This window comes from Myxocyprinus asiaticus, chromosome 1, assembly GCF_019703515.2.
Source record: "Myxocyprinus asiaticus isolate MX2 ecotype Aquarium Trade chromosome 1, UBuf_Myxa_2, whole genome shotgun sequence".
Lineage (NCBI taxonomy): Eukaryota > Metazoa > Chordata > Actinopteri > Cypriniformes > Catostomidae > Myxocyprinus > Myxocyprinus asiaticus.
This window is the reverse complement of record NC_059344.1, coordinates 18,166,370-18,288,265: the sequence shown is the minus strand read 5'-3', so window position 1 is coordinate 18,288,265 and position 121,896 is coordinate 18,166,370. Positions and strand designations below refer to the sequence as shown.

The following is a 121,896-nucleotide window of genomic DNA, read 5'->3' as shown; positions in this document are numbered from 1 at the left end:
TTAGGGTGAGAAACAAGGCACAAATGTGGTCCTAATTTACTAAAAACCTTAGAAGACATAGATTACTGCCTTTTTTTTTTTTTTCGTAGCTTGAAATTTTGGACCCCATTGACTTCCATTGACTGGACAAATGCACTTCATACATCCTTCAAAAAATCTTCACTTGTGTTCCACAGAAGAAAGAAAGTCATCAGGTTTAGATGACAAGAGGGTGAGTGAATGATGAGATAATTATCATTTTGTATCACAATTTCTTTCATAAAATGCTTATGTCAATACACAAGCATTGAAAAATTATGCACTTTCTTGCCTTGGTTGACTTCAGACCTTGCTGGTAAATATCGAAACATTTTTAAGAGTGTCAACACCGTTAGAGATGGTAGTGCCAGGAAATCCTATTAGGACATTAGAATTAAGACATTTGCCCTTTCCGTATTTATTTATCACTATTTTTTGAAAATATTCGATAATTGACGCAAGCCATTGTCAACATTTGTTTATAACAACAAGTTTATCAGTTTAATAGTTATTCTGGCACTGAAATTGTACTCAAAATTATTTTCTTGACACCTTTCCAATTTTCATCAATATTTCTTTAACCAGATTTACAGGTGAAGTTATCTGTATTTTTTTGTGTGTTTTTAAAGTGTATTCTAAAAACAAAATATGGCTACGAATACACTGAAACACCTTGTGTGCATGTTTGCGCACACAAATCGAAACCATCTCTGTCTTCTCAAATTCACACGTTTACTTTCACAGAATCTGGCCATACTTCATCTCGACCCAGTCAGGTTTATCTTGGATGTCGTTTTAAAAACAGAAACTTGACCACTAGCCAAATGTGGATTTTGTGCGATGAGTGAACCCAAACAGAGGAAAAAAACACAGAGTAGACAAGGGGGAAGTAATGGGGCTAAAGAGCTGGGGGAGGGGGCGGGAGATAAGCACATGTTTTTCCTCAAAGGTTTTCAACTATTTGCTGCAAATTCAGATACAGGAAGTGAGAGTCCAAATGCAAGGGTTGTGCAGAAGATGAGGGGTCTGCATGAGGGTTGAGGAAATACAAAGAGGAAGCTGGTGTGTGATTAGGAAATCCAGTTAGGGTAAAGTGCATTGAGAATGGCGGTTGTAATTTCCACTTCAAATTTAACTGACAGTAATGACAATATTTATGAAAGTGTGGCAATTCAAGAGACATTGACAGATTGGAGTCAATATGGAACACCAGTGGTTTCATACATTTCTAATTAGTGAGATTAAATGTAATTACGGTGGAATAAAAATCTGTAACTTCACCTTTAGAAAAATATAACATGAAATTGCACATTGTATAAAAACAGAAGACATATTACGGCTTTTTATAAAGGTTCTTGTGCCGAACTGTACACATAAACCAGCAAGCTTTAATCAACACGCTATCAACAAGTCAATGTTCATGCCATATATATGCATTGTCGACTCTCAGTAAAACAGTGCAGTACACAAGATACATAATTTACTTTAGGAAGCCATTGCCTTTATCTTTTGCTTGATAAATATTAATAGATGTTTCATATTGGTCACAGTGACTAAATGTATTTAAAAAAAAAAAAGACTGGAGGTGTGAATCTTGTTGTTTTCAATTGATGCAACAGTAATAGTACATTTCTCTTGGAGTCAACATAGAAGATGCATATTTAGTCACTTAAAGTTTTTATAATTAACAACCAAGACCTTTGTTTTCTGCAAGAGCCCATCCAGCGGTAAGGCAGTTCAGGAACTGGGGCAATTCTCTTTTGGTCCGGCCAAGACACCAGTGGTAAAACCTCTCATGCTTGTAGTGCCCTGCGACTCTGCCGAAAATTCATTGTACTTCTGTTCAAACTGGTTATGCCAGCATATAAGCCAACCACGCTGCTAGAGCATGTCTCTGGTATGCTGTAATTAAATGCTATATTTGTGTAGTTGAAATTGTGCTGGTTTTGTTTTTAATAAGGCATTTGCAGCCAAACCCAGAAAGTACCAAATGATTCCCCGTAAATTGATCCAACAAAGCAAGTTACGCCGTCATTAACATCCTGATGACATCTTCATGAAAGGGCACTTGTGTGCATAAAGGGGTCATCCATGACCATGGACAGCTGGTTACAGAAACATTCCTTGTTGAGTCACAATTTCCTCTGTTAAGGCAACACCAGGAGCCAGGTTCCAAGACACGGATTTAGATTAGGTACTTTTGGGCCCGATTTCTACCAGTGATCTGTGAAAAATATAGTTGAAGTGTCTGGAAAACCGTCCTTGCCTCTAGTTAACTTTGAAGAGGCCAAAGTAGTGTTTGCCTGACACCTGCAGACTGAAGGAACCTCCGGTGACGGCCTTAAGCTCAGCACCCTTGTTCAGGCGTAGAAGGCCGGAGACCTGGCAAGGCTTTAGGAAGTGAAACTTGTGTGAGCCAGATGCTGGTGTGGTTCCGTACCCCTCCATGCACTGGAGCAAGGGGCCTTTAGGAACGGACACCTCAAGCTTCACATACTGACTCTGGTTCTCGTTGAAGTGTACCTGAAGGTGGAAGCACGGATAGTGCCAAACAACAGGAAAAGAGGACAAGTGAAACAGGAATGTTATGAGAGACCAATTCAGAGCAGGAGACATCACAGAAAAGAGGCTGCACTCCTTGAATTTCCTTGTATCCACCCTGAAACTTATAATGCCCCCTGGACCAACCCAAGCGAAATTATCAAGGAGGAGCATCCCCGGTCTAACAAAGAGATAAACAGTCATTTTTCAAAAGTTCACATTCTAGTACCGCACCTGCCCAAAAGTGTCATAAAAGTAGTTCATGCAATTTGTGCATCATATTCATAGGCTTCTGAAGGCATAACATCCAAACTTAAAAGTTATTGTAAAAAATTATGACTTCCACCTTAGCTCTCCTTTGCATGCTGACGATTGCAATGACAAGCTTGTTCACAATGGCTCGAAGTCTGTTCCCCCTATGTTTCCCCTTAGGTTAGTGTCAAAGTCTGTTCCCTCTGTGTTTCCCCTTAGGTTAGTATCGAAGTCTGTTCCCTCTGTGTTTCCCCTTAGGTTAGTATCGAAGTCTGTTCCCCCTATGTTTCCCCTTAGGTTAGTGTCGAAGTCTGTTCCCCCTATGTTTCCCCTTAGGTTAGTGTTGAAGTCTGTTCCCCCTATGTTTCCTTTAGGTTAGTGTCGAAGTCTGTTCCCCCTATGTTTCCCCTTAGGTTAGTGTCAAAGTCTGTTCCCTCTGTGTTTCCCCTTAGGTTAGTATCGAAGTCTGTTCCCCCTATGTTTCTCCTTAGGTTAGTGTCGAAGTCTGTTCCCTCTATGTTTCTCCTTAGGTTAGTGTCGAAGTCTGTTCCCTCTATGTTTCCCCTTAGGTTAGTGTCGAAGTCTGTTCCCCCTATGTTTCCCCTTAGGTTAGTGTCGAAGTCTGTTCCCCCTGTGTTTCCCCTTAGGTTAGTGTCGAAGTCTGTTCCCTCTATGTTTCCCCTTAGGTTAGTATCGAAGTCTGTTCCCCCTATGTTTCCCCTTAGGTTAGTGTCGAAGTCTGTTCCCTCTATGTTTCCCCTTAGGTTAGTATCGAAGTCTGTTCCCCCATGTTTCCCCTTAGGTTAGTGTCGAAGTCTGTTCCCCCTATGTTTCCCCTTAGGTTAGTGTCGAAGTCTGTTCCCCCTGTGTTTCCCCTTAGGTTAGTGTCGAAGTCTGTTCCCCCTATGTTTAATTTTTAACGGCGCTATGGGGAACACTAACCTAAGGGGAAACATAGGGGGAACAGATTTCGACACAACACCGGTCCTCCCTATAAGCAAACTACGCAAGTTGCATAGGGCCCCCCGATCCGCCAGGGGGCCCCCATACTGTCAAAGATGTTTACAGTAGCCCAGGTAATAATACATAACATAGAAGTAGACATGGTTATGGTTTGAAGCTAAGCTACCGTCCATCAGGAGCAGAAAAACAAGAGAAAACCCCTCCACGAATGTGAAATGAGACAGCATGAAGGTACAGTATGTACTATTTTTAAGGCAATTTTAATACATTTTTAGGCATGATTTTCGATTTTGTTTTTAATGAAACTGCTCAAAGTGTACTTTAAGATATTACACACATTATAGAATCACTTTCTGTAAAGCTGCTTTGAAACGGTGTGTATTTTTAAAGCGCTTTACAAATAAAATGGCTTGACTACCATTTATCATATTTAAAATCCTTATTTAATTTTTTACATTATCATTGCAAGCTCATATTCCAGGTGTCCAGTTTCGATACTACAATACAACATCGAAAGTCATTTCTTAATTTGTATCATGAGTTCGCATTAAATCATGCAAAATCAAAACATAACATATTTGTTTTAGAATGTAATATAGCGCACATACCTGTTCAGTCATGCAAGCTCAGCTGAATGTCATGTCAATGCATCAATAAACAATATTCATTTGAATTTTTAGTCCAAAGTCTCCACATTTAGAAATGTGAATGGATTGTAATATGTTTACTTAAAAAACATTTTTTTTGGGGGGGGGGATTTTCTCCCCTTTTCTCCCCAATTTGGCATGCCCAATTCCCAATGCTCTCTAGGTCTGCATGGTGGCGTAGTGACTTGCCTCAATCTGGGTGGTGGAGGATGACTCTCAGTTGCCTCCATGTCTGAGACAGTCAATCCGCGCAGCTCATCACGTGGCTTGTTGAGCATGTTACCGCAGAGACCTAGTGCGTGTGGAGGCTCACGCTATTCTCCGTGGCATCCATGCACAACTTGCCACGCTCCCCACTGAGAGCAAGAACCACATTATAGCGACCACAAAGGGGTTAACCCAACGTGACTCTACCCACCCTAGCAACCGGGCCAATTGGTTGCTTAGGAAGCCTGACTGGAGTCACTCAGCACGCCCTGGATTCGAACTTGTGACTTCAGGTGTGGTAGTCAGCGTCTTTACTTGCTGAGCTACCCAGGCCCCTTACTTCATATTTCTTGAAAAAAATAATCTTCCATGTTTTCCATCTGTTTTATGTTTTAGTTCTTATAGTTTATAGATTATAAAAGTTTATAAAAAGTCCAAATAAAATGCCAAACTTTATCATCAGTGTAAACTTAGCTGATATGTTTACTTTGCATATCATTACTTTGGTGTTGTATTTGGGGTTACGAATGCACTGACGGGGGCCCCCACACAAAGTTTTGCTTAGGGCCCCCTAAAGGCAAGGACCGGCACTGCGCTTAAACCTAGCGAAAGCAAAAACAGCTACTTGTGTGAATGACGCAAGTTCTCGCGTGAAAACAAACATGTGAACGAGCTTCTCTCATGCACTCAAGAATGTGCGAATGAGAGCCATGGCATAAGTCAAGATTTTTATTGCAAAATAATGTCAATTTTAGGTTGTTTCCCACCAAAACTGTCGTTTTGCCTTCAGAAGACTTAGAATATGTCGCAGGAGTCACATGGACTATTTTGTGATACTTCTGCTTCCTTTTTTTAAGCTTTAAAGTAAGTCACTATCAGCTGCCGTTGTTTTGAAAAGACAGATCAGGATATAAATTTTTCCTTTTGTGTTCCCCATAAGAAAGAAAGTGCGTTTGGGACGACATGAGGGTGAGTAAATTATGAAAGAATTTTCATTTTTGGGTGAACTACTCTTTTAAGAATGCAGTGCTACCTACTGACAGGTCCTCACCCCTTGTGTTGAGAAAGATGGAAGTTAATGATGACAATGTGTCTAAATATATGATACTAGTGAAGGCAGTGTGTCAGGAAAGTTTACAGGAAACTGTTTCGGTTAAACTCACTTGACAGTAAAGGAAGTAGACGCCGCTGCGCTCCACTTTGAAGGTGCCGGTGTCTGGATTGTAATGCACTGCTCTGCTCATATTCAGCTGCTCCTCAGTCCATCCTTTAATGACTCCCTCATTCCCCACTAAGACACACAACCGCGCACACACATACTATTAGAAAGTATTCCATTTGACACAGAGCGTTACTGAATATTTCACATGACGCATATTATAAGTGGTCCTCCCCATAACTCACCATTTTTGGCAGAATCTTTGGTTACTGTTGAAAAATGAGATATATATTAGGGCGAACAGTTAGATGGAGAGACAGAATAGCCATTGGGTGTTCCATTGATACATTAAGTGTTTTCAGTTAATGTCCACTTACTCTCAAAATGAGAGGCCACTTTGCGTCCACTTCCTTTTCTCCCTCCCACTTGTAAGATAAAAGACAAAAGAGGCATGTTTTGGACAAAATACGAAACTCTTTGTGATGAAGATTAAAGGTAAAGCATCTGTGTGAAGCTCCTGCAATTTACAGCATTAAACAGCTGTGCAGATGCAAACATCATGGATTAATCTAGAATAATTTATCTACCAGCTGAGGCCCTGATTGTCAAAGCAGATGGTCAAATATTTCCTTTCAGCTCAGCTCTACACTTCTCCTAGCCTTTGTTTTCAGCCACAGCCAACTTGCACAGTATTTTCTTCATTTCACCCCACCAGCTGGTTTATGTCGACCAAGAAAAGAGACAAAACTTGAAAACAAAAGAAGAAACGGCAAGACAAATGGATTGTGGGCTCTTTCCTAACCTTTCGCATGCAAAAACAATTATAATAATAATCTGTCTATGAAATGGGTTAGAGTAACAGCTACTGCTACCGTTTAACTAAATGCAACATTTCAAACAAACCACCTTGAGAACTGAGTGTTTTGTCCCTTTCCAGAGTCTCTAGAGTCTCGCCTAATGAGAGCTGCCTGAACTCCTGCTAGTCTGTCAAATTGTGCATTGACTGATCACCTACATCTCAGACTTCAAAAGGAACCTCATAGCAATGGTTAACCCGACTGTTATTTCTGGCTGACCGGTTCAACTTGAAGCCTGACTGTCCCTAAGGGGCACTATTTTGGGCTAGAAAAACAGTATAGTTTGAGGAATGATTGTGGATAAGCATTTTGGCTCTGAAATCAGACAGCCGACAGGTGTCAGCTGAAGACTTGCGGCTTGCTCATTAGACTTCTGATGGTCCATCTGTTCTGGAGTAATGTTTATTTTGCTGATCTTTTTGGCCATAGCTCCTCACGTTCCGTTGTTTTTGCCTCGTTGGCACAATGTTTTTCACATTGCACTCGGGAGGCAAACCTCAGATGCCTTATCGCATAATTGCAACAGAATTCAAGGCAGAACTGAAGCAATTCGATTGCCAATTAAAGCTATTTCAGGCTTCAATGCAGGGGTCACTTGTTTTAGAATGGTTCTAAAACCACAGTGCCCTTGTGGTCCTTGTGCCAATTGGTTTTGCTGGGTGCGTGTCCATCCAGCTCAAACCTGTAATTTCTCCTGTCATTCAGCCTGCTGCCTACTGCTTCCTGTTGCAGCTTTTGGAAACATGTGATCCAAGATTTTTCTGGTCTTAACAACATGTTAGGGCAACACTGCTTTAATAATGCTTTTATACATTTCCTGCTGTTTTAATTTGGTGTCCTTTAAAAAGCAATCTGTTATTGCTTTAATTGGCAGTCTGTGCATGATATGGTAACAGATGCCATAATCTAATAATCACAATAACATTTTTGTTAACATTTTTGTTATGGTTTATAAAAACACTCATTTTCAATTGTTCCTTTAGGTCTTTACCAGTGTTGGGCAAGTAACTCAAAAATAAATCTCTAAAATTGTAATAAGACTACTTTACTAATTACTCCATAAAAAATTACATTACTAATTATTTTACTTTTAAAGGGATAGTTCACCCAATAATGGAGAATCTCTCATCATTTACTCACCCTCGTGCCATCCCAGAGGTGTATGACTTTCTTTCTTCTGTTAAACACAAATGAAGATTTTTAGAAAAATATCTCAGCTCTGTAGATCCATACAATGCAAGTGAATGGTGACCAGAACTTTGTAGCTCCAAAAATCACATAGTTAAATCCATGTCTTCTGAAGTGATATAACAGGTGTGGGTGAGAAACAGATCAAAATTTTATTCTAAATCTCCACTTTCACTTGAAAGCAACATGTGGTGCCTGTTTAGTTTCATTTTCACATCTGAAAGTGAAAGTTAAAGTGGAGATTTTGAGTAAAAAAGGACTTAAATATTGATCTGTTTCTCACCCACACCTATCATATTGCTTCTGAAGACATGAATTTAACCACTGGAGTCTGTATGGATTACTTTTATGCTGCCTTTATGTGCTTTTTAAGCTACGAAGTTCTGGTCACCATTCACTTGCATTGAATGGACCTACAGAGCTGAAATATTCTTTTAAACATTTTCATTTGTGTTCAGCAGAAGAAAGAAAGTCATAAACATCTGGAATGTCATGAGGGTGAAAGAATTGTCATTTTTGGGTGAACTATCCCTTTAAGCTACTTTATAAAACAGAAAAGTTTTTGTTTTTTTGCTCAACAAATTATTTCCTCATCGGTCATGGTCACACGCAAGTCATACACTCAGAACCACATGTTTCTCCCTTACACTCCAAAAAATATTTTAACCTATTATTAAGATGTACGCCTTTCAATTTCATAACAATATTCACTCAAATTTAATTTTGTAATGTTTAGCCAAATTAAATTAAAACTTTAATATTTATATGTTAAACTTAAATATTATGTTTTTTATTATATTTTATTCAAGATTATAATTTCTTTTTTTTTATTGAAATGCATACATTTTTAAATAATTTTTTTGAGTTTGCAATGACTCACAAGGGGGCACACTCCCATCAGCTGTCACAGAAATACAAACAGACATACATATGAACATAAAACCCCGGTCGCACTATTATTTCAGACATCGCAACAGACCGGGATAAAAGGTCACATCTGAGGGCTTCTGGTTTTAATAAATTATAAATCACAAGTAATATTATATTTAAAATGTTAGAATACATCGTCTACTCACATTTCCAGCACCAATAAAAATACGCAGCTTTGAAATATGTAGCTATCCTTTGAATAGAGCGCATCAGTTTGTTTACGGAAGTAAAAATTCCATTCATTTTTTCCATAGACAAATTTATTTTTACCAATAACTTATAAACCTTTAAAGACAGACCTGCCATGAGCTCCGAGGTTGTTTATCGATGGTATATGCTTCTGATGAAGCCATTAGCCTGTGCTATTTCAACTTCATTGTTTAAAAATCATGTTTAATAGCCGAGTTCCTGGTGAATAACTACACTACCTGTGGTCCAGCAGAGAAAGATCAACCAATCAGAGACCTGCAGCCAAGAATGCCTGCCAAACAAGCCCGGATGTGACCGCACACTCCCGTGAATGACGAAATCGAGTCGGTCTCCCTTCATTCTTAAACTACTAATATATCTGTATATATTAGAATATTTCGCAATAAACGTAAACTATATACAGTAATTTCTATACTTATAAGTATATAGAAGAAATTTATGGGAAAAATACTTCTGGAACCCATGCGGCTGAAAAAGTGAGTGGGCATTGTTGCACTCTGGTCAGTGTGTGACGTTTCAATCTTCTATTGGTTGGGGGCCTGGGTAGCTCAGCGAGTACTGACACTGACTACCACCCCTGGAGTCGCGAGTTCGAATCCAGGGCGTGCTGAGTGACTCCAGCCAGGTCTCCTAAGCAACCAAATTGGCCCGGTGCTAGGGAGGGTAGAGTCACATGGGGTAACCTCCTCGTGGTCACAATTAGGGGTTCTTGCTCTCAATTGGGAGCGTGATAAGTTGTGTGTGGACTGACTGTCTCAGAAGCGGAGGAAACTGACACTTGTTCTCCGCCACCCAGATTGAGGTGAGTAACCGCACCACCATGAGGACCTACTAAGTAGTGGGAACTGGGCATTCCAAATTGGGAGATAAGAAGATAAATTACAAAAATAAAATGACCTATTGGTCACGTCTTCTTGTCATCCAGATTTGCTCCCGCGTTCGAAAGCATTTGTGGAAGTGTAGCGTGACCGACCCTTTACTCAGGTTTTAAATGTATTCTACATAAATAATATTATAATATGTGTAACCCAAGTAATGTCTTTAAAATGCACTTAATTGAAAGTCAGTAACTGTAATGTGATTACAAGAATTCAAAATGTAATGCCTTAAATTGCTTTTTGAGTAATTAGAAAATAATTTGATTACAGTAATCAATTATTTTGTAATCCAATTACACCCAACACTGGTCTTTAGTAGTCGACTTTACTGATCGGCTTTGATTACATGCCATTAACTGATTTGTGCCTGACATTACGACACATGATGTCCTTCAGTACCATCTCTGCGGAACCTCTGACTCTCCAGCAGTTCACGTTTTTCCAGGATGAGCTGGAAGATGGCCTTACGCTGCATATTCACCTGCAAGGGAGAGAAATAACGAGAGTGAGAAGAAGAAAGAATAACATTTCTCATCATGCTCAACTGCTTTTGCAGACAGAGATGGGAGACAGTCACAACCAGGGTGACTGGGCCAGGAATGGGACCTAAATATGTGTGTCAGGTTCAAGCAGGCCACTGGGGAGAAGCATTGCTGGCTTCTATTAACTGACATTTTGCGGGTAACCCATGCAGTAGTCATAGCTTTTGAAATAATCAAAACCAAGCTGGAGGCGTTCCGGAACGAGACACAAACAAACAGTCACCAGAAGCCTGGCAAACACTGAAACCCGGTTTTTAATAGGTCAACCACTTCCTCTAAATGAAAACCGGTAAGGACACCTTGCAATCTTTTTTTCCGTAATGCTACACATTCCTGGAATGCTTCTTTGTTAAAAGCAAACTTGAAATAAAGTAGGAAAGAAAGAGCTAACAAACAATGTGACCAGCATGTGGAAGCTTTGTCAGCAGTTTAGCAAATGCCTGGTGACAGAAGCTGTGGTTGTGCATAAGAGTGAAGAGAGTATGCCCAATTTGCATTGGATTGCAGTGCATTGGATCTACACTCACCACACAAAATTATAGCTAGTGTACTGTACAGCAAAGCTAAAGTCATAGTCATGCGTTCCCATAGGGCCACTGAGGGGGGCATATGCATAACTGGCCAACTCTTAATGAATACCTTTAATATTTTGTAACGTCATTGCGTCCCTGTGTGCGCCAGCTGAATCAGCACTTGGGCGCTGCCTGCACATCTTTTAGCGTGCCAATTCCTGCGTGACAACTTTTATATGCGCGCAGCGCCACAACAAAACGCATGATAAAGTAAGAGAGTGCACAAAGGCTCTAAGTGGTAGCTTACAAGTCGCAAATCGTTTAACCATAATTACATAAATGCTTTTACGAGACACGATGCTTAAAAAGCAATGTCCATTGGCTTCAAACGCGCCAGTGCCAAGCAGTATAAGGTTTCCAGTAAACTGCCCTAAACATGGAGCAAAATTGGCAACAGAGCCCATCACACTGGGGCAGCGGCTTTAGAAACTAAATAGCCCATAACTCACAGCACCCTGCGCGCAAAGTCTGGAAGGCTCATAAAAACGCGTCCCGCAGACCCCCAGCGGTGCCGCAGCTGTATGTTTGTGTAATCAAGTGCTTCTCAATCATACCTACCCAACACCAGTGGAGGTTTTATGTCGGGACCATAAGAGAGTGCTGCATACAGTCGTGATTAAAATAATAATAATAATTGTAAAAGAAATTGCTAAATTACTGTATAATTAGTGTTGACAACAAAGAGAACTGTACTGACAAATATGCTTGAGAGTGCATGCAGTGTGCAAGACTTGGCATGCAAAGAAGAGGGGGATGTAAAAGAGCAATCTCGTTTACCTGCTCTAAGCGCTCTTGCAGAGTTTTGAAAGACCTGGACAGGTCCCGCGTTTGTCGCAATGTCCACACTGTAAATACGGCACTGCACACGGCGAGGGACAGCGCGAGCACGGCCATGAGCGCCCAGACCAAGCGCAATGTGCGGGTGCGTCTCCTCGGAAGAATTCGCTGCATTTTTGCGCACGCGGATCGTTTACCGTTCTAGAGCTTCCACATCAGTCATTCTGTCCATATTCCACGCCGACATCTCTTGAGCCGCTCTGGTAGGTCCCATGCGCGAGAGCTTCTCCAACTCAGAGCGCAAATGCAGATGCGCTACCCCAGCGCGCTAAGTGCAAACCTACACACGTTGCAAGACTGACCTAAGTAAACAAGCAAGTTTGAAGAGCGTCGCAGCTTGAAATGCTTTGGTATATTGAGAACTTTCTGCGTTTATTGCATTAACTTGCAGCTGGCCTCAAAAATATTGCAATATTCCTTTCATTCTTGTGCAGAGAGGTGACAGTAGTAGATCTATAGCCTGGGATTTGGACTTGATTCGCATTCTTCAAGGACCTGTTTCTTGGACATAGCTTCCCCGTGTTGTCTTTGATAAATATAGCATGGTCTAGTCGACAGGAGGTCTCATTTACTGCACTTCTGTGTCCAGGCGCTCAAGTATGCACTGCAGGGAAGTGAGTCCTGCACAGCAGTGGAAAAAAAATTTCCTTCCCCCTAGTGCGGTGCCAAGTATTTCTATTCTGTAGTGAAATACTATTTAGCTCTGCCTCAAATCAACAAGTGCATTTTGCTATGTTTGGGATTTACCTCCAGAGACCACTATAGCAGAGTTGCATCATTTTTGTGAAACTACACATAACAGTAGCGTAAACTCTGAACTGAAAGGAATCAATTTTGGGTTCACCCCAAAATGAAAATGAAAAATCATTTACTCACCCTTGTGCCATCCCAGATGTGTATGACTTTCTTCTGCAAAACACAAATTTAGATTTAAGAAGAATATCTCAGCTCTTTAGGTCCATTCAATGCAAATGAATGGTGGCCAGAACAATGTACGTGTGCTATCAGGGTCCTTTTTTACTATAAATCTCCACCTTTGACCAGCCCCAACCAGTAGCTGGCGATATGCACGAAGAATGTAAAGAAATAAAAAAAAGAAGAATGTGGAAGTGAAAGTGAAAGTGGAGATTTATGGTAAATAAGGACTTAAATATTGATCTGTTTCTCACCCATATCTATCATATTGCTTCAGAAGACATGGATTTAATCACTGGAGTCTTATGGATTACTTTTGTGCTGCCTTTATGTGCTTTTTGGAGCTTCAAAGTTCTGGTCACCATTCACTTGCATTGTATGGACCTACAGAGCTGAGATATTTCTCTAAAAATCTTAATTTGTGCTCAGCAGAAGAAAGAAAGTCATAAACATCTGCAGTAGCCTATAGGGTGAGTAAATGGAGAATTTTCGTTTTTGGGTGAACTATTCCTTGACTCACAACGGTTGTTTTGGTGGGGCAAAATGCACATTGAACGACACAGCTTGCTAAAGTCAAACAAAATTCACCCCAAAACAAAATATGCTTAAAAATCAAGATTTTTGTCTTAAGTGGCTTCCAAAAAAAAAACACTTTAAGAAGGAAATAAGAAAATGCATCGAAATCAATGCTTGGTTCTCCGTTTAAATATAAATTATTATTTTTTTATTTTATTTTTGTAAACAGTTGGTCGAGTCGAGTTCCTCGGTGAAGTGCACTGAACAAGTACAAAGTGCAAAACGAGTGAATTCTCCGCACGATTAATCTAATAGTGTGGCATTTCGCTCATTCACTTCTCTAAGTAACCACATGATGGCGGTGTTGTCTAAGGTGTGGGAACTGCAACACAGCTCAAACATATAGTGATCTGCAGCCCAAATGTGAATCCAACTTTCAACTGAAATTATTTTTTAACAGTTTGAAATCACATACTCTCAAATGCTTAGTATAAAGTAAAAACACATGCAGTCAAAAGCTGAACATATGTACTTTTATTCATGGCCTTTAGAACAGAGAAAACAACAGTCCTCCACAGCACACTGGACACTGCAGCTTGTAATAAGGTAACTTTTGCTGATCAGCATCACGAAGAGAGTACACAGCATTTTCAAAAGTGCTACAAAATAACAGTTCTTCTTAACAGGTCAAATACGATACATTAAAATTATTGGATGAGGTTTATTGGTTGCATATTCATGTTGTATACAGTGCATCCTCAAACCTTCAGTAACAGCAAGTTTTGGCAGTAAACAAAAAATATATGGGAGTTTATTAATCCTCGAAAACCTTTTTATACAAGGCAAAATAAACAGTTAAATTGAAGAATGGTTTCATTACCACAAATCAACACACTGAAGATTTACCTTATTGTGCATATTTTTGTAAATTTGTCGAGCTTATTCTTTGTTTGGACAAATGCCTGGTGCCAGTTACTAAATAATGTCAGATGAGAAAAGTATAAGGCTCATACTTCTACATGTAAAGCATAAAGTGACACATCTGTAACATCTAGGTAACCATGAACTCTCTTGCATACCAATCAATCACATTTTACTATATACACCAATCAGCCACAACATTAAAGGCACCTGCCTAATACCGTGTAGGTCCCCCTCCAGCCGCCAAAACAGCTCTGACCCGTCGAGGCATGTACTCCACAAGTCCTCTGAAGGTGTCCTGTGATATCTGGCACCAAGACGTTCGCAGCAGATCCTTTAAGTCCTGTAAGTTGCGAGGTGGGGCCTCCATGGATCGGATTTGTTGGCCCAGCACATCCCACAGATGCTCAATCAGACTGAGATTTGGGGAATTTGGAAGCCAAGTCAACACCTTGAACTCTTTGTCATGTTCCTCAAACCATTCCTGAACAATTTTTGCAGTGTGGCAGGGAGCATTATCCTTCTGAAAGAGGTCACTGCCATCAGGGAATATCGTTGCCATGAAGGGGTTTACGTGGTCTGCAACAATCTTTAGGTAGGTGGTACGTGTCAAAGTAACATCCACATGAATGCCAGGACCCAAGGTTTCCCAGCAGAACATTGCCTAGAGTATCACACTGCCTCCGCCGACCTGACTTCTTCCCATAGTGCATCCTGCTGCCGTCTCTTCCCCAGGTAAACAACGCACACACACCCGGCCGTCCACATGATCTAAAAGAAAACGTGATTCATCAGACCAGGCCATCTTCTTCCATTGCTCCATGGTCCAGTTCTGACGCTCATGTGCCCATTTGTAGGCGCTTTCTGTGGTGGACAGGGGTCAGCTTGGGCACTCTGACCGGTCTGTGGCTACGCAGCCCCATACACAGCAAGCTGTGATGCACTGTGTGTTCTGACACCTTTCTATCGTGGCCAGCATTAAGTTTTTCAGCAATTTGTGCTACAGTAACTCTTCTGTGGGATCGGACCAGACGGGCTAGCCTTCGCTCCCCATGCGCATCAATGAGCCTTGGGTGCCCATGACCCTGTCACCGATTGTCCTTCCTTGGACAACTTTTGGTAGGGACTAACCACAGCATACTGTAAACACCCCACAAGACCTGCTGTATTGGAGATGCTCAGTTTGGCCCTTGTCAAAGTCGTTCAGATCCTTACGCTTGCCCATTTTTCCTGCTTCCAACACATGAAATTCAAGAACTGACTGTTCACTTGCTGCCTAATATATCCCACCCCTCGACAGGTGCCATTGAAACGAGATAATCGATGTTATTTACTTCACCTGTCAGTGGTTTTAATGTTGTGGTTGATCAGTGTAGTGTAAGAGCTTTTAAGAGAAAATTACTTGTGTGTGCAATTTCAAGTAAAGTTTACTGGTAAGTCTCACTAGAAGTTTGAATACATTTAAATGTACAAATAAAATGGCATGAAATACTAAAATAGCTCTCTACATAATGTCTATGAACAAATTCTAAATATCATTAGCAAAACAAACAATGGTAAACAATTGTAACAACACTAAATGTAACCCACTTTCATTTCCACACTTCCCACTTGTGAAAATCTGGTAGAAAAACTGTAATATGTTCACAATATGCCCAATATGTTTGTGCTCCTAATTAAAACAAATTCATAATCTTTGGCTAATGTTTCTAGGCCACTCCACAATTAGAATGGGTCAACTGAATCAATTTCACTCAAGACTGTAAAGCTTGTCCAATTTTTGAGGCAATAGGAACAAACAGCAGAGATGGACAACAACAAATGTAGTAAAATTAATGGTTATCACATTGCAACATTCTATTGGCTGTTATTCCCTGCAATACCACTAGTCTATATCACCTCAAAAAGAAAAATGTATATGGGAGACAAGTGTTGTTCTTCATGTTTTTGCCAATTGTGACTGGCTGCATTCCCTGTGCTTATTAAACAACCTGTGTCTCTGAGCTCTCATCAAGAGTAGACAGGGGATTCAATGTGCATGAAAATTTAAAGATCTCCCTGGGCCAAATGTTCAAGGGCATCACCCTCACAACGCATGCAGTGATAGCCGAGGTCAGAGGTCACATCCCAGCAGCCCTGCTTCAGGTAGAAGTCAAGTGATGACTTGTTCCAGTCCAACACAGTGAAATTCAACTGAGTGCAACCAGCAGCCAGACCAAGCTGAGGGTAAGCACAATCAGACATGATCAACAAAATCAACAACCAACAGTAATCTGGTGCATAATTTAAAGGCAGATGCTATTTGTACCCTGGTGCAAATAATGGTATATGCTATTTACACCCCAGTGCAAATAGTGGCAGATATTATTTTTACCCCAACCCTGGTGCAAATAATGGTAGATACTAATTGCACACTGGTGCAAATAGTGTCAGATACTATTTGCACCCACATTTAAATACTAACATACACAGTATATAGGCATCACTGCAGTGTTTATTGTGTTTATTTAGAGTCCCACAGACACCTTAGAAAAAATAACCTTGGTTTTACTACAGTAACCATAGTTTCACCATGGTATTTGTTTTGTAAATTTACAGTAACCACAAAATTAACCATGGTTACTATATTACCACCATTATGGTTAATTGAATTAAAACTATGGTTTTTGCCATATCATATTAATAATACAGTGATGCAATTTACACACAAGCGATGACGAGCTGCGCAAACGAGTGTGACAGACCCCGCCTCCATATAAAAACCCTTCTCTGCACTCCTCGACATTCACCGTAACCAAATCACTATGATGAAATCAACATTCATGTTCATTTTTATCTATTATTATAAGTAGTATTAAAGGAAATATTAAGATTGGAAACAGGAAATCAGATGGGAACAAGAGTGGGACAAAATGTGGATTCGAACCATGTTGCTAGGACAACAGTGCACATTCACACACCGTCTTTACATGCCACTGCATAAAATAAATAATGAGCATAACGTTATATATAAACCACCCTCACCTGGGCAACTTTGGCCATTAGAGCCTTCCCAATGCCTTTCCCTGAAAATACATAGAAAATCATTAATAAGACAAGGACAATTCAATTTATTGTAAATCCAAATTAACATTAATTACCTCTGAACTCTGGCATCACATACAGATCCTCCATGTACACCGCCCGGCCTTTCCATGAGCTGTACGTGTAGAAATACAGAGAGTAACCGATCTTGGTATGACCTGTAAGGAGACACAAATACATATGCACACTGCATAAATCCATAAAGTACTTATTAATAGTGACTATGTTCTGATCAAACTATACATTTATGCTCAGCAGATCAATCATCCCTGTCAGCTAGATGGCTAAAATCCTAAATGTTTACACCAATCCAAACACAAAACTGTACAGCAGATATAAGAAGTAAACACAATGTCAGCAAACAACATCAAGTTACAAAACATACATATATCACAATATTAGTACTGCGTTCTTACACTTAATTCTCTTAGTGCTTCATGCCTTACTGACACTTTTCAGACTAACTACATAAGTAAATGTCAACATAATATATGCACATGCAATAGTCAGCTAAGTTAACTAAAATTTAATTATATTAATGTAACTGTACAAAAAATATCATAGAAACCAGGGATGTGAGTATGTAAGGCAAGAGAATAAAATGGCCAAACCATCTTATGTAACAACCATCCACAGAGGCTAGACATGACCCATATGTCCTGATTAGATAACAAACAATCTCTCAGTGCAGCAGGAAAGTGATATCTATAATGGGTGACTCGTAACTGATGCTTTGCAAAGATGTTGAATCAACCTGGGTCCTTTGAATTTAGATTATTTTTTCCCTCACCATTTTTGGATTTAAGGTGCTCTGGTACTTCAGCAATAATCCCATGGAAAAAAGGGTTTTTGGAGAAGCCATCCTGCTCCAGATCTATAGTAAAGAAGTAAGATTGTTATCAGCTCTGAATTATTGCCCAAGCAGTCCACAACATGAATTATGTCAAGTATATATCATAAAATTTTGATTTTGAGAAATGTGACACATAGGCCTACCTCTTTGTGTAATCTTGATCTGGTCTGAAACTTTCTCATGCTCAGCCAGTTCCTAGTGTGAAGGATTTGACAATAGAAATAGTTTAACCCTCTTTTGCATGATTTCCTGAGAGTAACACACGATGCATTTATAATGGAAATGATAGCCGCGGGAAGTAGGGGTGCAGGGGGTGCTGCAGCACCCCCTGTTAAGTGCTGTCAAACCGTCTTATTCTGTGTTAATCTCGTTTACGAAAATAATGATGAAAATGTTAAGGGGTATTTTTGTTATTTCCGCAGCAGCGGCCAACCCTAAACCCCCCAGCACCAACCCAATGGGCCAGTGGTGCCAGACGGGCTGGTTTGAGTATTTCTGTAACTGCTGATCTCCTGGGATTTTCACACACAACAGTCTCTAGAATTTACTTCGAATGTTGCCAAAAACAAAAAAAACATCCAGTGAGGGGCAGTACTGTGGACGGAAACGCCTTGTTGATGAGAGAGGTCAACAGAGAATGGCCAGACTGGTTCGAACTGTCAAAGTCTACGGTAACTCAGATAACTGCTCTGTACAACTGTGGTGAGAAGAATGTAATCTCAAAATAGCATTGTACAGCGGGTTGGCGCTGTTTTGGCGGCACGAAGGGGACCTACACAATATTAGGCAGGTGGTTTTAATGTTGTGGTTGATTGGTGTATATGTTATAGTGGTCTTGTTCTTTACGACATTAAACGTTTTATCACCTTTTGTTTAGTATGGCCTATTTGTTCATAGGGAATCAGAGAGCGATTCTCAGAAAAAATCAAGAAACTGGTCTGTAAATGAGGTTGCAGGCTTGCAAGACAGATAGCTAACGTTAAGTGAAATTACTAGCTAGCCAGGGTAATGCAATGATCAGTAAAAACAATAAAAGTTATTCCTTCAAATTTCATTTTGTATTTAGCATAAACCTTATGAACATAAGTGCAAGGGCGTGATGAGGCTAAGGGGTGTTGGCAAAGGTTGTTTGAAATCATACTGTATGTAATGGGTTCAGGATGGACAAGGAGGAGGCGGGAACTGGCAGGTCAGTCAACATAACTTTAATGACATAACTGAACTTAAAACAACATAAAACAAACATAAACACACACACAGCGTGGCTGCGTGTGTCTCTCTCTCTCTCGAACTGGCGTCTCCAGCTCCCCTTTAACTCTCTCTCCCGTTGATTAATTGACTCAGCGCCGGCCGTGCACCCTCATGGCCCGGCCACTCCCTCCTTCTCGTCACATTCCTACCCCACCCGATTCAGGCCGTGGTGCCATCCGGACTGGCCTACTCCTCCCCCACCCTTCCAGCCTCCTGGGAACCTGGGGTAGAGACAAGGGGAGGGAGAGGGGAGAGAGAAAGGGCGAACGGGAGAGACACAGAGAGAGAGAGAGAGGAGAGAGAGAAAAACTTGCCGCTGATCCCCGGACACGCTGTTGCCTGGTCCTCAGCCACTCCTCCGCCCTCTGGCAGACGACAGCCGCTCCACCCCGGCCATACGGCAGCGAGTCCTCCGACCCCTGGTGGACGGAACGGCTCCTCCCCTTCCTGGCAGATGGCAGCGGTTCCTCCGATTCCCGGCGGCTGGCAGCGACTCCTCCGTCCCCCAGCGGATGGCCGCGGCTCCTCCCCTGGCAGATGGCAGTGGCGAGGACTCCAGGACAGGGCATCCCTCCTCCTTCCTGGGTTTCGGCACCAATGTAACAGGTTCAGGATGGGCAAGGAGGAGGTGGGAACCGGCAGGACAGTCAACATAACTTTAATGACGTAACTGAACTTAAAACAACATAAAACAAACATAAACACACACACACACACACACGCGCGGCCGCGTGTGTCTCTCTCTCTCTCTCTCTCTCGAACTGGCGTCTCCGGCTCCCCTTTATCTCTCTCCCGCTGATTAATTGACTCAGCACGTGCACCCTCACGGCCTGGCCACGCCCTCCTCCTTGTCACACTGTATTTTTGTAATTCCGTTTGTTTCCACAATAGCGCATAAATGACATACTTCACCTTTAAATATTGACCTGTTTCTCACCCACACCTATCATATCACTTATGAATATATCGACTTAACCACTGGAGTCTTATGGATTATTTTTATGCTACTTTATGTGCTTTTTGGAGCTTCAAAGTTCTGGTCACCATTCACTTGCATTGTTTGGACTTACAGATCTATGATATTCTTCTAAAAATCTTCGTTTGTGTTCTGCTGAAGAAAGTCACACACATCTTGGACTGCATGAAACCATGGAACTATCCCTTTAAGGACATGACACGTGAGTGACATGACTGCAGTTATTTTTGCTCTACGATCTGATTTTCATTCTTTATGCTCATTTCCATGACGTCATTGCACATTCACAATTCAAAGACAAAAGTCGCAGCTGACAGCTGAAGGCTACAGCACGTTGTCGGGTATTTCAAATACCATCCGCTAGGTTCAATAACAGGGAAGTATCAGATTACAGTACGTTTCAGAATGGAATATGGTTTACTGTAATTCATTCATCAACACTGATGTCATTACGCATGTTGCACTAAGCCAATGTTTGGATGATAATGAAAGATTGCGCATGGTGTGAGTGACGCAACAGATCAGCGTTTTATTATTTCATAAGGTTCTAAAACAGTCAGAAATTGACGCACGTGTGAGGTTATGCACGCACCGACCCACTCACCAGAATCATCCGCGAGATGTCCTTACAGTCCTCAAGCGTGGCGGCCCGTATTGTAAAATCCATCTTGCTCGATAATAATAACACACAAATTGTTTGTCAACGTGAAAAAACTATGAAATTGAAAATCGGCAACGATGCGTTTACTCTATGTCGAACTGACTCACACGCTGCACTTAGAACAGAAGAAACTGCTGAAACAGCGCCATCTGCACGTTGTGATCTGATACAACAGCTCATACACCATGTGCTCATCTGTGGCGATTTCATTGTATGGAACCTTTTAAATCAGCCTTTGAGTTGTTGACTTATTTAAGGTGACATAGGACAGTTCTTATATATTTCTTAATGTAGTCACATCATTGAGTGAATAGGCCAAAGTGTTCCACTGAAACATTTGTCTTTAAATTCAACAACAACTAACTCACTTCTGTGGCTTCTTGCTAATCAGTCAGACATGATGCAAGGGCAAAGCAAACACTAATTCTAAAGCCAGAACAACTTGCTAATATAACCATAAACACAACTCATTCTGAGGGTAATGAGTTCATATCATTCATACCTGATATGTGATCAGGACCCTGTCGAGAAGCAAAGACCGGCTGACTGTATCCAAACTTATCAGAATCAGAATCAGAATCAGCTTTATTGCCAAGTATGCTTACACATACAAGGAATTTGTCTTGGTGACAGGAGCTTCCAGTGTACAACAATACAAAAACAATACAAAAACAGCAGCAAGACATGGATAATAATAAAAAATAAAAAAGACACATACATACATACACACATACACATACGTAGTGCAATCTAATACAAATCTGTTATTTGTTAAGTACTGTGCAAATACAAATCTGTTATGTACAGTGCAAATACAAATCTGTTATGTACTGTGCAAATACAAATCTGTTATGTACAGTGCAAATGTTTTTTGTTTTTTTTTTCAGAGGAATGAAATGGCAGAAGAGGTTGGATGTGTTGGATAAACATAAAAAAAGACTAAGCTGTGTATTGCACATAGTTATTTCTCAGTGGGGCTGTTCATGAGATGGATAGCCTGAGGGAAAAAACTGTTCCTGTGCCTGATGGTTCTGGTGCTCAGAGCTCTGAAGCGTCGGCCAGAAGGCAACAGTTCAAAAAGGTAGTGGGCTGGGTGAGTGGAGTCCAGAGTGATTTTTCCAGCCTTTTTCCTCACTCTGGAAGTGTATAGTTCTTGAAGTGTATGTCTGATTTTGTAGCTGAACCAAACCAGACAGTATTTGAAGTGCAGAGGACAGACTCAATGACTGCTGAGTAAAACTGTATCAGCAGCACCTGTGGCAGATTGAACTTCTTGGGGGCAGTGGTGGCTCAGCAGTTAAGGCTCTGGGTTACTGATCAGAAGGTCAGGGGTTCAAGCCCTAGTACTGCCAAGATGCCACTGTTGGGCCCTTGAGCAAGGCCCTTGACCCTATCTGCTCCAGGGGTGCTGTATCATGGCTGACCCTGCACTCTGACCCCAGCTTGGCTGGGATATGTGAAAAAAAGAATTTATCTCTAGATTTCACTCTATATGTGTGATAAATAAATACAATTATTATAAGTACAACCTCTGCTGGGCCTTTTTCACAAAGGAGTCAATGTGTGTCTCAGGTCTTGTGAGATGGTAGTACCCAGGAACCTGAATGACTCCACTGCTGCCACAGTGCTGTTTAGAATGGTGAGGGGGGTCAGTGTTGGGGTGTTTCTCCTAAAATCCACAATCATCTCCACCGTTTTGAGCGTGTTCAGCTCAGGGTTGTTTTGACTGCACCAGACAGCCAGCTGTTCAAACTCCCTTCTGTATGCAGACTCATCATCATCTCAGATGAGGCCGATGACAGTGGTGTTGTCTGCAAACTTCAGGAGCTTGACAGAGGGGTCCTTGGCGATGCAGTCATTGGTGTAGAGGTAGAAGAATAGTGGGGAGAGCACACATCCCTGGGGGGCACCAGTGCTGATTGTTCAGGTGCTGGAAGTGAGTTTCCCCTGTCTCACAAGCTGCTGTCTGGCCATCAGAAAGCTGGTAATCCACTGACAGATAGACATGGGAACAGAGAGTTGGTGTAATTTATTCTGGAGTATAGCTGGGATGATGGTGTTGAAAACTGAACTGAAGTCCACAAAAAGGATCCTTGCATATGTCCCTGGTCTGTCCAGATGTTGGAGGATATGATGTAATCCCATGTTGACTGTTTCATCCACAGACCTGTTTGCTCGATAAGCAAATTGAAGGGGATCTAGAAAGGGTCCAGTGATGTTCTTCAGGTGGACCAACACCAGTCTCTCAAATTATTTCATGACCACAGATGTCAGGGCGACAGGTCTATAGTCATTAAGTCCTGTGATTTTTGGTTTCTTTGGGACAGGAATAATGATTGAGCATTTGAAGCAGCATGGGACTTCACACTGCTCCAGTGATCTAGTGAAGATCTGTGTGAAGATGGGGGCCAGCTGGTTAGCACAGGATCGAAGACACGCTGGTGAGATGCCATCTGGGCCTGAAGCTTTCCTCGTCTTTTGTTTCCGAAAGACACGGCTCACATCATCTTCACAGATCTTAAGTGCAGGTTGAGTAGCAGGAGGGGGGAGGAGGGGGGTTGCAGGAGGTGTTGGTGTTTGTGTGAAGTGAAGGTCAGAGTGGGTGTGGGGTGTGAGATTGGGCCTTTCAAATCTACAGTAGAACACATTCAGGTCATCAGCCAGTTGTTGGTCCACCACAGGGTTGGGGGTAGGATTCCTGTAATTTGTAGAGTTGTTTCATGCCACTCCACACTGATGCAGGGTCGTTAGCTGAAAACTTGTTTTTCAGCTTCTCAGAGTAAATTCTTTTAGCCACTCTGGTTTCCTTGTTCAATGTGTTCCTGGCCTGATTGTACAAGACTTTATCCCCACCCCTGTAAGCATCCTCTTTGGCCTGATGAAGCTGCCTGAGCTCTGCTGTAAACCACGGTTTGTCGCTGTTGAACTTTAAATAAGTCCTAGTAGGAATGCACATATCCTCACAGAAACTGATATATGATGTAACAGTATCTGTGAGCTCATCCAGGTCTGTGGCTGCGGCCTCAAAAACGCTCCAATCTGTGCAATTGAAGCAGGCTTGTAGTTCCCGCTCTGCTTCATTGGTCCATCTCTTTACAGTCCTTACTACTGGCTTGGTTGATTTTCATTTCTGCCTGTAGGATGGAAGAAGATGAACCAGACAGTGATCAGAGAGTCCCAAAGCTGCTCTAGGGACAGAGCGATATGCATCCTTTATTGTTGTGTAGCAATGATCCAGTATGTTCCTGTCTCTGGTGGGGCATGTAATGTGCTGTTTGTATTTGGGCAGTTCACATGTGAGATTTGCTTTGTTAAAATCCCCAAGAATAATAGTAACTGAGTCCGGGTATTGTTGTTCTGTGTCTGTGATTTGATCAGCCAGCTGTTGCAGCACCGCATTCAAACACGTGTTTGGCGCGATATACACACTCACCAGAATAAACGAAGAAAACTCGCGACGAGTAGAAAGGCTTACAGTTAATAAAGAGCGCTTCCAAATTAGGACAGTACATCCTCTTTAACGTTGTTACATCTGTACACCAACTTTCATTGATGTAAAAGCATGTTCCACCACCTCTCATTTTCCCCGTTAACTCTGCGATGCGATCCGCTTTGATGAGAAGTTCGTCCGTTTTGTTAGGAAGAGAGCGGAGATTCGCAAGATGAATGCTCGGCAGCGTTGTTCAAAAGCCCCCCCGACGGAGAGTGACCAGCACACCTGCTCATCTTCCTCACCTGCGTCTCCTGAACAACAAAGCCGAGCCTCCAACTAAAATGTCTAGCAAAAAATTTGAATATTCAAAAACTGGGAAAAGACTGTCTGATATAAGCTGTCGAATGTTCAGCAGTTCGTCTCTGGTAAAACTGACTGGAAAAAGATTACTAAACACAGGCCAAACAAACAAAAACAACAAAACAATAGGAGCGCTCCACACCGAGGCGGCCATTCGCGACGCCATCATGATAGTGTACCTGCCAAATGAGGAAATAAACGGGCATGAAATACTGATTTGAGTTTAAATAATGTTGTTTTGTGAAAAGAAAGAAATCGCTGACTCTCTAGAATCAACTGAATGCCACCTCCAGTTTGCGACAGAGTTCTGTAGGTGTTTATTTATATAACAATCGAAAATAACAGTCTGACTGCTCATTATCCTGTTTATTACGTGACTACTCACCAAATAAATAAATAAAGGCAAATTAAACATTGATTTGAGTTTAAATTATTTAATTTGCTTAGCTACTTGTAAAGGGTGGTGTCTAGAATGTAACTGCCCAATTACCTAAAATCACCCGAGAGCCGCATTCGGTGTTCACACACTGCGACTGAATCCCTACACCTACCCCTAAATCTAAACCTAACATTAACCCTACCACTAAATCTAACCCTAACCCCACACCTAACCTTAGTAACAGCGAATGAGACTTCTTGCGAGACTTATGGCGGTCTCACACCGGACAAGAAGCGTCGCATCGCGGATCAGACAGGACACGTCAATATGGTGCAGATGGCAGTCCAAAGTTATTGCTGTCCTTTTCTACATACTGCTGCCCCCTTCGGCATATCACGGCGCCGTTTTGTGGCCCGTTCTGCATAACGCGGTGGCCCATTCAGCCCCTTTTCGCGGCCGGCCCTGAGTCGTGATAATCCTCTGAGCTTTCCTCACCAGTGGTGTTATCTCTGAGGGGACAAGGGTGGCAGTGCCTCCTCCAAAAATTTGGATGAGAAAAATAATTGACTGTTCATTCATTAAATAAATAAAATGTTACACTTTTTGAGCTCAAATAATGTGTATAGCCGTCATATTTAGAAATGAAACTGTCCAACAGTTACACAAGCAGATAAGTTTCAGATTGAAGCATCACCTCTTATTCACAGCGGCGCCATCTTTAATTCTTTGACAAGAATGACAACAAGGCTGTATGGGAAAGACTTAATCTGTGTCCAAATATGCAGTATGCCAAAAACAGTATACCAATGGAGTGGTATGTCCGAATCATCAGTATTCATAAAACAGTAAGCGAGAAATAGATGACCTACTATTTCCGGTGAGATTCTGAAGTGCAAATCGACAGCATAATTTACGATCCAATAATCCCCCGAAAGCTGAAGTGATGGCAGGTTCAATACGCTGGATTTAAAAGAATGGCGGAGAACCACAAGTCAGGTGGGTGTTTGCAACACTAAGTGCTATATACAGTATACCAAGAAAGTTGTTCTTCGTGCTTAAATGGTGCTTGTTTACCAAACCCAGAAAATATTATTTTCCGCAGTTTTTGTTTTTACGTCATATAATCAGGTCATGGTTCAATACCCACGTCCATGTCCATAATCTATTCATACTTGTTGCATGCATATCTGAAGAACGTTTTACCGACCTAGAAGTGCATCCTTCATCAAATTCTGCATCCTTCATACTCTGACAGTACACGATTTTGGATGCAGAGTCTTTTCAATGGGTTGTACTTTTGTTTAAAGTGTTTTGGATCATTCCGCTGATGTTATATTGAAAAATAAATATATAAATCTATCCAAAAGAAAGTTCAGTTGACAGAATTCTCCAGAAAACATGAGTTGTGGAAAATGAGATCTATGAGCTTTATACAGCTTTATACAGTGCATGTCATTGAAGAGACTGTAAAGGCGGTCGCAAATAGGACGAGAAGCGCCGTGTCGTGGCTAGGACAAGGCACAGGTATCAAAAAGAAGATCTTTGATTTTATTAGACATACAATATTTATATATGGTAACATATTGTAGAATGCCGCAGAAAGAGCCATTCGGAAATTAAATGGGATGTTGCTGAATGACCAACTAGTGTAAGTGTGACCACAGAATTTAGACAATGTGTCATTCAGACAATTCATTGGATCCATCTTGTACTAAAGTAATTCTTAGATATAATTTGGATTAAAGCCTTTCACTGACATACTAACAGCTTTTGTTTGTGTATAAATGTCCATTTGTCACTTCAAGTCATTCCAGGAGCGTCAGGCTGAGAAGAACACCCTGCCGGACAGCATCAAGAAAGACAACAGGAGCCGCTTCCCGGTATCCATCACAGAACCATTTATTAGTTATCTTTGGTGAATATTGAAATGCAATTAGACTAATGCGACTTGTGTTTTTTATTTTTTTTTTTGTCTTGACAGGGGGTGAATCTCTATATCAATAATCTGCCCTATAGCTGGACAGACAAGCAGCTGTTTAGAGTGTTCTCTCGGTTTGGCACCATCCCCAGTATCAAGGTATGATGGTTATTTTGGACAATTACAGACATTGGGCATTTAACAGTTTCTATCATTTATGATAATTATACTGAGTGCTGTAACTATTGACGACACATGAAATTGCTTGACGAATGTAGTTTTCTTTCCTGCGTTTTCAATGACGTATTCTTCTCAATCAGGAAGTTTAGACGGGATATAGTATATTGAAGGGCTCGTCCCTTTTTTAAATAGGCAATAGGCCATTAGACTTAGTAACGTCATAGCCAAGAGTTATGATTTGCTACTTGCTAGTCGGTTTGCAGGGTGGTATTATATATTGGGGGGAGGAACATTCTTATTCTAGAGAGCACTTGATTGGACAAAAGTCTGTGCAGTGCAAGATGAGTAATAGGTAACTTTGTTCTGTTTTCCTATAAGAGAAAAACTGTAAATTTAAATTTACATTTAAATTTAAGTACACTAGTGTATTGGTGGTTTCGAAGATAATAGAAATAGACTAAATGCTACAAACTCCAATTTTGATTTCATGGGCTCTTAAAATTAAGTGAAAGTAGATACATGAGTAGCAACAGGTAGCTAGCTGCAGTTCACTTAACGGCCACAGGTGTCATTAATAACAAGGGTTTCTGAATCTTACATACTGCACCTTTAAGGGAATTGTGTCGAAATCCTGCAGTGGTTGTTTTGTTTACAAGAGAAAGTTATCAGATCTGGGTTTTGTTGTCAGACATTTAGCACATTAAATTGGTTTAGTGAGTAATCAGTGATTGTTTATGTGTGCATTTTCAGGCTATTTTACCTATGAATGACAGAACCAATGGGAGGCAGCAAATTTCAGTTGTGCATGAAAAAATATTTTTTTCCAACAAACAATGTCAGGAGGATTTGCATCTTGAAGATCAGCAAGAAGCATCTGAAAGATTGTCACTTTTTTTTTGTGAATCAAAAAAAGGAAGATCATTAAAAAAAAAAAAAAATCTTTTTTCTTTTTTTCTTTTTTTTTTTTTTAAAGAAGAAGAAAAACTGTTTTTTAGGTCTCAGTTCCTAAAGGACAAATGAAGGAAAAAACTAAACTATCTTATTATATGTCAAATTGCTACAGATCGAGACCAAGAGTCTGAATTTTTTTTCATTGCATGTAGACGAGTCGATAGACATCTCAAACGCCTCCCAACATCTTGTCCGCTGCTGCCATGAGAGAAAATTGGTTGAGGGTCTTTTATTTTGCTCAGCTCTGGAGAAAACATGCACAAGGAGAGATATTTTTGACAAACTCAGTAGCAAAGTGGATGAACTGGGTCTGTGTTGGGACAATTGTGTCGCCGTGTGAACAGATGGTGTGGGAGCCATGCTTGGGAAACTGGTTTGTGATGTTTCTCCACATGTTCATTTCACCAACTGTAAATCACAGGGAGGCCCTTGCATAAAAATCTTTACCTGCAGATTTGAACGCTGTGCTTCAGACAACAATACAAATTGTGACTCGTCCCACAAAATCTAGACTGATTGCCCTGTGTTGCAAAGAAATGGGCTGAATATGAATCCTTACTCTTGCATATGGAGGTAAGGTGGCTCTCCAGAGGGAACTACAGAAACTGCATGATGAACTACAGATTTTTCTGTTTGATTGTGCATCTTCCTTTGCAAAATACTGTATCTGACTGACCCGAGGTGGCTCGCAAATCTAGCATACTTGTCTGATACTTTCGACAGACTTAATGCACTTAATTCATTGCTGCAGGGCCCGAATTCAAACCTGCTAACAATATCTGACAAAGGGGACTAAAAACAGCACATGGGCACAGAGAGAGAGAGAGAGAGAGAGAGAGAGAGAGAGAGAGTGTGTGTGTGTGTGTGTGTGTGTGTATGTGAGTGAGCATAAATTCTGCACCTGTAAGCTAATCATCACTGATATTAGAAATTGCTTTGTTGTATTAATGGCATTTTTCTCTGTTGAACAACCTAATCCTTAAATTCTATATTAATTTTACAATAAAAAGATCATCACCCACTGTTGGCTTTTGCTGTTTCATGAACACACAACTATCAAAATCAAATCACTTTATTGTTACTACACAAATGTAACAGGGAGTGGAAAGTCTAGGATCCAGTTCCATCGATATGACAATCATGATGATCCCCTGAGCTTTCCTCACACAGTGCCTGGTGTAGATGTCCTAGAGGAAAGGAAGCTCACCTCTGATGGTGTGCTGGCTCAGCTTGTTTACACCACCCTCTGCAGAGCATTGCAGTTGAGGGTGTCAGGGTGATGCTGTTCTCATACCAGGCACTAAAGCAGCCATCCAGGATGTTCTCCACTGTGCAGGTGTTAAAAGAACTAGAGATGCAGGAGTTCCCTAACACACCTCATGGTTCCCTAACACACCTCATGTCTCATTTCTATTTTTATAAATGTTTATATGGTTTTAATAATTAAAGGGGACATATCATGCATTTTTTTTTTTTTTTTTTTAATATTTTTATTTTCCTTGAGGTTTATTCATAATGTTACTAAAGGTTTTTGCACAAAAAACTGTCATAAAATCCTTTCTCTGGCCCTCTGTCTGCCAGGAGTTGAGAGAGTCCTCGCGAAGGACTGTAGTGTGATGACATAGTGGATCTAATCCTCTACAAAGTGGATTTTGGTTTTTATGCATTACACTAAGTAGTATACTGTATTAGTTAGAATTAAAGTATTACACTGAGACATACTGTATATGTAAATAATATATAACAGCTGTATAATGTGCTCCTCATTTTAGCATCTCCACTGTATTATTTGTAATACCATGTAATACCATGTGTACACCGATCAGCCACAATATTAAAACCACCTGCCTAATATTGTGTAGGTCCCCCTCGTGCCACCAAAACAGTGTCAACCCGCATCTCATTTAATGCCATTAATACAACACTGCAATTTCTAATATCTGATCGGTGCATAGAGAGAGAGAGAGAGAGAGAGAGAGAGAGAGAGAGAGAGAGAGAGAGAGAGAGAGAGAGAGAGAGCATGCATACACACCCACGGAGATCGTAAAAAAAAATGGCTTGATCTGTCATGTGTAGTTGGCACCATGCATCAGAGGGTTAATAAGTGCTCAAGTCGGGATGTTAACTGTATTTTCATGCTATTTACTTTGTGACTATTTACTTTGTATGCTGCTAATATTAGATTCATAGGCTCAGTCACTGAGCAGGGCAGTTAGGTGGGGAGAAATCAGGGTGGGGGAGCTGCGGTAACATTTGAGCCGCTACAGTCAAAGTTCCTCTCAGAAACTGGCCCCGCGCCACTAATAACAGGTCCAGTGTTGAAGTAACGGGCGGGCGCTGCTGACTGAACCGTTGTCTGAGGCTGACTAACGCAAGCGAGGAGGAAAACTTGCCGTTTTCCACCAGCTACGCATAATCTTCGGATGACGTACGTGCGCGATCTAACCGCATACGGCGAGGCAGTGCGCGCGCTTCAGTCTGGGATGAACGTGGCTTGGGTTTCTGACGGAAATGGCTGCAGTAATTGTGTTATTAAAGGCAGAATGAACAGGTGAGGGCTGGAAAAACTTGAAATGCCTGACAAAGCATCGCCGCAACTAGTAACCTTGGTGACAAAAAAAAATAAAAAATAAATAAATAATAATAATCATCATCATCATCATCTCTAAAAGCTTGTTAAATCCAACTTGGCTAATGAACAATCGTAAATCCTCCACTGGAGTCTGACATTTTCAAGGACATCACTGACGCACAACAGGACCATTTTGAGTGATCAACAGTAGCACAGAAATGCTCCGAAGGCGCTTTAGTCGCGCGACAACGTCAAAAAGGGAAAAAAATAAGCAACTTTTTTTTTCTTCATGCCAGGGTGCCCCATTATGGCCTCATTAGAACTAGTAAAACGCCAAGAACCATTATATAACTGACATTAACACTCATAACTACAGCGCACACAAGAAAACCCATGCATTCGTGGAAAATGACGGTCCTGACGTCACGACTAGTAACTTTGAACAGAGACACAGTCACAGTGTGTTTACAAGAACCTTTATGTAGAGTTTGATTGATCTAAACATTAAGCTTAAAACAAATTAGGGGAAACACTTTAAGTTAGACTACAACTACTACTACTACTACTACTACTATTATTATTATTATTATTATTATTATTATTTCTGAAGTATAGAGAAAGAACCATAGCTGTCATTTAACAGTCATTGCAAAACAGTGCAAAAATTCAGACTGCCCAGAACCAAAATATAGCAGTACTGATGGTCCACTTGTAGCCTACAGTTGCATCCAATGCATTCTCCTCTTGATCCTGTGCTGGGCAGGAAGCCTTCTTCTTTTCCTGTTTGGTCTATAATGTGTTGGTATTTTTTTTTTTCTTTTTCTGCTATAGTCTCTTTTTGGGGTGCTTTCGTCACTGTTAATGGGGCAATGATGCAGTGTATCACAAAAATTCACAAACAACTATATTAAAGGAATAGTTCACCCAAAAATGGAAATTCTCTCATTATTTACTCACCCTCATGCCTTCCCAGATGTGTATGAATTTCTTTCTTCTGCTGAACAAAAAGACTTTTAGAAGAATATTTCAGCTCTGTAGGTCTATACATACAGTGCAAGTGAATGGTGGCCAAAATTTTGAAGCTCCAATTTTTCATATTGCCACCTACTGGGCTGAGAGGAGAATTTATAGTAAAAAAAAAATAAAATAAAATAAAAAATGGACTTAAATATTGATCTGTTTCTCACCCACACCTATCATATCACTTCTGAAGATAAAGATTTAACCACTGGAGTCATATGGATTACTTTTTTGCCGCCTTTATGTACTTTTAGGAGCTTCAAAATTTTGGTACCCATTCACTTGCATTGAATGGACCTATAGAGCTGAAATATTCTTCTAAAAATCTTCGTTTGTGTTCTGCAGAAAAAAGAAAGTTATACACATCTGGAAAGGCATGAGAGTGAGTAAATGATGAGAGAAGTTTCATTTGGGGGAGCTATTCCTTTAAATCAGTTCTAATGTGGATTCATCACTGCAATACATTTCTATGAAGACACACTAAAAAAGCCTAAAAATAAAACAAAAGGACATCAGTGTGGTTTTAGTGCAAATTACCAAGCTAAATTTGATTTCAAGGCCAACAGCAGGCTATAACTAGCACAGTCTGCTTTGATTTGCCTGGAGGACTTTAATGTAATATCACTACAAGCTCCAGATGCTCTTTCCAGAGTTGAAACATATTACCGTCCATTCCTTTTTAGTCAAATAAGCACAATTAACCAACTTGTTTGACCACTTGTTGTCTATTGTTTGTTTTATTTATGAATAGATCAGATAAAAAGAGGGGAAATTAGATCATCTTGCTTATGCAACCAAGCCGCAAGAGAATTCTAGAGTGAGGAAAAGAAAAAAAATCTCTCACTGAGATTGAGTGTACAGTACTAACGTCTCTCGTTCCCATATTAGGAGAAGAAAACTGTTTGTCATCACTGCTGTATCTGAATGAGGATATAGACTGAGCAGACTTTTGCCGTCATCGACCAGATGCAGTTGCCGTAAGTCATGTGACATTTCTGCAGGTTGAGCAGTGCTTTCCCAATGGCTTTCCAGCACAAGACTTAATTTTTTGTTAGACATTAACTATTTTAGTCATTGAGTGAGCCATTCATATATTTTAGATGCTTTTTTACATGCTTTCACCACCTTGACTACAATCTGCTCTTTCTTGCAGTTTCTTTACTGTAATATTTAGACTGTTTCCCTTGTGAATGCAGATCATTTCTTGAATGTGATGCCTTCAATATTAAAATAGAACATTCAGGTATAATTCCAGGCAATATTCTTGTTTGCAAGATACATAACTGCTTTTAAGACTGTGCTTTCAGACAAAACACACAAGTACAGTATATTGTCTAGTGCAGTACATGTGTTATTTACGCATGAAGGCAAACATGAGCAAGCACATAAATTGTCCACACCCCTACTGAAATGGTATGGCATTTATCTTGTTTGATTAAGAGGAAGACTGCTTCTATTTTGTAATATTATATAATATACATTATAATTCAACATGGTTAATTGAAGCTCATCTAATAATGCAGTGTATTAGACAATTAGATAGATATTTTTACCTCCCCATTACTGCAGGTAAATGTTAGGTCGGGAACTCAAAATGTGTTCTGTGTGCTATGCTGCATCAATTTTCACAACTAATCTAATAACACTGTTTATGGCTCGCTCACCTGTTACTAAATTTAGTACCGGTGCTTTATCAGAGGCCAGATGCAATTTTTCCAGCACCCATATATCTCTTAATCTGCTACAGTGAAACAGTAGACAAAGTCCAGTACTAATAAACGAATGACACTCATTGCCTTTGTGTTCCAAATTAAAACAGATTTAAATGAAAATATCCATAACTTCTCTTCTGTATTTTAACATTGACTATCAGTTTAGGAATGTATAACCTGAATAAACAGAAAATAGTTATGATGTATAAGTGCTTAAAAGTAATGTACATTAAGAAACTGTTAGAAGCACATAGGAGTCTCTCCAAATCAAAAGTGCAAGGTAAATCTTGGGAATTTCACATACTAACTGAACATCTCTTGGTTCAATCTGAATTATGTAATAATTTCAGCCTGGTCTCATGAAATTTACATGAGCATTGCAACATTTTTGCAAAACTGAAATTACGTGTGTCATTACACGTTTGGCTGCAGTTTTCACGTGAAATGTCCAGTGGGGGGCGCCAAAACCAAGTGAAATAAGGTCGTAATCAGGCATGTTTTTAAGGTGAGTTTTAGATGGAGGTTTTAATAAGTAAAACGTACCTCCCTAACCTAAACCTTTACACTAAACCTAACAAATAGTGTCAGAAAAGATAAATGAGAGTTTAACAAACAGACATCCTTACCCTTAAACAACACCTAACCCTAACCAATCGTGTTTTAAAATGCAAATTCAAAATAAAAAAAAAGAAAACACATTAACTGAAGCAACCACGTCATTTTGTGTCGCTTCTATGCCACATTCACTGTTGTATGTCTTTGGCGGGATTCAGCCCACGGCCGTCGAGCTCAAAGTCCAACGCTCTATCAGGTGAGCTACCAAGCAAGCTAATGAGATAGGAATAAGTGTGTATGTAGGTGGGTCTGAAATACAAGTGTAAAAATGTTTCGTTTTTCAAATCATGCGTTAAAGTATAAGCGTTTTGATATCACAACATAGCGGTTGGTGAATAATAGAGTGAAAAATACGTTTTTATAAAGTTAAAATCAGCAATTGTACTTGTGATTTTTATGACAATGATTAAACCATGCAGTTGTTGTTGCACCTCTAGTGTTCATTTCACCAGGAAACTGTAGCATAGAATGTGGCACGTACGAGTCAGTTTGCAAAAAATTATATAAAGTAACGTTCATTGTACAAGACCAGATCAGCCTAATTTGTAGTTGACTTCACCATCATTTTGACTGACCATCATGACTTTGCTCCAAAGGAATGTATTTGTGTGTTTTGTAATGTATTGTTGTGAACATCACATACATGTTAATACATACACACACACACACTCACACACACAGTTTCATCAGATTTTATTTAAAGCAGGTTAAACCACTTCTGCCAACACAAGCAGTCAACAGAAGTATCATGACACTCAGATTAGGCAACATCCCCTTTGTAAAGCTCTTAAACTTGTTATTTAGAACACTTGTAAGTTCTGCAATAGTTTGAAATGGAGTGAAAACATCGTACGGAAAGTGAAAGTAAAATAGTTTGACCCCATGGTGTCTTGGCCTTTGTGGTTGTGTGAGCAAAGGCACCAAACCCCAGTTTGCTCCAGGGTAATTGTCAACAGGTTTTTAAGTCACTTTGGATACAAGCATCTTCTAAAAACACTCAAGGGTCATCATATTTTTGGAAACTATAAATGTCCGCCCTCTATAATGTTCAGAGTTTGCTTCGCTTTGCCTTTTTGAGATATTCTGTTTTTTTTTTTTTTTTTTTGTGGAAAGTTTGAGTTTAGGCCTGTGAGACAAGTAAACTGATTATACTATGCTGTGTTGAAGAAAATGTGCTTTATATTGTGCTTCCCTGAAGACTCCGCAAATAGACACAAAAATCAATCACAAACAGCAACCCCACCCCTAAAAAAAATAAAAAAATAAAAAAATAAAATAATAAAAAAAATAAAACTAAATGAACATTAGATTACGGTCTGAGATTCCATCTAAAAACTCATAGATAACATGAGGTTTAATCCAGAAATAGCAGTATTTCTATTTTTGAAGCAGAGTTTGTATTACATTCACAATATTTTTATTTTATTTTGTTTTGTAATGTTTGTTATGTTACATGATGTCTTGCTTGTTCATTCCACTTTGCCATCCTACTGGCAAAAACATGAAGTTGCATAAAAATTAAAAAATAAAATAGTAAAAAAAAAAAAGTGGTTGCATCAAATGTTCTACCTCCAAGCAATTGTTCAGTTATTCCCTGCTTTGGCACTGTGGACCAAACATGGCACACACTGTTATTTTCATGTTAGGCTTGTGTGAAAGACCAAGTGTTTTGGACTCATGTTTTTGAGTGTGTGCATGTGTGTTTTGTTTGGGTCACTGGCAGCTGAATAATAGCACTGCTGTGCTACCATGGGTGCTTTGGTGGGTGTGTCAACCAAACCTCCTATTTGCTGATTACACAGGGGCTCAGTGTTCCTTTCTCAGTCTACACATGGTATGAATTCACTCATTTCACTTCCCTCAACTCTGAAAAACCAAGAAACCTTATTAAAAACACACCAAAACATTAAACACATTCAAATATTGAGCCATCTTTACACTGCAAAGATGGCACAGAAGCTGCATCTGAAGTGGCATTAAGATGTATTTACACAGACTGTCTAATGCTGCTGGGAGGTGGCATAAATGCATTTACACAGCGATTCGAATTGTATAAACAATGTTATGAGACCTGAAATTTTAAATATAGAAATGTGAAATTAATGAAAATATGAAATTAATGCTTTATTATGGTAAAAAATAAATAAAAATAAACCAAAGGCTGCTCTGAAGCTTCATTACCAAAGCAGCATCAGAACTGCTCTTGATATTAGGGGCTGAGGTCGGTCAGAGCAGGCTTAATTTAGTCTGGCTTTTATGCTGCATTGTGTCTTTACACAGAATTTTAAGCAGGCACAGAGCAGCCTTAACTCGGCTGTGTAAAGACACCTTTAGAAAAGAAAGGCACATAGGCCAGACATCACATCCTTCTCATGTCTACTGTGGTTTCTACAAATATAGATTCAGGATTAAGAAGGCAAGATTATTTTCACAAAACCAAGTTTGTTAGAAATTGTATATAAACACACTATTTATGTTGTGTGTAAAAAGCTAAATGGAAAGAGAGGCCCGTTTCAAAATACACATTATAGGCAACGTGTAAAACGGTAAATAGCACATCTGAGTGGGACATAATTTGTTATATTGCGGAAGACGCAGTTCAAGTTACACAACTAAAATAGTAATCAGTAATGTAATATTTTAGATTACACATTTTGGGTAATCTAATCTGACTTTTGGATTACCTATTGTATGATTTTTAAGTAGTGGTGCACTGATTAGGAAATTTTAGGCCGATACTGATCTCAGATTTTTAACACTAAGATCGGCCGATAACGATTTTTTTTTTTTTTTTTTAAAGTGCCCTTTGCCACACTTTTGCAAGTTATATACTGCAGTTATATGTTTATCCTCCCAGATAGTAAAATTACGGTAACACTTTACATTTGTTAACATTATTTAACAACATTAATGTAGTTAACATGAACTAATGAACTTAATGTTAGTTACAACATATAATATTACATTTTTAAAATCAAAAGTTGTATTAGTTAACATTAATGCACTATGAACTAACATGAACATTAACTTTTCATTTAAATAACATTATGATTAATAAATGCTGTAAAAAAAGATATTGTTCATTGTTTGTTCATGATACCTAATGCATTAATTAATGTTAACTTTTTTTTTTTCCAAAATTACATTAATTGCTAACATTTATTTGTTTTGAAACAGTTATGAATAGTTCTGTTGTCAATATCAAAAGGTCATTGTGACATACTGGTAACCAAAAACCATGAGAGCATCACACACAGCAGAGATACGCTCAAAAATAAGAGAAATATATCCATTACAAGCTCTAAAACTGCTTCAGTGAGAAATTGTTGATATCTATGATTTGTAAAATCACTAATTATTAAGCAAATACATTATACTTGCTTGTTTTGATTATTGGATTCCCCCCGGAATCTACACCCCTGGTATTAAGTGCCTCTATTTTACATCTTCATTTTTGTACTCTCTCTCTCTCTCTCTCTCTCTCTCTCTCTCTCTCTTGCAGAGACCTATCAACTTGCTACACCGTGCTAAGTGATGCACGTTGTCCCCTGTGATCTGTTTGCACCCACCCTCTTCAGGCACTTCCAGCACTCGTTTACGCCGTCCCCTCATGGTTCTCGCATCACCCCGCGGAGGCGTGCCTACTCGCCGCTCAAATAGAGCGCTGCAGAGTACAGACGCGTCCCTGATTCATGCATTGTGTCATTGAGGTAAGCAGACCAGCGCTGCCCACGCCACGGAGGAATATGTGTTTATCTCTTAACATCTCAACTGCCCACATAGTGAAAGAACGCATTTGTCGCAGTGTATCGGGAAGCTTTCGTTTATAAATGATAATACCACCACTACAATTTCTATCCAAGATTTTGGTGTGGCATTTTGTTTCAGTAAACGTGGTTTGGAAATCTACTTTTCGTTCGTCCGTTTGTGGAGGACGCATGATTTACCTGTGTCGGACCAAAAGCGAAGAGTGCATGAAAGGTGAGCGTTTCTCTCTCCTTGGGGACAAATCTGGAGTTTTGCTACTTTAAATTGCCTCATGTGCTTGGCATTGCCCTTATTGAGCGTTTATGTAAAAAGTGCCCACTGGCCAGCATGATAACATCAGCATCTTATTAGCTCACTCATGTATTACTGAACATTAGCTCACTGAAGTTAAAATAAGTTTTTATTTTTAAGCACCTGACATACTATTGGAAATCCGCCCAGCAATCTTGGTAAAATTATTTCTAAAAAAAAAATACTTATCCTTAAATTCATGGAAAACTCATTAAAATTCATTGGTCAAAAAGATTTAAGACTTATGTGCAAGTGTAGTTGTCTTCTTGATGGACTGTCAAGTAATTGCATTTGTTAGTAATATTTCATTCAAAGAGTTGTGGGCGATCAGATTGAATGGATCTCGGATTACAGTAAAATCTAGACTTTTTTAAAAGCAGTTATGTTTTTGTTTTGTTTGGCAACGTTTTTCTTTCACGTTGACCGCATGTTATGTATGTGTCGACTTTTAGTCTGCGACTAGGAGATAAGCATCAGTTAGTAGAATGACTTTACATATACGTCTACTGTATTTGACTGAATATCCATATCGTGATAAGCATCTCGGTGCCTCTTACATAAGATGATGTAACATCAAACACATTGGGCAAATATATTGGTTTCCATTATTTCAAAATATAATAAATTGTGAAAAATTATTGTTCCTCATGTCTGCCATTTCAGACAGTTCACACATAGCTTGCATAGCATTTTCTTGGTCCGATGGTTTTACAGAGATTGTCTAACAGATAAGTTATTACCTATTGGTTGCCTCTAGATCAAATCATTGTCTTGGTCATGTTTGTATTTCTGGTAAGACACACTCTCGCACACCATTGTATTTGGGACAAGAAATATTTTGAAGGTGGCGGGATGTCGTCTAAAGCCGTTTCCTGTAGAAAGTTTCTCCACAACAATAGGCTTTGGATCTTAAATCAATTGGAGGTCTGAGCGCTGGCCAACATCAGAAGCTGCTGGGAATGCTTAAATAATGGGCCACAAAAAAAAGATTGAGGAAAAAATAAAATGCAGCACAATAGTCTGGGCCACATGGCCAAAACAATGTGCGAATAAAAGTGATCTCAAAAACATCTCGCAAGACAAAAGAAATACCAGTTGCAGGCGTTACATAACTTCTGCAAGTTTGAATAGCCTACTTTGATTAAAAACCCCTCTGTGCATTTGGACCTGACCTAATGATCCCCTCAAGGGCCTGTTAACAGCAGTACATGTGTGAAACGGGTGGCTTGCATGTTTAAACATACTTGAACTGGGCTGAATGAGACCACGTAGAAAGGAAAATTTGACTTTACTGCTCAAGTTGAAGTCAGTTTAGTCATTTTTAATGGTTTGTTTTGTGAAGTTGCTGGTTTTTACTGTCCCTCAATGCAGATGTTTGCAGGATCATCACTTGGTTTGGTCAGTTACTTAGAATCTTATTAGAACATATCAGCTCATTCAAAATTCAGCAAAGAAAAACATAGAGGTACAATGGAAAATTACTCTTTTTCAGTTCCCACACACACAGCTTTGTTATCGTCCTTTTTCCTTTACGGGCAAAGTGTCTTGGGTGACTCACAGATGACAGCAGTTACTCCACTCTTGCCAGACACAAATGTGGCCTGTTTAATATTTGAAACTGTTGTGCATAAGTGTTGTGTGTTAATGCTTCACGACTGAAACAGATGCTATCCTGAGATCTTGGGTGTGGGTTTATACTTGGCCATTTTCCATGAAGAGCTTTGGGTCACAGACAGTGGCTGTCTGATTGCCACAAGAGCAAAATGTCCAAAAGAGGAAGTAGATGAGGTGAAGAACACAGTTATGAAAAGTAACATTTAGACCACCAGTGACCAGTTGTCTTGTTAGTTTTTACATTGGTATACTAATGTCTTTCTCTTTATTTTTGTTATCAGTTCTCAAAGCTAAACTCAGCTGCTCCACACTGGGAGGCTTGCTGGACAAACAGGAGAAGGACCCCTGTCATTCCAAAAACATCTCTCCTGTTCTGTCTTCTCCCACAATGGCTTTGGCCTCCTTCCATCTGATGCAAACTCTAAAGAACTCTCCAGCGGCTTTTCGTCGAAGATTCCGCCGTGACCGCACAGAGAGCCTGTCTCATGGTGACCCCCTCTTCAAGGTCCACTACCTTGGCACCACGAAAATATTCTCCCTGGACCTGGAGCAGGCAGAGGACGCCATTGATCGGCTATTGGACGGGGCCCCTGGAAAGCTATCAAAAGATCACGCCCTGGTAGTGAGGCCCCGATATGTTGAAGTTAAAGAACTGAGCACCGGAAGGCAGCTCACCAAGACCTACTTGCAGGACATTGCGTACTGTGCCTCACACACAGCCAGACCCAACGTGTTTCTGTACATCTGCAGGCAGCCTGGTCAGCAGCTGCAATGCAGAGTGTTCTGGTGCAGTCGGGCCGAAAGGGCAAAGGACATGACTGCCTGTCTAGCAAGGTCATTTCAGAGAGCGCTCAACGATTGGCAGGGTGGATGCGCCACGTTGCCACAGGGTGATGGGATCTCTAAAGAACCTGAGATGCCTGGTACACCCATTGTGCCCCGACTGTCAACATTGCCTGCTAGTTTGGGAAAAGGTGAGTAGGGAGGGCATAGTTGAATAAGATCTGGGAAATTGTGTATGGCAGGCCAAAGCCTTTTTCTTCAGACATATGGTCTTAGCCTGATTATGCTATAACATGGTGAAGTAGACAGATGAGTGCAATCAAGAGTGCAACCACTGGAGCAGAATGATAATTACACATAAATTAGTGGCTGAAATTGTGATGTAACAGTAATCGGCATAATTTAATGTTAATCATATTTTCTGTACCCGGCTAGCCTATTGTGCTGTCTAAGATAAATAGCTCTTTGATTGTTCGAAGATAGGCGTTGAGTCTCATAGTCCTTTTTCTTTCTTTTTTTTTTTTTTTAAGTCCCCTTTTCTCCCAATTTGGAATGCCCAATTCCCACTACCTAGTAGGTCCTCATGGTGGCGCGGTTACTCACCTCAATCCGGGTGGCGGATGACAAGTCTCATTTGCCTCCGCTTCTGAGACCGTCAATCCACACATCTTATCACGTGGCTCATTGTGCATGACACCGTGGAGACTCCGCATGCGGAGGCTCATGCTACTCTCTGCAATCCACGCACAATTTACCATGCGCCCCTTTGAGAGCGAGAACCACTGATTAGGTTACCCCATGTGACTCTACCCTCTCTAGCAACTGGGCCAATTTGGTTGCTTAGGAGACCTGGCTGGAGTCACTCAGCACACCCTGGATTTGATCTAGTGACTCCAGGGGTGGTAGTCAGCGTCAATACTCGCTGAGCTACCCAGGCCCCCAAATAGTCCTTTTTAACTCAACTAAGGAATTTTCTGTGATGTAAAACTTCCAATATTCTCTAAAATAATAAGCATTCTAGCACTGTTTTGTTTTATGAGCATCATCATCATCATCATGGTGTTCTTTTCTTAATTTAAATGTTTAAACTGTTTTCTTTTGTGTTGTAGTCCGGTGGAAAAAGAGAGGGTCAGTATCCCGCAGTCCTCTCCGTGCCATCACCAGACGAGGTTCTGCCAGTGACAGCTGGCATTAAGAGTCCCTGTCACCCCCTGGACCACTACTCCATGAATTTGTGATTCCTTTGTCAGCATGGAATGTGCGGAGAAAGACAACCACATCAGCAACAAGTGGGACATTTGAGCTTTGAAAGAGTTTTAAACTCTTGAGTTGGTGTCTAAACAGCCACATTTGAGGTTACTGATTCACCAGGGAACAACTATTTTTCTTTGATTAACAAAGCGATTAAGCTAAAGATTTCTCAAGATAATGGCTTTTAGTTTAGGAAGTTAAAGTGATGAAGTCATGCTGATTTCACTTTTTCTCTCAGCTCTTTAATAATAGATGTGAATCTTTATACCGATAATAGACTAAACCAAAGCTGACACCCTCTAGGCTGGAGCAGATTTATAAAGACAGAAAATTTAAAAGTCATGTATCATAGGGTCAAACATTTCTAGTCAGTCCCCTCCTGTGAGTAAACATGTCTGAACAGTATGCGAATGTGACTGTTGAACAGTGAAACAGTTATTTGTGTTAGAGGTGTCAGGAAAGGATCTGTTTGGGAAGTGGGTGGATGTATGACGGTAAGCAGTAGGTCTTGACAGGATGAGCTGGTAATGTCACAATAGCACAAGTTGAAGATTATCTTTAAGAACATCCAGTGTAAACAAGAAATTTCAAAGTCGAACCATTTTATACTGAACTATATTTTCAAATCTTCTCTCTCATATTGCCAAAGTTCCACAGATTGTTATTGATGATGTTAGTGTTGTAATGTTAGACAATATTGAATTAGTATTACACCCTCAATGTAGTTCAGTGACCATAATTTATGGTGTTTTATTTACTGCATATTTATGTGGCATCAGGACCAGCTTGGCAATCAGGACTGGTTGTAATTTAAATGTTGGAAAGGGAGTGGTACTGCCAGGCTTAAAAAAGCCCAGTGATCTATCATAGCCATATCCTGCTTAGTCTGGTTCTACCTCATTTTACTATTGTTAACTCATTGTTTTTGAAAAGTTAGTCAGACATTGAGCTTGAACCATAGATTATATTTCCAAGAGATAGGGTTAGTGTTAATAATGTTTTCTCTTAATATGGAAATACAATAAGACCTAAGTAGTTTGATCCAAGCACCTGTATACCAGCATGATGACTTAATGGCTCTTGCACTTACTGCATAATGTTCCTTCTCTGTGACTGCGAGTTGTTAATTCACATCAGTCCAGTTATTCCAAAAACCTGCAGACTCATGTGAAGTTACCATCTCCAGGCAACAACTTATGACAATAAAAATCTTCAAAGGTAACTGCAGTTCAAATATGCAACATTTTCAAGGACATTTTTAAGTTATGAAGCACTTAGTAGCATTTTTATCTTGCCTGGTTGCATAAACCAAGTATTTTAAACTAGGGCACCGTGCTTTGTATGGTTAAAACAGTTGATATTTACAACGGCAAGGATTTTCCATCACCATAAGTGGCCATTTCTTTCACACACTGGCTTTCATAGCTGTTACATATGCTCACTGAGAATTCCATCATATATTACAGTAGTACACAGTGTCTCTTGGTGTTAAACATTCTGCCCAATGTGTTCGGTCATTTACGTCAAAGGATGTTCTTTTGTTTTATCCTTATGGATTTTATTTGAAGTCGTATTTATCTCGCACTACAAAGACTCCATATCTGTTCTTGGATGGATCTGTTCTGTCTGCTTTATAAGGTGTTCAATGAATGTTCTTGAACCTTATTTTAAGCATTTATGCATGTACATATTTAAATATTCAAAATATTTTATGGAGTATTAAACTTTTTTATACATTTAATATTTGTCTTGCATTCTTTTACTTTAAAAATACTTTTAAAAAAAGGCAATTATTTCCTCAAATTTCAAGACTGACTAGATTCCACTGAGTACTTAAAGAGGGAGTAGACCCAGTTAAAGTCATGGGACACAAATCTTTTAATGCAAGGGATTAAAATATTCCTAGTATGATTTCATAACTTTCATGTTATGGACTTTGGTTCACAAAAACGTACCATAACTGACATATGGGACCAAAAGTTTATGTGTGCAAATTTTTTTATGTTCAAATACTTTGTCCTATCCCAGATTATTATGCTGAAATAATTATGAATAATCCATTTGTAGGTTGATTTTCCCAAAAAGTGTAAACACTGCGGCTCTGTTGCACATTAAAAATTCCTGGTTCAACCAATAGCGTGAGTTTGAAGCAGGACTATCTGTTGGCGCATGACGTGATGGGAGAAAGGTGCCATACGTTGTTCCTGGCAGGCTCCTCAGCCTCATAGGAAACATATGGTTAGGATTAGGGTGGGTGTGAGGTTAGGGAATCTGCCGCCTGCCAGGAACAAACTGAGGCCCCTTTGTACAATGGGCTTTTCGACCAAGGCAAATGAAGGGTGGATTCAAAGCTGTTTTAAAAAAAACAAAGTTTATTTTTGCAATTCTGTTTGGTGGTGCTAGTGGCACAGAAATTACACACTACAGTTTTAAGTTGGATATCATGGGACTTAAAACACTGTGAAATTCTTTAACTAAAACATTAATTATTAGCCAATCTTAAATGACACAAAGAACAAAAAAGCAAAATGTGAAGAAATGTTTTTTTTTTTTTTTATTTTTTTTTTATCTTTATTGGAAGGATCAGTTATTGTCTAGAACTTCTGGTGAGGAGCTTGTAGTCCTATCACTGCCTCAATATTTGGACCTAAGAGAGGCTTTATAAATGAAGTCATCTCAATGGCTTCAACTCCTCTAAAACTGAGAAAGAGGGTAGAGGAAAAAACGTCCCCAAGACTTCCTGACAATTTTGGTTTTGTTTTATTTTTCATTGGCTCACATCCCTTCTCTTCCAAGCACAATGATAAAGAAAGCAAACTTTCCAAGTGTTAGTATCATGGATTTCCCAAACTCAAATCGTTCAGAGAAATTCTAACTCTGTACCCACCCAGATCATAGAATGACTCCTCTTGGCTTCCCTGAACCACAATCATCTCCAGGAAATTCAGGAGCGCCCCAGTGACCAGGAAGCGCTCTGGGAGGGAGAGGGTGTGGAGGTAGCGCATGTCTAGAGAGAAGGGGTTATCAGGAGGTGGCATGGTGCATAGTCCCACTAACTCACTCACAACGTCCCATACATAAGTTCCTACAGAAGGAAAATGAAATGGATTATAAGGACATTGGACACTGTCCTAAATAGACAAAAAGAGATATATACCCACATGAAACAAAAAACAAGGCCAGAGAACTACCACTAGACCAGAAAAATCGAATTGCCAGAATACTGAATGTCTGTTAATATGCATTATGGTAACACGAATATATGTACCTTAAACACCATCCTGCCCTCTGACTTGTAAATAGTTTAAAACAAAAACAATTTTGACACAGATTGTAAACAAATTTCCAAACATTGAGCTAAGAACATGAAGATATGATATGTAGTTAATTCATGAAAATATATCCAATAAAAGATATACAATGAAATGGAAGATGTTTAAAGATCTTAAAATCTTGTGATGTTGAAACCCAGTCCATGATGGACTTGAGCTTCATTGGTGTATCACTGACCAGACTATCAGCTCCTCCGATGTTTACCAGGCACTCGTGATTGGGTCGAATCCAAGCATACGGTTGCCCATACTTGGCATAACCAGCTAACAAGAACAGGGTGCAGTTCAGTTCCTGCGATAAAAAGAAAAGTAATCTCTTTCAGGAACCATGCTCACTGCAAGTCAATCAGAAATGTAGTCCTGATTTCTTATAGAAAGGTGACGATGTCTATATTTTACTTTGTCATAAAATAATAGTGTACTATAAAACCCAGTACATGTTCTGTCTAACTGTGTCTTTATTTTAGATGTTTGTGGTAGATTCTCTAGAGCCTAGTTCTTTCATTAGGATTGCCAATGCATTTTAATATACAGTAGGTCTATACTGTATGTACATGACACATCAGTGCACATTATGTCTTCGCGAGTGTTTATCAAAATGTAATAACTTGCTCTGCCTCCTAAAACAACCATCAGTTTCAGGTGATGTCAGTTTTTTTTAACCTTTCCCTTCCAACCACCTGTCAAATAGAAACCACCATTGATTACAGTAGATCACAACTCAATCAGTTTCCATTCGATAAAATCAAGTCATGTCCTATGTTTATTCCCAATTAAATATACTGTAATGCTCAGGAATACAAGTGTGGTAGTGTAGTAGAGTGGTGGTAGCGTAGTGGGCTAAAGCATAGAACTAATAAGCAGAAGGTTGCTGGTTCAATCCCCACATCCACCACCATTGTGCCCTTGAGCAAGGCACTTAACTCCAGGTTTCTCTGGGGGGATTGTCCCTGTTATAAGTGCACTGTAAGTCGCCTTGGATAAAAGCATCAGCCAAATGCATAAATTAATACATTAGATTATAAAAGTAAAACATGTTGCAAAACAGGTCAAGCCCCAAATTATTTTAGTCTAACCCTGTTCTTTTTTGAGCAAAACTGAAGTGGGGGTTATTAAATATAATAACCGTTTTTCAAAGAGACAGATTGTTTACTCTCTAAAATCTTTTAAAAATAATTTCTGTTGCCTATAGAATCAGAATTAGTGATGCCCGATTTGCAAATGAATCCCTCTTTTGAGTCGGTTCTTTTTGAACTGCTCAAATGAGTTGGCAAACAGTCTGAATCAGTTCGCGATGCACTCAGAATCATTCGGAGGTCTCCCGCACGGACTGAGCGGTTTCCAAGTAGGTATATCTGCAGGCTGGAGATCTCCAAATGGGGGCAGAATCTCCAAAATAGGGCATAGTTTCTCCAAAATGAGGGGTGGTTACCCCAAAAGGGGGTTGCACCAACTCCAAAAGGGGGTGACTCCTCCACAGATGGTTAGGGTTTGGGAAAGGGTTAGGTAAGGGGCTCCCTATATTTTTGCTGGGGATTTGAAACTCCTGCCCCTTTTTGGAGCTCTGTCTGCAGCTATACCTCCATATTTCTCACACTGTAAAACAGAAACTGGATAATTTAGAACATTAAATACCCATACCATTAGCCCTTGGTGTTTTCAAATCCTACAAACAGTTGTGAACACCTTTTCTACACCCGTATTGCATTGCGGGGCAAAGCAAACAACACTTTTATGCTAAATTGCACTTAGTAAAAGCAAACTTACCATGTCTCTGAAGGACAACAATGCAGAGTTGAACAGATGACCGAGGTGAACGAACTGATCTGAATGTGCCTTTCGTGACATTTGAATTCGCCATGACACATGACGCAGGATTGTGATTGGATGGTAGCGATCCTTCTCATGAGTAATATGGAGAAACTCTCAGAATCTTATGACGCAGATGCATACTCAACTACCAATAACAACTCAGAGTTTATGCATGTACCTCACATTTTGTAACATTGCTTCGGAAGAATGAAACGACAAATAACCACTTGCATTTCCCCCTTAATAATATTTAATGATGTGCAACCTCTAAATATTTGTTAACATCTCAAAAAAAGAGAAAAACTTACACTGGAGCTCATGTATTTTTGCACCTTGACAGGAAATTAAATCGCTGTGCTGTGAATGAGGAGCATTAACATTGAGCAAATTACTGCAAGCACACTGACTGTCATGCATAAAATCCACATCCCAGTGCAATATGCACTTCTTTGTCTTTCCCCTAATTACCCTACATTGAATCACTTTTGAAAATAAAAGATAAGAGTAACAGACTCCTAATATTTTTACTCCATGAGCTCAGGTGAATGGGAATTCAGATGAAATAGGATTTCTCGTGCTGATCATTTAGCAGATACTTTGATCAAGCATAAGGCATCATCTGCATGTTGTAGCCTATTCTTAAAGACAAATGCAAAATATTATTATGCTTGTGTGTCATTTTTTTTCTATGAGATCATTGCGGGTTATGTCTAAAGTTACATTTTAAGGTAATTTGATCTAATATTTATTACTTGTTTAAATGTTGCAAATATATGTAGCAAATGAGAATCCCTGAAATTATAACATTTATATTGAGACAAAATACGTATTTTTATTTGCCCATCTGTTGTAAGGCTAAAAGCCCCCATAAAACACTGATTTTTTTTTATTTTTATATAAAACATTTATAAAACATTATTATAAAAAAAATTCAAAGTGGTCTCACATTGACTGATCCAATCACAATGGAGATTAATTTGTTAATAGAATACCTGAGATGTTATGAAATGCCAAATGAGTTGGAATTTAACAGTAAATGGTGCATCCTTTTCTGAAATGGTTATTTTGAATAGACATAAATTTGTTATGCAAAAAAAAAAAAAAAAATTTTTTTTGCTGTCTAAAAAGTATTTACCTATGTTGACAGATTTTGCCCTATCACTATTGTCCCTATGTTTACACGTATCACTAAAACCCTGCTGGGTGTGTGGGGTAAAAGGTTCTCTCGCCACTTTTTTTTATTGATTTAAATTAAAAAACCTTCCGTTATTATTACTTTTCACACAACTTATGTTGCTCCATCAATATTCAATAAAAATACATTTATTTATTAAATCTTTGTGACCAGAAAAAAAAAATCTGTTTTTTCAGTATGCCTTTAGTACCTTTGTACCCTAATAGTTTAAAAATCATTACAGGAATGTGATGAATTAAATCAAACAAGATCCATTGCATTGGAGGATTCTTGATTACCTGAACCTTTCAGACGAGTCCTCATTAGCATTCATAATCATTTATGACCGAAAGGCAACAATGATCTTTGTAAATACAAGTCTGGCAGCTCCACATAATTTATTAGCCAACAAGACACTGGATTTCAGTGTTTGTGTACAGTAGAGCAGTGTTTCCCAAACCTTTTTCTGCCACGGCACAAACATTTTTTTTTCCCCGGAAAAAATAAGCTAAAAGCGGGGGGCTTGGGTAGCTCAGCAAGTAAAGACGCTGACTACCACATCTGGAGTCGCAAGTTCAAATCCAGGGTGTGCTGAGTGACTCCAGTCAGGCTTCCTAAGCAACCAACTGGTCCAGTGGCTAGGGTGGGTAGAGTCATGTTGGGTTAACCCCCGCGTGGTCGCTATAATATGGTTCTCGCTCTCAGTGGGGCGCATGGTGAGTTGTGCCTGGATGCTGCAGAGAATAGCGTGAGCCTCCACACACGCTAGGTCTCCATGGTAACGCACTCAACAAGCCACATAATAAGATGCCTGGATTGACTGTCTCAGACAGGGAGGCAACTGAGAGTCACTACACCACCACAAGGACCTATAGCACATTGGGAATTGGGCATGCCAAAATTGGTGAAAAAAAAAGAATAAGCTAAAAGCACCAATTCCAGCAATTTTAGGGATTCAAGTATAGCAAATTAACTGCACAATTGTGCAGAATTAGCTGCAAAAATAAAGGGTATTTTGGTTTATTAACTAATTAGTTCAGTGACCACTTCTGGAGATGTCACTAGGTGGTGACAAATGAGTGTCTTATGTGCAATGAGTGAGACATTGAATCATTCGGAGTCATTCACGACCGAAATCTACCAAGAGACTTTATAGTGTTTAAGCATTAAAAGAACAAAGCAGACCTATAATTTTCCTTCAGTTTTTGCATGAGTTTTCATCCAAAAAGACAACAATTGTCCTAATAGTATAATAACAGTGAGTTTCAATAATGTCCTTACCTTCTCCTTTATTAAAATTTGCATGACAAATCTACTGACTTCAATAGAATGTTTAAGAATTATAAACACAAACATTCTCTTGATTCTGAGATAAACTTGGAGGAGCTTGGCGAGATAATTAAGGCCTTGCCTACAGGCAAGTCTCCGGGGCCAGATGGCTTTACCGCTGAGTTTGTTTAGATCTTATGCTACAGAACTGGCTCCACTTTTGCTAGAAGTTTATACAGAATCATTAAAGAAAGGTAAGCTTCCACCAACCATGACGCAAGTCCGGATCAGTCTGATTCTTAAAAGGACAAAGATACAAGCAAGTTTAAGTGTTACTGTCCAATTTCCCTGATCCAGCTAGATGTTAAAATATTGTCAAGTTATGACATCTCTTATATATATAGATCAGGTGGGGTTTATTCGGGGCCGTAGCTCTTCTGATAACGTTAGGCGTTTCATCAATATCATGTGGTCAGTGGCGAATGATCAGATTCCGGTCGCTGCCATCTCACTTGACAGCGAAAAGTTTGATATGGTAGAATGAGATTATCTTTTTAAGATTTTGGAAATATACGGGTTCGGGAATACTTTTATCGGATGGATTAAGTTACTTTATAGACACCCTGTAGCGGCGGTACAAACAAATGGATTAATTTCAGATTATTTTACTCTGGATAGGGGCACCCGACAGGGTTGCCCTCTTTCCCCATTATTGTTCTGTCTTGACCTGGAACCAATGGCAGCCACGATGAGAAAGAAGGATGATTTTCCAGGGGTGGTGGTAGGAGGTGTGGCACATAAACTTTTGCTTTACGCAGATTATATTATATCTCCGACCCTACTAGATGCCTCCACAGAATTATTAATTCCTTTTCTAAGTTCTCAGGATACAGATTTAATTGGTCTAAATCCGAAACTTTGGCTCTGACAGCATACTGCCCGGTAATGGCTTTTCAGCCGGGCACCTTCCAGTGGCTCAAACAGGGCATTAATTATTTGGATATTTTATTCCCAGCAAATTTGTGTGATTTAGTTAAGAGTTAATTTTTACCCTTTAATAAAAAGGTTTTCGAGCGATGTGGGCAGATGAATGTGGGCTTCATTACATTAATCTATGATTGGGAAGGTTAATGTTATTAAAATGAATTGTGTTCCAAAATTCAACTACCTGCTACAGTCTCTCCCTATATATGTTCCCCTCTCTTATTTCATGCAATTTGATAGCATAGCAAAGTCCTTCATTTGGAATGGTAAATGTCCCAGATTACATTTCAGAATGTTGCATAGGCTGATTTACAAAGATGGGCTAGGCCTACCCAAGATTTTGTTTTATTATTATGCATTCTGTCTCAGACATTTTGCTCATTGGCCGCTTCCACCTGAGAGAGCCTGTCACAGATCCACCGGGCTCTCTCTCTCCCTCTCCCTCACTGCCGGCACTGCACTCACTCTGCCCTGAGTTTTAATTAGCTTAGAGAACACCAACTGTACCTGAAATTGGAAAAGTGTGAATTTCATCGACCATCAATTCAGTTCCTCGGATACCTCATTAGTCCCAGTGGAGTGGAAATGGACCAGGGTAAGGTTAGTGCAGTTCACTCCTGGCCCAAGCCCACCACAATAAAGGAGCTACAGAGATTCCTAGGTTTTGCAAATTTTTACTGACGCTTCATACGTAATTACAGATTCATGTCTGCACCCTTAACATCTCTTCTCAAATCCAAGCCCAAGTCCCTGTCCTGAAACCAACCTGCCACTGAGGCTTTTCAACACCTTAAGGAAGCTTTCATGACAGCTCCCATCTTAGTTCATCCTGACCCGGAGAGACCATTCGTTGTGGAAGTTGATGCCTCCACCTCAGTCGTTGGAGCAGTACAATCCCAGCGGCAGAGGGATCCTCCCAAACTTCACCCATGTGTCTTCTTCTCGTGAAAGCTAACCCCGGCTGAGCAGAACTACGACATTGGCAACCGGGAGCTGCTCGCCTTCATCTGGCCCTGGAGGAGTGGCGCCACTGGCTGGAGGGATCTCGTCATCCTTTTCTAGTCATCATGGATCATCGCAACCTCGAGTACCTGAGAGAAGCGAAACGATTGAACCCCCGCCAGGCCCGGTGGGCCCTGTTCTTCACACGGTTTAACTTCTCTGTCTTTTATCATTCCGGGTCTAAAAACACCAAGGCGGATGCGTTATCCCGACTATACATTATGGAACCTCCCACGGGAACACCTGAGTCCATTCTACCTCCCGGATTAATCATCACTCCTATCCAGTGGGTCCTGGATGACCAAATTTAAGAGTCAACCCATGAAGAACCATCTCCGCCGGGATGCCTCGAGGGATGCAGATACATCCCCTCACGCCTTCAGACCTCCCTCATAACTTCCGTCCACTCCTCCCTGGGCTCTGGTCATCCTGGCTAACATCAAACCCTCTCGCTTCTCCAAAATCGATACTGGTGGCCCCATATGTCCCAGGAAGTACAGCGATACATCCAAGGCTGCCCAGAATGTGCCATCTCGAAATCTCCACGCCATCTTCCATCCGGTAAGCTCCTTCCTCTGCCTGTTCCACAGCGCCCCTGGTCACACCTGGGGTGGATTTTATAACTGACTTACCAGCATCAGATTCTTTCACCTGTGTCCTAGTCGTTGTTGATAGATTCTCCAAGGAATGTCATCTAGTTCCCATGAAGTGCCTCCCCACGGTGCTGGAAACTGCGGAAGCTTTATTCCATCATGTCTTCCGGAACTATGACCTCCCAGAAGACATCGTGTCTGACCGCGGTCTCCAATTCATCTCACGGGTATGGAAGTCCTTCTTCTCCCTTCTAGGTGTGTCAGTAAGTTTAACCTCTGGATATCATCCGCAGTCTAACGGGCAGACGGAGTGGAAGATCCAAGAGATTGACCGCTTTCTGCAGACCTACTGCCAGCTGGAACCGGTTCCTACCCTGGGCCGAGTACACCTAGAACTCCCTTCATCAACCAGCCACTGGACTTCCAACCTCCCCTGTTTCCATGGTCAGGAGACACTTCCGACGTTCCAGCTGTGATCCACTGGTTCGAGGAGAGTGAGAGTTTGTGGGACGCAGCTCATGTTCATCTCCAATGGGCAGTCAGCACCAGAAGAGCCAGGCTGATGCAAGGAGATCTGAGACACCTACCTACCATCCTGGGCAGAAGGCATGGCTCTCCACCCGGGACATCAGGCTCTGGCTGCCCTGTCGAAAGCTAAGTCCCAGATACATTGGACCTTTCACTATACTCCACCAAGTAAATGCAGCCACATACCGATTACAACTGCCCCCTCACTACAGAATTAACCCCACCTTCCATGTCTCCCTTCTCAAACCTCATTATCCTTCTCTGTCTCCTTCCCCAGAGCCCGGTGCGACTGAGGAACCCCCTCAGTCTCTTCTCCTGGAGGATGGTTCGGTTTACGAAGTTCGAGCCATCCTAGACTCCCGACATCGGAGAGGACTTCTCGAGTACCTGGTGGACTGGGAAGGGTATGGTCCTGAGGAGAGGTCCTGGGTTACCCGAGATGACATCCTGGATCTGACCTTGCTTACCACCTTTCACGTTGAGAATCCCACTTGCCCAGCTCCGTGTGGACGATGTTGGCCACGACGTCGGAGGTTCCGGCCCTCAGGAGCGGTCCCTGAAGAGGGGGGGGGGGGTATTGTCACGGATCCACTGGGCTCTCTCTCTCCCTCTCCCTCACTGCCGGCACTACGCTCACTCTCCCCTGAGTTTTAATTGCCAGCACCTGCACGTCATCAGAACGGCAATCATGGACTGCTTATATACCCTGCTCACACTCTCAGTCACTGTCTGTTCTCGTCAATGTTCTCACAAAGACTACGGACTCCCTAGCCCTTCTATACTTATCTGTTGAAATATTTTCCTTGTCATTTCTTTCCTTTTCCCGAGATTACTGTGTGTTTCATTCTCTGTGTATTCCTCCAGTGATGTTTTCTGTACCTCTGTGTATCAACGTTTCCTACTAAGACCAAAAGACTGTTGTGAGTGTTCTGATCATCTGTTCATTGTCACAATACCCTGTTTGAAGTTTACTCACCTGCTGTTTGTGGCATACCAGTGTTTGGATTACCTCACCAGTTTGTTTCACCTCTCACCCCTTCCCTTCATCAATGAAATCCACAATTGAGTCCAACCCTCTGCCTCTGAGTTTTCTCACCATGACGGAAACCCTCCCTGGTTTTGCATTGAACAGGAAGTTCTTGCCCCTATTTCGCCATTGCAAAGCCTTTCTATCAAACTAACCAGAAAGGTTAAGTTACACCCCATTATCTTGCATTTGCTCGCAGTATGGACAAAAGTGTCCAGAGTGTTTAATTCAGACATTTATTTAAATGTTGCTTCGAGCATATGACTGAACCCAAAATTATGTATTAATAAGTCCCCTTTCTGCTGGACAGAGTGGATCGTGAGGGAGGTTAATACGCTCGGTGACCTATATGAGAGTGAAGTGTTGAGATCCTTTGAAAATATTGTTCAACATTTTGGGATCCCCAGGTCTCAATTCTTTAGGTATTTACAGCTGTGCCACCTGCTTTGTACTATTTTGGGGAGTAACATACGGCCCCCTAAAGTGGCATATACTCTGGGAGTGGTGATTACTGCTTTTGGAAAAGGTCATGAGGCATCAGTGTATTACTCCCTGCTAATTCAGAGTCTGGAGGACAGAGCTTCAACTTCTCTCAAGAGATTATGGGATTATTAAACTTGGTATTGGAGGAGGGAGTGTGGGCTAGGATTCTAAAAAATGTCAAGTCTACATCTAGAGATGCAAGGGTGCGCCTTATGCAATTTTACATCGATTCATAAAAAATTGGGTCCTAGCCAGTGTTATGATCGGCAGGCAGATCATCCTTAGGGGATGGAAGTCGGCTGGAGTGTCCTCATTTCAGGAGTGGTGCATAGAGATGGGCAATCGAAGAAATGTCATATAGAAGGCAGGGAAACTTGGATTTATTTAATAAAAAATGGGGCAGCTTTTTGGTATTTTTGGAAGGCTCTCGGAGAGGGGAAGTGGAGAGAGATGTGTAGTTTTAAATGTGTGTGATTTCTTTTTATTTTATTTTTTTGTATTCTCAAATTGGACCACAGGGATATTTGTTGAGGGTCAGGGTTGGGTTGGGGATTGGGAGGGGGAAAGGGAATAATGGGGGTTAAAAGTTGATTCAGTGTATATATGTTTGCTTTTATGCTTCATTTGTCTGAATCAATAAAAAGTGTTAATCGGAAAAAAGAATTATAAACACAAAGCAGATCTACAGTATCATTTTCCTACAGATTTAAACTGATGTGCATGATTTTAGTCAGAAAAGAGCACAGTAGTAGCCTAATAATAATAATTTTGAATTTCAATAATGTTCGTCATTGTAAAGTGCATTTTATATGAGTTGACTCGAGGCGTCAACGCTCCATTCAATGCCAGCGTCAAGCAGCGCATTGCCCACCACATGACAAGCACTGCAGAAAGCGTCACGGAGGTGCACGATTTTATGAGTTTGCCACGCAAGAAAGCGGGAGATGTGCACAATAAACATTGAAAACATGTATTTGGAAGAGAGAGAAAAAAAATTGCAGTTGCTTTGATAGCAGAAAATAATAAAAGGGCTCGTTTATGTTTAGATCTTAGCGTTTTCTTGGTGAATTTAAATTAATTCAATAAATAGTGTCTCTCTCTGGGACTCGGAAACGATAAGGTATTATTTAATTAAAAGAAACATTCAGTATCTCTTCACAAATTTGGACAGTTTTTAAATATTTCTTGGTGCTTTAAACTCTTAAAACACATTATTTATGAAGCAAAGACGTGTGTGAAAAACACTTTGGTGTAAAATGGCATCATTTCATAGACTTCATTGTTTTCTGCAGTATTGACGCGAGTCATGTGAAAGCCCCTTAACATGTATAAACAATGGTTACTTATGTAACTGTGGTTCTATGAGTTCTGGATGACTGCCAGAGGCAGTGCTTCACACTGGATATAATCTCTCTCTTCACTCTTGCTCAGGTCAAGTCTAATATCAGCTTGGAGGATCATCAGAGACTCCAGCCACCGGAGCCATGGGCTGTTCTCACTGCTACCATCAGGCAGGCGGTATCGCAGCATCAGGACCCGCACCAGCTGACTCCATGACAGCTTCATCCCCCAAGCAATCAGACTTCTGAACTCTTGATCTCCCACGATAAAAATACATCAGCACTGCACTTTATTACCCTTACTCTTATATCTCACACCGGACTGTCATAAATTATATTATTATTATTATATTATATTCTCTCTTAACAACTGACTATCAACCGATAGCTGAATGTCAATACAGTACAATACTGTACATTCTATATTTACTACTATATATACTTTTTTATATATTTTTATTTTTTATTTTTATTGAATAATGTGTATCTATATAGTGCGTATTGTATACTGTACAGTGTATGTTATTATTTGTATATTGTTGAGTGTAATTATGTGTATATCAGATGTTTAAATTGTGCTGTGTTAATTTGATGTTATTGTAAATTGGTACTGTCTCATCACTGTCATGACTGCTATTTTGATCAGAACTGCACCCAAGAATTTCACACACCATTGCACTTGTGTATATGGCTGTGTGACAATATAAAGTGACAAAAACGTGATTTGATTTGATTTGATATCAGCAAAGTCACCTCATGACCCAAGATGACACGGGGTCCTCCCCTATTTAACCACATGACTTCCAGCAAAATGTTCCTATGGAATCTTCTCCCCAGACTCTGAGTAACAGAGAACTCTGGCAGTCAACCAGAACTCATAGAACCACAGTTACATAGGTAACTCTCAGTCAGTTTCATTCTTACTGACCGCCAGAGGCAGTGCTTCACACTGGATGACTCATAACTACAAGGTCACGAGGAGGCATGCTTATCCCTAAGAGGAAGTTGAAGACCCCAATAGGACGGCCATTTCAATAGCACCTGGGGCAGCCACATTAACTCTATAATATATGGAGAAAGTATCTGTAGATGACCAATTAGCTGCTGCACAAATGTCATTTAGGGGGACGCCCCTCAGTGCTGCCCAAGACGTGGAGATACCTCTAGTCGAGCGGCATCTTACTCCAGTTGGCATCGGATGGTTGTTTAACTTATGAGCCTGGGTGATTACCTCCGCCACCCAGTGCGACAACCTCTGCTTTGAAAGAGACTGACCCTTTTTTGACCCACCATAGCAGAGAAAGAGTTGGTCTGATTGCCGTAAGCTTTCTGTGGCCCTTATGTAGCCATGAAGGGCTCGCAACTTGGCATGATATTTCGATTTGACTGCTCTCCTGTGTCTTTGACATAGGAGGATTAAACACTGCCAGCTCAATTACCTGGTTCCTAAATAAAGTCGGGAGCCTCTTAGTGGGGAATGTCGGGTTGGGCCACAATGTCACTACTGAGCCATCCGTATTCCAGCACATGCAAGAGGAATTAACTGATGAGCTCACTTACGTATTTAGCTGAAGTAATAGCCAGGAGAAATGCAGTCTTTTATGAAAGCCACTTCAGGTTACTCTGCTCCATGGGCTCAAAAGGGTGTTGTGTAAGAGACCTTAAAACCATACTCAGATCCTACGAGGGCACCCGAATGGTCTGAGTGGGGCGCAATCACTGAGCACCTCTAAAATTATGAGTAATTAAAATGTGAGACCCCAATGGCTGACCGTCTACCTTTATGTATTGTGCCACAATTGCAGCCACATATACTCTTAGGCCTGTTGCTTTCTAGCAGGGATTGCAGAAAATGTAATACAAAGGGTACGGGGCAGTATTCTGGGACTATTGTTTGTTTCCTACATTAATCAGAGAACAGCTTCCACCGACGAGCGTAGACACTCCTGGTGGAGGGTGCTGTAGAGTTCAAGATTGTATTTTGCACCTCTTGGTCACAAGCCCTCAATAGGGATTCTAGCTCTTCAGAGGCCAAACACAGAGCTGTATAATTTCCATATAATATCTACTACCTCCGGGTTGAGTAACCATTCTCCCAGGGGAGGTCTGTGATGAGACAAAAAATCCGCCACCACGTTTGACGTACCTGGGAGGTGCATCACTCAGATGCGCATGAACTGAGGTAAGGCCCATGTCAGGAGGTCCTGTGCCACCATCAGGGATTGGCTGGACCTGGTGCCGCCTTGATGGTTGATGTTATAGACCACCGATGTGTTGTCTGTCCTGATAAGGACATGCCTGCCCTCTAGGACTAGTCCAAAGTACCTCAGAGCTAGTAGTACTGCTCGTAACTCCTTGATGAGGAATGATCTCCTCCTCCATGGTTTCAAAGAAAGGAGGCACCGTTCTGTAACTTTTATCAGCCTGTTCTGTGCCACATGGGGTTCAGGTGGAGACCGTTCACCCAAACCTGGAAAAGGCGCAACGCAAAAAGGCTCAATGGTACAACAGCAGCTGCTGCTGCTAGCATACCCATTAGTCTAAGGAAGCATCTGAATGGAAGCCTGACCTGTTTCTGAAATCGTTGAAGGAGGAGAAAGATACTGTCCACCCGCTGTGATGATAGTGATGCCTTCAATGACCGTGAGTTCAGAGTGATGCCTATGAACTTCACCGACTGATTCAGAGTTAGCAGACTTTTGCTAAATTTACCCTGAGGCCCAGCTGGGTAACATGGGAAAGCAGCAGGTTGGTTTCTTCTGCTGCCAATTCTTGAGATGGAGAGCAGAGGAGCCAGTCGTCCAGGTACAGAAGCACCTGCACCCCCCTGGCTTGGACCGGAGACAGTGCTGCAGCCATATACCTGGTAAAGACCCAAGGGGGTGCGGAAAGTCCAAATGGGAGGACATGAAACTGATAGATCTGATCCTGGAATGCAAAGCGGAGGAATTGCCTGTGTTGTGGAGCAATTGATACATGAAAGTAAGCATCCTTCAGATCTATCGTGGTGAACCACTGCTGCTGCCTGACTGCCTGAAGAACATCGGTTGTGCACAGCATATGAAATGGCAACACCTTGAGGAACTGTTTCAGGCCGCGTAGATCGAGTATGGGCTGTACACCCCCGTCTTTTTTTGGAATTATGTAGTATACTTAATAAACCCATTTAGCCGTGCTGACCATTTTACTGGTTCTATAGCATCTTTTTCTAGGAGCACGACAATTTCTTGTGCTAGGACCATTGAACTGTTTGGGTCTCTGACTGTGGTCATCTTGACCCCATTGAAAGCAGGGGGCCGCCGTTGGGATTTCAGCTTGTACCCTTGAGATAGCATTGCTATGACCCAAGGTTCTGAGGTGGTTGTTCTCCAGTAACTGAGCTGCTGATGTGTAAAGCATCCGGTGGCCAGCTTTAGACCTTCAGGCCGTCCTGGCCTTTAACCTTCCTGGGGGGGTCGCTGGCCAGGTGCTCTACCCCTTGATGTCTGAAATAATTGTTGTCCCCATGCCCGAAGGCATTGAACGTATCGGTATAAGTGCTGTGGCTGGCTCCTGTGAACAGCACCTGAGTGTACCAATGAATTCAGCTCGCAATCCGCCGCAGTCTCTGGAGGACGCGTTTACTGCGCGACTCCAACAAAATGTTTGTTACGAGGCTTTGAAGGACAGAATCCAAAGTTTTGAATGAATTTTTTTTTTTTTATCGACCTGCAGTCCTTGCATATATGCGAGAATATAGGGGACAGTTTGCTGGAAGTCACGGGGTTAAATAGGGGAGAACCTCATGTCTTCCTGGGTGACGAGGTGAGTTTGTTGATATTAGACTCCACCTGAGCATGAGCGAAGAGAGATAATATCCAGTGTGAAGCACTGCCTCTGGCGGTCAGTAAGAACGAAATAGAACATCACTCACTTTTACACATTAATCGTAGCTCTTCACAATCACAAAAGTGACTGAATTTGCATCCCTGAATAAATGTTATATTTATGCATTTATTTATTTTGTGGAATTTTATAATTTTCCACAGCACACCTGATATTCTTTCACGGCACACTAGTGTGCTGCAGCACAGTGATTGGCAAACATTGCATTAGAGCACTATAATAAGGCACTGCAAATTAAAAAGCATTGCACAACAAGGTCGCTGTTGCCATCTAACCGCAGTGTGGTCTGGCCATCACACAGTAACTGAAAAACCCTCTAAAATCATTGAACCAGACTAACCAGCTAAGATGGCCATCTAAGACCACCTAAAGGACTGTTTTTCATCAGGGTTTTCTTGTTAACTTAGTGTCGTGTAGGCTACTTCAGTACATGTATAGTTTCCATATGTCTTTTTATCATAGAATGTTCACAGATAGCACATGTACATCTCCGAGATGTTTGGTCACGTGTTGCAGATGACCAAACAACCTAAAAAAATACATCTTCCAGATGTAAACACACATTTTTGATGATGTATGTGTGCTATCCCAGATATCACACATATGTCTCCGAGATGTCTGTTTTAGATCTTTTCATCTGGAAAGCATCACATTCTAAATAACATCTTCTAAAGATTTTAAAAAGATCAGATTTACAAACATAAATGTCTCAAAGATATCTACTGAAAGTCTTATTGACAGTTGAGAGGAAACGTATATTAGACAAATTGCAGATGAGCAAACAACCAAAAAAAATACATCTTCCAGATGTAAACACACATCAAATAGATGTCTAGGTGATGTAAGTGTGCTATCAGGGATCAGGGTTAAAGATAGTTTATAGGAGATTTGGCAATACTTTGTCACAGCATTTTGATAATTTCAGCAAATTAACTCATCCGTACATTTCCGAAGGAAAGGACACATGAACTCAATATTAGACAGTTAGTCATAATATATGACTCATGATACAGATCAAGTAGAGTGATGTCACCCTGTGGTGCCCACAACAGGAAATGAACACAATAGCAAGTCTACAGTGCTGCCAGAAGAGTTTCAGTGGAATGTGTATTGTCTAGTGGAGTTACAAATATGTTCTCAGGACACAGAAACATTATGTGCTTTCTGTTATAATTATGGATCTCGTTAATTGATCTACTGTATTACTGAGCACTGTACCAATGTAATGATGTCACTGTTTCACTTTAACCAAGCATCAACCGCTTCTCGGAATAATATAAAGAAGTACAGTATGATGTGTGATTACTGTTTCTCATTATAATTTGTGATGGTTTCTTCCTCTTTCTCATGGGGGGACCTTCATTCCTAAATGCCTCTACTGGTTTAATTCATGTCTAACTTTCTAGGTCTTAATTGTTAATTAGATATTGGGTGAGAAACTAGCAACTGCAGTTTCTGATATTTTAATTTTGAAAGGTAGTTGCACCTTTTTGTAGCATTACTACATCAATTCCTTTATTATGTTATCGGATGGTATACATTTTGAAACTGACCTCATTTCCTGTCTGGTAGATAGCACTTGTGTTCTTTTCCTGTGTTGCCACTAGATGAAAAGATTTGACAGTGAATTTTAAATGGCTTGTTATATAGGCAGGAAATGAGGCCAATACCCAGCCAGTTTTCATTTAATATAATTAATCAATGAATATAAAGTTTTTACAGTTGGTTATGCACATTTCCCAATACCTATGAAGCTCTTCATTGTATCAGCCCAACATCAGTGTCTGTGGACTGAACTGTGGATCACCTTGTCAATGCTTTGACACAAAATGCATTCAGTGACCACATTTTTAAAATTCATGAAATCTTTTGTCACTCAAACCTAGCCATTAGAGAAACTCTTTGTATCTACAGCCAATTTTGCACACTTTTACATACTGTTTTCAAAACTCTTACACTGATGTTCAAAACTGTAAAACCCTTACAAAAAAAAAAAAAAAAAACACCCTACAGGAATTCTGCATGATTTTCATTTTATCTGCAGGATGTTTGCAGGTATCCTGCAGGAATTATGAAATCCTGCAGGACACATGGACAAACTGTGCAGGATATTCCTACAGGTTTTAGAATGGGACTTTAAAAACCACAGAGACACGCAGGAATAGCCAGCACACTTCCTGCATGGGAGATACTTTTTGAATGTAACTGTATTCTAATTACCAATGATTTAAATTGTAACTGTAGTGGAATACAGTTACTAATATTTTGTATTTAAAATACATAATCCCGTTACATGTATTTCGTTACTCCCCAACCCTGCGCTTACGTCATCGAGGCTGTCTCGTTTCAGAAAAGCAAGTAGGACACTCCGAATGCAGCCTTCGAATGTGACCTTTTTTCACGGGAATTCGGAGGATGCATGAGGTGTATCCTTTGTGGGCACTCGCAACCCAAAATTCTTTGCTTTTCCTCACTCAAAGTGCTCGCGCTTGTTAAAGAGTGGTGTGCTGTCATAGCAACCATGATTATTTCTGTTTCTGTTTGTCCCACGAAGGCCCTCTCTTTTAAACAAGGCTTGTCAAGTGTACTGAGTCGTAAGGGAACCTGTTGATCTATTTACGTTGGTACGTACGTGTTGACGTCTGTTAGTCAGTCAACGTATGCACGCGAGTTCAACTGACAAGAAGCGTTCTGTGTCCGTTATCGCCCTGCAGGTATGACGATCATTTATTTAATCTGGATAAAGTATATGTCACTGATGCGTGATTGTTTGTTAAATATGTGAAGTAAAATATGTGAATGTGTAGTTTTGTCGAGTTAAATCTCCATTACAGAGTTAACAAAGGCTGACAACTTTACGTTTGAAATATCAAAACCTGTTTAAAGACTGGACATTTGAAAGAAGCCTTGTATATTGTTAACAAAATACATTTGTTTTGTTATGCGTTTTCAGTGGTCATAAGCAGGGCCGTAGCAAGGTATTCTGGGCCCCCTGTCTATATATTGCTCTGGGCCCCTTTCCTATTAAAAAAATAAAGTTTAGAATTTGTTGTGGGGCCCCCCTAGACCTGTGGGCCCCTAGAATCATTACCATTTTTCACCCCACTAGCTGGTCATAAGTGATGTTAAAATACCTTTGATTACCTCAGAAAGTGATTCTGATCAAATTTGGATATGAAAGAGTATGAGATAAAAGCCAGAAAAAACTGTGAAAAGGTAAATTATAATGTAAGTTTTGTTTAATTATTTATGAACGTTAAATACTTTATCTAACAGTTTGATATAATTATCTTCCATTGTAAAGTAAGAATAATGTAGAAATAGTGAAGGTGACGCTTAGTCTGGCTGGTACCGTTAAAGCCGTTGCGTCGCGTCTCGCTATTATCGCCGGCTCGCGTCATTAGCGTCGCGTGTTTCAGACGCGTCAAAAGACCGCTGCGCTCCGGATCGGCTTTTGAACGCGAACGTTCAAAAGGTACGTCTTGTTTAACGGTACATACCAGACTACAGAGCTTCACCTCCACTATTTTATACATATCATGCTAACCTCTTATCCCCTTTTTTGTGCTGTATTGTGATGTCCTATGTTTTTGATTATATGTTTGGCTTTCAGACACACCAATATGGACAAGATTTCAGATTGTGAATCTCATGGAAAAAAGGTGATGTTATGAGCTGTTATGTATTACTGACAAGTCCAAATACCCTTCCTTGCATGCCTTAATGCATTCAACTTATCCCCAGACATAAATGGAAATAAGGCAGAAATGAGGGAAAAGGCATGGACGGATGATAGGTAATACTTTTCCCCTTTGTTTTTGTTTTGTTGTTTTTTTGTTTTGTTTTTTTACAAGAGTTTTGAAAAGTAAAAAAAAAAAAAAAAAAAAAGAACATTTATACCTATACCAATCTAATATAAAGTTGATAACAGATAAGATGTTTGATTAGAATGATCTAAAACATACTCCATTGTGATTATAAAAATCTATCAGTGGTGTGCACAGACCTCAGCAGGGACGGGGCGGAAGATATTAATGAATAATACTTATTTACTTAAATACTCTAAAAGCAAAGAAATTAGTTAAGTAATTTCTTTATTATATACAGTACATATCCTAATTTTGCATTGTTTCCTTTATCATAAAATAAAAACCTATTCTGTTGTATTTAATCACAAAAAGCACCATGTACCAAAAAGTACCATTACAATATCATGAAATTTGAATATAGTAATCATTCAGTACCATGCTATTGGTAACACCACAGTGCTTCAAAGTCTTCAAATATTTTTCTTGTTACTCTTCTCTTCACTCTCTCATTTCTGCTCCTTCACTTCATCCTCTCATCTTTGCTGCTTCCTCTCTGACCTCATCATCCTCTTTATTCCACTGACACTTTTTATAGTACTTTCCTTTCATATTAATATAATGTCATTTTACTCAAATTCTAGCATTAATATCAAGGACCTTACACCAATAATGTGGCAGAACCATGGTACAATGATCAGAATCAGAATCAGAATCAGCTTTATTGCCAAGTATGCTTACACATACAAGGAATTTGTCTTGGTGACAGGAGCTTCCAGTGTACAACAATACAAAAACAATACAAAGACAGCAGCAAGACATAGATAATAATAAAAATTAAAAAATAAAACTAATTACACATATGCACAGACACACACACACATACATAAACACATACACATGGGTAGTGCAAATCTAATACAAATCTGTTATGTACAGTGCAAATACAAATCTGTTATGTACTGTGCAAATGTTTTGTTTTGTTTTTTTCAGAGGAATGAAATGGCAGAAGAGGTTGGATGTGTTGGATAAATATATGAAGACTAAACTGTGTATTGCACATAGTTATTGCTCAATGGGGCAATTTAACTGTTCATGAGATGGATAGCCTGAGGGAAAAAACTGTTCCTGTGCCTGAAGGTTCTGGTGCTCAGAGCTCTGAAGCTCTGAAACAAACTGGTTTTGGCTGAATCAGACAGCTCCATCATTTTATGACTGTATTTTATGAAAGACGTATTGCATTTCTTTCTACACTGAAAGCAACTCAAACGCTGCCATTATAATTAAAGGAATAGTTCACCCAAAAATGAAAATTTGCTGATAATTTACGCACTCTCAGGCCATCCAAGATGTATCTGAGATTTTTTCTTCATCAAAACAGAATTTAAGACTTTTAGGATTTCATTTCAGGCCTCCTCCTCTAAACAATGCAAGTAAATGTCCTCCATTTTTTGATGGTCCAAAATGCATATTTAGGGTGCATCAAAATAATCCACACGACTCCAGTCGACAAATAAAGGTCTTCTGAACCCAAACGATTGAACATTTTTAGAAACAAAACAATACTTATATACTTTTTAACTACAAATTGTTCGCTCCTGTACATCTCTGTGACGTGCACTCATGAGAAGGATGACATAAGCTCGTTGGTAAGGTCACGTGTCACGTGGAGGAGGAGTCAGGAAGCGCGTCAGTGAGGGTGAGTAAATTATCAGCAAATTTTCATTTTTGGGTGAACTATTCCTTTAATAAAGCTGTCTACACTGCAAGTATGCGATGTCGGAAAACCAATCAAGTTTTATTCTTTTAATGAACGTACACTACAATACATAGTGGACTTTATTTCTGACCTACTCTGAGGCAACGGCACTTTGATGTTCCGGGGTGAATTCCAAACTGCATTTTTGCTCCCTTAACGGCACTGCTGTGGGTAGGGGACGCCCCTCGATAGCATGTTCCAAACGAAAGTGAAAAAACAAGTCTTTTCTCAAAAGCGCCCCTGCAGCCCCCTTTTTGTGCATGCCACTGAAACCTATTACCACCTAAAAACTTATATTTTACACTGTTAGGATCTCATCTCACACCATTGTTTTGATCTATTTTCACAGTTGTCAGCAATATTGTCCTGTTTCTTAGCTTGTTTAATTCTCTGTTTTCTAGGTGTGACTGACTCAGCTGCTTTAACAGATTGTCATTCATTATGACAACATTTCCATAAATAAATGATTCATTGGTAAAAATGGACATTGTTATATTTTGATATGTTGGTTATGAGTTTGATTCTCTATAGGAGGAAATCAAATCTTGCAGGATACCACCCAAATAGTTCCTGTAGAAAACTCCTGCACAATGTATACAGTTTAACACTTGCACAGGACATATGCTGCAGGATTTTAAATCTACCCTGCACAATATTCCTGCAGGGAATAAAGGTGTTTTAATGACTTGTAAGACAATTCCTGCAGGATAGAATTCCTTCATAATTGTAACGTAGCCCACAGACACAGATGACTGGTTAACCCAGATGCGGGAGCTTTATTGAACACACAGATTAGATAGCAAGCAGTAATGCGGGGAGATGAATTTAGCTTGTTGAGAACAGAGTTGGAGATCACAGGGAGATTACACGGAGAGTGAGCGCTGAGTATAGCAGGAAGATGAAGGCGTCTTGTAAGGTCTAGGATTTGGGAATCGATGGCGAGAGTTTAAGCTTCTTGTTGGAGTTAGACAAGCGAGTCTTTGATTTCCTTGTGGAGACTTAACAAGGATGAAGTGGTGGGGTGAGTACTTATAGTGGTGAGTTGATGAGAGATGGATTGGGAACAGGTGTGGGTAATTAATACTCAGGGGAGAGAGAGCGGAGTATGGAGTGAGAGTGGGAGTCCGGTGTGGATATGACAATAATATTCCTGCAGGATCGCTACAGGAAAATGAGCCAAAAATCCTGTAAGAAAACTGCAGAAAGTATTTTGTAAGGGAATAAACTGAATTAGACAACAATATTCTTTACAATAATTTAATATTGAAGAATACTCAAGATATGAAAAAGAAAGTTAATTATTTAAAGAGTTAATTAACAGAGGTTTGGGAGGAGCATGTTAATTTTAAACTGACAAATCACAGCCTGCGAGCAGGAGTATAAAAGCCGCTGCTTACCTGCTTCCTGTGACAACTCTCCTGACATGAGAGTCTTTCCGGCATTTGGCCTGCCCATTTTCCACGAACAGACCCAGGCAGATGGATCATAGGATGCAACTTCGCTGCAAAGCATTTGGCTCCACCAGAACAGACCTTCCATCCAGCAATCTCGTTATTCAACAGAAGCTGCCACAGCAGCTCTTTTGTTTTTAGCAGTATTGATGGCTACCACGTTAAGTGTTCTATTTTTTACCCTGTCTTTCTTTCTATGCTCCATTCGCCGAAGCAGTTTATAGCGTGAAGTTGCTGCCGCAAACTGGCTGCTCCGGCTCTTTAAAAATGTGAAACAGCTCTCTACGACTTCTCATATGTTCTCCACCCAGAAAGCAGTGCGAGCTGCCCCCGCAAACGGGCGTCATTCTGGTTTCATGCCATTAAAATTCAATTTGATTTGAAAGCGAGAGAAACAAAGATTAACTATTCAATCCAACCACCATGTCAACCCCAAGCATTTTTAATCAGGTTCTGCCACACAGGTGATGCCTGTCAGCCTCATTTCCTCGCCGCAGCTTGTTTAGGGTGTGCTCTTACCTTCGTCATCTTCTAACATGAATATCACGATTGTTTTTCCCTCCAAAGTGCCCTTCGGAGAGTGATTTATTCCATTCTGAACACAGGGGCATCATGCAACACAGAACTCCTTCCAATCGACTGATAATCTAATCACAATTTATTTTCAAACAAACGCAGACATTTTAACGCAAGCTTGCTGCCGCACAGCACTCGCTCTGACCATTCCCCAAGGCCGTCCCTTCATCTCGCACCTCCTCACCCTCGCCTCATCCATCGCTGCGCTAAATGACACAATAACCCTAAACCCATACTGCCACGTTGACCTCCAGCTCTGGTTAACATTCCTAAAACAATGGAACAGACTTGCCTTTTATGAAGACTTCCTCTCATTCCCTGAAGACATCCAACTTTTCACCGATGCCGACCCGTCCGTTGGCTTCGGGGGATTCTACCAAGGTTGCTGGTTCGCCTCCACCTGGCCCCCAGAGCTCACCAGCCTTCCACAATCAGCAGCTTCCTCAGCCCTGCACAAATTATACCCTATCTTGGTCACAGTCTTTCTGTGGGGAAATGAATGGACTTCAAAAGCATCATAGTCCATTGCGATAATCGGGCCTTAGTTCATTGCATCAACAAGGGCCGTTCTTGTGCCCCCGAAATCATGCCATTTCTAAGATGTCTAATTTGGATTTCAGCCTGTAACCAATTCATTATCTCTGCTAGACACATACCAGGACCAAAGAACCAAACTGCTGACTCACTTTCCTGCTTTTCCTTTCAGATATTCAGAGCATTAGTTCCAAAGGTGGACTCTGATCCCGGTACCTCCCTGAGATTCCTGTAGACCATCCCCTCAAATGAATCGAGTCATTAAAGTGAATCAAAATCACCACCACCATTTAATATTTTGAACAGTATCAGTAACAGCAGACATGGTGAACTATAGCGCAATAAACTCATGTCAAACCTCCTCCATTCCGGCATCCCAGCAAAACTTTACTCCAGTCATTCATTCCATATCAGCGCAGCAACCACAGCTGCCCAAAAAGGTTTATCAGAACAACAAATTCAATCTCTTGGTCTTTGGTCCTCAGACGCATATCACAGCTACATCAGATCCAATCGTTTCCACATCAGGAAAGCTCATTAATCACTAATCAGCTAATCCCTTATAAGTACCACCTGTCACCGTCACTCACATCACAACCCGCTGCCCTCTTACATGCACACGCACATACATGTACACGTACATTTAAGCGAGGGTGTGCGTGCATGTGCGTACATGGGCGCGTGTACATGTGCATATATATATTTAAATCAGAAGTCCTCCCATTTGAATCGCAGCATAGCCCTCTCAATCAAATGCCGCGCAAGCTCATCCACGTCCTCGTATCACGGCCTTTTCCCTCCTAGGCGATCGATGGGCTTTCCATTTCAGACACGGAATGGCCCCTGTTCGAATGCATGCTGGGCTTACATATTCGAATGCCGTGAGCTCTCTCTCTCAATAGCAGCAGTCTTCTGTTCGAATCGCAGTGTGATCCCTCCCTTTCGAACGCAGCGTGAGCCAACTCTCATTCTCCCCTTCCCCGTTCGAATGCATGCTGGGCTTACCTGTTCAAACACTGTGAGCTAAACCTCTCTCTCTTTAGAACAGTCTCCCGTTTGAATTGCAGTGTGATCCCTCCCTTTTGAACGCAGCATGAGCCAACTCTCATTTTCACCTTCCCTGTTTGCATGCTGTGAGCCCACCCACTTCTACGTCGAGTGGTGGTCTCTCGTTCGAATCGCAGCGTAGCCCTCTTGACCAGCCATATATATATATATATTGAAAGTGAATGGTGACTGAGACTGTCAGTCCCTAACATTCTGTCTAACATATATTGTGTTCCACATAATACAAAGTGTCACAGTGAAACAACATGAGGGTAGAGAAATGATGACAGAATATTAAATTATGGCTGAGCTATCACATTAATCTGGGGTGGCAAGAGGGTGAGTAAATAATGAGAATTGTAATTTTTGGGTGAACTATCCCTTTAAGGGCTCTTGTCAGATCTGGATGAATTTGTCAATAAGAAGAGAGGTTTGGAAACATTTCTAGTAATTATTACAGTGAAAACGTGAAAATGTACTACAAGGACATTATATATAATGCTGAAATATAAACCAAAGCAAAATCATGCTTTATTAATGCCTACTTTCGCTATTACATAGCTTTTAAAATCCTGTGTGGATTATTCCAGTGTATTTACAGTTTTCAGTGTCGTAAGTATTTAGATCATTAGTTCTGTACAGCAGTACAGCTGCTCTCTAAATGCAGAGTACACAGCCTACGTACAGCACCAACCCCGGTCGTGGAACACTCGCTGTGTCTGAAACCGCCCCCTATCCACTATATAGTGCACTATTTCGAGTGTCCGCTATTTTGTAGGACTATATAGTGCACTATTTTGAGTGTCCGCTATTTTGTAGGAGTGTCTGAATTCTGAGTGAGCCACTGGTTCCCTACTTTTGTTCACTCATTCTTACCCACAATGCACTCTAATTTCAAGTGTACATTTGATGTACACTCAACAATGTTTAGTTGCCCACATTCCACCACGGGAAAAACGTACGAGCTGGGAGTTTACTGTTTCCTTCACTCCTGCAATGTTTTATTTCATGCTGAATGTATTAAATTACTTTTTGACAAATCATTACTTGATTAAAATAACATAATAACATATAGAGAGGCAAATCATACAGATACATTTTAAAATGTACTCTTTATTTGATAAAATGTGTTTACTCTTTATATTTACACACAGTATATATTAAAAATGACAAACAGAATTAAGATTTATTGTATTAATATATCATTAAATAAGAATAACAAGTAACAAGTATTTTAAAAGTTCATATGTGACGTTGTTTCTGCGACAGCCCCAGAGATCCGACGCTTTGTGTATACGTCAGCGTCCGAATCACTCACTCATTTCATTCACTCACTGCTGAGATATAGTGCACTAACTGCCATTCACTATATAGGAAATAGTGAATGAGTGAACGATTTCGGACACATCCACCTCGCTGTGCACGCGCAGAAATGCTGTCTGTTCGCGCTCCAGATGTTCGATCACGCGAATGGCAGTGATTTACACTTAACTTGGATGTTCACGTGGATTTATACAGTTAATCCGCCTGAAGTAGCTGCGATAGTTTCCAGTTCCCCCACGAGGGCGTGAAGTAAATGCATAAATATTGCTCATGACATGCGGGACAAAGCGCAATGATATATTGCTGCACTGATTTAAAAATGTACACTTAAAAACTGATGTCATAAGAGCCCAGTTACATTATCACCCTGAAAATGACCATCTCATTACACAGAAAAGCCCATGTTAGAAATATCAGCTTGTCTTTGGTGTTAAATGAAGGCACTGCATGACGAAACTATTCTTTTATTCACTGTGCAGAGCGAAGAAAGTGTTTCACTTTGAAGAGTTTGATGTCGCTGAAGTGATTGAGTGACAGTCTGTGACAGCAGCTCAGCACGCGCAGCTGTGAACTTCCGTTCTCGTAAAAGTCCCATTCAATAATCTCTCAATAAATTACACATTAATTAAAATTAAACCCAGTAATGTAACGACAGGAACGCCACCCAATGAAAATAATTAAAAGTAAAAAAAATTCATTAGAAATTTACTTGAGTGAGAGTAAAAAGTACCCACTTTTAAACCTACTCTAAAAGTAAATTTTTTCCCAAAAAGTCACTCAAGTAAATGTATTGGAGTAAATGTAGCGCGTTACTACCCACCTCTGCAAATCACAGCCCGCAAGCAAGCGTATATAAGCTGCTGCTTACCTGCTTCCTGTGACAACTCTCCTGACATCCCACCTCCACACCACCTCCACCTATTCTCTAGATTCATTATCTAAATAAGTCCGGGGGAGGTAATCAGGACTCGAGTCGACGGACAGCAAGCCAAATACGTTTACTGCTTCAACACAAGATTACATTAACATACGATCTACTGAAATGTAAAACATTTAGTTAAAGCTACCACAGCTGATTTCTCTTTTAGCTGATGACCTACACCTTTTTTACATTGACCATATTAGCTTCTTTTATATTTAAAGGGATAGTTCACCCAAAAATGAAAATTCTTACATCATTTACTCACCCTCATGCCATCCCAGATGTGCATGAATTTCTTTCTTCTGCAGAACACAAAGATTTTTAAAAGAGTATTTCAACTCTGTAGGTCTATACAATGCAACTACATGGTGACCAGAACTCATAAGGTCCGAAAATGACAAAGTCAGCATAAAAGTAATCCATATGACTAAAGTGGCTAAAAATCATGACTTCTGAAGCATTAAGATAGGTGTGGGTGAGGAATAGATCAATATTTATGTCATTTTTTACTATCAATCTCCACCTTTGACCAGCCCCAACCAGTATGTGGCTGAATGTGAAAGTGTAGATTTACAGTATAAAAAGGACTTACATATTGATCTGTTTCTCACCAACACCTATCATATCACTTCTGATGATATGGATTTAACCAATGTAGTCTTCTGGATTACTTTGAAGGCCCAAAAGGCAGTATAAAAGTTCTGGTCACATTCACTTGCCATGTATGGACCAACAGAGCTGAAATTGTCTTTGTTTGTGTTTTGCTGAAGAAAGAAAGTCATACACATCTGGGATGGCATGAGGGTGAGTAAATGATGAGAGAATTTTTATTTTGGGTAAACTATCCCTTTAATTCATATTGTCATTAAAGCAATAATTGGACATACAGAATTCTAAGAAATATTGTAATTCATATTATTTTTCATTCAGATTAATTATCTGATGATATTATTTGTAATGTTCTCTTATAAAAGAGGTGCTCTATTATGCTAGATGCATTTCCTGCAAATGTGACATACTGTTTAATTTTGTCACATTAGGGGTGACAATGACACATTCTCATGCCTGGGGGTCCCATTGTCATAGCCTTCACATCGCAAAAAAGGGCTGGTGTTGGCCTGTAGGACCTAGACTGCAAATAAATGAGAATGCATGTTCAGTCTTTTCATTTTCATTAACAAGCCCAAAGGATAGATCAAGGTTTCTCTCATCTTACTCATTATATTTACAGTAACCTGGGATTAAGCAGTTTACCCTTTGAAGTTGAGCATGAGAAATGTGCAAGATTAGGTACGAAAGGCTTGAAAACATCCACTGAGCAAAAAAACTTTCGTTCATATTGTCATTTGGGTGTGTTGTTCAATACTTGTTGGTAGTTATATTTCATCGTCTCCTGTACTGTGCTTCTGTGAGCTCTCTAATTAAAGGCTTTGGCCAGTACAAATTGGATTAGTCCTATAAGAAAAGAAAGCAATATCAAAAGTAACTCTGACAAGATGCTTAGGCACAGGACTCTACTGAGCATTGTTTTACTTATGGGTTTTACTGTACTGCTTAACAGCATGATACTAACTCAAATCATATCCACATTTTTATGTACCTCTTCTGCCATCTTGTGGACAAATAAATGGGTTCAATAATAGTTGTTTTATTATACAGGTACACAATTATTATAAGAATGTAATGTTGTGGTAAATGTAGTGGTTGGTGCTGTTTAATTAGATATTAGCTTTGTACAAAGAACATACAGGATGTGTGAAAACAACTCCCTAGAAATTACCCCATAAATCCACAATCTCCTCGTACAAGTAAAAAAACCCTCCTCATTAGTGCTCCAAGAATTTAGTGTGAAACCTTGAACTATTCCTGTCTTGGACGAACACTCTTTCTTTACTCTGTGCATTAAAGTAATTGCTCTAAGGCAGGAAGGGTGTCTCTCAGTGCATCAAACACGCCATATGTAGGAAGCGTTCTCATTCAATTATAGTAACATTCCGTGTTCAATACAAGTTAAGCTCAATCGGCAGCATTTGTGGCATAATGTTGATTAACACACACACACACACAAAAATTCACTTATCCCTCCTTTTCTTTAAAAAAGGCAAAAATCTAAGTTACAGAGAGGCACTTAAAATGGAAGTAAATGGGGCCAATCCGTAAACGTTCAGATACTCACTGTTTCAGAAGTATAGCCACAAGATGTAAACAACATGCATGTTAAAATGATTTTAGTGTGATACAATCACCTACTAACCTTTTCTATGTGAAGCTGAATCCAATTTTACAACTTTCTTGCTAAGACAGACTTAACACTGTAAAGCTTACTATCCTAAAATGATTGTAAAAACAGTGATTTAAACAACTTTACAGCTAAAATAATACTCAATACTTTATTACACAAAACTATGAATAATGAAAATGTAAGTCCATTGGAAGTGCCTCACTGTAACCTCAAATTAAGCATTTTTTTTAAGAATTCCAATATATATATATATATATATATATATATATATATATATATATATATATATATATATATATATATTTTTTTTTTTTTTTTTGTGGTAATCAACATTTTGCCACAAATGCTGTCAATTGAGCATGGGTTGAATTGAACCCAGAATATTGATTTTAATGTTCTGACTGTCAAATATATATGTTACAAATGGGTAAAAAACAATCAATTTGTGGAGTTCTTAGAGAACAGTTTCTTACAGAATAAATTTAGCTATTGGAATTCAATTTAAACAAACGTTCCTTTAAAACTAGGCTATATGCTACTTTAGAAATCATTTTCCCCACCTGAGGCAAGTACAAACACCCCACCACCACCCCAATATTTACACCTTGATCAATGGAAACATGTAAATCCTTCACACTGCAACCAGAATTTAATGTATTCATTCCCACTTTGTCCAGACTACTGTGTACATTTCATACAAGCCAAAAAAATAATAACCTGCAAGACTGCAAATAAACATCAGCCTGCAAAACAATCAGACTTCTAAAGGTGAATTATTCTTTACTTTCCTCCCTTCCTCAAATTGTTTACGACAGCAGGAATGGCTACCACATGTGCAGGCCTTTGATTTCAGTCATTAATCAGACAGGAATTTTTTTCTGGTGATTTTTCCCCTCTTGGATGTTTTGATTTCTCTGGACAGATGAAACTTGAATGTAGAACTAACAACATGTGGAATTAGTTCAAGTAGTTCTGCATTAATTTTTTTCCTCAAAAATTGCATTGCATCTTTCAAAACAAACACAAACAAACCTACTCAGTAAAACTAAATTTGCACGTACTGGTGGTAGTCTATTGGTTTCTGTAATCTGTACAGCAGTGAGTCATGTAATTCTGGAAGACATAAACACATGCTCTAATGTTTATCTTTAGTATACTGGCCCTTTTTTCCAACCTGTAGGCCTGTGAAATGTGAAACAGCTGAATTACAATTAAGTCATTTTATAAGGATCCCTTTATGATGCCAACAAAAACCTAACCAATTTTTGAAACTAACATTTAAAAATACACAATAAAACCAATGAATCTGCATTGTGAATTTAAAGGCAGATTGATATGTCAACAATTGGCTTTGGTTAGTAGGCGGTGCCTTACAAGCAACCAAGGAAATGCCAAAGAGCCAACCAGGGACTGCAGTCTATTATGTAATTATGTCTCTTTGTTTTCTGACAACCGAATAAGCAGCTACTCATGAAGTAGCCAATCAGCACATCCAATGTCTAACAAGTCAATCAACGTAAGACATTTAAAATCTAGTCAGGAGTCACATGTTGTTATTCTCAGTCATCGAGGCCAGGATATCGTGATTTGGTGCTGTTATAGTGGTTTGGTAGTGTTTTTTTGCTACCACGCTATAGACCCTTCAGTTAATCAGTGGCGATGGCTTTTGGGTTTATTTCAGGGTAGATATTCTTTCTAGTTTTTCTTTTAGGTTTTTATTTCTCTTTGTATGTGAAGTGTATCAAACAGCCGTTTTCTCCTTTCTAGAAGAATACTTCTCCTGTTTGCTGTAACTTGTGCTCTACGTGATCCCAAAGGCACATTTCAGCAGTCCCCCCAACAGCCACAAGGTAAAGAGCTTGACAATGGCTGGGTTCAGAATGGCATACTATTAAATTGTAGTATGCCACTTCAAACTCCGCTTATGCCTGTCATTGACATGTATCCTTAAGAGGTCAGTGTTTCTTGCCTTTTGCCCTGCTCCTAGTTCCCATTGGAGTTGAGTGCAAGGACCGCTTCCTGCTCATCTCAGTGGACCTACCACCTTCTGGCAGTGAGCCTTGTTTTGAGGCAATTGGTGTGTTCCCATTCATGAAGGGACATTCCGTATGAGTCTTTCAATGTTCTTATAAATTGACAGTGCAACTCATTTAAATTAAAATTCAGCCACTACTAGCATGTTCCACTGACTTAAATGGACAAAGTAGATGTTTGGCAGAATGTTTGCCTCGGTCACCATGTGCTTTCATTATGGAAAGATGCAATGAAATCTAGTAGTGAATTGAGGCTATCATTTTGCTTCATTTCCTTTTGCCTTCCTTGAAGGAAAGTAATGGATTGGAAACAACAGCATGTGTAATGGTGTGGTGTTTCTTTGACACCCTCTTAGATGTCAGGGGTGTACACCCAGTCACACAGGCCTATGGGGCTCAGTGTGGTTACACTTACTCTGTTCAGTCTCTGCTGGGCAGCATCATTCTCCGAGCTTCCTACTTCTCCTGCTACACCGAAAATCAGGTACAGCAACAAGTCCTTGATTCTCTTGCAGTAAATATTGTCTCCCCCCCCCCCCAAATCAGGTATGGTCTGAACCGCACTGACAAATTTTAGCCAAGATTCATGTAGTCTATCTGGAGTTGGCATGGCTATAAAGTGGTGTTTGATGCATTCTTGCAGAATGATGAGGTGTTCACCTTCAAGTTCAGGATGACTCTTACAAATGAGCATGGCATAGAATCATTTGTAAATGTCACCAAGACTTGCTCCGTTCCTCCCTTCTCTCCAAGAGAGGTTACTTGTGAGGAGAACTATATGGAGGTATAAATTGTGACCTTTTTGTGTTGTCTGTGCTCTCTCCTTTGTAAACATCATATTTCTGCCCCTAGGCATCTGTGAGAAGTAGGCTACCCTGTCCTAACATTGACACCGTTAAAGAAGGCTTCACTGCGGCCTACTTTGTGGTAAGTGGCCTTCAGGTTTTTTTTTAAAGTTCTTAATGAAGTGCTATTGGCTAATGTGTTTTCAGGCCCAAAAATCAGCAGTAGAGGCTTGGCAGGTGATGCTACAAGCCGAGGGTCAGCAGCCTGAAGTCATGTCAGCAGAAGATGCTGCTGGTCTTGGCTACTATATAACTGTCACTTCTGGCAGGATTGTGTTCCGATCACCCTATCGACAGCCTCACTCTACCATAAAAATGGTAATTTGATAAGTGCTGACACCCATTTTAGGTATTTTGGGGGGGGTTGGTGTAAATTCATGTAACCATTCATTGCATCAAACTATTCAGGTCAGTGGTGTTGCAGTTGAAGTGATCCAGGCAACAGTGTTTTTCAGACAGAGCTGGATGGTGGTCATGGTGGACTTGGTTGCTGCCTGCTCACTGGGTAAGACTACTGTCGAAGGATGAGGAATGGGAGCAAAAATAAGCTAGTAAACTCTGGGCAAAGTCCCAGTTTCTCCTAGTAGCAATAGGAGTAATGGTTTAATTACACTTGCATGAAGGAAACTCGTCAAATCTGTCTTGTTGAAAAATCTGCTTTTAAATGGTGCTGGGTCCATGTTTATGGAAGCTGGTATTTTGATTTGAACAGCCAAACACTTTGAACTTTCACTTGTGGAATAAGTCATGACTGACTGAAAGGGGTGGAGGTTTTTTTTTTTTTTTTTTTTTTTTTTTTTTGTGGTGCTGCTACTGTAGGTGTCACCACAACATGCCACAATACCATTTACTGGGTTCACCTTCTGGTAGTCATATCCAGGTTTCATGTTTGGCCCTCCCTGGTTGTGACTTGGTTTGAAGCATGTCTGTGCTTCTGTTGAATTTCAGATGAAGGGTCTTTTGATGGCTACAGGCTTCGCTGGAGGACCCCTGCAGTGATGACACCTCTGGTTGTTGGGTCCTCCTATTTGAGTGAGTCAACTGGCATGGGGGTTGATGGTGTGCTCATGGATGACACTGGAGCCACAGATCGAGGCTATGCTGTGACAGTCGGTGAGGACACTGTAGAGAGTAGCATCCCCTTTGCTGCAGAGGGAGGGGTCAGAAAGGTATTGTTGCTTTTATTTTTGTCAGTTTATGGACCCTTCTGATCTGACGATTTAAAGGGATTGTTTAGTTTAAATTCATGTACTTGTCCTAGTTACAAAACTTTTGTGAAATGCAAAACATTGTGCAGACTGATAGCCCCAGTTGCCATTCCACTTTGTTTTAAGGGAAAAGATGGAATGAAAGTGAACAATGATGGAAGACAATATTCTGCTTGCTAATCTTGTTGCATAGATTGGTACAGTTTGGAAGTGACTTCTCAAATGACGTTTGCCTTTTTAAGGTTCTTAAGTTTACAAACTAACTTTTGTTCCTTTTTACTTTTCAGAGCTTTGTGATGGGCAATGTATATAATGAGCTGTATTCAGTCCAGCTAAGCTATCAGCAATCATTTGTGGACCACGGGGGTGTGGAGACCAGGCACAATGTGGTCCGGCAAATGGCTACTCCACTTATTGCACGTCCTCCCTTTACAATCAACCGTAAGTCTGCGTGGATTGTTAAAGTAGGTATATCATTGCTGCTTTGAGGCATGACATTCTTTCTCTTGCAGAAACCACTCTTGAGGAACGCATTTTCACTGTCTATTTGGGTAATATCCCTTTTGATGTTGAATTGGTGTCCGTGGTGCTGAATGGCAACGAGTTCTCCATGCTGACTGCCACACAGAAGGGGTATTCAATCACCAGAATCCCACAAGACAATAATACATTTGCCTACATCATCAGAGTGCCATTTGATGATCCACTTGTTGAAAAGCTGGTGAGTTTGTTTTGCATTATTTTAAAGGTGTACTTTTTTCTAATTGTTAAAATCTTCAAACAAATTAGATTTTAGGAATGTGCTATGTAGGCCTAAAATTGGGTGACTGTCATTGGAGGAAGAAGCTGCCTTTCTAATTGTGTTTGGGTGCACATTCAAGAGCCACTGTCATGTTGAAGTCATGACTTGGTGTAATGCTGAATCTACGCATTGGTGTCGGTGTGACAGATACAACGTGGGGGGGTGGGGTCCTCCAATGTTATCCTTGGGGCTAGAATTGATGTCTTGTCTTGCAGTATATTGCTGAGGGGCTTCTACAATACTACTTGGAAATTAAATGGACTTTAAATATCATGCCTCAAATGGACCCCTATTACCATCTGTCTTTTGTGACGGCCACTGTCCTTGATGCCCGTAAGTGTGGGGGTGGTTTTTTTTTTTTTTTTTTTTTAAATCTAGCTCTAGATTTGTTCTACCTTACTCCCTTACCAGCGTCTTATTTCTTTACTTTTTGAATTCTTAGTTCCTCCAGTCTTTGACAGCATGTGTGCTGAGAATGGCATAAGCTTCAAGACTGGCCATCGTGTGTACGACTACTTGTGGGACTTTACCATTGGGCACTACCCTCTGACTCAGCAGTTGGCTTATGAGCGTGGCTATATCATGACCAATGACACAAACACCCTCGTCCTGGATGTGCCTCTATTTGCCATTGGTTATGTCTATGAGGTTTGTTTGAGATTTGGGTGTTAAAAATTCTGTCTTAAGTTTGCTTTAAATGGCTTGATCTGATTTTCCTTTGTAGGAAATCACTCTGCAGCAGTTCTATGGCACTTTTGAAATTCTCACCAGAAATGCTAAAACCTTGGCGATTGAGCAGCAGTCGGCAAAACGGTGCCTCTTCAGAACCACTGAGCTTTTGGGTATTGGAGCATTTTATGCTGAGTGAATACCCCTGGTTTCTTTGGGGTTTGACTTAATTGTCAGTAACCGCCCAGGTTTAGGCTTGATCAGTACATCTTTTTGTTCTAGTGTGTTCAACTGAGGGTGTGATGACCGTTGTGAGTGACATCACTAAAGCCATCCCTACTGCAGACCCTGCCCGGACCACACTATTGGATCCAAGCTGCAGACCCATTGAGACTGACGAGAACAGAGTCCTCTTCTCTTTTGGACTTAATGCATGTGGCACCAGGGTCCAGGTGGAGTTCAATAGTTTGCTGTTTTTCTGTCTGCATACTATGACTGCAGATGCAAATAATATCAAGCATTTTTTAATCTTTTGCCCTTCAGATTGATCGGCAGTATGTGACTTATGAAAATGAGATCGCACTTCATGAGCTGTATTCCACTGACAGCAAGCCAGTCATCACCAGAGATGCTGCGTACAGGTATTTGTAGTTCTCTTGGATAAAGTTTCTCCTTAAACTGCCCCACAGCTCTTCCACTTATCTGTTTTAAATCAGGGTGACTGTGAGGTGCATTTACCCAGTTAGTGGCATTGAAAGCCTGTTTGTGGACCGGAGATTTCAAGCTGATGCACCTGGAATTGGGCAAATCCAGGACCCTGTGAAAAGCAAGTTGCTTTTACCTGTTTATCTCTTGGATACCCAGTAGTTGTGCACATATCTCAAGTGTCTTCTGCTTTCAGTGCCTTCCCAAATACTTTGGCCTATGCCACTGGGAAAACCCTCCATTCAGGCACCTATTGCAAATAAACCAGCTGACTACATGAGTGTCAAGTGGAGCTCTCCCATGGACCACTCTACTCCGTGGTTGAATTAGGTAACCCATTTCAAAACATTTCAGATTAAGCATACCTTCATGGAGTGAGAATTTCTTTTTTTTTTTTTTCTTTCCCTCCCCAGGACCTAATGGACTTTACATTTGAAATATTTTTAATAAACCTGTATTCTTAACTGTCTTGCTTCTATTTGTTACACAAGCTCTTAACTGCTTTTGATCCTTGCTGTTTCTCTCCGACAGACACGCTTCTCACAAAACAGCACTTTCTCAAACAATGTTTAATGCATTTGGCCCAAATATATTGTCCGTATCCTTAAGACAGCCTATAATTCATAGGCCGATCACTATAGACACCCACCTACAAGCAATGGCCTTGTGTATAACTCCATAAAACTATTACTTTGTGCTCCATTTATATACCCCCTGATGTTACCATGACCTTGCAAGACTTTAACAAATTGGCTGATCTGTTGCCACCCCTTACATCATTATGGGTGACCTTTAATAGTCATAGTCTGTTATGGGGAGGAAGCAGCACTAATGTGAAGGGCAAGAGATTTGGAGACTTTAATGCTCCGTGCTTCAATGATGGTTCAAATACTTGCTTGCACCTGGGATATGGAACACTATTCTGCAGTTGACTTGACCATATGCAAACCAGAGTTATTACGTGACTTCTCGTGGAAAACCTGGGATCTATGTGGAGGTGACACTTCTCAATTGATTCTTGCCTCTAAAGGACTAGACATCCAAAAGAACCCCCCTCCAAGATGGCAATTCAAAAAAGCCAATTGGTACAATGTTATGAAATTAACACCTGGCAAAAAGCTCTTACTGATACTCTAATTGTATTGGCAAATGAAACCGTTCTTAAGATATCTAAGCCACATTGTAAGTCTAACCCATGGTTCAACAACTGTTTAAAAAGTATCAAATCTGGGGGGGGTGGCAGAAATGCCTCAAACATCCAACAACAGAGAATCTTTCAAAACTAACAAGGGGCTGGGCACAAGCAAAGAATCATGAGACCAAGCTGGAGGAATCTTTGTGTTAGGCTACATATGCCCAAAAAGATTTTGGATTTGATATGCGAGACTGAAAATAAGGGAGGTGGTCCATAAGTTCAACATATTAAACTCCAAGGTACCCTATTAACAAAATGGGAAACAGAGTTGAATTTCTTATTGAAATTCAACAAAAACCTCTTGACTTTTCAAACAATATGGAATCCTATAATCAGCCTTTCACAATAGAGCTATAAAACATGCTCTACAGCTGTTGGACCAGACAAGTGTGGGGTGTTTTTTTTTTTTTTTTTTTTTTTTTTTTGTTTCTGAGCATCTGCCCCTTCTGGAAATGTAAAATCATCTAGAGAACAGGAAGGTTTTTCTTCATCCTGGCAAGAAGCAATTATCCCCATACTGAAACCAGTCAATGACCATTCTGATACTAACAATTATCACCTAATAGTACTGACCAGTGGCCTCAACTATGGAGAGAATGGTCAAATGACTGTCTAGTGTGGATTCTAGAATCTGAACATTAAGATTGGTAAATTTCAGTGTGGGTTTAGAAAAGGAAAAAGCACAGTGGGTCACCTTTTTATTAGACTGGAATCATTTGTATGGGACAGCTTTCTTGGAACCATGCTGTAGCAGCCTTCTTTAACCTGGAGAAGGCTTATGATACCACTTGGAGATATGGCATCCTTAAAGATCTATATGAATTCAGTCTTTGAGGCAAATTACCAGTTTCTATTTCCTGTCTAATAGGCGTTTCCATGTTCCGATAGGAACCTATTCTAGAACTAGGGGTACCTCAAGGAAGCATTGTTACACTCTTCAGTATCAATTTATAGTATAGCAAACATTATAATGCCCAATATGTTTTGCAGTTTACATGTTGATCTGTGCATGTTACAGAGGGAAAAAATATCAATGTAATCAAATGACAAATACAATTATGCATCAATAAGATAAATGAATGGTCAATCATAAGTGGGTTTAAATTTTTCTAAAACAAAGACCGTTTGTATGCATTTTTGCCTTTTTGTGGTCTCTACATCCTGACCCAGAGTTTTTTTTTTTGGAAGAAGAACCCATCAATAGTCATTAGAGAACTTACATTTTTAGGACTTGTGTTAGATAAACTTACCTTTTCCATGCATGGAAAAACCTGAGCAAAAATTGTTTCAAGACATTGAATATTATAAAAGTGCTGGCAAAAGACTAGTCGGGGCTAGACTATGCGTGCTTTTGTTTATTGCTCAGCAACGAAGTCCAACATTCACCATTTCTGGACACCATACATCAAGGACTTTGACTGGATTTAGGAGCATTCAGAACCTCTCCTGTTCAGAGTCTTTTTACAGAAGCCAGAGAACCTTCTCTCCAGAACAGATGTTTGAAGTTGGCACTACAACATGCAGTGAAACTTAAGGCAAACCAAAGCAATCCAGCCTACCAGACAGTTTTTCACCCTGAACAATCTTATAAGCAGCCAGACCCAGATATATCAGACCTTTTGGAATGAGGATGAAACCTTTTCTAGAGAACCTGGATATCAATTTGGATAACTTATCCCAAGCTCATGTTTGTCCTATTCCACTGTGGGATCAGAAAAGGCCAAATATCTTTGACAATGACCCAACACAGAGACACACCCTAATGAGTACCACCAGCAATTTTTAGATATAAGATGTGATTTCCTGCTTCATAAACCTGATTTCACTGATGGATCAAAAGCAGATAAAGTTTTGGCAGCAACAGTTATCGGAGATCAACACTATGGAATCTGTATTCCTGGATAATGCTCCATCTTTACTGCTGAAGCTCATGCTCTGCTTTTAGCCCTGGAAAATTTTAAGAATGAACAAGTATGACATTTTTTTAAATCTTCACAGACTCCATCTTGCCTTCAAGCTCTGGAATCTGTAAAGACTGTTCACCCCATTATTTTGTGTATTTTAACTAAAGTAGACAACTTACAGAAAGAAGGGTTCAGTATCTTTTTCTGCTGGATCCTAGGTCATGTTGGACTGACAGGCAATGAGAAAGCAGATATCGCAGAAGAAGCCCTTTCTCTAGAAATTACAGTAGTTTTCCACTCACGGGCCTAAAACCCTTACTAAACTCTTCTATCTCTAATGGGTGGCAGATAGAATGGGATGAATGTAAAAATAAGCTTCATGAAATAAATCCCAGTGTAACTAGTAATCTTTTCTCTAACTTTGAAAATAGGCATGATCAAATTGTATATACTAAGTGTCGAATAGGTCATTCTAGACTGATACATGGACTTTAAATAAAAGGTGAAGAAACTCCTGTTATGTCTTTCCTGTCAGCCTATACTGACTATTAAAAATTGAATTGGATTGCACTGCTTTTGATACTATTAGACAAAGGTTTAACTCTGAAACAAGCTTATCAGACATTTTAAAAAATGTATCACCTAAGAGTTTCTGTCTAACATAAAACTAAAATTTCTTTTTAATTTTTGTGTTTTGATACTTAATCTGTTCTCACCGTGTGGATAGCCTTGTTGCTGACATGGTGCTAAAACAAATAAATAATACACAAGCTCTTTACTATATGCAACTTTGTCATTTTTTCACATTTTAAGGTTATTTCATCTAATGGTTTGACCATGAGCCATTTTAAAACATCTTGCCAGCATTAATGGGGAAAACATTTTTTTTTTTTAACACTATTTTCTTGGGGAATTTTTTTTTTTTTTAAATTTTTTTTTTAAGATTATCAATCTGGAATACATCCATGATTGGCAACAACATTGATTTTGATGCATTTTATTTCTTTTGTGCAGTGTTGGATTTTAATAATAATAATAATAATAAAAAAACTCACTCGGGAGGACAAATGTCTGTGTCAAAACCGTTTTTTTTTTTTTTTTTTTTTTACCAACATCAGTCCTGATCATAACTACTGAAAATTCATTTTTGTTTTCAGGACTTTAACCCTTTAAATGCCAGTTTGTTTACATAATGCCACTGTTTTACACACACTTCTCAGTACACATACAAAACACATACTGACATCCATACAACACACCCACACAATTTTAGCTGCATCATTTAATCAATTGGCCTGCAGTGCACTAATACAGCAAACAGAAAATAGGAAAAGCATGTTTTTGCTCCATAGGCTAAACATGAGAAAAGGCACCATCTGGTGGAAAATGTTAATTTACATTTTGAAGCCGGGGCTCCAGAATGAAAGCATAATAGAATTCATGAATTTATGCTTAAATGACACTGGGATCAAATATTGCAGTTTTAATGGGTTTCAATGGGGACATTTATGTCCTGAAGGTCTGGAGTGTGACTTTTGTGTACAGTGTATTATAGATGTAATTTAGAAACTGAGGTTGAAATATCAATTCCCCCTAAAATACACACCTTTGGCAAAATTTATGCCATTGGCATTAAAACAGCCAAAATGATTGAAAAAATGAGAGACAAATGTCCCGAAGGTCACACAAGGGTTTAGAGACTTCAAACAAATGCTATACAAGTTAAGTTTGACTTCAGCGATCCATTATTGGTCATTCGGTGATGTTTACTCTGTACATGATCTTCAGTTATCAGCTTCAGTTATAGAACAGGCCACCTGTCTCTACACTATGTTGGGAGCCCCATGTCTGGTGATGTCCAGTGTAGAGTTGTAAGGGGGGTGCTTTGGACACAATCTGTGGATTTTGGGTGGGAGCCATGCAACTGGTACTACTGCTTGAGCATGTGCTTGGAGTCTTTCTGCTTTGAAGAAAGGCCAACTGGGTCTGTGACTGGACCAGATTCTGAATCAGACTTTGGGTCAGGATGTGGTTCTGATGGTGGGTCTGGGTTTGGATTTGCTGGTTTGCGTGGACCAGTGCTCTGGTTATATTGAGGTTGTGGTGCTGGTTTGAGTGTATGTGCAGTTTATCCTTCCAGTCCTCTTGCTGTTGCCGATGGATCTTCATGTGGGCGTTTCTGCTTTTGATCTTGTAAAACATCCTGATAGGACAATTTGATGGGTTAAAAAGACTGACTGGACACAGGTTTTCTTAAAGCCATGGTCTTTACATTGCAATAAAAGAAAGGAAGCTCTGGAGTACCATAGGGAACATTTGTCCATACATACTTGCCACACTGTTTACAGGGAAAGCTTGTGGGAAGTGGTTGGGTGTGAATCTGTCTCTCAATATTAGCTTGGTTAACCAACATCTTTGGGGATGGAGAAACCTGTACATGAGTTAGAATTTTAAATTACACATTTAAACCACATAATTGGATATTAATGTGAGATTCAGCACTGGCTGTATTGGCAATGGTTTAGGTGATTGTGACCCCCCCAATCCTTGCAAATCCTTGAGTTGCTGGGATCAGGAGTGATCTATGCCAGGTCTTACCTGACTGATGACGACTGCATTTCTCTCTTCCTCACTTACTTTTTCTCTCTCACTCTTCTTCCTTTGTTTCATTGAAAGCCTCTTGGAGTTGTAGTAGTATTCTACACACTGTAACACCTGCTTTGTCCTCACCTAACACAGTTACAAATATGTTGACTTGTAGATGCTGTAATCTGCAATGTTTAGAGACTTAATGTCAAGTTTTCACCATGTTAATAATAGTAAAATATTCAAGGTTAATATTTCACCATTTTGTGAATGAAGAAGAAATCTTTTCCATAGATTGTAAAAGCTTTATGGAACAGTCTTTGTTCACTCAGAGTCCACATATCAGTGCCTACAAGGAAAGTGACCCTAGATTAGTCTAATTTCATAATAGCTTACTGTAAATATTTTAAGAGACCAGTTTTTACCAGAATAGTGGTAGTCTTCTGATGGAACAGAGTTTGAAAACAACAGCATCTCCAGTGCTGCCTGTTATGTAGGATTGGTAGAGATGGGTATCAAGGGGAAAAATAAAATGTATTGGGGTGAATTATTTCATTTGTAACTCGTTAAAATTCAGAGCCAACAATTTCTTAATTCTAAATCTATAAACACTAACTCTAAACCAGTGTGGTGCTTACCAGAATATTTCCCTGGCAACGTGAGAGGCTATGAAGAGCAAGCTCCAAATTGGCACCACCTCCTGGTAGAACACTGGAAGCACTGAGGTCTAGAAGATTCTCCACTGGAGGGCAGGGGACAGTAAGAAATCGCACTGATTAATGTATTTGGAGAAAGGTATCCAATGAATACCTACTGCATATTTGACTGGTTTGATGGTAATTTATTGAAATGTGTTATTTTTGTTTAATTACCTTGTTCTAAAATGGTGTCGTTCTCTTCTAAGTCCACCCAAGGTTTCCATAACATCTCCTCCCTGACTGATTCTTCTGGCCACACCCTATGCTCTCTTTCAATCAGATCTGGCAGCTCAGCCTGGAACTCTGGGCCTATATTTATGCACCTTGGGTGTGAATGGGACAAAGAAGAACTTGAACTGAACAGTCCCATTAAACCTCCATTCTTTTTTTTTATAAACTCAACCAACCACAGCCACACACACACGCAAAACAAATCTTCCCAAGAAATTGCGTAAAAATAGTGTGGTCAAATAAATGCATAGTGTCTTAAAGCTGATGCAATTTCTTTGGCAATGGTGCAGCACAGCAGAACTGCAAAAAAAATCAAACAGTTATTTTGAACACCCCCGTCTACCGTTGATCAAACAAACAAATTGGCCCGCACCAAACTCGCACCACTGGTTGAGACAGTGTTGCTGTGTCAGGCTGGATGGGTTGCTCAAAACAAACAGCCACAGAGACAAAGTGTTTATAGTTTGAGGAAATCAGCCTACAAACATAGAAAAAATTACATACATAGTATTCAGGTTCTAATGCCTAGCTTCAACTGTGATGGGAAGCCTCATAACTATGCACAAGTACTGGTTCAAAAACATAATACTCACCTGTGTGAGTAATCATCTTTCCTCTCTTCAGTCAACTGTGCTCTGTTTTCCACAGTTAGAGGAGACCGCAGGTTGCAGAAGAGTCCTGTGCCACTGCGGGTGGGATTCAGCATTGGGAGTGGCGTAAAGTGAGACATTGTTCCTTCCCAGTTCTCCATGAGCTCCCTACCCAACTGGATTACACTGTTGTAAGGGACTCCAGTGTACACGACAAATGGAACATTCTAGGTGATGGAAAAACAAATAATAAAGTTGCATTGTCGGTGTGAAAACAGTATCTGTGGAAGCCTTTTAAAGGTAACTTGAACATTTAAAGAATGAGTTAAAATTGATGCTACAGTGCCAACCACAGTGTAACGGTTGAAAACATAAAGGATTTTGGTTTTTATCCCACTTGTAAATAATTTAATATTTTTAACAGTTTGTGAAAATCTTTTGAAGTTTCTTCAAAATTACACATGATTCTTTGATGATGTCAGAATTACCCAGTAAGAAACAAAAGATTTGGAAGATTTGTTATTTCAGAGCATATTTAGCACAACATTGACTTGTATGTCAAACAAGCTAGAACAGACCCCCTTATGGTCACATGCCTGTGTACTGTAAGATCCCAGAGGTTTGTCTGAGGACTCAGCACTGAAGTTAAGCCCGCAAGTGAATCTTGACCCTTCTCCTGGTCCTGACTCCTGCCCATGGAGGCTAGACTGGTGCAGAGAAGGTCCAAATGAATGGGATAACTGTCCCAACTGTCAAGATGAAAAAGACAGTGGGAGTGAAATAAAATGAGTGGTTGTAGAATTAATGGTTGGCTAAACCAGATTTAAAAGGATTAGTTCACCCCAAAATGAAAATTCTTTCATCATTTACTCACACTCATGTTGTTCCAAAGCCATATGACTTTCTTCTGTAAAACACAATGGGAGATTTTAGGAAGAATGTCAGGAACTGGCAGCCTCATTCACCTTCAATGTATGGAAATGGACGCAAGTGAATGCTGACTGAGGCTGTCATTCTGCCCAACATCTCCTTATGTGTTCTATTGAAGAAAGTCATATGGTTTTGGAACAGCATGAGAGTAATAAAATAACAGAATTTATTTTTCAAGGTGAACTATCCTTTTAACTGCACAACTGCCATGATGTAAAAGCAATTAGTGCATCAATTTAATTTGCTTGACCAGACTGACGGTGAAGACAGAAATAAAATTGTGTCTGAATGTACAGTTGACAGACCTGAGGCCATGTCATCTGATCTTCAGATGTCCCGGGCTCATGGCCCAGCTGGAGCTGTACACAGGACTGTGAATGATGATGCTGAGCCAGTGCAGAGCTGAGGGACATCTGCAGTGAACAGTCTAAGCAAGGAAAGCACTAATTTCATTAATTCTCAAATCTCATAAATTTTCCAACAAAAGAACTTAAAATGAAAACCCTGCTGAAAAGACTTTTTATGCTGGTCCAAACTGGTTTATGACATGAGTGAGTAAATAATGATACAATCTTATTTTTTTGGGTGAACTATCCCTTTAAAGGTGCACTCAGTAACTTTTGAAGCTGAATATTTATTGAGCTTAAAAATACAAGTGCTTTTACTTTGAAGTTGCTCTCTCACACTCGTGCAGGTCCAGCGGGCAGCAATCTCCTGACAGCTTTCAGTTTAGAAGGGCCGGATCGCATGCTTGGAGAATCATAGACTGACCGTTATGGAACATTTTTGAGTTAGAGGAACAAAGTTTTTATCCAGGCTGATAGAATACATGCTTCAGAGGAACATACAGTATATGAGCATTCCACAGGAAGAAAAGGCTGTATTTGCACGTTTTGCAAGTTGCCAGGTTTGTGAATAAAATCTGTTTAAATGAGATATCCACACATTTGCAGACAGTATATTGTAGAACTTTTTTTTATATATATATTTGCCTTTATATCATTAGACAAGACAGTTAAATGTAACAGGGAACTGTTGAGGAGGGAGAGGTAGAACGAAACACAAGCACTTTAAACTTCATGAGCTCCTGGACATCTGTCATGGCTCTGATATGCAGGACAGTTTAAATAAGACGTTGTTGCACCGGCTTATTATTGTAGTAACACAATGGCATATTACAACAAAATTAAGTGTGATTGAGTCAGTGAGTCAAACGGTTCCTTCACATGCAAGTAGCCGATTCTCAACTAATCGGCCGAATCAGAATATCGGCCAATTATTGGCCTCGTGATATATCGGTCCACCACTAGTTATTAATATACTTTCCTAGTAAGTAAAGCGCTACCTGATTTGTTTGGTTTAGGGGTTGGGTTATAATTTCTCTGACTAATCAGGTAGCGCTTTCCTGATGTATATTACTGAATCATCCAATCAGGTATTGCTTTCCTTATGAATATAAATAATTCTTCCCCTGCCATCCTACATTTTTTAATTTCCTGTGCTATGTGCACCTATATGAGCGCTGACATGTTTACATCATATGACTAGCTGCCATTGGCAAGTAAGAACCTTTACACTTACATGATGTTGCATCTACGACGCTAGGTGTCAGCGCAATATAAACACAATAATTACTAAGTGCACCTTTAAGAAGCCTGGTGCCAGCACACTTTTATTGGATTACAGCACCATGCTGGGACTAGCATCCAAAACACAACATTGGCTGATGATCCAAAACACAACAAGGGCTGTTGCATGAAGCCAGTTTCAGTGGCTACCCAGGAAAGTTTGTGTTTAGTTTGAGCTAAAAAAAACTCTTGTTTTTCGGTCTTAAGAAGGCGGGTTGTTTTTTATCGGTGTTCATCACCATAGCAGCTTACGCTACATGGCTAACCTGCTCCGGAGCAGGTTTTATTCTGGGTTACAGATCGCAAACTGATACTGAACCAGTCAGCTATGAGTAAAGTGGCATCTCTGATGCAATAAAGTCACTCCCCCTGTATCTCTTGCTCCAAATTAAAGCACTTCACAGGCAAATTAATATATTAAATTAATTTAATATATTAGATTTACATATTAAGATATTATAAGATGGTTTATTTGAGATATCCTGGAACCTTGTTCCGTTTGAACAGCACATAAAACATTAATTATTGCATTTCTTGTACCTGTACGCAGTGCGTGATGCAGAGAACCTTGGGGAAAAAAATACTCTTTGCAGAAGTGTTCGTATGGTGATTCTCACACTTTAGTTACATATTTATTATGTGACTAGTCTTTCTACATGAACAATTCTATTCGTTACAATTAGATTGTAGACTAGCACACAAAGTGACATAGCTTGCACTTAATTAAATTATATTAGGCTTTTAATTTAAATGAATAGAATAGCTTTTACATTTGAAATTATATAGATTTTTATAATTAATTAGCCTGTATGTTCTTATTGTGAAGCTATATAAATTCAGTTACACATTATATTCAGTTTTCTTTTTTTCCGTGGCAGCAACAATGTTTCTTGTTGTGTAAATTTTCAAATTGTTCATATTCTTTTAATGATCTCTTGATCTTCAGCGGAGACATAAATCACACTGAATGTCTCGCAAGAAGTAAATTGTGCCAACTCTCTCCAATCACGTATTGGCTGTTCATGGCAATTGTAAATCATTCATGTGCACGAGATTCAGGGTTAACCACAAACTCAGGATCAAACTCTGAGTTGACAGAAAACATTTGTAGCAAGTGTCTTACAATCACCGAATCCGATCTAAACCGGTATGGCTCTATCTGGTTTTGTCAAACTGAAATCTATTCTGAAATTCTGAGTTTGCTCAACTAGCAACAGGCCACAGCTATTCTAGTCCTTACAGGAGGGAAAGTAGCCAATCAAGCAAAATGCTTTATGGCTTGAGGCAAAATTTCAACATACTATAGATCAACTCAACCGTAGTTGTTACATTGCTGGTTTGAAATTATATGTGCTGCTTTGGAAAATTACTTGACTACCTGTACCTTTCGGTGGAGAGCTTATTTGTCTCATATGGGGCCCTGCTTGTTCTGAATGAACTAGGGAAGGGCTAAACTCTTGTGGGAGGTGCTGGGTTATGTTCCCACTCTCGTTGTCTTCTGCTGGCAGCTGGAGCCAACTGGGGTAATTGAACCTGCCAGTGGAAGGTGAGGGTAGAGAGGGAAAGAACTGCAGTGACCCATCTGTCGGTGTTTGCATCTGCGATTGGCTTAGGATCTGCGCAGAAAGGAAGTGTTGATGTCGTTTGGGAGGAGAAAAGGAGGAAGGAGGGAGAGGCGTTGGAGGCGGGCTAAGTACCAGAGGGAAGGAGAGAGCATGTGAAGGAGGAGTAGAATTGTTTGGAGGAGTGCTGAACCCAATCTGATCTTCTCCACCCAGCATTTGCGAGGTGCTTTGACTGCAAAAAGCCTCGGAGAATGAATCCAGTTTCTGATGCTCTGTTGTTTCATAACTCTCTGTTGCCTCCTGCTGGTGGCAGTGAGAACTCCAGTTGTTCTCGTACATGCCAAGCTGTGCCTTGTTTCTGTTCAGTCCCACAGAGGAGACTGGGGATGTATTCCCCCAGTAAGCAGTGTTCCCTGATGGATCTATTCCATTCATAGTGCTCCCGGTGCCATCACAGGTTTCACATGGGAGGTGGTTGGAGACTTCAAACTGGCTCAGCCCACTCATTGAACCTTGCCTGTAAAGGTTGTGGCTTGACCTTTGACCTTCTGTCTCAGATCGGAACATGGGGGCAAAGGAGAGAGACTCAGACGGCTCGTAAGATGTATGGTCAGCCATGCGGTGGGTGGCAGTTGCAAATGGCTGAAGGACCCTTGACCACCAAGACTGCAGCAGTTACAGGACAGTCATAGCATCTAAAAACTGTGAAAAGATACAAAAAGATAAAGAGTCATCAAAACCCTTTCATCCTCACGAACGTTAATGAACTTTGAACCAACCACACAAACAAATGTGACGGTTAGAGAAGTTTGTTACTAGCAGAAACCTTTTATCTTTGTTTCCCATTCTGCCTCTGTAACAATAGATTAAAACCAAATTTAAACAGCAGTGCGTCAATGTTACAGTGAAGCAAGACAAAGTGATGCAGAAACTGAGAGAATTCTGCTGAAAGAACCGGCTTAAACCAGCTGAAGTCTTCCAGCCTGGCCAGCTGAAAAGTACCCAAAACCCCTCTAAAATCAGCAAACAGACCAGCTTGACAAGGCTGGGAGGCCAGCTATGATTAAAAAACCAGTTCAGGCTGGTTTTAGTTGTTTACTTTCAGCAGAGAAATCATCAAAGACCACAACGGCCTTTAGTTGCTTGTACTGCGGTTTTTGTTTAGTTCTCTTTCATCATTCTAAGAAGTCCAATCCGACTTTCACGCTAATTTTTTCTAGTGTTTATACTCACCAGTGTTCTTCTCACCATTTTCTTTTTCTCTCCATAATCTGTTGTTTCAGTTTTTGTGCTATCTGTTCATGTCGACCTGTCACAGTGAGTTGTGTGATGTGTACTACCCATGTCCCCAGCTAACTAAATTAAAGTACTACCACACGTGGAAGCAGACTCTATCTCTGCCTCTTTCTCGCTTGTGCACACACAAACACATTTTACATGAATGTGACAACACTTTCTCACACATATTTATTTTGCAGGTGCCACCTATCAAAAGGTAACTCTTTGGTTGTCATAGAGTCACCCCCTCCCTTAAAACTCTGAACCAAAAGCCACATCCTGAGGAAACAGTCACGGATCTCCCTCTATCTCTCTCTCCTGCTCTCTTTCTTTCAATATCTCTCTCCCACTTTCTCTCCTCCCATCCTTTAACCCCCTTTGCTTCTCGTCTATTTTTAACTGTTGTCCTACATTATAGTGTAAAGCAATATGTTGTATACTCACAGTCTCTTTAAGATCACCAACATCTTCTCTAGTTCCATAACATGTCTCATTCATGGTTGACATACACAGGAGAGCAAGAACAAAAGTGGCTGAATCCAGCGTAACTTCAGTTTTAACTATGTAACAATTCACAAAAGCTATAGGATTAAAGAGTGTTGTCTTCAGTGATGTTGGTAGGTTATGAGACCTATTGTGCATGTGGTTCAGAGTGTTACCTTTAGATTAGCATCTGTTGTGGTTAGTCACTTGAGTGTAAGGAACACAAGAGTTGTCAAACAGGCAGGTAAGGCGTGGGCGTGTAAGTGTATACGACATAAGTGAGAGGCAAAGCTTCCTGCCAAGTGTGTGTGTCGGTCAGAGTGAGAACATGTTTGTGTCCTTTTTTTGTATTTATGTTTTTGAACACTCCGATTGTTAATTGAAGTTCATGTTGCGTTTTAAGTATATAATCTTTTTCTCCACCCATCATTCCATCTGTGAGTGTGTTTATGCATTTGTGTGGTGAAAAGACAAACTGTGTTTTGCCAGTGAGAATCTGTGGTTGCTCAAAATCATGTGACGGGAAGTTGACCAAGAAACAACGACAGAACAGGAAGTGGACAAGGGAAACCTCCGTACACCCCGCCTCCGCTCTCTCTGTCTCTTTCTGCAAGTGTATCCCTCTTATACCCACAATATAAACCCGTACATTGTCTCCTCACCCCTTTTTCCACCCACACATAGTGTTTCCCTCCCTTCTCTCTTTCTTTCTCTCCCTTTCTGCCTCTTTCTTTTCTAACTTATTTGTGTTATTTAAATTGCAAATCTGTCTGTAATGGCAATAGCGTTTGAACATACAGCAATCATTGCCAGACTGTTTTATTTTTGACGATAGGTGAAAACTACAGGTCTACCCATGCATAGTGTCTTGGTCACAGACATAAAACTTTAAGAGACTGCAAATTTGGACGGCCCCCACACAGGCTGTAGGTTTGGAAGTGTAGGCTGATGAGGGTGATGTTAATTCAGTGGTTAGTACAGTATGAATGTACCTGCAGAAGTCACCTACACAAAGCTCACTATTAGCATAATGTGGGTGAAAGAATAAAGGTGTTAGATTGAGCAGACGAATTCCTGGACCAGAAAAATGTAGATCTTTCCCTCTCACTGCCCCACTTACCAGTTTTTGCATCTATTATTCCACCAAGTAGACATTTTAATACCCAAGAACAAAGAGTGTGAGAATTTTGCCTATAGATTTATTTGGATACTCAATATACCCTTGTACCGATGTGCCAAAACATTTTTGTTCCACAAAAGTTCAACCTCAAAATGATGTGATATACCCTACATCTACAGTATATGCCATCAGATAATACTGGAGAAGGCAGCAAACATGTGAAGGAGAGAATAAAAATATAGGATACAGTTGAGGGAAAGAGGAGTGTGGAGGCTGTTTTCTAGTTTTCTGTCATATGTGTGAAAGAGTCAACAGAGGAGGGGGAAAGCAGCAGAGCGGTTTGGACTTTTTTTCCCCTCTCCATCACTATCAGGCTATCAAACTGTTTATCTTACAGATAAGACAACGTTCATAAGTGCATGCAAAGAGTTTTAGGTCAAAGACAAATGTGTTGAACAAACATAAGAATTAAAAAAGGAATTAGAAAATAAACACCCTAGTGAGCAAATGCTACATAGTGTAGTTTACACAGACAAATGAATGTACATTTTGTCAAATGCAATCTAGTCACCCAAAATGAATTACAGTTTCACATGAGAGACATTAGAATATTTGCCCTCATTAGACATATGAAAACTTATGCAAAGTGAAATGTTCCAATGATGCAGGTCTGTCTTGCAGAAAGAAGAGTAAAAACTTACATATTTAAATGTTCAGTGAAACAACGGCTAATGCAAGAAGCAATTCAATAGCTTAAAGGATTTTCTGCTGAATTTCAGGAGTCCAGATTGCATCTCTTTACACTGTTACCCCTTGTAACAGAAAGATGGGACCACATGTCACCATAAGTGCAAATCTGGGAAGAGATTGGCTAGAATGCATGATTGCAGACTCATTCTAAATATATATGACTGCAGGTTCAAGTGGCCATCCTGTACATCTACCCTTCTCTATACTTATGAACTCTTCGGCTGAGGATAGCACATACTATTAGGAAGTGTTTTTAGTTTTTCAACTTTATGGTTTTTAACAGGGACCTTTTGTACTTCTGTAATTGTCATTTTAGGAATATACTTATAATAGAAAATCAACTCTTTGCAGAAGCGAAAGGCTGTCACCAAAATAAAATTTTAATGTATCCATTATTATCATATCACTATTAGTGCTATAAAAATGTAATATAATAATTGTTTTGTTTTTGTTATGTGTGTTCATATGATGTACTGTAATAACAAGATAAAAAAAGATAACAGAAGATAATAAAATTAAAAAAGATCCCACAGTACCTCAGATAACCAAAAAAAAAAAAAAAAAAAAAAAAAAAACAAAAATATATATATATATATATATATATATATATATATATATATATATATATATATATATATATATATATATATTTAACTCCAAATTGCCATTTGAATTCCAAGCTGTCTTGCATACAAACACAAACTATTTGGTTATTGGATGGCAGTAACGACAGTGAGCCCGTTGAAAGAGAGAAAAAAAAATCTACAGATTAATCATATATATTATTATATTATATTACACTATTATATTATATTACTGTATATTATATCATATTATATTAAATTATATTATATTATAATTTATTATATTATATTATATTATATTACACTATATAATATTATATTACTGTATATTATATTATATTATTTAAAGGTTTTTTCAATGCTAAGTAACGCATAATCCATGCGTGTTAAAGTAAAAATTCCAAAAGCACCTTATGGTGTCTACGCTCTTAAGAATAAAGGTTTGTCAGTGGTTCTTTCTTTGCAGCACCTAAAGTTCAGCAAAGAACCCTAATCTTATCTAGGTATCATCTCTTAAGGACAAGTGAAAGCCTCCGGAGTTCTTTAAAGTACCAGTGCATTGTTGCTTTTCTAAAGAACCGTAGCACTGAAACAGAATCTCATCTGGCATCAGGCTAAATCTTTTTAGAAGCTTTCTGTAATCTGTATTTTTAAATGTTAAGTGAACCCAATTTCTAATGTTTCAAATTCATGAGTGTTTTTCCACGGTAAAAATTAATAACATTGTAATTACTATTTAAATAAACATACTATATGCAAATTAGATAGTCTAACATTAAAAGTCCAATTATGAATACGATTACATGAATATGTATCTTTGACGGGTCTCACTTAAATTACTTTTTCAATGAGAAAATGACAATATTTACAAAATAAGGAAGAACAAAAAAAAAAAAAAAAGAAAAGCTGTTGATCTGAAATAAATCTGTATGTATTTTACTGAGCTTCTATGATATGATCTCATCCCTATAAAATAAGCGAAATATAGCTACTGCTGTTATAGATCAGTTTCATCACAGGTATAACTGAATATCCTTTCAACACAATTACACCTTTGTGATTGTTCATCTGTTTTTTCATATCAGTGCAATGTATGACATCAATTCATTGTACAAAGTCAATTCAACAATTTCTCCATAAATTCAGAAACACGGCATCATTAAATGGATGATCCGAATATATATTAACATACTTCTCATAAAATCAATAGGCAAAATCTAGAATAGGCAAAATCAAAATTTCTTGTACATTTGCTGTCTGTACATTTCTATAATTTTGGTTTACCTTTAATTGTTTACATAATCGTGCTTATTTATTGTTGATGGCCAACACCCAGTCAGTAATAATAATCAAGATCTGAGTAAGAAAGATGAAGATTTAGATTCAGTTTAGCACCTGAGTAAAGGAAACTGTTTCATCACTCATTAGAAAGTAGAATAAAAACATGAATCATAATGGACATAAACGGTCTTGACACTTGACACGACATAGCTTTAGGCAACAGCATTATCTCAGTATCTTAAGGCTAAATTTGGCCTCAGTGACATATATGTAGGAAATAAGCCTTTGATAGTTGTCAACATCCTCACATAATTATTTTGTCTTTTTTGCTTAGAAATCATTGCAATTATCAGGCACAGAGCTGTTAAGTCCTTTCAAATGAAATGTTTTACCTGTGCAGAGTATTAGTCACTAAAAATAGTGGCTTATTGTGTTAAATTATTTATTATACACATTTTCATTAGCGAGCATTGCATGCATTAGTAATCTTTCACTTTAGAATAGCAGCAGGGCCATGGAGACTGTATTAAATTATCTGTGTATATTTCAACTGAGCTCTGATTTCATAAATAACTATTCTGAATTTTTCTTATTAAACCTTGCTTGTTAAGGTCTAAAACATATATGCAAACAACAAAAGGACTGCACAGTGAATTATACTGTAGGCCTACATTAGTAGGTGCCTGGATTAATAATTTAATTGGCATGCACATTCCATTGACAGTGATTAGACCAGTGCTGATTGCTGTTTGCTTTAAAGGAAAGAACCTTTCACATATTAGTGGCTCGAGAATATCAGGCCCATAATTGGAGACTTTTCAATCTCCAATTGCATAAACAGTACAAGCGGAGTCAAGACAGAAATGAGCATTAAAGTTACACATATAAAAACATATTTCCTGAATACTGACAAAAAGAAATAGAAAGCATATTTTTAAAACAGAGTGTTTGTATTAATGGAACACAGACCCGAGAACAGCTTTTCAAACAACGTATTCTCGCAGGATTCTCTGTGTAATGATCAAATTCAAGTTTCTTGTAAGGACGACTTCACAAATACGCTCATATCCACATATTCTAAAAAAACAAAAACAAATAATAAATCAATGATTTTGTTGTAGTGTAAAATGTGGAATTGTGCAAATGCCATTGCAATATGCTCATGGAGCAAACTATTATTAGCATTAATGTCGGAAAAAGCTGCAAGTATATTCGCGCATTTCGCTGTTGCATAAACTCAACAAAAGCATAATTTGAAGGTATGAATCAAATATAGATAAAGTGAAGAACATTATTGTCAAAAAGATATCATATTGACATTTAAACATATCCTCTATCCTCCAATCGTATTCCAAAACAAGGCCTCTGCACCCATGAACTCTTTCATGATACATACAGATCCAATTGGCATGTGTGTTTACAGCCGAAGCAATTTTTGCATAAGTCTCCGGGTCTGGTGCAATAGAGAAAGATAACTTTCAAGCAAAAGCAAAGCACAGCTGCATCACTTTACATTCTAAGCATATAAGCAAACAAGATGAGTGTAGGCCAGCCATGTCCGCATCTTATACAACTTTGTTTGCAAAACTGAAATACATGTTTAAATACTTGTAAAACAGTGTGCTGACATGTCTGTTAGTCAGTTTTAGCACTCGCTAACACATTTCACTGTCTGTTCTTTGTTTTTTGCTTAAACAGAGTAAGACGGCGCTTACCTCTCAGATCTAAACTCAAGGCCCGCAGGACAGTTGAACTATGAGCTGGGAGGTACACACATGTCGGTATGCACAAGTGAATGAAGGAGGGATGCACTGTTAAGGTAAGACAGAAACAGAGAGAAAGACATAGAGAGACTCTGCGGAGGCGTGAGTTGGTGATGGTTAGCTTTTCGGTATGGCAGTCTTCTTTAGGCTCCTCTGATCTTTTGAAGCCTTCGTCATTGTGATCCTGGAAACCAATAAGAAAAAAACATCATACATGATAGAGAGAGACGAGAGAGAGAGAGAGAGAAAAAAACTGTATCGCTCCGACCCAGACCTCAGAGGCAGCTCTCAGTTTGACAAAGCGCCCATCCTTGCCCCTACTTTTTCTTATCTTCTTTTACTTATCCCTCTTGTATTTGACCTACCATTATTAAACACTGCAGTTTTGAAAAAGAGCAAAAGAGCAAAATAACAAAGAAAAACAGTTCTTAACAATTCTTGGCTTTAGTATATATTAAGATGGTTTCCTATCCATCAAACTGATACTAATAAACTGTATTAACCCTTGTGTTGTGTTCGAACACATTTTGTGTTCACGGTCAAAAATGACCGGCCCACTAAGATTGCTTATAAATATCTCATATTGCATATATTATCAAAAGATATTGCATTAGATCTTTTTTTATCAAACTTTTCAGTAATTATGACAGGTTTTGTACTCCTTTTTTGAACATATTAATATATACAGTTGCAATCAAAATTATTCAACCCCCCTGACCAGCAATACATTCTGGTGATGTGAATTAAAACACATCAACTAAAACCTCAGTAAACAGTCAAAGTAAGTTTTTAAAACACATTTGAGTGATTTTGAGAACAAAGAGTTCAGTTTACCCAAATTTTAAGATAAAAAAATAACAAATTCTCTCCACAAATATCATGTAAAAAATATTCAACCCCCAAAGTCAATCATTTGTGGAGCATCCTTTATCCTTAATAACAACAAATAAATGTTTCAGGTAAGTGTTCTCAGGCTTCGGACACATCTCTATTAGAATTTTTACACATTTCTCATGAGCAAAATCTTCCAACTCATTGACATTCTTTGGTTTCTGTGCTGCCACTGCTTCCTTGAACTCCCAACAAAGATTTTCAATGGGATTTTAATGATGGACTGAAAGGGCCATTTAAGGACATTCCACGATCTATCCCTGAACCAGATTTTGGACAACTTGGATGTATCCTTGGTGTTATTGTCTTGCTGGAAAGTCCAGTGATCACCGAGCTTCAATTCACACACTGAAGGCATCACATTTTTCATGCCAAAATGGCCTGATACCTGAAAGAATCCATGGTGTCAGTCACATAGTCATGGTAGCCATTTCCTGCAGCCGCAAAACACCCCCATAACAGGACTGACCCACCTCCATGTTTGACTGTGGGGATGGTGTCGTTCTTGTCATCACCTTGTCATCTTACTCCAGACGTACTGCTGACCCATGGGTCTAAAATTCATTTTCAGTCTAGTGTCATACATCCATAAAACCTTCTTCCAGGAATCCACAGGTCTTTCCTAATTACTTCTTGAATATTCAAGTCAACATTTCCTTTGGTGAAGTTTTGCTTTCTTCCACACTCCAAGAAGGTTGCTGTTTTACCATATTTTAAAAATGTATGAAAGATGCTGCCAACTTTGTCTATTGGTAACTGAAGTGCCTTGGAAATGTACTTTTAGCCATGACCTTTCTTGTGTAATGAAATAATCTCTTCCATTAGCTTTTGAGACAGCTTATTTTTAATTGCATTTTTTGCATAGAAATAAATTTTTGCTTACAACAGTAAACTTAAATTTTAAAACTTAAATAAGTGTCATTGCAGATTTGAAAACAATTTACTTGTGTAGCTTTACATATTTAAGAAACAGCTACATGCAATACGGGCTGAATAATTATGACATGGATGTATTTAAAACAAAATCCCGCTATTTAGAAATATTAGGTTATATATTCACACTATGACTTTGAATGTGTCACTCAACTGATATAGATGTAAAGTTTAAAAATTCTGGGTTATCAGAAAAGCTTATCTTTGTAAATCCTTACTGTCTTGGGGGGGTTTGAATAATTTTGTTTGCAACTGTACATATATACAGGGTTGGGGAGTAACGGAATACATGTAACAGAATTACATATTTAAAATACAAAATATAAGTAACTGTATTCCACTACAGTTACAATTTAAATCATTGGTAATTAGAATACAGTTACATTCTAAAAGTATTTTGATTACTGAAGAGATTACTTTGCATTTTATTGTCATTTGTTTCATTTAATATTTAGTCCTTTCAGATGGAAAACATTTACACATATAAATGATGCAATCCAAAGTGCATTTGAACAGCGGTGAAACACTTTCTTATGATGTGTTACATTCACACGAGCAGACAGAGAAGTAAGTTTGAAGTAAGTTTGGAGCAGAAGAAATAGAAATAAACCTTGTGTAAATTGTCAGCTTTATGCTAAGCTAAAATGCTATTTCTAGCCATTTTACATGCACGTTACCAGGCACGATCATATTTTTTTATCAAGAAAATTCACATTGGATCATAATTTCTTTTTTCTAGTAAGACCTTTGATATTAGGGCAAAAATCATATTCTTGATAATAATTTTTGTATTGTTTTCCTGTAAAAATATCTAAAAATCCTTAAAACTAGATCAATTTGATTTATCTTGTTTTAGAAACAACACTGCATAAGATATTTAGGTTTTTCAGAGAATGTATTTTTAACATGTGTATTTTGTCTTACTGTACTGGCAGAGTTTTTATAGTTAAAACAAGTTAAAAAATCTACCAGTGCTGAAGAAGTAATCCATAGTATTTAGAATACGTTACTGACCTTGAGTAATCTAACGGAATACGTTACAAATTACATTTTACAGCATGTATTCTGTAATCTGTAGTGGAATACATTTCAAAAGTAACCCTCCCAACCCTGTATATATATATATACAGTTGTGCTCAAAAGTTTGCGTACCCTGGCAGAAATTGTGAAATTTTGGCTTTGATTTTGAAAATATGACTGATCATGCCAAAAAAGTCATACAATCGTCTTTTATTTAAGGACAGTGATCATATGAAGCCATTTATTATCACATAGTTGTTTGGCTCCTTTTTACATCATAATGATAACAGAAATCACCCAAATGGCCCTGATCAAAAGTTTACATACCCTTGAATGTTTGGCCTTGTTACAGACACACAAGGTGACACACACAGGTTTAAATGGCAATTAAAGGTTAATTTCCCACACCTGTGGCTTTTTAAATTGCAATTAGTGTCTGTGTATAAATAGTCAATGAGTTTGTTAGCTCTCACGTGGATGCACTGAGCAGGCTAGATACTGAGCCATGGGGAGCAGAAAAGAACTGTCAAAAGACCTGCGTAACAAGGAAATGGAACTTTATAAAGATGGAAAAGGATATAAAAATATATCCAAAGCCTTGAAAATGCCAGTCAGTACTGTTCAATCACTTTTTAAGAGGTGGAAAATTCGGGGATCTCTTGATACCAAGCCAAGGTCAGGTAGACCAAGAAAGATTTCAGCCACAACTGCCAGAAGAATTGTTCGGGATACAAAGAAAAACCCACAGGTAACCTCAGGAGAAATACAGGCTGCTCTGGAAAAAGACGGTGTGGTTGTTTCAAGGAGCACAATACGACGATACTTGAACAAAAATGAGCTGCATGGTCGAGTTGCCAGAAAGAAGCCAATGCCACAAAAAAGCCCGGTTAAAATATACCCGACAACACCTTGACACGCCTCACAGCTTCTGGCACACTGTAATTTGGAGTGACGAGACCAAAATAGAGCTTTATGGTCACAACCATAAGCGCTATGTTTGGAGAGGGGACAACAAGGCCTATAGTGAAAAGAATACCATCCCCACTGACTGAAGTGATGTAGACACTGGATTATTTTGTTCAGTTTTTAACTGAACATTTACTGAACATTCTGATTTTTTTTTTTTTTTTTTAAACAATTCCTTCGAGTTCTCAACAAACTTTTAAGTCTATTGTCCTTTTTGTGTTTTGCATCAAAATTGTCTTGTATGTTTAAACCGCACTTGACTTACATTTGAAAAATAGTAATAGTAATTTAATCTTATTAAACTTTATAATAATTAAACAACATTAAATGTCAGTTGCTAACAGTGCGCTATTTTGTGTGACTGATTCTTTCTGATTCTTTTTTCATTGCTCTGTAGTTTAACTAACAAAAAAAGAAAAAAAAAGAGAATTAAAAAAATGTAGAGACCCTATTTTACAGGGTTCCGATGGTTTATTATTGAAGCATAGCCGTGATCAGCTAGCAGCTATATATATATAAAAAAATAAAAATACATTTTCTGCTATTTTTACATTCATTTGAGTGTAGGTAAATGGCTGAAAATGAAGTTCAAAAAAATTAAGAAAAAAATTAAGAAAAAAAAATAGTCTGGGTCAAAATGAGGGTTAAAATCGAACGTTGGGATAACAGACAGGTTTTCCATTTGAATGGCAAAAAACAGTTGATGCTGGACATGGCATGCTGAGAGAATTTATTCAGTGAAGGTGACATTTGTTGTGGTGACAATGATGAGGATGATACCGATATGAAAATGATGGTTATTTAAACTGCAACACAGCTGTCAGATGCCCAGTTTTATTTAAGGGAGAGTTACTCTTTCATGTAGGCTAGATTTTTTTTTTACATTTTTTTTTTTTTTTTTTTTGGACAGTCCGAGAACAATATACAGTATTTGGTATCGAAAGTCACACTCTTGCTGAAGACAATACAGATAAGTCTAGTGGTGATGATAATGGTAGTAATAATGGAGGTGGTGATGCTCACGATGATGATGAAAAGTTTGAGATCAAAATGAGGTTGAAGATAATGGAGTTTAATAAAGTCTAGTGAATGTCAGTAGGCTGTAGCAGTAAAACCGAGATTCAGGCATGACTGGGCATTGTTCAGTGAGGAGTTTCACATCAACAGGGCGAGAGGGGGCGTTCTATCTTTCTCTCTGTCTCTTACAGAGAAGGAAGGAGGAGAAGGAGAGAGGCAGAAATGTGCCTCATAATGTGAAGCAAATCTATACAAATCAGTTTTAGGTTCAAAGTTTTTAGGTGCAAAGTTACCAAAGATGTTTTCTGTATTTTAAAGACATTTAAAGTGAATAACTTACAGATGTAACTTAAAGATAAGTTGCTGTGTGTGAAGGCTCTTTCAAACTCTCAAAAAACCTGATTCACTGCCGTCAAAAGTTGCCCAGAGTCAAACTGAAAGCCCCATCCTCACATATAACACACACACACGCACACACACGTACACACGTTTGACAAATACATGTAACACACACATACTCGAGACCACACGCTGTCATCTCAAGAGTGCGACGTCGTGTTTTACCAGAAACACGCCGCTCTCTCCGTCGACTCTGAAATATCACTGTACCCCCGCAGACGTGCATGAGCACACACACAAACACACACAGCTGTTCTGAGTAATCATACATAATCAAAATATAAAGACAATTTCTTATGTGGACAAATACTGAGTTCAAACTGACATATAACTAACATATTATTAACATATCAAATGTATTCCATAAAATTGTACAGTTACGGCATAACAAATGAATTTCAGCCTATTTATAATGGTTCTGTTTCTAATGTAAATTTACATTATGTACCATAATTAATTCCAAACCAAATGTAGTTAATTGTTATCCAGTACTATATTGGGAAAAAAAGTGTGTGTGTGTGTATATATATATATATATATATATATATATATATATATATATATATATATATATATATATATATAAATATATATATAAACTGTTAAATGTATAGTAATTTTTCAATTGTCCTAGAGAAGGAAAAGCAATTGTTCCAAACTGAATTTTTTAATGCATTGGATGTAAGTTCAAAGTGGACACATTAGCACAGCTCTAGTATTTCAATATATAATCCAAATAATAAAAAAATGTCTATAGATATTTGAAAAAATATGAAACTTGTACTGTTTAAATAGATGATGAAAATTAACCAAAAATGAAAATGATAACATTATAAAGCACATTATCAAATAGATTTAATCAATAAGAATGAATACAGTTTGAATGTGTTAAACAGCAACATGCTGGTGGGAAAAAATATATTACATATAGACACTGGATGATTTTGTTCAGTCTTTAATTGAACATCTACTGAACATTCTGATTTTAGTTTTTTTTTTTTTTTTTTTTAAACACAGAGTTCTTAGCAAACATTTTTCCTTTTTGTGTTTTGCATCAAATTTGTCTTGTATGTTTAAACCTCACTTAACTTGACTTACATTTGAAAAATAGTAATAGTAATTTCATTATAATTAAACATTTAATGTCAGTTGCTAACAGTGCGCTATTTTGTGTGACTGATTCTTTCTGATTATTTTTTTCATTGCTCTGTAGTATAACTAACAAAAAGTGTAGAGAATTATAAAAATGTGGAGACCCTATTTTACAGGGTTCCGATGGTTTATTATTGAAGCATAGCCGTGATCAGTCAGCTATATAATTTTTTTCTCTGCTATTTTTACATTCATTTGAGTGTAGATAAATGGCTGAATTTTAAACTTTTCTTTACCACACACAGTTTTTCTTTGGATGTCTGTGGGAGGACATGCAAATGAATGGCTTCACCACCACTTATATCAGGGAAAGTTCACAATGAGAATTAGACAAAGATCTCAGAAGATCTCTTTCTCTCTCACTTACCCAAGATTCAGGCTTCATTTTAACTTCAGAAAAGATGAAATGGGACCAGCAGAGACAGAAGGTCAGTAAATGAGAACTACACCATAGGAATTTAAGATTTGACCTATGACCTCACATCAATCAACCACATTAATAATATCACAATAAAAATGTAATCTAGGGCATTAGGTACAATACAATATATCCATTGCTTATAGTGTTAATATTTAAGATTACACATTTAGCTGTATACATCCTGAGTAAAACAAAAAACGAACTAAGATTGTACAGAATGTTTTAATTTCTCTTGATAAAGCAAAATTATAGTATGTTGCGATGTTACTTATTTCTTAACTGAAGAGATTAGATTGATTTATTATTAGATGTGACCTAGTAAGTCATACTGACCCCCTTCAGTTTTTAGGTGCTTATTTCCCCCCTTCTTTTCTACTAGTCAAAATGTGCAGGAAGTAATACAGTTTCATACAGTACAGAGAATGATCGTATATGACACACATACACACACCTGTTGAGTTTAGAGTCTTCCTTTTCCTGCCCTGCAAATTAACGACATATGGCCCATAGCCAAGACACAAGCACACAACAATTATGCATTGTGTATAAAATAACATTGAAAACAAATTATGCCATGTACACACACATACCAATTATACTGATGCAGTATAGCACCACAAAGATGAGTACATTTACAAAAAATGACAAACAGAAGTAAATTTATAACAAATTTATTTGTAGTTAACTCAATGATTTAGTTTAAGATGGAATTTAATAAACAGCTCTCTGCATGGAAACAGCACAATTCTGGAATATTCTAAAACAACTTTGATAGTCTTTTTATTTAACTTATTTAGATGTTTTATTAAACTTTGAGCTCTTAAATGTATTACTATTATAGAATAGTAGTTAAAAAAATAACATGATCGAAAACATGTTACACTTGAAATTTGAATTTAAAATTCTAATGAAAAACATTTAAACTTTGAATTCCACTGTTCCTTAAAACTTGCGCTTATAGTGCCAAAAATAAGCTGAAAGACTCATATTTTTGGATTTTAGAGACCGCAAACAAAACCTAATAGCTCTGAGACATTAAGTGAGCATATGTCTGTCTCTAACCTGCATAGGGATAAGACAACAGAACAGAGACATTTCCCCAGTTTATGGCAATGAGGAAGCATTCACTTTGGTCCCAAATGTGGAGAAATGCTAATGCAGAGGGAGAACTGTAAAGGGACACAAATTCTCCGTGCAGAAGAGAACGCTCTTTTCCCCTTAGATCACTAAGTGCTTTGAAGAAATCACGCAAAGCAATACACTCATCTTGCAGAGTCTAGAGAGAGAAAACGATGCAATGTGTGAGTTTTAAACTATGTAAATGGTACAGTGAAGAGAACACAACTATTTATTATGAATTGCCAAGTGAAGAATGAAAATGTACCTTTGCTGTTGCATTGGCCTCATCTGCTGGGCTTTCCATGTCCCACATTTGAAGTTTTTCCTGTAAAGGAGGAATTATATTCATCGATTTTATACATATCAATAAAGTAAATATTAGCCTACTTAAGTGTATTTATGTGTAGATCACACAACATATTAACCACTTTATGAATATAGCTGGCTTTCTATGCTAAGGTTAAGACATCTCTTGGCATCTCTTGAAACATATTGAACTTTAACTTCATGAAACAGTTGCTGTCCCTCTAAACAAATACTGATTCAACCACCAATTTAGATATTTATCTATCTATGCTTTCATCCAAATGTCTCCCTCTCAAGCACTACTCACCCCTGGCTTTAGGGTGAACTGCAGTGTCTGAAAGAGTCTTACAGGCACTGCTGGAGTCCTAGAAGCCAGAGAGCCCAGGGTCCGTCCACTCTGGCTCCAGCCCAGGCTGGTCTGGGGATGCATGCAGTAGAGTTTCTATATTGACAGGGCCTGGGTGTTGCTGGACACGCACAGAACAGGCAGTCCTGCCAGAAGCAGGTCGACACTTGACCTGATCAGCAGGACAGAGACGTCATCCACTAGAGACCAGTGACGGAGCCCATCAAAGCTCTGATAGAGGGAGGGATGGAAGTGAGAAATGTAGTTTGTTTTTACATAATGCTCTTATCCCTGTTTTGGCCAGTCAGTATGACTATGCTACATTGGCACCAAACTAGCATGACTATGCTAGACTACCATATAACCAGCCTTAAAATACATGCTGGCCTAAGATGGTCTTCTCAGTAGGAATCTCTGCATGATGCCAAATGCCTGATTTTTTTTACTAAAAGTGTAAAAAATAATTGGCACTTGAAAACGGAAAAAAGAGAATGAACAAAATAAGACTGAACCTTTCCTGTATTGCGGATGGAGGCAGCAAGTAACCGTGCTTATTACCCATACTGGCCAGCAGGTGTCTCTACTGCATTCATCAATTTGCAATAAATAACATTTATATTATGATTAGTTCAACTTCTTAGCATTTGGCAACAGACACATATTTTTTCCCCGCATGTTTTGATGAATTTAGCTTTTATTGATGGCCAGGTTCTTGTTTTTTCTATATTTCCTAGGTCAGACAAGGAAATGCCATCGAATCCACTGTTTAACCAATACACACATGCTTCATAACAGAAATAAATAAATAAATACAATTAATAGAATAGAATAGAATATTTAGACAAAGGTTTTGGCAGCTAAGACAAATTAATTGGTATTATGTGTACTTTTCTATACATATTGCAATTCCATTATCTAAAATCTGGGATACTGTATATACTGTAATATTATAGATAGGGTCTTACATGTTTGGCTCTTTAGTGCTTCCCTCTTTCTAACATGTGCAAACAATATTTTCATCTTTACCTCCCCTTATTTAAAATCCACATAAATAGGCCACATAAATTTATCTTTCTTATCAGCACTTACTCTGAGTTTCTCAGCAACAGAGGCAGCATTGTTGAACCAGGCTGAAGCACTTTCATAGTTGGGTGTTAAATCCAGCACTATAGAGATACCTGTGAAAAAGAGAGAGACACCAAGGGAACATAAAAAAGAGACATAAGGGAAAAGAGGAAGTTGAAGTAAGCTAATCTTTTTTTAATTAATTTTACACAAACAAGTATATTTACACAATCATAACATATGTATTGTAGTGTTCATTTGATTCCATTAGCATATACAAAGTCTTTAGGCTCTTGAAAAAAACAGCAACACACATATTAATTTAGTCTTCAAACTCACTGGGGTCTGAGAAACATGTTCTTTTACATAGTTAGATGATCTCAATCATCAACTGGCACTTCTCTGCTTTACTTCAAAAAGTGAAACACAGGGCCCACAACACAAAGCCAGAGCTAAAGCAAATCAAGGCAAAAATCTTAAAACTAAAGAATAGTCTTTTGACACTGCTAACAGGCATTGTTTCTCCCAAAATACACAAAGGTCGATATACCGCTTACTTTGATACCATTTTGTTTAATGGATAAAGCAGACTACTAATTTAAGTACTCTTCATGCAACCTCTCAAATCACTGCATCAAAAGACCAAACAAAAATTACCAGTAACTGGAGTAAGGTTTTTTTAGGGACCAGTTTTAGGGTTTTCATGGGTGACGTGGAGGATAATTAAGATCTGCACAGCTGCTCTTTGACATTTTAGCAAGACTTCAATAATCAGAAGAGAAAAAGCATCCAGATTTAAAAGTAACCTTTTTATGGGCTCAGTCCAGCAGAGTTTTCAGTTCATTCTCAGAGCATACTTCAGGTTTAATAGATGTTAGTTTTAGTGTGTTCAGCTGGTCTGCTTGCACACTGTGCATCGGACCCAAAACAAGACCCTTCACCTTCATTTGGTTCAGATAGTCCAGCTTCTCCTCCACTTCTGAAGAGAGCGAGAACGAGAGAGAAAGAAAGAGGTGAAAACATCAGCACTGCACTGACACCAGACTCAACCTGAAACCTGGGCCTGTTTTCTCATTATCAATCTGCAATGAACACAGCATGTTTTCAATACTTCCCATATCATGTATTCCACATTTGGAATATCCTTGATGTATTTGGGCTACAGCATGTCTGCTCATGTGTGTGCAATTTTTAATTTTTCCATATACTCAAAACCAGACTGATTTTTTAAACTAATAATTATAAAAACTAAAATCAATATAAAATAATAATAATAATAATAAAAACAAAACAACAGAAAATGACTAATTAGTTTTTGCCAAGTTGCTATTTACAAACATTTTTCATAGGGTGACATAGGCAGAGAGCAGTATAATAATGGCCATTTCAATAAATGAACTGTTATGCATATAGAAAACACTAAACGTAGACATGTCCATTTGTCTCACCTATCAGTCCTTTGTCAGAGAAAGCATTCACATAAGATATCTGGTAGAGAGGACCCTTGTTCCACCAGTTTATTTCAGGTATGGGTTTACAGCGTGGGGCATGTACTATGATTACTACTGCCCCAGCTAATACGCCAGCCCAGCCCAGCCAAGCCAGAACAGAACCAGCAAGATCCAGCAAGTCTGATACCACCTGGGGAGATGCAAGATTTACTGTGAGTGTAAGAGTATATCAGACAGATAGGCAAACATATAGATCATTTAAATTATTTTATAGTGGTCATAGGCCTATTGGTTGCATACCCAGCTGTACCAGCCATTAACTCATCTTTGGAGAGGCAAGTAAATTTGGCTCCAGTGTTCTCTGGGACCGTGACCTTGACGCAACCATTTACAGTATTTCTTTACCTTCCGGAGTATCTCTGATCATCGGCTGCTTTTCCCAATCAACCTCGTTCAGTTCTATGTCCTTCATTTCTCTTTGTGCACTGTTAGATGGGTTTAATACACTTGATTAAAAGAGATAACATGTTAAACGTCCTGGTTACTTTTGTAACCTCCGTTCCCTGATGGAGGGAATGAGATGTTGTGTCGATGTAGTGACACTAGAGGTCACTCTTGGGATCCCCAAAAACCTCTGCTTTTTTGAAAAAAGGCCAATGAGACCCGGTGACGCCATGCAAGGAGCGGACGTGTGAGCGACGAGCTCTGCGCACTTTGCTGAATTTTCAATTATTCTCATTTTATATTCTGGTGAAATTTGATACATCCAGTTACACATTTGCCCTTTGTTGCAAAACATGGCAAAGAAGTCAAAATCCTCGGGCTCTGGAGACATTAAAAGACACTTACGTGTTCAGGATGAAAGCCCCGACAGGCCTACAGACCGGGGACTCGATTTGGATGGCGTGGCGGGAAAAGGAATCCAGCGTCAGTTGTCCAACATGTCGGTGATGTTGACGAAGATTCTTGCTGACTTGGAGGATCTCGCTGTAATACGTCGATCGATTATGGCGATGGAAACAAAATTCTCTGAGTTAGCTACAAGAGTGACTGATGTTGAAAAACGAATAGATTTTCTGGAATCTTCAGAGAGGGAATTAACCGCTAATCCGCCCGTGACCAAAGTTGATTTGGAACATCTCCTTGAAAAGCTTGAAGATCTTGAGAATAGAAACCGCAGGAATAACGTTCGAATTGTTGGAATTCCTGAGCATGAGGTGGGCAGAGATATGGTGAAATTCCTAGACGAGTTTTTCCCGAGTCTACTCGACATAACAGGCCACAAGCTGGAAATGTTGCGCCAGGCGAGGAGCAAAGGGAAGCTTTCTTGGAAGAACCATAATATTTTCTTGTTCCCGGACTTTGCGAGTTTGACAAGAGAGAAACGCGATCGGTTCAAGGAATGCAAGAAACTCTTACATCAGAAAAAGATCTCGTTTGCTCTAATGTTTCCTGCCAAACTGGGAATAGAAATGAAGGTTGGTCGCAAAGTATTCACATGTCCAAATCTGGCAATGTCTTTTATAGAATCAATGTCTGAGTAAACCATTGGATGTTTCTCATGTGAGTGGGCCTGACTCGCTGTACTTACTCTTGAGGAAGCTGGGCGACATTTTAGGTTTTTTGTGTTGGCTCCGCCATGTGGCTGGAGCTTGTTTTGTGAATAACAATTTTCCTTAAAGAAACATTTGCATTGAAGTTCCCAGACAGATTGAGAGTGGACACTATGGATGACCACAAAATATCAACATGCTCACACAAAGGATGTCTTTTATAAAGCTGACGGATTGTGTAAGTCATGGTATATACTTTTATGCAGCCTCTGAGTGAATTGACTCGATCATCCGGGGGAACCGGGATGCCGGTTTTGTTTCTTTTTGTATTGGTTCCGCCTAGTGGCTGGAGCTTGTTCTATTGAATAACATTCCTTTGGAGTTTTTTACGAGACATTGGAATGATTACATCATCCGCTGAACTCATAACAGCTGGCTCACTGAACATGCATTTGCCTGTCCAAGGAATCTGAACGGTTTAATATCAGCTGGAATTTGTTTTGTGGAAGATCACACCTTTGAGACAGTTCTGTGAATGAATCTACACATTCTTTGTGTTCATTCTTCCTATTGACTGGGTTTATTTCACAAAGTATTTTCTGTTATGTAATTAAATTGAGCAATCCGATGGCAAAGTTATCATAGGGACTCGAGGGCGTTCATGGACCTTTTGAGTTTAGAGGGCTTGTCGCAGGTTGGCGCTGTCGTGCGTGGGGTTAATGCGCACGTTTTTCTTTTTTCTGTTTGTTTTGTTCGGGGGGATGTTTGGGGGTTGATTGTTTCACTAATGGGGAATGTGGTCTTCATAATTTTGTTTTTGGCACACAATTTATTTTTTCTATTATATCAATATGTCAGTTGTTAATATAAGTGTACTATCTCTCTCCACATGGAATGTAAATGGGTTGGGGGACCCCATAAAAAGAAGGAAGGTTATTTCTTTTCTTAAACGTAAGAAATATGATATAATGTTTCTTCAAGAAACACATCTCTCCCCGCAGGAAGCTGAAAAATTTGGGAAGATATGGGGTGGACATGCTTTCTTTAGTGCTGGCACAAGTAAGAGCAAGGGAGTCATTATATTGATTAATAAACATTTACAGTTCAAATGTCTCAAACATATTAAAGATAAATTAGGAAGAGTCATTATTGTTTTAGCAGAAATTCAGGGGCAAAGGTTGATTTTGGCTAATATTTACGCACCTAACGCTGATGATCTGGGCTTTTTTATAGATCTTGAAGGGATGTTGCAAACAGCCGGTACCCCTCATGATATAATATTGGGAGGAAACTTCAATCTTTTGATGCATTCAGTACTTGATCATAGTGAAGCAAAAGTGTGTAAGCCCCCTAGAGCAACACTGACGCTTCATAATAATCTTGATCTTTCGGATATTTGGAGACTTTTGAACCCATCTGGTAGGGACTATACATTTTTTTCATCAGTCCATAAGTCAAATTTTTTTTTATATCCAAATCCCTAATTTCATCTGTTGTTGATTGCTCAATTGGAAACATTTTAGTCTCAGATCATGCTCTGGTGAGTTTAGAGGTGATGCCACATATAGAGAAAAAGAGATCATATAGTTGGCGCTTTAATGTATACCTTCTGCAAAATCCTGATTTCCGACAAATGTTAAAGACTGAAATCAATGTTTATATGGAGACCAACTGGTCCTCAGTATCCTCTGTGGGCGTGGCTTGGGAGGCACTTAAAGCAGTTCTTAGGGGCCGGATCATACAGTATGCCTCATTTATCAAAAAATCCAAAGCACAAGAACTTATGGAGTTGGAAGGAAATATTAAAAGTGCAGAGGCAGAGCTAAAGCGCCATATGTCAGCTGATGGCCTCAGAGAATTGACCCGATTGAAATATAGATATAATACTATTTTGTCGCGGAAAGTGGAGTTTTGGTTATTCAGGGCAAGACAGTCATGCTTTGAGTCGGGTGACAAAGCAGGGAAGCTTTTGCCTAGATATATAAAGCAGAGAGAGTCTTTTTCTACTATTCCCTCAGTGAAATCTGCTGGTGGTGAAATATTTACCTCAGCCATTGATATTAATAATGCCTTTAAAGAGTTCTATATTGATCTTTATAGTTCCACATCTTCATCTACTGATGAAGATATTAGAAACTTTGTGGAACCATTAGATCTTCCTAAACTGACGATTGAGCAAATAAACTCTCTTGATTCTGAGATAACCTTGGAGGAGCTTGACGAAGTAGTTAAGTCCCTACCTACAGGCAAGGCTCCGGGGCCAGATGGTTTTGCCACATAATTTTTTAGATCCTATGCTACAGAACTGGCTCCACTTTTGTTAGAAGTTTATACTGAATCATTAAAGAATGGAAATCTTCCTCCAACCATGACACAAGCCCGGATCAATCTGATTCTTAAAAAGGACAAAGATCCAAGCAAGTGTAAAAGTTACCATCCAATTTCCCTGATCCAACTAGATGTAAAAATATTGTCAAAAATTTTGGGTAATTGATTAAGTAAAGTTATGACATCTCTTATACATATAGATCAGGTGGGGTTTATTCGAGGCCGCAGCTCTTCTGATAACATCAGGCGTCTCATCAATATCACGTGGTCAGTAGCGAATGATCAATCTCCAATCGCTGCCATCTCACTTGATGCCTAAAAGGCATTTGATATGGTAGAATGGGATTATCTTTTTAAGATTTTGGAAATGTACGGGTTCGGGAGTACATTTATTGGTTGTATTAAGTTGCTTTATAGACACCCTGTAGCAGCGGTACAAACAAATGGATTAATCTCAGATTATTTTACTTTGAATAGGGGCACTCGGCAGGGTTGCCCTCTTTCCCCATTATTGGTTCATGTCTTGCCCTGGAACCATTAGCAGATGTGATAAGAAAGGAGGATGATTTTCCAGGGGTGGTGAGGTCGAACTCGCCCTGAGATGAGCTGGCGATCTCGTGCGAGCACCCGACCGGGGCCAGCGAGTGTGCTGGGGAATGGGAGGTCCATGGGGGCATACCCGGCGAAGGTGGTCCCATTGAGGTCCCCAAATTGCCCCCAGTGCTAACCAGCATGGCCTCATACCCGTAGGTAGAAGGACTGAGGTGGGGAGCCGCTGGGGTGGCTTGCTTTCTTATGAATGTAAGCCGTGACTGCAACGTTGCCATGGTCATGTTCTCGCAATGAGGACAAGACCCATCCACGAACGATGTCTCCGCGTGGCAGTGCCCAGACACGTAAGACAGTGATCGTGGCCGTCAAAAGCGGAGAGATAACGACCGCAACCAGGAATAACACACAAACAGAAAAGCATCTTTAAAAAGACGTTCCGTTTGTGCTGCTCTTTTAGAAAGAAAATATACTCTTTTGAGAATATACTTTTTTAGTTGTTCTGCCGAAGCACCCAGGGGCGTTCTCTGCACTCCATGGGTGCAGAGGAGGAGAAACCACTGAAATGCGCCGTAGAATCCAGCAGATGAGGTGAATGAACTTCATGGATGAATTCAGCTTCAATGAATAGAACCACTCAGCTCCGAAGAGAAAATCTGAATGAGTGGTTGCATACCAGCTCCTTTTATACCCGTATGTCTGGGGGAGTGGCATGCAAATTCCACTCGCCAATTCTCACTGGCCTTTTTTCAAAAAAGCAGAGGTGTTTGGGGCTCCCAAGAGTGACCCCTAGTGTCACTACATCGATACAACGTCGAGTGAGTGACAGATAGGGAACCAGTTTTAGAAATAGATTAGAAACACTTTAACTATAGAAAGCATGACCCAAAAAACCTACACGAATGCATAAAGAGGGTCAAAATGACCCCTATTGGTTTCAGTGGATTTTCTTTACAAGAAAAAGTATAATATTTATATCGTTATCTTCAAGAATTTAAGAATGAGATGGTTCACAACAGTTTGAATTTTTAATTCATGTTTATATGTTCACTTTTAATGTTTTAAAATTAAACAAATACAATTCAGTATTCCTTAAAATAAAATATTTTCCTGAACCGACTCTTTCTGAGCCTTTATACATCTAAGATGGCGCCACAGATGGCCACCTCGGTATGGAGCTCTCCAGTTCTTTTGCTGTTTTTGTTTGTTTGTCCTGTGTTTAGTAATTTAATTCCAATCAGTTTTACCAGAGACGAGCCGCTAAATACTCAGCAGCACACGGCAGACAATCTTTTACCAGTTTTTGATTATTCACGTTCTGTTGGACATTTTATTCGGAGGAGCTGTAGTGCTATACAAGCGTGCTAAAAGATGCAAACATGGGAAGCGAGCCGGCGCGTTGGTCAAACTCCGACAGCGCGGCTTTTACATCAATTAATGTTGGTGTACAGATGTAACAACGCTGAAGAAGATGTGCAGTCCTAATTTAGAGGCGCTCTTCATAAACTGTAAGCCTTTCCACTTGTCACGGGAATTTTCCTTGTGTATTCTTGTGTGTGTTTATATTCCTCCACACGCGTGTGTGAACGCAGCGCTGCAACAGCTGGCTGATCAGATCACAGACACGGAGCAACAACACCTGGACTCACTTATTATTGTTCTTGGAGATTTTAACAAGGCAAATCTCATACATGAACTGCCCAAATACAGATAGCGCATTACATGCCCCACCAGAGACAGAAATACACTGGATCACTGCTATGCAACACTAAAGGATGCATATCGCTCTGTCCCACGAGCAGCTTTAGGACTCTCTGATCACTGTCCGGTTCATCTTCTTCAGACCTACAGGCACAAACAAAAATCAGCTAAGAATGTAGTAAGGACTGTAAAGAGATGGACTAATAAAGCAGAGCTGGAACTACAAGCCTGCTTTGACTGCACTGATTGGAGTGTTTTTAAGCTGAAGCCACAGACCTGGATGAGCTCACAGATACTGTGACATCATATATCAGTTTCTGTGAGGACATGCACATTCCTACTAGGACTTATTTAACATAAACAATGACAAAACAGCTTCCTCAGGCCAAAGAGGATGCTTACAGGAGTGGGGATAAAATATTGTACAATCAGGCCAAATACAGACTGACAAAGGAAATTAGAGTGGCTAAAAGAAGCTATTCTGAAAAGCTGAAAAAACTGTTTTCAGCTAATAACCCTGTATCAGTGTGGAGAGGCCTGAAAGACTTTACCAACTACAAGATACCATCCCCCAGCACTGTAGGGAATCAACAACTAGCTAACGACCTTAATGTGTTGTACTGTAGATTTGAATAACCCAGTCACACATCCCACACCCGCTCCGACATTTACAGCACACAAACATTTACACCTCCTGCCACCACCCTCCTCCCCTCTCCTGCTATTCAACATGCGCTTAAGATCTGTGAAGATGATGTGTCCCGGGTACTCCGGAAACAGAAGACAAGAAGATCACAGGGCCCAAATGGTGTTTCACCCACTTGTCTAAAATAATGTGACCAGCTGGCCCCCATCTTCACACAGATCTTCAACAGATTACTGGAGCAGTGTGAAGTTCCCTAATGCTTCAAACACTCCACAATCATCCTCATCCCAAAGAAACCCAAGATCAAAGGATTTAATGACTATAGACCCATTGCTCTGACATCTGTGGTCATGAAGTAATTTGAAAGACTGGTGTTGGCCCACCTGAAGGACATCACTGAACCCTTTCTGGACCCTTCAATTTACTTATAGAGAAAACTGGTCCGTGGATGATGCTGTCAGTATGGGACTGCATTACATACTTCAACATCTAGACAGACCAGGGACTTATGCAAGGATATTATATATTGACTTCAGTTCAGCTTTTAACACCATCAACCCCACTCTCCTATGGACTAAATTAACCCGGCTCTCTGTTCCCGGCTCTATCTGTCAGTGGATCACCAGCTTTCTGACAGACAGGCTGCAGCTAGTGAGAATGGAGAAATTCACCTCCAGCACATGTACAATCAGCACTGGTGCCCCCCAGGGATGTGTGCTCTCCCCACTACTCTTCTCACTCTACACAAATGACTGCACCACCAAGGACCCCTCTGTCAAGCGCCTGAAGTTTGCAGATGACACTACAGTCATTAGCCTCATCCAAGATGACGATGAGTCTGCATACAGAAGGGAGGTTGAACAGCTGGCTGTCTGGTGCAATCAAAACAACCTGGAGCTGAACACTCTTAAAACAGTGGAGATGATAGTGGACATTAAGAGGAACACCCGAACATTAACCCTGCTCACCATTCTGAAAAGCACTGTGGCAACAGTGGAGTCATTCAGGATCCTGGGCACTACCATCTTACAGGACTTGAAGTGGGAGACCCACATAGACTCAATTTTGAAAAAGGCCCAGCAGAGGTTGTACTTCCTTCGCTAGTTGAGGAAGTTCAACCTGCCACAGGCGCTGCTGATACAGTTCTACTCAGCAGTCACTGAATGTGTCCTCTTCACTTCTATAACGGTCTGGTTTGGTTCAGCTACCAAGTCAGACATCAGAAGACTTCAAAGGATAGTTCGAACTGCTGAGAGAATTATGGGCACTCCCCTACCCACCCTGCTAGAACTGTACACATCCAGAGTAACAAAAAGGGCTGAAAAAATCACTTTGGAGCCCATTCACCTAGCACACTTCCTTTTCGAATTGTTGCCCTCTTCGGTTACATTGACCAAAGGAAAGTATTTGGGGGCAGTTTTAACTGTACATGAGGTGTATGGCGTGAAGGGGAAAAACTGTTCCTGTGCCTGGCTGTTCGAACAACATTATTGCACTATTGTATATTTCTCTTTTTTTATCTGTTATATCTTATTTGTATTTTTTTATGTCACTATATATGTTTAAATGTATATGTTTGTATTTATGTATACATGTTGCATTCTCTTGTCCTGGAAGCTTCTGTCACCATGACAAATTCATTTTTTGTGTAAGCATACTTGGCAATATAGCTCATTTTGATTCTGATTTATCACAAACACATTCAAAACATCTAATAGTGCAGACAGCTTTCTCCACTTGAATGTTCTTAACCTCATCTGCTTCTCATTTTAATCTCAACCTGGTCTGTAGTCTGGATCATCATCATCTGAGTACTCTGATTTTGACTCCAAAGCCATTATGGGTGTCTCATTGAACATTTCCAAAGCCTTCTCTGCTATGTGAACATACAGTATTTTGCTTATAGTTAACTTGCAAATAGTTTGATTGCTAGCTGATTTACAATATTTGAATATCTATGCTTCAAAATCTGTCATATATATAGAAAAAAATAATAAAACAATACAATATTTCCAGACAAATTTACCAATTTGCTCAAATCTGCTAGCTACCTAAGTATTAGCTCTACTTTGCAAGATAGATTATTTAAAATGTATTTTAAAATATTTGAATGTCAGTGCTTCAAAATATATCTGTCATAAATTTTAAAAAAAAAAAAAAACTTATAAAAAATACCACATTAAGTCAAAATTCCATAAGAAATGCATATGGGTAATTTTGACCCCCTTTATACAATCTTGGGGTACTGATAGAAATATTTTTTTTTTCCCTGAAACTATGACCAAGAAATATAAAAATGACATTGGTGAGGGTCACAAACAAGATTTTTGAGGCTTTCATTGAAGATCAAGAAAATACATATTTTTATTAATAATATCTTCCAAACATCAGACCCCTTCAGGTCAATTTGACCCTCTTTTTGCATTCTTGGATTAAGTCTAGATTACGACAGAAACATACACCTACATCTCTGCCTGATTTTGGTTTTTAGAGGTTTTATTGGGTAAAGAAAGTGCTCCCATACTGCACTGCATGTAGCCAACATAAAACACATTTTAATCTGTATTTGCTTTAAGGATGGAATTTTTGTGACTAGGAGGACATTTTTTGTAAAGTGTATTAATTGTATTTGCAACGATAAAATGTTAATGAGCTACTAAAAAGAACACAAATAATTAACACAACTTACAGACACTTTTCCCACTACATTTAAGCAGGCTCTCTCATCCCATTCATGGCATAAAACACTTGAAAGGCAGTTTTCAATCAAATCTCTGCCTATCTCTCACAGAACAAGCTGCTGGATGACAATCAGTCAGGCTTCAAAAGTGGACACTCCACCGAAACTGCCCTGCTGTTTGTCACTGAGTCGCTGAGACAGGTGAAAGCTGAATCCAGATCATCCATCCTGATTCTACTGGACCTTTCTGCATCCTTTGACACAGTCAACCATCAGATCTTACTCTCTACCCTCTCTTCGCTGTGCATCACAGGAACTGTGCTTGACTGGTTTAACTCCTATCTCTCAGGTAGGTCCTTGAAGGTATCCTGGAGAGGTGAGTTATCCAAGCCACATCAGCTACTTACAGGGGTACCTCAGGGTTCAGTGCTTGGGCCACTTCTCTTCTCTATGTACACAACATCACTGGGACCCATCATTCAGGCACATGGTTTCTCTTACCACTGCTATGCCGATGACACACAGCTCTACTTGTCTTTCCAACCCAACGACACCACAGTGACTGCTCAAATCTCTGCCTGTTTGGCAGACATCTCGGTCTGGATGAAGGAACACCACCTGCAGCTTAACCCAGCCATGACCGAACTCCTGCTGTTGAACACAACATCATCATGCAGCTGGGTTCAACTACAGTAATGCCTTCCAAAACGGTCAGAAATCTAGGGGTAACCATCGAAAACAAACTACATTTCACAGATCACATCTCATGTAGATTTACATTCTACAATATCAGGAAGATAAGACCCTTCCTCTCTGAACATGCCACACAACGTCTTGTCATAACTAGACTGGACTACTATAATGCTCTCATTGCAGGCCTCCCTGCATGTGCAATTAGACCCCTGCAAATGATCCAGAATGCAGCAGCACATCTGGTCTTTAATGAACCAAAGAGAGTGCATATTACACCACTCCTTGTCTCTCTTCACTGGCTGCAGGATAATGCATGTATCAAATTCAAGGCTCTGATGCTGGCATACAGAACAGTCACTGGGTCTGCTCCAGCATACCTAAAATCCAGATCATCCATCCTGATTCTGCTGGACCTTTCTGCAGCCTTTGACACAGTCAACCATCAGATCTTACTCTCCACCCTCTCTTCGCTGGGCATCACAGGAACTGTGCTTGACTGGTTTCATTCCTATCTCTCAGATAGGCAGAGCTACGCGCCCACTAGAAGCCTGCGGTCGGCTAAGGAACGTCGCCTTGTTGTACCAACACAAAGAGGCACCAAAACACTTTCCCGGACTTTCAGCTTCATCGTACCATGTTGGTGGAATGACCTTCTCAACTCCATCCGTGAAGCTGACATTGTCTTCAAAAAATGGCTAAAAACACATCTTTTCCATGAGCACTTAACCAGTCACTTGTTGCACTTGAATCTGGTTTGAATACTACTATTCTGATGCTAGTGAAACTTTGTAATATGGCACTTTTCATACCACTGTCTCCTTAAGATGATTTGCTTATGTTTTCCTCTTTTGTAAGTCGCTTTGGATAAAAGCGTCTGCCAAATGAATAAATGTAAATGTAACACAAACGTACATTCACTGTAAAACCACCAGGCTGCTCAAGCAAATCTGTCTCTGCAGATGTAGGCCGTAGCAATAATTTTAATAGTAGGCTAAACTATTTACATTTTAATATTTAGGTGTCAACACTTATAAAAAATAAAAAATAAAATTAACAATAAATAACAGAAAACAAAAATGTGTTCTGAAGAACGCATAAATACCTGCATAATGTTCAAATGACTTGTCTGTGTTGTCAGGCAGCGCACTGAAAGGTAAAAATACTGTATATGTATGATGATCAGTTATGAAGGATCGGTTATATTAGAACCGCCCCTGACAGTTTCAATAGCTTTCTGCAACCAAATGAAATACTTTAGTGTTTAATTACACTGTAATTTTTGTTGCACACAAAGTACAAAAAACATAATCATTCAACAACACAATTGCCACCATTCCAAATCACAAAATCCATATTATGCCATATTAGTGATTCTGAGAGAAGTTTACTTTTAGGAATGTTTAGAAATCCACGTATTTTCATATTGAATGAGGCTGATTTGTTTAAAATATAACAAATATCAAACTTAAAAGACAGAAAGGGAAAGAGATACTTGGAGTTATATAAAAAATCTGACGGAGTTAACACAAAGTGAGGACACAAATTTGATAGGCAGTTTTTTTTATGGAAAACTGAATTTAAAGCTTACTTTCTGTATTGTTTGATTTCTTATAGATCCCTACCTTTCATTTGACTGAGTATACACATTTCAGTATTTTTTATAATTATGAATTTCTTGATTTTGAACATAAAGGGGACTTTTATACGTAGGAGTCAGACATGTTTTGTCCCTTATTTCAAGAATCAGTGAATGATGCTGCATCCAGGCCCCTAGGTGCCAGTGTGAGTCCAAGACGACATAAACAGAAAAACTACTCAGTGCACCTTTAATTACCCTTCAAAATCATATTTATACTAATGTGAAAAATCCAGTGATTGCTATTGAATTTTTGGCATGTAACAAGTCACATCACCTACCAGCTCATGCAAACACCATCCCACCATCCACCTCACACACACACACACACACACACACACACACACACACACACACACACACACACAAGATCCATAGATAAATACAACTGCCCGATATTTTCTACAACAGGAAGGTGTAACCAACACAACTCCAAAGCATTCTCAAAGTCACATCTTACCTGCATACTATTCTGCCTCCTTCCCTCAGATGAACAATACCAGCTGAGGGGAAGAGGAAGAGTCTAGGGTCTGTGGTTTATTTTCTCAGTGCTTTGCATGGGGTTCCGAGGTTTACAGATCCTCTGCAGTGTTCTGGGTGGACCTTCCTAAGCCTGTCTGATCCTGCTCTCCATAACGTCTTTCAAAGCCATGAGACAATTTGACAGAACCAGATGGAACTTGTTTTATCTCATTTTGCTCCAACCATGTTTATTATTACTGTTACTGTACAGGCTTCTCAATAGGATTGTGTTAAGGAGACGTCATTCTATTTTGGGTCACTGAGTTTCTTCTTAAACCAGTCAGTCTCCAGCACTCTACTGTATATTACATAGCCTGTAATATCAATAAAGAAATTACTGGTTATAACTTGGCTATCATGCCCCATTTATCTGTGCATGTGTGGAGGGGTAAGTGACACATGGTAAACAATGAAAGACACTGTCATCCATGTGGTTAACCTCCATTTCAAAGCACTTGTGGCAAGAATATGAATAACCTGATCAAAATGTTGTAACAAAAGTATTATCTTTCTGTGTGCCTGAACCACAAATACACATGGGTTAAGAAAATATAGCTGTATTGCAAGCTCTTCTCTTGCTCCACATGAGTGGAGTTACAGCTGAAATATTCTTCTAAAAATCTTTCTTTGTGTTCTGGAGAAGAGAGAAAGTCATACACATCTGGGATGGCATGAGGGTGAGTAAATGATAAGAGAATTTTCATTTGGGTGAACTAATCCTTTAACACTACTGACAAAAA

General features: G+C 39.4%; 6 protein-coding genes and 1 pseudogene across 17 annotated transcripts; 2 read left to right on the top strand and 5 right to left on the bottom strand.

Annotated features, from left to right (window-relative positions):
* Nucleotides 1-501: 501 nt before the first annotated feature.
* Nucleotides 502-12,458, bottom strand: LOC127446872 (tumor necrosis factor ligand superfamily member 12-like). The gene is made up of 6 exons (XM_051708173.1): nucleotides 11,742-12,458; nucleotides 10,250-10,331; nucleotides 6,165-6,212; nucleotides 6,033-6,056; nucleotides 5,792-5,919; nucleotides 502-2,541 (listed from the first exon to the last, which is right to left on the bottom strand). The coding sequence occupies exons 1-6, from the start codon at nucleotides 11,913-11,915 to the stop codon at nucleotides 2,287-2,289; spliced, it is 711 nt and encodes a 236-aa protein (XP_051564133.1). The 5' UTR covers nucleotides 11,916-12,458; the 3' UTR covers nucleotides 502-2,286.
* Nucleotides 12,459-13,758: 1,300 nt separating this feature from the next.
* LOC127446848 (thialysine N-epsilon-acetyltransferase-like) lies at nucleotides 13,759-21,107 on the bottom strand. Of its 4 annotated transcripts, none has more exons than XM_051708142.1 (7): nucleotides 20,922-21,107; nucleotides 19,656-19,922; nucleotides 18,234-18,285; nucleotides 18,028-18,111; nucleotides 17,294-17,395; nucleotides 17,178-17,218; nucleotides 13,759-16,373 (listed from the first exon to the last, which is right to left on the bottom strand). In XM_051708142.1, the coding sequence occupies exons 1-7, from the start codon at nucleotides 20,982-20,984 to the stop codon at nucleotides 16,200-16,202; spliced, it is 783 nt and encodes a 260-aa protein (XP_051564102.1). In that variant the 5' UTR covers nucleotides 20,985-21,107; the 3' UTR covers nucleotides 13,759-16,199. The 4 variants fall into 4 exon arrangements, with proteins under 4 accessions (XP_051564102.1, XP_051564114.1, XP_051564121.1 ...); XM_051708154.1 differs by having other exon boundaries at nucleotides 19,656-19,918; nucleotides 20,922-21,063; XM_051708161.1 differs by lacking the exon at nucleotides 19,656-19,922.
* Nucleotides 21,108-30,582: 9,475 nt separating this feature from the next.
* Nucleotides 30,583-43,566, top strand: LOC127446824 (uncharacterized). Of its 4 annotated transcripts, XM_051708108.1 has the most exons (6): nucleotides 30,583-30,750; nucleotides 32,680-32,768; nucleotides 37,621-37,828; nucleotides 38,007-38,099; nucleotides 40,073-40,765; nucleotides 41,684-43,566. In XM_051708108.1, exons 4-6 carry the CDS (start codon nucleotides 38,057-38,059, stop codon nucleotides 41,767-41,769), a joined length of 822 nt encoding a protein of 273 aa, XP_051564068.1. In that variant the 5' UTR covers nucleotides 30,583-30,750; nucleotides 32,680-32,768; nucleotides 37,621-37,828; nucleotides 38,007-38,056; the 3' UTR covers nucleotides 41,770-43,566. The 4 variants fall into 4 exon arrangements, with proteins under 4 accessions (XP_051564068.1, XP_051564076.1, XP_051564049.1 ...); XM_051708116.1 differs by lacking the exon at nucleotides 38,007-38,099 and having other exon boundaries at nucleotides 30,585-30,750; XM_051708089.1 differs by having other exon boundaries at nucleotides 30,585-30,750; nucleotides 37,621-38,099.
* Nucleotides 43,567-52,522: 8,956 nt separating this feature from the next.
* On the top strand, nucleotides 52,523-79,338 carry LOC127416983 (uncharacterized). The gene is made up of 17 exons (XM_051656681.1): nucleotides 52,523-53,022; nucleotides 74,682-74,764; nucleotides 74,902-74,991; nucleotides 75,304-75,431; nucleotides 75,591-75,731; nucleotides 75,800-75,874; nucleotides 75,940-76,110; nucleotides 76,201-76,297; nucleotides 76,741-76,961; nucleotides 77,288-77,441; nucleotides 77,513-77,721; nucleotides 78,018-78,135; nucleotides 78,245-78,450; nucleotides 78,527-78,644; nucleotides 78,754-78,923; nucleotides 79,015-79,112; nucleotides 79,188-79,338. The coding sequence occupies exons 1-17, from the start codon at nucleotides 52,523-52,525 to the stop codon at nucleotides 79,336-79,338; spliced, it is 2,730 nt and encodes a 909-aa protein (XP_051512641.1).
* Nucleotides 79,339-83,291: 3,953 nt separating this feature from the next.
* LOC127446788 (uncharacterized) lies at nucleotides 83,292-97,939 on the bottom strand. Of its 5 annotated transcripts, none has more exons than XM_051708017.1 (12): nucleotides 97,715-97,939; nucleotides 90,323-91,205; nucleotides 87,616-87,737; nucleotides 86,977-87,129; nucleotides 86,384-86,607; nucleotides 85,734-85,882; nucleotides 85,500-85,603; nucleotides 85,287-85,347; nucleotides 85,122-85,210; nucleotides 84,913-85,005; nucleotides 84,606-84,706; nucleotides 83,292-84,478 (listed from the first exon to the last, which is right to left on the bottom strand). In XM_051708017.1, exons 2-12 carry the CDS (start codon nucleotides 91,119-91,121, stop codon nucleotides 84,073-84,075), a joined length of 2,301 nt encoding a protein of 766 aa, XP_051563977.1. In that variant the 5' UTR covers nucleotides 91,122-91,205; nucleotides 97,715-97,939; the 3' UTR covers nucleotides 83,292-84,072. The 5 variants fall into 5 exon arrangements, with proteins under 5 accessions (XP_051563977.1, XP_051563997.1, XP_051563961.1 ...); XM_051708037.1 differs by lacking the exon at nucleotides 97,715-97,939 and adding an exon at nucleotides 92,441-92,492; XM_051708001.1 differs by lacking the exon at nucleotides 97,715-97,939 and adding an exon at nucleotides 92,226-92,420.
* Nucleotides 97,940-105,241: 7,302 nt separating this feature from the next.
* Nucleotides 105,242-106,480, bottom strand: LOC127444510 (4F2 cell-surface antigen heavy chain-like). Of its 2 annotated transcripts, none has more exons than XM_051703898.1 (3): nucleotides 106,294-106,480; nucleotides 105,946-106,005; nucleotides 105,242-105,837 (listed from the first exon to the last, which is right to left on the bottom strand). In XM_051703898.1, exons 1-3 carry the CDS (start codon nucleotides 106,414-106,416, stop codon nucleotides 105,619-105,621), a joined length of 402 nt encoding a protein of 133 aa, XP_051559858.1. In that variant the 5' UTR covers nucleotides 106,417-106,480; the 3' UTR covers nucleotides 105,242-105,618. The 2 variants fall into 2 exon arrangements, with proteins under 2 accessions (XP_051559858.1, XP_051559864.1); XM_051703904.1 differs by having other exon boundaries at nucleotides 106,336-106,480.
* LOC127416187 (4F2 cell-surface antigen heavy chain-like) lies at nucleotides 106,429-109,320 on the bottom strand (annotated as a pseudogene).
* Nucleotides 109,321-121,896: the final 12,576 nt, after the last annotated feature.

Excerpts from the sequence above, each read along its gene's own strand:
- LOC127416983 (XM_051656681.1), top strand. The coding sequence starts at position 52,523 with ATGGGCAGTCAGCACCAGAAGAGCCAGGCTGATGCAAGGAGATCTGAG. Across the intron at positions 75,732-75,799 it reads GTGAGGAGAACTATATGGAG|GCATCTGTGAGAAGTAGGCT; the intron begins GTATAAATTGTG and ends TTCTGCCCCTAG. Across the intron at positions 75,875-75,939 it reads TCACTGCGGCCTACTTTGTG|GCCCAAAAATCAGCAGTAGA; the intron begins GTAAGTGGCCTT and ends ATGTGTTTTCAG.
- LOC127446788 (XM_051708017.1), bottom strand. The coding sequence starts at position 91,121 with ATGGCTGACCATACATCTTACGAGCCGTCTGAGTCTCTCTCCTTTGCC. Across the intron at positions 86,608-86,976 it reads TGGGATCTTACAGTACACAG|AATGTTCCATTTGTCGTGTA; the intron begins GCATGTGACCAT and ends TCCATCACCTAG. Across the intron at positions 84,479-84,605 it reads CCCTGTAAACAGTGTGGCAA|GATGTTTTACAAGATCAAAA; the intron begins GTATGTATGGAC and ends TTGTCCTATCAG.
- LOC127444510 (XM_051703898.1), bottom strand. The coding sequence starts at position 106,416 with ATGCATCCCCAGACCAGCCTGGGCTGGAGCCAGAGTGGACGGACCCTG. Across the intron at positions 106,006-106,293 it reads AGTTCACCCTAAAGCCAGGG|GAAAAACTTCAAATGTGGGA; the intron begins GTGAGTAGTGCT and ends CCTCCTTTACAG. Across the intron at positions 105,838-105,945 it reads AGGCCAATGCAACAGCAAAG|ACTCTGCAAGATGAGTGTAT; the intron begins GTACATTTTCAT and ends TTCTCTCTCTAG.
- LOC127446872 (XM_051708173.1), bottom strand. The coding sequence starts at position 11,915 with ATGCAGCGAATTCTTCCGAGGAGACGCACCCGCACATTGCGCTTGGTC. Across the intron at positions 10,332-11,741 it reads TGCAAGAGCGCTTAGAGCAG|GTGAATATGCAGCGTAAGGC; the intron begins GTAAACGAGATT and ends TCTCCCTTGCAG. Across the intron at positions 5,920-6,032 it reads CAAAGATTCTGCCAAAAATG|TGGGGAATGAGGGAGTCATT; the intron begins GTGAGTTATGGG and ends TGTGTGTCTTAG.
- LOC127446824 (XM_051708089.1), top strand. The coding sequence starts at position 37,949 with ATGATAATACCACCACTACAATTTCTATCCAAGATTTTGGTGTGGCAT. Across the intron at positions 38,100-40,072 it reads AAGCGAAGAGTGCATGAAAG|TTCTCAAAGCTAAACTCAGC; the intron begins GTGAGCGTTTCT and ends TTTTGTTATCAG. Across the intron at positions 40,766-41,683 it reads GCCTGCTAGTTTGGGAAAAG|TCCGGTGGAAAAAGAGAGGG; the intron begins GTGAGTAGGGAG and ends TTTGTGTTGTAG.
- LOC127446848 (XM_051708142.1), bottom strand. The coding sequence starts at position 20,984 with ATGGATTTTACAATACGGGCCGCCACGCTTGAGGACTGTAAGGACATC. Across the intron at positions 18,112-18,233 it reads GATCAAGATTACACAAAGAG|ATCTGGAGCAGGATGGCTTC; the intron begins GTAGGCCTATGT and ends TCTTTACTATAG. Across the intron at positions 17,219-17,293 it reads TGTGATGCCAGAGTTCAGAG|GGAAAGGCATTGGGAAGGCT; the intron begins GTAATTAATGTT and ends ATGTATTTTCAG.